At 43.3% G+C, this 144179-nt stretch overlaps 6 protein-coding genes and 2 non-coding genes across 19 annotated transcripts in view; 4 read left to right on the forward strand and 4 right to left on the reverse strand.

The window, feature by feature from the left end:
* Positions 1–3227, reverse strand: part of mlnl (motilin-like) — a 7332-nt gene extending 4105 nt beyond the window's left edge. Inside the window, exons 1-4 of the mRNA XM_039015301.1 lie at positions 3103–3227; positions 2266–2396; positions 1421–1528; positions 1125–1233 (exon numbers count right to left, since the gene is read on the reverse strand). Of these exons, the coding sequence (XP_038871229.1) occupies positions 1125–1233; positions 1421–1528; positions 2266–2385 (337 nt within the window). The 5' untranslated portion in view covers positions 2386–2396; positions 3103–3227. The remainder of the gene's footprint in view (positions 1–1124; positions 1234–1420; positions 1529–2265; positions 2397–3102) is intronic.
* Positions 3228–19632: 16405 nt separating this feature from the next.
* Positions 19633–27933, forward strand: LOC120065376 (nucleolar protein 56-like). 3 transcript variants are annotated; one of them, XM_039016319.1, is made up of 12 exons: positions 19633–19728; positions 23311–23400; positions 23489–23603; positions 23857–24021; positions 24249–24447; positions 24699–24886; positions 25179–25330; positions 25525–25625; positions 25914–26062; positions 26343–26464; positions 26965–27066; positions 27310–27933. In XM_039016319.1, exons 1-12 carry the CDS (start codon positions 19726–19728, stop codon positions 27532–27534), a joined length of 1611 nt encoding a protein of 536 aa, XP_038872247.1. In that variant the 5' UTR covers positions 19633–19725; the 3' UTR covers positions 27535–27933. The 3 variants fall into 3 exon arrangements, with proteins under 3 accessions (XP_038872247.1, XP_038872248.1, XP_038872249.1); XM_039016320.1 differs by having other exon boundaries at positions 27328–27933; XM_039016321.1 differs by having other exon boundaries at positions 27331–27933.
* Positions 24942–25065, forward strand: LOC120065758. The gene has a single exon (XR_005478710.1). It is a non-coding gene; the product is annotated as a small nucleolar RNA SNORA26 (small nucleolar RNA).
* Positions 26812–26878, forward strand: LOC120065757. The gene has a single exon (XR_005478709.1). It is a non-coding gene; the product is annotated as a small nucleolar RNA SNORD57 (small nucleolar RNA).
* A 4392-nt stretch (positions 27934–32325) lies between the features above and the next one.
* Positions 32326–64299, reverse strand: LOC120065377 (ubiquitin-associated protein 2-like). Of its 5 annotated transcripts, XM_039016326.1 has the most exons (28): positions 64209–64299; positions 62536–62673; positions 62260–62337; positions 61654–61764; positions 55618–55786; positions 53531–53665; positions 53371–53437; positions 53167–53264; positions 52809–52861; positions 52442–52512; positions 51830–51977; positions 51362–51653; positions 50696–50961; positions 46911–47098; positions 46319–46592; positions 45969–46005; positions 45708–45876; positions 43971–44019; positions 43603–43866; positions 43347–43554; positions 43144–43235; positions 36691–36741; positions 36498–36588; positions 35953–36321; positions 35736–35840; positions 34054–34124; positions 33620–33802; positions 32326–33255 (listed from the first exon to the last, which is right to left on the reverse strand). In XM_039016326.1, exons 2-28 carry the CDS (start codon positions 62629–62631, stop codon positions 33160–33162), a joined length of 3831 nt encoding a protein of 1276 aa, XP_038872254.1. In that variant the 5' UTR covers positions 62632–62673; positions 64209–64299; the 3' UTR covers positions 32326–33159. The 5 variants fall into 5 exon arrangements, with proteins under 5 accessions (XP_038872254.1, XP_038872255.1, XP_038872251.1 ...); XM_039016327.1 differs by having other exon boundaries at positions 43347–43866; positions 53582–53665; XM_039016323.1 differs by having other exon boundaries at positions 43347–43866.
* Positions 64300–64583: 284 nt separating this feature from the next.
* On the reverse strand, positions 64584–83923 carry LOC120065378 (DDB1- and CUL4-associated factor 12-like). 4 transcript variants are annotated; one of them, XM_039016328.1, is made up of 10 exons: positions 83499–83922; positions 76060–76350; positions 75564–75860; positions 75401–75461; positions 73656–73849; positions 73473–73538; positions 70889–71051; positions 70693–70704; positions 69765–69943; positions 64584–66928 (listed from the first exon to the last, which is right to left on the reverse strand). In XM_039016328.1, exons 1-10 carry the CDS (start codon positions 83559–83561, stop codon positions 66770–66772), a joined length of 1485 nt encoding a protein of 494 aa, XP_038872256.1. In that variant the 5' UTR covers positions 83562–83922; the 3' UTR covers positions 64584–66769. The 4 variants fall into 4 exon arrangements, with proteins under 4 accessions (XP_038872256.1, XP_038872258.1, XP_038872257.1 ...); XM_039016330.1 differs by having other exon boundaries at positions 75588–75860; positions 83499–83921; XM_039016329.1 differs by lacking the exon at positions 70693–70704 and having other exon boundaries at positions 83499–83923.
* A 17262-nt stretch (positions 83924–101185) lies between these two features.
* On the reverse strand, positions 101186–129655 carry LOC120065380 (ubiquitin-associated protein 1-like). 2 transcript variants are annotated; one of them, XM_039016333.1, is made up of 7 exons: positions 129498–129655; positions 112228–112268; positions 111977–112101; positions 110959–111735; positions 110643–110789; positions 109599–109700; positions 101186–104099 (listed from the first exon to the last, which is right to left on the reverse strand). In XM_039016333.1, exons 2-7 carry the CDS (start codon positions 112259–112261, stop codon positions 103959–103961), a joined length of 1326 nt encoding a protein of 441 aa, XP_038872261.1. In that variant the 5' UTR covers positions 112262–112268; positions 129498–129655; the 3' UTR covers positions 101186–103958. The 2 variants fall into 2 exon arrangements, with proteins under 2 accessions (XP_038872261.1, XP_038872260.1); XM_039016332.1 differs by having other exon boundaries at positions 112228–112355.
* Positions 129656–135250: 5595 nt separating this feature from the next.
* LOC120065381 (ubiquitin-conjugating enzyme E2 R2-like) overlaps positions 135251–144179 on the forward strand; it is a 12595-nt gene continuing 3666 nt past the window's right edge. Inside the window, exons 1-5 of one of the 2 annotated variants that reach the window (XM_039016334.1) lie at positions 135251–135568; positions 136547–136736; positions 139605–139691; positions 139792–139889; positions 140794–140928. In XM_039016334.1, coding sequence (XP_038872262.1) covers positions 136560–136736; positions 139605–139691; positions 139792–139889; positions 140794–140928 — 497 coding nt within the window. In that variant the 5' untranslated portion in view covers positions 135251–135568; positions 136547–136559. The other variant, XM_039016335.1, reaches the window with a different exon arrangement.

A 144179-nucleotide genomic window follows, 5' to 3' on the forward strand; every position in this document is an offset into this window, starting at 1 on the left:
CCAAGACTTACCTCTGCTGAAGAGGATAAGTTCATTAGAGTTACCAGCCTCAGAAATTGGCAATTAACTGCACCTCATATTGCAGCCCAAATAAATACTTCACAGAGTTCAAGTAATAGACACATCTCAACATCAACTGTTCAGAGGAGACTGTGTGAATCAGGCCTTCATGGTCAAATTGCTGCAAAGAAACTACTACCAAAGGACACCAATAAGAAGAAGAGACTTGCTTGGGCCAAGAAACACAAGTAATGGACATTAGACTGGTGGAAATCTGTCTTTTGGTCTGATGAGTCCAAATTTGAGAATTTTGGTTCCAACCGCTGTGTCTTTGTGAGACGAAGAGTAGGTGAACGGATAATCTCAGCATTTGTGGTTCCCACCGTGAAGCATGGAGGTGTGATGGTGGGGGGTGCTTTGCTGGTGACACTGTTTGTGATATATTTAGAATTCAAGGCACACTTAACCAGCATGGCTACCACAGCAACGATACGCCATCCCATCTGGTTTGCGCTTAGTGGGACTATCATTTGTTTTTCAACGGGGCAATGACTCAACACACCTCCAGGCTATGTAAGGGCTATTTGACCAAGGAGAGTGATGGAGTGCTGCATCAGATGACCTGGCCCCCACAATCACCCGACCTCAACCCAATTGAGATGGTTTGGGATGAGTTGGACCGCAGAGTGAAGGAAAAGCAGCCAACAAGTACTCAGCATACGTGGGAACTCCTTCAAGCATTCCAGGTAACTACCTCATGAAGCTGGTTGTAAGAATGTCAAGTATGTGCAAAGCTGTCATCAAGGCAAAAGGTTAACCACCTTTTGCCTTGACAGCTTTGAATAATCTGAAATATATTTTGATTTGTTTAACACTTTTTTGGTTACTACATAATTCCATATGTGTTATTTAATAATTGTGATGTCTTCACTATTATTCTACAATGTAGAAAATAGAAAAAATTAAGAAAAACCCTTGAATGAGTAGGTGTGTCTAAACTTTTGACTGGTACTTTATGCATTTGAACCAGGCTGTAAATGTCCCGTAATCACCCATGATGACAGACAGTTGTGGCTGTTATGTGCATCTAATTTCATGTGTTATATCTCTATGGTCATGGGTACCTTTCTTCTCTGCCTGATCCACCATTTCATGGATGATCTCTTCCAGCACGGGGGCCACATGCTCCAGCTGTTTGGCTGTCAGTCGAACACTTATCTCCACTGTCTTCCCCTGTCCACACACATTTATTAGACTTTTATAACACAAAATAGTCAACAACAAAAAACATTCACACATACCGTGTGTGTGTGTGTGTGTGTGTGTGTGTGTGTGTGTGTGTGTGTGTGTGTGTGTGTGTGTGTGTGTGTGTGTGTGTGTGTGTGTGTGTGTGTGTGTGTGTGTGTGTGTGTGTACTTACAGGAGTTCCACCATCGTCCTCAGGAAGCTGTTGGATGGTGACATCCTGAAACTGTCCATCCTCTGACCGAGGCTCCATGTCCTTCCTCTCCAACTTATCCTGTAGGGCCTAAACACATACACAAACATACGTATTTTAAAATAATGTGTCTGAATCAACTACTTCTATTGGAAGTATTTTAAAGCATTTTCAAATAATTTCTGGAAAAAGCCTACTGTTTGAAAACATTTTTAAATACTTATATCAAATACCAAATAGACATGGGTTCAAATTCATGGGAGTATTTATTAATATTGTGTATTTGAGTCTTTTTTATATATTCCAATATTCAACTACTTGTTTTCAAATCAAAAATATCAAAATACTTACTTTCAAATGTCTTTGAATACCCCAAATAATATTTGAACCCAGGTCTGACACAGATATAAAAATATTGTGTAGAACAGACATGCCTCAGCTTTAGAAATCATATCAGCTCTGGTCATGGCATTTTTATCTGCAAAATACAGTACAGTGCACCCTTCTTAACGTGACACTGGTATCTTCCCACTGGGCACAGACATCAGTTCAACATTGTGTTTTGATTTACATTTGGTTGAGTTATCAACTAACATGAAATCAACAAAAAATGTCACCCTGTCATTGGTTTTAGGTTAGAAAAAAAGACTACATTCCCTGATGTTGATGACTTTTTGCAAATCCAATCCGTTTTCCACGTTGATTCAACGTCATCACATTGTTTGGTTGATTCAACCAGTTTTTTCCCAGTAGGTTGGTTGTTTTGTTTACCTCTGCCCCCCCCCCCCCCCCCCCCCCCTTCCTGTGACTCACTTCACGCTTCTCACCTTCATCTCCCTCATCTCTTTGGGGCTAAAGAAGGAGAAGTGTCCCTCTGCCCGTTCACCCAGCATGGCCACCAGACACACCAGCACCACACAGCCCGTCACCGCTCCACGCATGGTCATCCTGCGTAGTCCTGTCCAACACAAACATGTTTGTACGATGTTGTTTGACCATTAAAGAATAATGATGCTGACCAAGACAATTGACTTGTGTAATGTAAACATCATGTAATGAAAGTAAACTGATTGCACAGATGGCTGTTCACACAAACACTCAAGCACAAGCACGTACATATGCAGACAGGCACACACAAAAAACACACACACGGTGAGTAAACTCCTTCCAGAAGTGGGATTATTATAATTTTTTACTTCTGTTACGCAACAAAAGTTCTCAACAGATCATATCTGTCCACACTCAACACATGTTTCTACACTTATGTCTTCATATCTATAGTTGGATACTGAACATGGTTCTATTTACATAGATGTATGCACTCAATTAAAGAGCGAGAGAAGAGCAAAGGCTAAGAGAAGAAAAGAGACGCTGCAGGGAAGTCTGCAAGCAGATTAGGATAAGAAGTGGAAAACAGACAATACACACTGAAAGATAGACTTACCAAGCAAAGATTGACAAATATACAGAGAGAGAGACAGATACAGAGACACAGAGACAGAGACAGAGAGAAATAAATACAGAAAGACAAACAGAAAATGAGACTGACAAATAGAGACAGAGACAGATAAAGACAGACAGAAAAAGAGAGACCAACAGAGAAAGAGAGACAGACAGACACAGAGACAGACAGATCCATATCGCCAACTTGTTGAACTACCCACTCTGTTTTCCTGTGTGAGTCCCTCCTGGTGATGATCTAACTGTCTGTGTCCTGTTGTTCTGTCACCCTGCTAGAGACCCTGCTCTTTATATGGATCCCCATCCTCATCCCTCGGTCTCTTTTACTATCCCCTCTGACGTCTGCTCCTCAACAGATCTACCAGCCACTCTCCTCCAGCTCCCGGAAACACAGGCATGTCTTAATGGGAATGGGCTGCCTTTCTTCTTGAATCAAATCAAAGTGTATTTGTCACGTGTGCCGAATACAACGGGTGTAGACCTTACAGTGAAATGCTAACTTACAGGCTCTAACCAAAAGTGCAACTTCTAAGTAAAAAAAGGCTTAGGTGAACAATAGGTAAGTAAAGAAATAAAAACAGTAAAAATACAGTGAAAAAGTACAGTAGCAAAGGGGGTTACTGTGGGGGAAAAAAGTAGAAAAGTAGTCATATGTTTTTATAGGATTTATTATGTGTTTACAGTACTATTTCCCTTGTTATTGTCTTACTGCTAGATAATGTCAGAGCACAGACAATTCTGATTAAAGAGGACATTTTGAGAGAGAAAATTCTATGCCAAATGTACATGCTGTTTTTGAGTGTTTGTTTGTGTGTGCGCATGTATGTGTGGGGGGGGGGGGCTGCTTCAGTTATAGCCAATAATACATTCTCAGCTCTTCAGTAATATCCTGTCTACCGTGACGTTTATGACCTGGCATTGTAACACTCAGCTCCACACATGGCACCACATACATTCATTTCTTGGTAACAGGTTACCGTGGATGGCTTTTACCATACCTTTTCCTGCTGTAACACTTCACTTGTTTACTATTTAATCAATCATTCTTGCATGGTATTTTAGAAAAAACATTTTAGATATCCTTCATATGACGTGGACCTTGTCTAAATGGACCGTAAATGGACATAATAAATTCATAGAGATAAATGTAAAATGTGTTTAAAGTGACTGGTCTTTGTTGTAGGCTATCCTTTGCTTGTTCTGACAGTGTTGTAACTTTCTCTTTTTATTTGTATGCAATAAGCGTGATTGACTGAGCATGAGGAAACCTTTAATGTCTAGATTTGGCCAGTTACATTTTTTGTTGAGTGGTTAGGGACAGGTTGAAATTTACTGGGGGGAGGGATGGTCCAAAATAGGAGAGGGGTTGTCAAACTTTAAAATGTTTGCTTTGAGGAGAGTTGTGTTTTTTTATTGGGCACAGGGGAGGGTAGTGCCCAATAAAACAAAGGTTTGCTATTGTGTGGCTATTATTAAGCTTTAGCTAATGCAGGCCTATGAAATGAAGGCAGTGCACCCTGGCGGTCCAACTGACTCCGACAGGTGAGGTGAAGAAGACTGTTTCAGGCATACCAGAGTTAATCCTATAATCTACAAATATAATGCTTATCTTTATACAAAATATTCTGATCGAACATTAACAAATTAGCCTCATTCTGTACGTCTGTATCTGTATAGCAAACGCAGTAGCCATCTGACATAAAGAAATGAATGTCGGTGTCATAGCACGCCACCAGCATATCTCTATCTCTCTGGGGTTAGGACTAAGCTTCTGTTCCTTATATACAGTTGAAGTTGAGGTCAGAAGTTTACATACACCTCAGCCAAATACATTTAAACTCGGTTTTTCACAATTCCTGACATTTAATCCTCGTAAAAATTCCCTGTCTTAGGTCAGTTAAGATCACCACTTTATTTTAAGAATGTGAAATGTCAGAATAATAGTAGAGAGAATGATTTATTTCAGCTTATATTTCTTTCATCACATTCCCAGTGGGTCAGAAGTTTACATACACTCAATTAGTATTTGGTAGCATTGCCTTTCAATTGTTTAACTTGGGTCAAACGTTTCAGGGAGCCTTCCACAAGCTTCCCACAATAAGTTGGGTGAATTTTGGCCCATTCCTTCTGACAGAGCTGGTGTAACTGAGTCAGGTTTGTAGGCCTCCTTGCTCGCACACGCTTTTTCAGTTCTGTCCACCAATGTTCTATAGGATTGAGGTTAGGGCTTTGTGATGGCCACTCCAACACCTTGACTTTGTTGTCCTTAAGCTATTTTGTCACAACTTTGGCAGTATGCTTGGGGTCATTGTCCATTTGGAAGACCCACTTGTGACCAAGCTTTAACTTCCTGACTGATGTCTTGAGATGTTGCTTCAATATATCCACATAATTTCCATCCTCATGATGCCATCTATTTTGTGAAGTGCACAAGTCCCTCCTGCAGCAAAGCACCCCCACAACATGATGCTGCCACCTCCGTGCTTCACGGTTGGGATGGTGTTCTTCGTCATGCAAGCCTCCCCCTTTTTCCTCCAAACATAACGATGGTCATTATGGCCAAACAGTTCTATTTTTGTTTCATCAGACCAGAGGACATTTCTCCAAAGGTACGATCTTTGTCCCCATGTGCAGTTGCAAACCGTAGTCTGGCTTTTTTATAGCGGTTTTGGAGCAGTGGCTTCTTCCTTGCTGAGCGGCCTTTCAGGTTATATCGATGTAGGACTCATTTTACTGTGGATATAGATACTTTTGTACCTGTTTCCTCCAGCATCTTCACAAGGTCCTTTGCTGTTGTTCTGGGATTGATTTGCACTTTTCGCACAAAAGTACGTTCATCTCTAGGAGACAGAACGCGTCTCCTTCCTGAGCGGTATGACTGCTGCGTGGTCCCTTGGTGTTTATACTTGCGTACTATTGTTTATACAGATGAATGTGGTACCTTCAGGCGTTTGGAAATTGCTCCCAAGGATGAACCAGACTTGTGGAGGTCTACAATTTCTTTTCTGAGGTCTTGGCTGATTTCTTTTGATTTTACCATGATGTCAAGCAAAGAGGCACTGAGTTTGAAGGTAGGCCTTGAAATACATCCACAGGTACACCTCTAATTGACTCATGATGCCAATTAGCCTATCAGAAGCATCTAAAGCCATGACATAATTTTCTGAAATTTTCCAAGCTGTTTAAAGGCACAGTCAACTTAGTGTATGTAAACCCACTGGACCCACTGGAATTGTGATACAGTGAATTATAAGTGAAATAATCTGTCTGTAAACAATTGTTGAAAAAATGACTTGTCATGCACAAATTAGATGTCCTAACCGAATTCTAATTTCAGTTTGTGAATCATTGTACCATCTAAACCGCTGTGAAATATCTTTTCAATAAGCAAAATATAGCATTTTCAGCTGTTTGAAGCTGGTGGACAAAACCTAAAGTAAAAGATGCTAAAATGGAACTTAAGAACGGGAAGCATTGAAATAACGCACATAAAACAGATCTACCCCTTCGTCTTGCATTCAATGAGAATGATAGATCTATAAATCCAATTTCTATTTGAATTAGGTGGGGTCGCCACCTTACATATTGCAGCGTTAAATGTGTACAAATGTTACGTCCGTAGATGAGTCTCGGACACACCCCTCAGCACCACGTCATCTGCCCCCCCCCCCCCCCCCCAAAAATATAATTAGGGGCTGCCTCTTGGGTTTCCTTCGTGTCCTCTCCTGACCACGCTGCTTGGTCCGTTTGTGGTGGGATCTTCTGTTACGTCCGTTGATGAAATGAGGAGACCAAGGGGCAGCGTGGTAGGCGAACATCTTACTTTATTTTAAAATGAACACCAAAAACCAACAAAATACAAAACGAACGTAAAGTTCTGCAGGCTATACAGCAACTAACAAAATCAAGATCCCACAACCTAAGGTGGGAAAAAAGGCTGCCTAAGTATGATCCCCAATCAGAGACAATGATAGACAGCTGCCTCTGATTGGGAACCATACCCGGCCAACAAAGAAATAGAAAAACTAGAATGCCCACCCAAATCACACCCTGACCTAACCAAAAAGATAAATAAAAAGGCTCTCTAAGGTCAGGGCGTGACAACAAAACAAGTACAAACTGTTTGTTAGGTGTTAAGCCTGTGTTAAAATATCCTTAAAATGATTAAAATATAATAAAGTGATTGTGTAGAATTGTGTTCGGGAAATAAAGACAGACATGGTTTTTAAAAGGTAGAGGTAATATTTAATTCAGTACAGAGATTTCTAGGTGGCTTAACTTACCTTGTCCTGCGGATCAACATGCCCGGGGTAAATTGTGCCAAGAGACCAATTTTTTTGGACAGTCTATGTTTTAAAAACTATCATGTTTTCTAGGGATACACATCATCTTGAAATATATTTAGATATCTTTGTTAGAAAAAATACTGTATTTCCCTTGACTGAGGGATTGCTCAATTTACCCCACTCTCCTCTACAATTGTATTTACCCTGTTACTACCCCCTATATTCCCTCCCAAACAACCACTGTTCAGACAAGCTTGTGGCATGAATGGATCTTTAAGTCTGCTACATTGAGGCACTGAGGGTAGAAGAGCATGTCGTCAACCTCTGGTCTCAGATCAGTTCAACTGCTCTAATCCTAATCTTAACCAACATGGGATGAAAAGCAAAAAACCTTATATCCATGAGGGTTGAAAGATTCTGGCAACTTTCTCAGGTTTTTAAGAAATCCTGGTTGGAGAATTACGGAATTCCTGCTTATTCCCTCCTGATCCCGGGAATCTTCCACCCTGGAAAACTTGGAAACCTGGAGGTCTGGAAAACCTGGTAATTTTGGGAAAATAACCCGGGCACCAGGCAAGCTGAAACTATAACACCCAATCATATAGAGACACACACACACACACACACACAAACCCATACTCACTAAAACAACTGGTCCAGCTAGACTTGGGAGGAGCATGACCCTTAGACGAACAGAGGGTGAGCAGAGGAAACCAGCGATGACATCCATATAAATATACAATTGGTGAGTTATTGTTTTCTTACTTAAAAATTAAACATGTTGTTTTGAAATAACTTGACTCACTAGGCTATCCTTTGTCTTTGGAAATAAGTTGTGCGCATATACTAAAATGGGTTATTGGCCAAATACTATGAAGCACTGATCACTGATGTTGACATAATGTAGTAATACCTCAATTATGTAAAGTAGTAGTGCTCCAAACATCATAAAGTAGGAATTGTAAAGCTGTTATCTGTGATTTGAAAGACCAATTTGACCAACCTACTGACCGGTAGAATAGCAGCACTAGTTAACAAACTCTCTGTCAGGAAGGGATTTGAGCCATAGAAAACCTCAAAGTCACCAGGGTGGCAGTCGAAACTAGAACAGGAATAAGAAAACGTTGCATGACAACCTGAACATGACAAAACCAGAAATATTTCATTTCAACCTGGTATAGCTGCATGTACCTCAGAGTTGGGGTCAATTCCATTTCAATTCAGAAAGTACAAGTACAATTCCATTTTAAATACTCTTCAATGCTTTTCAATAAGGAACATTTGGAATTGGGATTTGTTTTACTGTATGAATAAACTGGAATTTAAATGGAATTGGCCCCAACCCTGATGTACCCAAATCCTGTGACATTCTTAGCATATAGGTTGTAGGGTGCACCCTGAGCATACAGTGCATTCGGAAAGTATTCAGACCCTATGACTTTTTCCACATTTTGTTACATTGCAGCCTTATTCTAAAATGGAATAAATCGTTTTTTCTTCATTAATCTACACACAATGCGACATAATGACAAAGCAAAAACAGTTTTTTAGACAAAATAACCCAGGAAATATCAAATTTACATAAGTATTCAGACCCTTTACTCATTACTTTGTTGAAACACCTTTAGCAGCGATTACATCCTCGAGTTTTCTTGGGTAAGACGCTACAAGCTTGTCACACCTATATTTGGGGAGTTTCTCCCAATCTTCTCTGCAGATCCTCTCAAACTCTGTCAGGTTGGATGGGGAGCATCGCTGCACAACTATTTTCAGGTTTCTCCAGAGATGTTCGATCGGGTTCAAGTCCGGGCTCTGGCTGGGCCACTCAAGGACATTCAGAGACTTGTCCCGAAGCCACTACGGATTTGTCTTGGCTGTGTGCTTAGGGTCCTTGTCCTGTTGGAAGGTGAACCTTCGCCCCAGTCTGAGGTCCTGAGAGCTCTGGAGCAGATTTCCATCAAGGATCTCTCTGTACTTTGCTCTGTAAATCTTTCTCTCGATCCGGACTAGTCTCCCAGTCCCTGCCGCTGAAAAACATCACCACAGCATGATGCTGCCACCACCATGCTTCACCGTAGGGATGGTGCCAGGTTTCCTCCAGATGTGATGCTTGGCATTCAGGCCAAAGAGTTGAATCTTGGTTTCATCAGACCAGAGAATTTTGTTTCTCATGGTCAGAGTCCTTTAGGTGCCTTTTGGCAAACTGCAAGCGGGCTGTCATGTGCCTTTTACTGAGGAGTGGCTTCCTTCTGGCCACTCTACCGTAAAGGCCTGATTGGTGGAGTGCTGCAGAGATGGTTGTCCTTCTGGAAAGTTCTCCCATCTCCACAGAGGAACTCTGGAGCTCTGTCAGAGTGACCATCGGGTTCTTGGTCACCTCCCTGACCAAGGCCCTTCTCCCCGATTGCTCAGTTTGGCCGGGCAGCTCTAGGAAGAGTCGTGGTGGTTTCAAACTTCTTCCATTTAAGAATGATGGAGGCCACTGTGTTCTTGGGGACCGTCAATGCTGCAGACATTTTTTGCTACCCTTCCCCAGATCTGTGCCTTGACACAATCCTGTCTCGGAGCTCTACGGACAATTTCTTCGACCTCATGGCTTGGTTGTTGCTCTGACATGCACTGTCAACTGTGGGACCTTAAATAAACAGTTGTGTGCTTTTCCAAGTCATGTCCAATCAATTGAATTTACCACAGGTAGACACCAATCAAATTGTAGAAACATCTCAAGGATGATCAATGGAAACAGGATGCACCTGAGCTCCATTTCAAGTCTCATAGCAAAGGGTCTGAATATGTAAATAAGGGTAAAAAAAATTCTAAAAGACTGTTTTCACTTTGTCATTATGGGGTATTGTGGGAAGATTGATGAGGAAATACATAAATTTTATAATTTTTAGAATTAAGCTGTAACGTAGCAAAATGTTGAAAACGGGAAGGGGTCTTCATACTTTCCGAATGCACTGTTTACCTGTCTTTATATGCCAGGTGAAGAGTTACAGTAATATTTTACCTGACCTACAGTATGTTACATATGACATTCAAAGAAAACTACAGCCCTGTACCCTATGTAACTCTCAACATTACAAAATATCAAAGGTCCGTTTTTGCTCTGAAGTGTAATGTACGTCACAAGCAATGCAAAGCAATGAAAATGACAGCCTTAATGATCACTATTCATCACTAAGGAAACCTCAAAACACCAATACCAGGCAGGCGCTTAAGTGAAATCCACAAGGCAAAAGGAAGGTTGGCTGCCCAAAGAAGACATTGAGAAGGACGAATGAGGAAGAGATGAAGAAGGCAGGAACCACCTGGAATGAGGTCAAGAAAACCGCAAAGAACAGAGTTTGCTGAATATGCACCGTTGAGGACCTTTGGAGCTGAAAGGAATAAATCGAGTAAGTAAAGTCCATGAAAGTCTAAATGCCAGTTGTGTAATATATTAAATTAAATTGACTGCCATGACAATACTGTGTGTGTGTTTCAGCTTGTGACCATGGCACGCTCCCTTGACCTCTTGGATGACCTGGAGCAGGATCAGAAGAGCTGCCGCAATGATTGGGTGCTAGAGCAAGAGAGGGGTATGAAAAGGTGAGTTTTTGTACTGCATTTATACAAACATTGTAATATCTCTTTAACTACCTCTGACTAACACAAAAGCTCACACTCTTGTGTTCAGTTTTCATGTCAGCCTGTAACCTTAAAAACATGACCTTTCTTAATTATGTGTTAGGACTGTTCTTAATTATGTCAAACTGAATGTGCAATTGTGGTTAAATCCCTCCCTCTTTCTAGTGAGTTGAGGGCTGGTCTCGTCTGTCCATTGTGCGAACAGGGGCTGAGAAACTCAGTGTCTTTCATCTGCGGACACATAGTGTGCAGACAGTGCATTGGTAGCTACAGGGACCAGCCTGTTCCATTAGGAGACCCTGCCTGTCCTCAGTGTGGAAAGAGATCCAGAACACATCCTGAATTGAACCTACATCCACAACAGCAATCTATTGTTAGACAACAAGAGAGTAAGACAAATTCTTTATAAGAACAAAAAGTTAATTTAAAAGTCGTCTAAGTTGCAAATCATGGTCCGGATTCAATCCGATGCCACATTGTAGCACGCTTGACATTTAAAGGTAATTTACGATTGAGCCAACATCTTCAGCATTTCCTGTGAATGCCATCTCCGCGAACGCATAACATTGCCTGTGAATGCCGCTTTGTCGACGGTGCTCTACGGATTGAATCCAGGCCCATCTTATGTGAGCTTCTGTTGGCAAGTAGAGTCTCATTTTTTTTGTGTGTGTGTCAAAACAGGGTACCTGTGTGTTGAGGAGCACAGACCAGCCCCTCTCCCAACCTTCATCGCAGCTCAAACTGGAGGCGTTAAAGAAAGAGAGACAGGGAGAGAGAGAGAGGGAAAGAGAGAGAGAGACGTTGGGTTATATTAGGTTCAGAGTGGTGTTGTACTTTCTGAGGTTACGTTGGGTTATATTAGGTTCAGAGTGGTGTTGTACGTCTTAGGGCTAGGGGGAAGTATCCTGAATTTCCGCCTGTCTGACGTGCCCAAAGTAAACTGCCTGTTATTCAGGCCCAGAAGCTAGGATATGCATATAATTGGTAGAATTTGATAAAAAACACTGAAGTTTCTAAAACTGTTTAAATCATGTCTGTGAGTATAACAGAACTGATATGGCAGGCGAAAACCCGAGGAAAATCCATCCGGAAAATGTCTTTTTTGGAGGTCACAGGCCTTTTCAATGGTTCCCTATTGAATATACTTAATAGCTCCCAGGGTGCAGTACCTATGGCTTCCACTAGATGTCAACAGTCTTTAGACAGGGTTTCAGGCTTGTTTTTTGAAAAACGAACAAGTAGTTGTAGTTTATCCAAGGTGTTGTCATCAGGACAGTGAGACATTTGGAGCACGTGAACGAGGGCGTGCTATTCATTATTTTCCTTTTCTACTGAACACCGTTCTTTCCTTCTGAAATATTATCATTTATTTACATATTAGGGTACCTGAGGATTGATTAGAAGCATTGTTTGACTTGTTTGGACGAAGTTTACCGGTAGCTTTTTGGACTCATTTGTCTGTATGTTGAACGAGTGTATTACTGAAGTCAATGGCGCCAACTAAACATACTTTTTTGGATATAAAGAAGGACTTTATCGAACAAAACGACCATTCATTGTGTAGCTGGGGATTGGGATTGCAAACAGAGGAAGATCTTCAAAAGTAAGTGATTTATTTTATCGCTATTTGTGATTTTGTGACGCCTGTGCTGGTTTGGAAAACATGTTGGATGTGGGGCGCTGTCCTCAGATAATCGAATGCTATGCTTTCGCTGTAAAGCCTTTTTGAAATCGGACAACGCAGTTCGATTACCAAGATTCTAAGCTTTTGAATGGTGTAAGACACTTGTATTTCCATGAATGTTTAATATTACAGTTTTTTATTTTGAATTTGGCGCTCTGCAATTTCACCGGATGTTGTCGCAGGTGCCACTGATCCCTAACAGGATTTATTTTAACATTGTCCCACATAAAGAAAACTCCAATGTAGAAGGCTCCATAAACATCAATGTCACTCTGCAAGCTCAGACGAAAGGTCAGTTGTTCGTTGCTCTTATGTACCCTTGTAGCAGCATCATGTTGTGGGGGTGCTTTGCTGCAGGAGGGACTGGTGCACTTCACAAAATAGATGGCATCATGAGGATAGAAAATCATGTGGATATATTGAAGCAACATCTCAAGACATCAGTCAGGATATTAAAGCTTGGTTGCAAATGGGTCTTCCAAATGGACAATAACCCCAAGCATACTTCCAAAGTTGTGGCAAAATGGCTTAAGGACAACAAAGTCAAGGTATTGAAGTGGCCATCACAAAGCCCTGACCTCAATCCTAAGGAAAATGTGTGGGCAAAACTGAAAAAGCGTGTGTGAGCAAGGAGGCCTACAAACCTGACTCAGTTACACCAGCTCTGTCAGAAGGAATGGGCCAAAATTCACCCAACTTATTGTGGGAAGCTTGTGGAAGGCTACCCTAAACGTTTGACCCAAGTTAAACAATTGAAAGGCAATGCTACCAAATAATAATTGAGTGTATGTAAACTTCTGACCCAGTTGAATGTGTTGATAGAAATAAAAGCTGAAATAAATTGTTCTCTCTACTATTATTCTGACATTCACATTCTTAAAATTAAGTCGTGATCCTAACTGACCTAAGACAGGGAATTTTTACTAGGATTAAATGTCAGGAATTGTGAAAAACTGAGTTTAAATGTATTTGGCTAAGGTGTATGTAAACATCCGACTTCAACTGTATTTTTAAAGTGACAATATGTAACTTTTTGGGTGACCCTGGTCAAATTCACATAGAATGTGAGTTATAGATGTATCATTTTACTTGAAAGCAAGTCTAAGCAGTGGTATATATGTTCTATGTGTGCTTTTTCTATGCTTCCCGTTCTTAAGTTTTGTTTTTGTGTCCTATACACCAGCTTCAAAAAGCTGAAAATACAATATTTTTGTTTATGGAAAATATGTTTCACAGTGGTTTAGATGATACAATCATTCTCTACACTATACTATATTATTTTGTCACATAAACTGAAATTAGGCTAACTATTAGAGTTTTAGCAACTAGGAATTGGCGGAGCGATTTCTGCATAATGCAACTTTAATATCTTGTTATCTTGCTTGTTGTATTTTTGTATCTTTGTTTCGCATTTAGGATGAGTCAGTGTTTTCTGACAGAGACATGTTGTTACACATTGGCAACAGTTCTCAGCTCAAACTCTTCTCCCTTGAGAGAGTTTGATGTGAGTAACAATGACCTGCAGGATTCAGGTGTGAAGCTGCTCTCTGCTGGACTGGAGAATCCACACTGTAAACTGGAGATACTTAGGTGAGAAATACATAGGTGGGCAAAGGGAGAGATGGCTAAATATACAGAAATATAATTTTCAATAATCAAAAATGTAATTTCAATATACAGTACCAGTCAAAAGCGTGGACACACCTACTCAAGAGTTTTTTTATTTTTACTATTTTCTACATTGTAGAATAATAGTGAAGACATCAAAACTATGAAATAACACATGTGGAATCATGTAGTAACCAAAAAAGTGTTCAACAAAATATATTTGAGATTCTTCAAAGTAGCTTTGCACACTCTTGGCATTCTCTCAAACAGCTTCATGAGGTAGTCACATGGAATGCATTTCAATTAACAGGTGTGCCTTGTTAATTCGTGGAATTTCTTTCCTTCTTAATGCATTTGAGCCAATCAATTGTGTTGTGACAAGGAAGGGGTGGTATACAGAAGATAGCCCTATTTGGTAAAAGACCAAGTCCATATTATGGCAAGAACTACTAAAGGACACAAATAAGAAGAAGAGACTTGTTTGGGCCAAGAAACACGAGCAATGGACATTAGACTGGTAGAAATCTGTCCTTTGGTCTGATGAGTCCAAATGTGAGATTTTTGGTTCCAACCGCTGTGTCTTTGTGAAACGTGGAGTAGGTGAACAGATGATCTCTGCATGTGTGGTTCCCACCGTGAAGCATGTAGGAGGAGGTATGATGGTGTGAGGGTGCTTTGCTGGTGACACTATCAGTGCTTTATTTAGAATTCAAGGCACACTTAACCAGCATGGCTACCACAGCATTCTGCAGTGATACGCCATCCCATGTGGTTTGCGCTTAGTGGGACTATCATTTGTTTTTCAACAGGACAATGACCCAAAACACACCTCCAGGCTGTGTAAGGGCTATTGATAAAGGAGAGTGATGGAGTGCTGCATCAGATGACCTGGCCTCCACAATTACCCGACCTCAACCAAATTGAGATGGTTTGGGATGAGTTGGACTGCAGAGTGAAGGAAAAGCAGCCAACAAGTGCTCAGCATATGTGGGAACTTCTTCAAGACTGTTGGAAAAGCATTCCTCATGAAGCTGGTTGAGAGAATGCCAAGAGTGTGCAAAGCTGTCATCAAGGCAAAGGGTGGCTACTTTGAAGAATCTGAAATATAAAATATATTTTGATTTGTTTAACACTTTTTTTGGTTACTACATGATTCCAAATGTTATTTCATAGTTTTAATGTCTTCATTATTGTTCTTCAATGTAGAAAATAATCAAAATAAAGAAAAACCTTGAATGAGTAGTTGTGTCCAAACTTTTGACTGGTACTGTATGTGTTATACGTTTCAATTGAATTGTAAATATCAGGCTTTGAAGGCCCTGACGGTATGCCACTGGACTAGCTGTGCTTACATAACTGTATTCAACCTCCAGCAGTCCTGTTGTAAAATCATGTTGACATCTCTCTGTAGGCTGTCATTCTGTGGTATCACAGAGGAAAGCTGTGCTTCTCTGGCTTCTGTTCTGAGCTCTAACCCCTCCCATCTGAGAGAGGTGTACCTGAGCTTCAATCACCCAGGAGACTCAGGAGTGAAGCCACTCTCTCCTAGACTGGGGGATCCACACTGTAGATTGGATAAACTTAAGTTTGTATGATAACTGTGTAAAATGTGTCTTAGGTCCCACTCTCCCCAATCACTGCCCAAGTCTAGTACGTAAGCAAGGGTCGTTACATTACAAGCAATGTGTCTGTCACTAACTTAATGTCTATTCCTTTGCCTCTCCCACTGTTTGACCCAAAATGTAGAGTTTTGGTTAAGACCGGAGCTGCTTAAAAAGTGTAAGTGACTTTGCTAATGATATTGCAATTTAATGTAATTGCTATTGACCCACTGCTTCTGATACAATTTTCTGACTTCTCTTGGTTGTGCAGATGTGACGACCCTCCCACTCTGTCTGCCGTATTCTCTCTTTGTTCTTGTTTCCTTATTAGGATGTCGGTGGGCGGAGTTGGGAGGGTCGTCAGCTACATGGGAAACACCTGGGCCCGGTGTCTCCCAGGATAAATACACCACTTCCCCATTCATGGGGGAGACTCTCTCCATGCAGACACCTTATAGATTTGGTTGTGTTTCGTGGTGTTTTTGGTTGTTTGCTTTAGCACCTTTCAACACCCTGCATTATCACATTCATGCATGCTAAACACTCACTTACACTACTGATTACTGATTACACACACCATTGTATATTTTACTTAGTTTACTTTATTTAATAAATATATGTTTTGTTATTCCTTATCTCCACGTGGTCTCCCTTTTGTTACGGGCTTTGAGCCGGTTCGTGACAAGATGTTACTATGGTCACACTAGACCCAAACACAGCAAACATAAATATCTCACTGACTGAGGAGAACAGAAAGGGGACATGGGTGGAAGAGGAACAGCCATATCATGATGACCCAGAGAGATTTGAGGATATGTCACAGGTGCTGTGTAGAGAGCCTCTTACCAAATGCCATTACTGGGAGGTGGATTTGATTGGGGAGTGTGATATAGGAGTGTCATATAAAAGTATCAGCAGGTGTGGAGATGAAAAGGATTGTAAACTGGGAAGCAATGACAAGTCTTGGTGTCTATTGCCTTCCACAATAATACGGAGATTAATATTCTTAACCCAACCCCCAGAACCGAACCCCAGAGAGTAGGAGTGTATCTGGACTGGCCAGATGGCACTCTGCCCTTCTACAGCGTCTCCTCTGATGCCATGACCCACCTGTGCACATTCCAGGCCACATTCACTGAGCCCCTGTTGGAGGAATTAGATAATTCCTCTAATGTACTCATTAATTAAATTCAATCTGTCTATTTATAAGAATTTGTAAGATACTTATTAACATAAAATAGACAGGATACAGTCTTATTAAAATTAGATAATAGTATTTATTCTCGGAGCACGCTCCCATTTGACCATAATCAACAGTTTATATACAAGATATGACGTCATAGGTTACAGAATAAATCTCCTCGTCCTGGCCTATATAAAATAGGTTCAAAAGTTCATTCCAACTTCCCAGCGCACACACATGACACACAATATAATCTATCCTCCTGAAGGCTCACTATAATTTATTACCACTTTAGCAGACAACTCAAGATAATGGAAGACCTAAAAAGTTACCTACAGCCTTATCTAAACACCTCAGGGCTAAGTTGGGTCAGTTCAACCATAGTTTAACGACCCTTTCTGCTTATTTTATAACCCACAACACAAATCTCTTTTCACCAGGCGTGCAGAGTTCAATTAGTTATAGTTTTATCTAAAGCTAGAAATTGTTTTAATTATTTATTAACAAAATTCCTAACAGCCCCTCTACCCAGCTTTTGGTGTTTTGCATAACTCTTCAGTGTCCCTTGTGGTTACCAGCAGTCCAGTGCCAGCTGTGAATCCCATTTAGTCTTGAATTAAGTAGAATTCCCTATGCTGGATGACAGTGCTTAAGTTGAGCTGGATCCTGCTGGAACAGGATCAGGCATCTTTCAATTTTGGACTGTTTCGTTCTGGAAACCATTTGCCAGGATCCGTTACCTCTCATGGCACAAACACTGTGTGCATTGTAAAAATTCCAATTAAATCAGACTATCACATTTACTTGAGTAATTCTTTATTAAGGTATCTTTACTTTTACTGAAGTATGACAATTGGGTACTTTTTCCACAACTGGCCATTGCTGTGATGAGAGAGGCTACAGGCACCTCTCTCTATCTCTCACAGAACTAGAATGAGAACTTTTTATGATCTCTCTCCCACTCTCTGCTCTGATAAACATGACATGAGCCTGCAACTGTCATCTCTCCAGAGTTGCACTTAATAATTTATTTCCTTATAGAATCATAGGGTGTTGGAGGTGCCGCAGCACCCCTAAAAATTGAAATACATTTGCCAAAGTTATAGAATGACTTTATAATTCAGAAGACTACACCAGGAGTAGGCCTATAATTTAACCACAGAGGATCAATAGCTTATAAAAAAAATATACCCTAGCTGTGGATTGTGTGTAGCCCAATCCCAAGGCATGCCTAATGTAGGGAATGCGCTGCAAATGTCAGTGAGCAGCATGCAGCAAAAACAGTCCTTGTGCAACATCGATTTGGAAAGCAAATGGATTCTGCTTAAAGGAGAAGACTGAACTGTGTAGGCAACCAAATATGTTATCAACTTCCAAATAGGCCTATTGAGAGAGTAGCATTGTTTGACAAAGTAAAACAAGAGAGAGAAATAGGCTTTTGGCATGAGCGTATCACCATCGCTGGTGAGTGAGCTGAGCAACATTGGGTGAGTCTGAAATAAAACAAATTATACCTTTATTTAACTAGGCAAGTCAGTTAAGAACACATTCTTATTTTCAATGACAGTCTAGGAACAGTGGGTTAACTGCCTTGTTCAGGAGCAGAACAACAGATATTTACATTGTCAGCTCGGCAATTTGATCTTGCAACCTTTTGGTTACTAGTCCAATGCTCTAACCACTAGGCTACCTGCCACCCCAAATTTCTTCCTCATATTGTACAGTGTCTCCACACACCTAGGCCAAAAGGCTATTGATGGATTCAAGACAAGGTCGTTTTTATTCATCTCAGATTCTCAGTTTGTCAGTGTCAAAGTAGCCTGTTATTTCGATCATTTGTGAGGTATTAAAACAAGATTCTGCTAAAGTCTTCAGTCATCTAAAATTATGTAGAATCACATGAAATGTGTTTATAAAAGGCCTAAAAGGCTTAAAAAAATTCCTCATCTGTGCAACTTCTCCAAGTGTCTCTACTCTATTTCTCCAAGTGCCTCTACTCTATTTCTCCAAGTGCCTCTACTCTATTTCTCCAAGTGCCTCTACTCTATTTCTCCAAGTGCCTCTACTCTATTGCTCTATGCCAGCACACAAAAGCGATGCTAATACATGCAAAGCTTTATTATAAAGTTGTTGTTTTTTCATGCATTCTGAAACCTCAGAACCCCCCATGTCACCCCCCTCTCCGCTCACTTTTTATTCTGGCACCTCCCAATTTACAAATTAAGCACTGTTGGAGGATATTGCTTTTGCTATTACATTTTCATGACAAAGTTGAAGGGGGCATTGTTTAAAAAAAAATCACTGACAGTTAGCTTGTAAATGTTTTAAAGAAGATAGAAAATGAATGAATTTCAAGTATTGACAATGTGTGAACAGTGTTGAATTGCAGAATCTAACTCCATTGACATTATTAATTTAAAATTCATTTCAAATAATAATATAGAATACAATTTGAATGACTGACTAATGAATTACATTCAAATCAGATTAAGCTAAATACTTATTAAAGATTGTATTCATTTGCAGATCTATAGGTATTTATATAGGCTGATATTATGGCTGTGATACTCCATAGAAATCCCCATTGCAATAATTTGCCTAAAGACCATAAGCCTCGTTTACAGCATCCCCTCCATCTTCTCTGTCCCTCCCAACTGAGCTCACCATTCACCAATCAAGTAGCGCACGACATGACGCAGAGTTCATGAATCTCGCGATACAAAGTCGACCCCACGGTAATACCGTCATGTAGCCGCGTGTTGAAAACTAAAAGAGTCTTTATGCATTCGTGAAGCAGAGGAAAGGACACGCATAGCATCAGAGATTGTGCAATCATGGTAAGATATGTGTTTGTTATACGTTTCAGCATTTGAAATACCAACAAAAACTACTCATGATTAAACATGCTTTGGAAAATAACGTTAGTTTACCCAACTAGCTAACTTATATGGCATAGATTCCATTTCAGGGTCGAAAGGTGAAGAGTTAACAAGTTAATAGTTACAAAAACGTGTTTGATTTATCATATCAGAATAAAATATTTACTGCATGCAATTAGCTTTCTATTCCAAATTGACGGTCATTACCCAACGTTAACGTTCTCAGCAAAGATTGGGAATGTGTTGGCAGCCTCACGACTAGGCCTCAGTCTAGTTAAAAATCCAGATTTGCGAAAGGAAAGCATACGTGATTTAATGAACACATTTAACATAGCTATTGATAACAGCCTAATTTGGTAAACATTTGCTATAACTGTTAAGTAGGTAATGGACTAGTTTAAATATCTTTACAATGTGCATGACATGGGTACTGCGTATTGATCCCCACAACACGTGGTGACCGTAGTCTTGGTTTAATGACGCGCAAATTCTAATAGTTTCACGTTACAGTATTTTGGAGAAATACTGTCTAGTACCTACATTGAACTTAAATCTAAACGCAATAGAAATTAACCATAGACACTAAAAGTTTCTCAAATTTTGCGTAGAAATGTGTTTACATCCCAGTTAGTGATCATTTTTTCTTTGCCAAAATAATCCAGCCACCAGACAGGTGTAGCATATCAAGAAGCTGTTTTAACAGCATGGTCATTACAAGGTGCAGTTTTGTCACACAACACCATGCCACAAATGTCTCAAGTTTTGAGGGAGTGTGCAATTGTCATGCTGCCGGCAGGAATGTACAACAGCTCTGTTGCCAGAGAATTGAATGTTCATGTGTCTGCCATAAACTACCTCAAATGTCGTTAGAGAGATTTTTGCAGTGCAGACAAACCATGCCAGCCCAGGACCTCCTCATGGGGTCTCTGTAATAAACCCGGGGACTGATTCTGATTGGCTGGGCCTGGCTGCCTAGTGGGTGGGCCTATACCCTCCAAGACCCACCCATGATGCACCCCTGCCCAGTTATGTGAAATCCATAGATTAGGGCATGGGTTCTTAAACTTTCCCCACCTATTTTCCCCCATTAAAAAAACTCTTGCATATCTGTCTAGGTTGGCACTGTTGCTATTAAAATGAATAACAGAACACACACACGGGCCTTTTGATAGTGCAACCCTAAGTAACAGTATAGGTGAAAAATGTTCAGACTTACTGTAGAAATTATTGTTGTTAAAGTCTAGGTTGGAACTGTTGCTGTTCAAATATAACACTTTTTTTTTTTTTATGAACTGGAATAAACTGATTGATCACCTCTGTAGACCAGGAAACATGTATATTCTGGGCTCTGTTTTTGCAAGTGCAACACTGAGGTCATACTCTTCCTGTACTTGTTTTTTAAGTATGTCAGAGTTGTGAACCCCGACTCACATAGGTATGTGGTGCCAAACTGGACCAGAACATCTACTGCTTTCTCAGTCAGACAGGAGACCACTTCCTGCTGTAGATGAGCAACCCAGAACAGTGTGAGTGTGTTTGCCTCAAAAAGCATCTTGCTTCAATCAGTTATTGAATCAATTATTGTATTTTAACAGCAACAGTTCCAACCTAGACTAGTTTTCAACAATAATTTCTACAGTAAGATGTACAGTAGGCCTGGTCATTTTTCATCTGTACTGTTACTTAGGGTTGCACTATCAGTAGCTAGCTTGCTTTGGCGAATGTTAGCTATTAGCTGTGTACAAGCCAGGGAAATGTTTGAAAGAGAAACTAACATCTACTACTATGAGTTAGTTAGTACTCCCTTATTACTGCTTATCACCTGTTATAAAATGACAACAATGCCTTGCTAGCTGACTTTTCCATTGTCGAAGCACTTTCCTGATGCATTCTGCCCTGTTCTGAAAGAACTCCCTGGGTTTTCCATCAGGTTGCTGTGGATGTTTGGTCAGGACGTGTTGTTTTATAATTTTTTTCGTCGTGCAAGTCTCATTACTAAGCACTTCCACACACAAAACACATTGTGGGCGCTCCTCGTTATCAGTTTGTGTGAAAGAAACTCATCGCTGTATATGCGTTTCATGACAATTGAGCTCAGTCAGAACCTGTGGCTAGCATGAGTTCATTTGATGACAACGGTGAGTGATGGCGAGTGGGAATGACAAGTCAATGGCTGACAGCGCATCTGCGGCCTGAATGACAGCGCTGCATCGTGTGTCACGGAGTAATCTTCAAGATAACTGCAGAAAAAAGATCCGGTAAACTGCGAAGCACACAGGCATCTCCCACTCGCACAGCTGCCAAACTGAGCAGAGACCGCTGCTTCAGCAGAGAGTGCAGGTGCACTTGGCCAAATCAGTTCCAGTAAATAATTAAACGATTATAAATGTACACTGACACGTTGCGACCCGCCATTAACAGGAAGGTGGGTCGCGACCCACACTTTAAGAAATGCGGGATTAGGGCATTATGAATTTATTTAAGTTGACAGATTTTTGTTTTATGAACTAACTTGTTGCATTTATTTTTGTTGGGTATACATTATCACGTCACACGACCGTAGGCTGCGCTGACCATAGTCCACTTCTGGCATGTGACTTTATTCTCGCTAAACATCCTTTCTCTTGTCCACTTGGCATTATCTGCACCGCGTGGCTATTTCCATCATGGCAGTATACCGGCTGGGTGATAGTTGAGGGCATATCGGGGCAGAGTTGGGTTTTGTCATCGGTTGATTCCGAAAACGCTTTCCTGTACAACTGCAGTCCTGAAATTCATACTTTTAATAAATACGTATTGAATACAACTGATGTTTTCATTTGTTGCTGAAGTCAGCATGTGCCAGTTCAATCGGTCTGCCCATTCAGGAATCCTTGGGACGTCCATACCCTTACTCTAACCATTTATTTCATCTTCAATGGGTGGTATGGTTTGGGCGGCAGGTAGCCAGCCTGGTGGTTAGAGCATTGGGCCAGTAACCAAAATGTTGCTAGATCGAATCCCTGAGCTGACAAGGTACAATTCTGTCGTTCTGCCCATGAACAAGGCAGTTTACCCACTGTTCCTAGGCCGTCATTGTAAATAAGAATTTGTTCTTAACTGACTTGCCTAGTTAAAATAAAAATGGTTGTCACAAGGATTCCAGATAGCATGGACCCAACTGACTCTCGGTTTAAGTAGGTGCACACGAGGGGGGAAAGTATATTCGCCATTACAAAATAATAGTAAACGTATGAATTTCAACACCGCGGAAGGACTGAAGTTGTACAGTTTAAATGTTTTCAGAATTACATTTTTTATTCAAATTGACTGACGGTAACTCACCTGGTAGCGGGATGTGTGAGCAACAACGTTATCAAAACTTGACTCTGCCTGTGTGTGTGAACAGAGTTACATGTTCCTCAGCTAAATGCAAGCAGTGCGTTATTGCCCAAGCCCCATAATGTTTCGCTACTTGCATTGTGATACCATTATTTGGTTAGCCACATTCGATACTGTAAAAACAGTGACAGACATTTTAACCTGCTCTGTCTTTTGCAGGTGCTGTTGCACGTGCTCTTTGAGCATGCAGCCGGGTATGCACTCTTTGTTGTCAAGGAGGTGGAAGAAATTGGCATGCTTTTGCCTCGGGTACGAATAACCACTTCCAAATATGTTAACATTTTTATTAGGATATACCCATAATTGAGCCAAGTTACTAATTACCCATATTCCACAGGTTGAAGACTGCATTCTAAACATGGGGAAATTCCATGGTATGGTGAGCCTCGCTGCTTTCTTCCCATTCAAGTCTGCTCAGGCTGCGCTAGAAAATATTAACGCCATATCGGAAGGTGAGTTGTTTGCTTTAATTTACTTACATTCTAGTCCTTGCTCAGATGTAAAGCTGTATCAAAAATCTGTCAATCCACTGAATCAATGTGCTGACACATATCATCAAACCTGAACATCTGGGCCTGGCTATCTTTATGATACCAGATGGCATTAGTCACTATGTATGTTTCAACACACCCCCAACTGATTATCTTATCTTAGTCTATTATAAATAATTAAAACATTTCCTCATGACACCCTGACTTGTTTCAGGTGTGGTCCACGCTGACCTGAAGCTGTTCCTGGAGACTAACCTGCCCATAGGGGATAAGAAGAAAGCGATGCTGGGGGTGGGTGATGCCAAGATAGGAGGAGCTCTGCAGGAGGAGCTCGGTCTGTCTATCCAGACTGGTGGAGTGGTGTCAGAGATGCTGAGAGGTGAGGACTCGCATGAACTACAGTAAAAGTAATTGGGGGGGGGGGTTGTCATCTCATCTTTTATGTTGTGACTAGTAACTTGTGTGTAGCTGGCGATACCTGGCCTGTGGTGATGTCAATATAATCAACCCCTGACCCTCGTGATGGTTTATACTGACAATCTGAACGGGTCGTGAAAGTGCCTCCACCGTGCATACTCAATGTCACTACCCATCTCTCCCCTGAAGGTGTGCGTCTCCACTTCCACTCCTTGGTAAAGGGGCTGACTGCCCAGGCTGCCTCCAAGGCCCAACTAGGTCTGGGCCACAGCTACTCCAGAGCCAAGGTCAAGTTCAACGTCAACAGGTCCGACAACATGATCATCCAGTCCATCGCTCTCCTGGACCAGCTGGACAAGGACATCAACACGTTCTCCATGCGTGTGCGGTACGTACAGCTGCTGTGAATGTCAAGTCTCCCTCATAGGGTACGTAGTAGTAGACCCAACAACCATCCACTTGGCAGTCTTGCTAACGGGACCAAATGATGATTATACCAAATCTGTCAATCCCCTGAACTCTTTATGTTGAGTGTTCCATCGGTGCTGACAGTCCCGCCGTATAAATGTCAGGTATGCCTTCAACCTGGTTGAGACTATCCTAACAACTTCTGCTCGCCCCTCCCCTTCTGCTTTATAGTGAGTGGTATGGCTACCACTTCCCAGAGCTGATCAAGATAGTGACTGACAACTCTACGTACTGCAAGATGGCCCAGCTGATTGGCAACAGAAAGGAGCTGAGCGAGGAGAGTCTAGAGAGCCTGGAGGAGGTAGTGATGGACAGTGCTAAGGCCCAGGCTGTCCTGGAGGCATCCCGCAGCTCCATGGGTCAGTAGCCAAGCCACACAGTATATTATACACACTTATAAAACCACCCCCTTTTTTGCCCATCTGGGACTTTAAGTGTCCTATATGACCAACACAGAGGGGTAGAGTATGATGGTTCTCTCACAAACCTGTAGTGTAGGCTCAAATCCTCACTGCGGATCCTGTCGGGAGATACAAAACGTATATTTCAGTCATCTTCCCTTGTCTTCACAGTGGAGATGTTTGTACATTGAATTTCCGTGTCTGGGTATCGAGACTGCTGCTGAAACTGTTTTCCCCTGGCTTTCTGTAGGCATGGACATCTCTCCCATTGACCTGATCAACATTGAGAGGTTCTCCAACCGTGTGGTCTCGCTAGCCGCCTACAGGCTGGAACTCCAGGAGTACCTACGCTCTAAGATGAGCCAGGTGGCCCCCAACCTGGCTGCCCTTATAGGAGATGTGGTGCGTAGTAATTAGATTCAGCAAATGTCCAATCTACATACTCTTCCTAAGGGGACCGAATGATGTTATACCAAATCTGTCAATCCCCTGAATTCTTTGTGTTGAGTCTTCCATCGGTGCTGACAGTCCCTGACACCTTCGCTCATGGGGAAATGTTCATTGGCCAACCTCTGACGTGGTGTTTCTTCCTTTAGGTGGGAGCACGTCTGATCTCCCATGCTGGCAGCCTGACCAACCTGGCCAAGTACCCAGCCTCCACCGTGCAGATCCTGGGTGCTGAGAAGGCCCTGTTCAGGTACTGGGGCACCCACTCCCTGCTGGGGAAACTGGCAGCTACTGTGATGGCAGGGCTGGGGCTAAGCAGAGAAGGGTGACTGGTGGTGTGACCCCTTCAGAGTGATCCCTCTCCCTTACGCACCCCCACAGTCTGAGCAGCTGCCTAGTGCGCAGAGGTAGATACTGTAACTCCTACATGCCATACTCAACCAATAAATTATTGTGTAGAAGAATCAACAATCAACGGTTGGAACATGTTTCCAAAGTGACTTTCACTGGAAACCTAACATCCATTCCCACCACACAGGGCTCTGAAGACCCGTGGCAACACTCCTAAGTACGGTCTCATCTTCCACTCAACTTTCATTGGCCGTGCTGCCGCCAAGAACAAAGGGCGTATCTCCCGTTACCTCGCCAACAAGTGCACAATCGCCTCACGAATCGATGCCTTCTCTGGTGAGTGTTAAGATGTCTGTTAACCCATGGGGAGAGCAGAGGAGAAACTTTGCTTGGGCCTAGTAGATCAAGGTCCTCTCAGCAGTCTGTTTCGGGTCCTGTTTATTATGACTCTTTTGGATTATTTGCAATGATGTTCTTATTTTTCGTCAACAGTAATCCACCTCTGGGTAGATGATGGTGACTAGCTAAATACTGAGCAAGGCTTTGGTCTCTTGACTACTGCTGCCCTGTGCTCTCCTGTGGTGGTATTGACGTTTCCTCTCCCTCTCTCTGACAGAGGTGCCCACCTGTGTGTTTGGCGACAAGCTGCGTGACCAGGTGGAGGAGCGCCTGTCATTCTATGAGACGGGCGAGGCGCCTCGCAAGAACCTGGATGTCATGAAAGAGGCTGTGATACAGGTGAGCTATGTCACTGACATGGGATTAATTTTCTTGGGTTTGTGAGCATGCTTTTACAGTTTTTGTACGGTAATAAAAATCCGAGAAGTAATGGAATTTTTAAATTTTGATTTCTAGGCCTGGAAGAGTTTTAGAAAATCATCAAATCTGAAACGTAATGGACATTTCTGTAAATGGAATTTTAAGCATGGGATCAGAGAGCAGCCTCTCCGTGTCAATACATTACGTGTACTTTTGTATGTGTTGGTCATGGGAAATTTGGTTACAAGTAATGAGATTCCATCTGTCAATGTGTATGAACCCTGCTTTTAGGACTCTTTTTCCTTGTAGATGTTTAGCTAATCTGCTGTGAGTGATGACGACACTTTCCCCGACTCAAACGTGGGGGTTTAACTGATTTAATGAGCCTGACACAGCTCCAAAGCACACCAGTGCCACTAGCAGCTAGTCTTCTAGAAGTATTCGCTGTTTAACCATGCTGTTTGGCTTACCACTCCTAGGCAGGAGAGGTGGCAGCTGAGATAAAGATCAAATTGGAGAAAAAGGAGAAGAAACGTAGGAAGCGGGAGAAGCTGGCAGCCCTTTCCACAGGCGATGAAGAGGTATGTATTGGTTTAGCTGTGTCCGGAAACTGAAAGCATGTTTAGATTTGGGATTTGACCCTTCTAAATGGTTCTCTCTCAGTGTACGACATGCTAAACTAACTTGACTCCGAACCATTGGCTGGTCTTCTACTGTAGACCAAATCACTGAAGTGAGTCGGACATTACAGCTCTTGTCCTACTGCAATTAAAACTTATGCCATGGCGAAATTATGAAACATCCTAATGTGTTTTCTATTATGGGTTTATGCTAATGGTGAGAAGGGAGAATGTGACGTCGCTGTGGTAAAGAAGAAAAGGAAGCATGCAGCAGAGGAAGCTGTCCAAATGAAGGAAGAGGCTCCAGCAACCGAGAATGGAGACCGCATAGCCAAAAAGAAAAAGAAACGAAAGAGTGAGGCAATAGAGGTGGTGGCTGAAGAGGCCCCCCAGACGGAGAAGAAGAAAAAGAAGAAAAATGTTGAATAGAGGATTTGGATGAGACTGCAACTTTCTTAGTTCTGTACAGTAATTTTTTTAATTTATTTTTTACTTAAACCACCCAATGAGGTTGGAAGCAGATTGACTTGTGTAATCAGTGTTTGTCTCAATTTTATACCTTCCCCTCCCTATCCTCAACGCACTTCACACTGAAAGTGATTATTCAGCTCAGTGCCTTGAGGTTAATGTAATTATACATCCCCGTTATGTAAATATTTTCATGTCCATTTTCTCTATCAAATCTGTTCAGCGTAAACTTGCTTTCAACCATTTTTCAACTAAATATTATATACGCTACCTACCTGATGTCTGAAATATACTGAAAAAATATATAAATGCAACATGTTTCATCAGCTGAAATAAAAGATTGCATAGATGTTCCATACACACAGCTAGTTTCACTCAAATTTGTTTACTTCCCTGCTAGTGAGCATTTCTATTCTATGCCTGACAGGTGTGGCATATCCAGAAGCTGATTAAATGGCAAGTTTATTACACAGATGCACCATGTGTGTTTAAAGGCCACTAAAATGTGCAATTGTCATGCTGACTGCAGGGATGTACATTTCTCTGACATAAGCCGATTCAGGCGTCATTTTGGAAGTACGTTCAACCAGCCTCAACTGCAGACCGTGTATCCGTGCCAGCCCAGGACACATCTGGCTTCTTCACCTGCAGGGTTGTGAGAGCAGCCAGTCGGACAGCTGATGAATCTGGGTTTACGCAACCAAAGAATTTCTACACATGTTTTCTCAGTGAAGCTCATCTGCAATTCTTGACCTGACTTCAGTGGGAAAATGCTCACCTTCGATGGCCACTGACACGCTGGAGAAGTGGGCTCTTCACGGATGAATTCTGTTTTCAAATGTACTGGGCAGACCGTGTATGGCGTTGTGGGTGAGCGGTTTGCTGATGTCAACGGTGCCCCATCGTGGGGTTATGGTATGGGCAGACAAACTAGACAAACACAATTGCATTTTATCGATGACAATTTGAGTGATGAGATCCTGAGTCCCCATTATCGTGCCATTCATCCGCAGCCTCATGTCATAAGGATCTATACACAATTCACGGGAGCTGAAAATGTCCCAGTTCCTCCATGGTCCGCATACTTGTTACCCATTGAGCATATTTGGGATGCTCTGGATATATATATATTTTCCACCTTTATTTAACCAGGTAGGCTAGTTGAGAACAAGGTCTCATTTACAACTGCGACCTGGCCAAGATAAAGCAAAGCAGTGTGACACAGACAAAACAGAGTTACACATGGAATAACATGGAATAAACAAGCCAATAACACAATAAACAAGTCAATGACACAGTAGAAAAAATTAAGTCTATATACAGTGTGTGCAAAAGGCATGAGGTAGGCAATAAATAGGCCATAGTAGAAGAATTACAATTTAGCAGATTAACACTGGAGTGATAAATGAGCAGATGATGTGCAAAAGAGCAGAAAAGTAAATAACAGTATGGGGATGAGGTAGGTAGATTGGGTGTGCTACTTACAGATGGACTATGTACAGCTGCAGTGATCGGTTAGCTGCTCAAATAGCTGATGTTTAAAGTTGGTGAGGGAAATATAAGCCTCCAGCTTCAGCGATTTTTGCAATTCGTTCTAGTCACTGGCAGCAGATGTAACGGATGTGAAATGGCCAGCTAGTTAGCGGGTACGCGCTACTAGCGTTTCAATCAGTTACGTCACTTGCTCTGAAACCTAGAAGTAGTGTTGCCCCTTGCTCTGCAAGGGCCGCGGCTTTTGTGGAGCGATGGGTAACGACGCTTCGTGGGTGACTGTTGTCGATGTGTGCAGAGGGTCCCTGGTTCGCGCCCGTGTCGGGGCGAGGGGACGTACTAAAGTTATACTGTTACATTGGTGCCGTGACCCGGATCACTGGTTGCTGCGGAAAAGGAGGAGGTTGAAAGGGGGGTGGGTGTAACGGATGTGAAATGGCTAGCTAGTTAGCGGGTACGCGCTACTAGCGTTTCAATCAGTTACGTCACTTGCTCTGAAACCTAGAAGTAGTGTTGCCCCTTGCTCTGCAAGGGCCGTGGCTTTTGTGGAGCGATGGGTAACGACGCTTCGTGGGTGACTGTTGTCGATGTGTGCAGAGGGTCCCTGGTTCGCGCCCGTGTCGGGGCGAGGGGACGTACTAAAGTTATACTGTTACACAGAGAACTGGAAGGAAAGGTGGCCAAATGGGGTGTTGGCTTTGGGGTTGATCAGTGAGATATACCTGCTGGAACGTGTGCTACGTGTGGGTGTTGTTATCGTGACCAGTGAACTGAGATAAGGCGGAGCTTTACCTAGCATAGACTTATAGATGACCTGGAGCCAGTGGGTCTGGCGACGAATATGTAGCGAGGGCCAGCCGACTAGAGCATACAGGTCGCAGTGGTGGGTGGTATAAGATGATTTGGTAACAAAACGGATGGCACTGTGATAGACTGCATCCAGTTTGCTGATTAGAGTATTGGAAGCTATTTTGTAGATGACATCGTCGAGGATCGGTAGGATAGTCAGTTTTACTAGGGTAAGTTTGGCGGCGTGAGTGAAGGAGGCTTTGTTGCGAAATGGAAAGCCGATTCTAGATTTGATTTTGGATTGGAGATGTTTAATATGAGTCTAGAAGGAGAGTTTACAGTCTAGCCGGACACTTAGGTATTTGTAGTTGTCCACATATTCTAGGTCAGAACCGTCCAGGGTGGTGATGCTGGTCGGGCGGGCGGGTGCGGACAGCAAACGGTTGATAAGCATGCATTTGATTTTACTAGCATTTAAGAGCAGTTGGAGTCCACGGAAGGAGTGTTGTGTGGCATGGAAGCTCGTTTGGAGGTTAGTTAGCACACTGTCCAAGGAAGGGCCAGAAGTATACAGAATGGTGTCGTCTGCGTAGAGGTGGATCAGGGAATCACCCGCAGCAAGAGCGACATAATTGATATATACAGAGAAAAGAGTCGGCCCGAGAATTGAACCCTGTGGTACCCCCATAGAGACTGCCAGAGGTCCGGACAACAGGCCCTCTGATTTGACACACTGAACTCTGTCTGCAAAGTAGTTGGTGAACCAGGCGAGGCAGTCATTAGAGAAACCAAGGCTATTGAGTCTGCCGATAAGAATACGGTGATTGACAGAGTCGAAAGCCTTGGCCAGGTCGATGGAGACGGCTGCACAGTACTGTCTTATTGATGGCGGTTATGATATCGTTTAGTACCTTGAGCGTGGCTGAGGTGCACCCATGACCGGCTCGGAAACCGGATTGCACAGCGGAGAAGGTACGGTGGGATTTGAAATGGTCAGTGATCTGTTTATTAACTTGGCTTTCGAAGACTTTAGAGGCAGTACAGGATAGATATAGGTCTATAGCAGTTTGAGTCTAGTGTCACCCCCTTTGAAGAGGGGGATGACCGCGGCAGCTTTCCAATCTTTAGGGATCTCGGACAATACGAAAGAGGTTGAACAGGCTGGTAATAGGGGTTTCAACAATGGCGGTGGATAGTTTTAGAAAGAGGGTCCAGATTGTCTAGCCCAGCTGATTTGTACGGGTCCAGGTTTTGCAGCTCTTTCAGAACATCTGCTATCTGGATTTGGGTGAAGAAGAAGCTGGGGAGGCTCGGGCGAGTAGCTGCGGTGGGGGCGGAGCTGTTGGCTGGGGTTGTAGTAGCCAGGAGGAAGGCATGGCCAGCCGTAGAGAAATGCTTATTGAAATGTTCGATTATCATGGATTTATCGGTGGTGACCGTGTTACCTAGCCTCAGTGCAGTGGGCAGCTGGGAGGAGGTGCTCTTGTTCTCTATGGACTTTACAGTGTCCCAAAACTGTTTGGAGTTAGAGCTACAGGATGCAAATTTCTGCTTGAAAATGCTAGCCTTTGCTTTCCTGACTGACTGCGTGTATTGGTTCCTGACTTCCCTGAACAGTTGCATATCTCCTGTGCATAACATATATGCACAGGAGTTGTAGCGATGAGACAAGATAGTAATTACTAACAATTGGATACCACGACAAGGGGGGTAAAATAAATAAAAATAAAAATCTGGTCATCTAGAGCATTGGGGACAAAGAATAAAAAGGAGCAGATTTCTGGGCGTGGTAGAATAGATTCAGGGCATAATGTGCAGACGGGTATACGTGTACGACAGCATTTTCTAGGTCCCGCCAATATCCAGCAACTTCGCACAGCCATTGAAGAGGTCACCAGATACTGTTTTTATGATCTACACCCCTATCTTAAATTAGGCCCTAATCTATGGAATACAGATACCTTATGTCAATTGACTAACTCAGTAAAATCCATCACAAGTTGCATTTATTTTGGTTCAGTGTATTTCCATGTGGCTAGAATTGCAGCTAATGCAATCTTATCTTTGAAGTTTCCTGAGCCAGGAATGACTGCAGCTAGTTGCGCGCTCATTGCATCATGTCAACTCGAATCCCTAGCAATCTGTATTGTTGCTTTTCTGTAATTGTGTTGTGTACAATAGTTTACAACTGGAAATATACATTTTAAGAGCCTGCCTTCTGCATAATGGTCATACATGGTATTCATGAAACTGCAGATTGCAAATTTAAGGAAAAAAATGTATGAATCAAATCATGGACAGTCCCTGCTTGCTTATCCTTGAGATTGTTGCCCGGTAAATGGGGTGTCATGCAGAGTAGACAATTCCCGAACACAGCTAATGGAACGTTAGTGAACTTTGAATAACTAAACAAAGTACAAGGCATGTTGTCACTACATGTAAGCAAGCTTCCAAAGATCAAACCTTTGTATCTTAGTTTCAAAGTGGGAAAGGAGTTTATTTCACCCTGTGAGTTGAGTGACTAAACCAATGGTTGAGTACATGTGTTGAATCACAAGAATATGCTATGAGTGACTGGTTTACAGTACGGTATCATGTGGACCTGCAATGTTTTGTATAATAATCCAATAAAATACATTTATAATTCATAACTGTTCAGAACTTTTATTTGTTGGACAATGAAGATTAAACCAATGTTATTGACATCCAATGCCTGGCTGTCACACGTCAGCCAACTAAAGGTGGGAATCAAATGTTGGGATAAAGGGGCCAAAAATAAAAAAAACTCAAGCTATCAACTTAAGTCACCCTCAATAGAAAAGAGTTCAGATGGGAGAGACCGAAGTTACAAAAAAAACAAAAAAAAGCTTTAAAAAAAAGGCTTCACCATGAAAAATGATGCTTAGCAGTAATGTACATCAGGGTCATGTATGCATACAAAAATCGGCCACGCCACATGATGCTTGTTCTGGTTCAAGTATATTCACCATCAACTTCATAATTACTTCTCATGATCTTTGATGCTCATCTTCCTGACATTTTGAAATAAAACATCCTTCAAAAAAATAAAACAAATGCAGAAAACCACATTTCATGTCCTACCAATACATATATACTGTATAAATACATACATAAATATATTTTACATACAACAGCCATAAATTTGAAAGGGGGAATATTGAGTAGGGGGGGGATGGGTGGTAGTGTGTTTTAGCTCGGTGCTGTAAAATGGTTTGTCCTTCGATGGTCTGATCAGTCAAGATAGGTGGGCACGCTGCAGTATATACACTCAGACACACAGCCCTGTCAGTTGCCCCAGTATGGGGAGCTGCCGTAGCTGGACTTGTTGACCTGGCTCTTCTGCTGGATGCTGCTAGACTGGCCTCGCTGGCTAGGACCGCCCTGCAAACGGAGGAGACGAGTACACCGTCACAAACTGGACATGACCATCACAAGTAAGGTACCACACTGATACACAACAAAGACGTAATGGGAATATAAACCAGAGGTGGGCTATGTGATGGCTTGTGTGAGTGCAGGCTTTTGTTCAAGCAGCAATATATCTGATTGACCTAACTCAGCCTTGATTGAAGACTTGACGGGTAGGTTATACTGCTTGGCTGGAACAAAAGCCTGCAACCCCACCAGCACATGTAGGATTGTCCACCACCATCTAACCAGTACCATTGTGTGGCATGTTAAAGCAAGTTTATACAGTACCTTGTAGACTACAGGCGGATGAGTGTTTGAGAGGAGTGTGTGCTACCTGTCCGTCCTGAGCCAGGTGATGGTGCAGCATCTGGGAGTGGGGTTGCTGGTGGGCAGGCTGCAGGATGTGGAGGAAGGGGGCAGGAGCATAGCCCCCCGGGGCCCCTCCAGGACCCCCCAGAGCTGAGGGCAGGTTGAAGGGAGGGGGAGTCCCCGTATGGAAACCCTGCTTATCAAAGGACTGGAGAAAGACGGAAGGAGAGAAAAGTAGAGGTCAGCGATTAGGTTTCGCTGGTGGAAAACAAACATGGAGAAACAAATACCATCACTGTTAAGCTCTGGCAAGGACTAGAATTTCAATCCTAATTGACAAGAGACTATTATGTGTTGGTGTATCTTATCCTAGGAAAATAAGCCCTGGTGGACTAATGGGTATGGTAATGAACTAAAAAAAAAAAAGAAATACAAACATGACTACATCAAAGATCTCACCTGGGTCTTGTTGTAAACACTGCCACTGATTTCTGGGATCCCGGTGTTGCCTGACGTTACAGAGATGCCGCCTAGCGTACAACAAAATACAAAATACTATAGTTGAAAACAAACCTTCAAATCACAGAATTAGGGGGGCATCGGTGCCTTCGGAAAGTATTAAGACACCTTGACCTTTTCCACATTTTGTTAAGTTACAGCCTTATTCTAAAATTGATTAAATAGTTTCCCCCCTCAATCTACACACAATAACCCATAATGACAAAGCAAAAACAGGTTTAGAAATGTTTGCTGATTTATAAAAAGTAAAACAAACAAACAACTGAAATACCACATTTACATAAGTATTCAGACCCTTTACTCAGTACTTTGTTGAAGCACCTTTGGCAGCGATTACCACCCCGAGTCTTCTTGGGTATGACGCTACAAGCTTGGCACACCTGTATTTGGGGAGATTCTCCCATTCTTCTCTGCAGATCCTCTCAAGCGCTGTCAGGTTGGATGGGAAGCATTGCTGCACAGCTATTTTCAGGTCTCTCCAAAGATATTCGATCGGGTTCAAGTCCGGGCTCTGGCTGGGCCACTCAAGGACATTCAGACTTGTCGCGAAGCCACTCTTGTGTTGTCTTGTCTGTGTGCTTAGGGTTGTTGTCCTGTTGGAAGGTGAAACTTCATCCCAGTCTGAGGTCCTGAGCGCTCTGGAGAAGGTTCATCAAGGATCTCTCTGTACTTTGCTCAATCTTGGTTTCATCAGACCAGATAATCTTGTTTCTTATGGTCTGAAAGTCTTTAGATGTCTTTTGGCAAACCCCAAGTGTGTGGTCATGTGCCTTTTACTGAGGAGTGGTTTTCGTATAGCCACTCTACCATAAAAGGCCTGATTGGTGGAGTGCTGCAAAGATGGTTGTCATTCTGGAAGGTTCTCCCTCTCCACAGAGGAACTCTGGAGCCCTGTCAGAGTGACCATCGGGTTCTTGGTCATCTCCCTGACCAAGGCCCTTCTCCCCTGATTGCTCAGTTTGGCCGGGCGGCCAGCTCTAGGAAGAGTCTTGGTGGTTCCAAACTTCTTCCATTTAAGAATGATGGAGGCCACTGTGTTCTTGGGGACCTTCAATGCTGCAGACATTTTTCGGTACTCTTCCCCAGATCTGTACCTCGAGTCAATCGTGTCTCGAAACTCTACAGACAATTCCTTCGACCTCATGGTTTGATTTACCACAACTACAATCAAGTTGTAGAAACATCTCAAGGATGATCAATGGAAACAGGATGCACCTGAGCTCAATTTCAAGTCTCATAGCAAAGGGTCTGAATACCCCCCTTATTGCTATTATAAACTGGTTACCAACTTGATTAGAACAGTAAAAAGTAATTTTTGTCATACCCATGGTATAGTCTGATATACCAAAGCTTTCAGCCAATCATAAATCATGCCAGGACAGCTTATGACAATATACTTTCAAAATAATGCATCAGATGTTATTGAAATGACAAGTTACTGACAATATTATCTATTTATTTAACCTTCATTTAACCAGGCAAGTTAGCTGAGAACCAGTTATAATTTTCAAAAATTAAAAAGACAGAAACATGGACAACTCAAGAGACAAATTAGTTCAAGCATGGTAACAATAGGGGGACAGATGGTAGGTAAGATGACAGTGAAGTGATGGGTGATGTACCTTTACCAGCACCTGTAGCAGCAGATTTGGCCTGGCTCTGGGATGAGTTGCTGTAGCCTTTGCTGTAGTCCACTCCTGCTTGGCCCTGGGTCAGGTCCTCATACCCTGAGGACACCACAACAACATACTGACATCAACTCTGTCCTTTCCTCAGAGGTCGACTAGATTGTTGGTGTTTGTGTGCGTCTCGCTCGCTCGCCATCTCACTGTAACCGACCTGAGCTGAAAGTGTGCTGGCCGTAGCCGCTGGGCTGCTGCTGGAAGGGGCTTGCTGAGGGGTTACCCAGACCCACACCGTGCTGTTTGGCTGGCCCTTGTCCCTGGGGCATGAACATGGTGTGGCCGTACTGGAAGGCAGCGCCGGGCATCCCAGGATAGTAGGGCAGGCCCGTGTAGCTGTAGCCCGGCGGGAGGAAGGCCTGCTGCTGCTGGCTGCTGTGGTGGCCCTGAGGCTGGGGCTGGCCTTGAGGCTGGGGGGGTTGAGGCTGGGCCTGGGTCTGGCCTTGTTGGGGCTGCTGTTGGGCTGACAAGCTGCTGGGGGGTGCAGGGGAGGTGGAGTCACCCCTGCCAAACTTTGTGACTTCACCTGCAGAAGGGGTGGGAGACATGGAGGTGTCTGCTACGTGTCTGTGATTGTGCCGGATGCTATTTTCAAACTAATACATTTTTTTTACAGGAACTTGTTTCTCTGGAACATTTCAATTGGCTGATTCCAATAAGTTGACCGACAAGTTTGAGAGTAGCGCTGCCAGTGTTGCTTACCTGAGTAGGGGTTATTGGCGAGGCTCCCATCTCTGCCAGAGAGTGCTGTGGGGCCAGGGAATGTGATTCCGTAATAATCCTGCAAAGAGGGCTTTACACAGAGAGACAGGATCAGAAAGGACATCCTAATGCTTGTCCTGTCTTTTCACAAACACTCCCATTGATTAGTGAAGGGTAAAAGGTTGAGACTCACCATAGGCAGTCTGGACTGTAGCATGTGGAGGTCCTCATAGCCATAGATCTGCTGTGGAATACACAGGGCAAGTACAGTCAATTGGAGGAATCGTAAATCCAGATAACAAAAGACAGATGCTTTGAAAGTAGTTTATGCGACAGGTGAGACAGTTGCACACACGCACACTAGTGTTACTGAAACCAGGTTTAGTATCACAATATTCAAATCAAATGTTATTCGTCACATGCTTCGTAAACAACAGGTGTAGACTTAGTCAGTGGTGGAAAAATTGTGATACTTGAGTAAAAGTATAGATACCTTAATAGAAAGTTACTCATGTAAAAGTTAGTCACCCAGTAAATTACTACTTGAGTAAAAGTCAAAGTAATTGGTTCTAAATATACTTAAGTATCAAAAGTAAATCTAATTGCTAAAATACACTTAAGTATACCATTTTTTTTTTATTATTATTTTTTTAAATATACTTTATTTTACATTTTAGGGATAGCCAGGGGCACACTCCAACATCATTTACAAATGATGCATTTGTGTTTAGTAAGTCGGCCAGATCAGAGGCAGTAGGGATGACCACGTGTGTTCTCTTGATACGTGTGGGAATTGGACCCTTTTCCAGTCCTGCTAAACATTCAAAATGTAACAAGTACTTTTGGGTGTCAGGGACACTTATAATAAATACATAGACAAGTATAGAGTCAAAAGTACATTATTTTCTTTAGGAATGTAGTGAAATAAAAGTAAAAGTTGTCAAAAATATAAATAGTAAAGTACAGATACCCCCAAAAATTACTTAAGTAGTACTTTAAAGTATTTTTACTTAAGTAAATTACGCCACTGGACTTAGTGAAAAGCTTACGGGGCCTTCCTAACAATGCAGAGAAAGAAAATAGAGAAATAATAGTAATACCGTAATAACATGTAGTAATAAATACACAATGAGTAACGATAACGGCTATATTTTTGTTATAAGTGTTCGGATTAGTGTTCCACTCCTTGAAAGTGGCAGCTCTAGCCTTTAGCCCAGTGCGGATGTTGCCCGTCATCCATGGCTTCTGGTTGGGATATGTACGTAGTCACTGTGGGGATGACATTGTCGATGCACTTATTAATGAAGCCAGTGACTGATGTGGTAAACTCCTCAATACCACCAGATGAATCCCAGAACATATTCTAGTCTGTACTAACGCAACAGTCCTATATCTTAGCATCCACTTCATCGGACAACTTCTGTATTGAGCGCGTCAGTTTTTGCTTGCAGAAATCAGGAGGATACAGTTGTGGTCAGATTTGCCAAATGAAGAGCTTTGTATGTATATCTGCGTGTGGAGTAAAGGTAATCTAGATTTGTCCTTTAGTTGACAGGTGACATGCTGGTAGAAATTAAGTAAAACGTATTTTACTTTCCCTGTATTAAAATCACCGGCCACTAGGAGCAATGACTCTGGATGAGCATTTTCTTGTTTGCTTATGTCCCTATACAGCATGTTGAGTGCATTCTTAGTACGTGCTCATCGTCCTCACCGGGGTCTTGACCTGACTGCAGTTCGGCGTCGTAATCGACTTCAGTGGTCAAATGCTCACCTCCGATGGCCACTGCCACGCTGGAGAAGTGTGCTCTTCATGGATGAATCCTGGTTTCAACTGTACCGGGCAGATGGCAGACAGCGTGTAAGGCGTCGTGTGGGTGAGCGATTTGCCGATGTCAATGTTGTAAACAGAGTGCCCCAAGGTGGCGGTGGGGTTATGGTATGGGCAGGCATAAGCTACGGACAAACACAATTGCATTTTATCGATGGCAATTTGAATGCACAGAGATAAATGTGTGGAGATCCTGAGGCCCATTGTCATGCCATTCATCCACCGTCATCACCTCAGGTTTCAGCATGATAATGCACAGCCCCATGTCGCAAGGATCTGTACACAATTCCTGGAAGCTGAAAATGTCCCAGTTCTTCCATGGCATGCATACTCACCAGACATGTCACCCATTGAGCATGTTTGGGATGCTCTGGATCTACATGTATCACAGTGTTCCAGTTCCCGCCAATATCCAGAAACCTCACACAGCCATTGAAGAGGAGTGGGACAACAATCCACAACCAACTCTATGCTAAGGAGATGTGTAGCGCTGCATGAGGCAAATTTTGGTCACACCAGATACTGACTGGTTTTCTGATCCACCCCACTACCTTTTTTATTTATTTAAAAAGGTATTGTATCTGTAACCAACAGATGCATATCTGTATTCTCAGTCATGTGAAATCCATAGATTAGGGCCTAATGAATTTATTTCAAATTGACAGATTCCCTGATATGAACTGCAAACTCAGTAAAATCTATGAAATTGTTGCATATTGCATTTATATTTTTGTTCAGTGTATATTCAATTTATTTCAGTAAAACACCTTTTTAAACAACAATATTTAAAATGTTCCTTCGGCAAAACCATATGAGACCATTTTAATCATCTAAACTATTTTAAAATGTAATTGGATACATATTAGGGCTGACCGCAATTATTCAACTTGTCGATTGTTTGTTCGATAGGCTGTTGGTCGACCAATATTTTTTTTAGTCGAGCAGTAGCAAATATACAGTGCATTCGTAAAGTATTCAGATGCCTTGACTTTTTCTACATTGATGAGAGAAAAATGCAGGCTTAGAAATGTTTGCAAATGTATTAAAAATAAAACACTGAAATATCACATTTACATAAGCATTCAGACCCTTTACTCAGTACTTTGTTGAAGCACCTTTGGCGATTACAGGGTATGACACTACAAGCTTGGTACATCTGTATTTGGGGAGTTTCTCCCATTCTTCTCTAAAAATCATCGCAAGCTCTGTCAGGTTGGATGGGGAGAGTTGCTGCACAGCTATTTTCAGGTCTCTCCAGAAATGTTTGCTCGGGTTCTAGTCCGTGCTCTGGCTGGGCAACTCATGGACATTCAGAGACCACTCCTACATTGTCTTGGCTGTGTGCTTAGCGTCGTTGTCTTGTTGGAAGGTGAAACTTCGTCCCAGTCTGAGGTACTGAACACTCTAGAGCAGGTTTTCATCAAGGATCTCTCTGTACTTTGCGCCATTGATCTTTCCCTCGATCCTGACGAGTCGCCCAGTCCCTGCCGCTGAAAAACATCCCCACAGCATGTTGCTGCCACCACCATGCTTCACCGTAGAGATGGTGCCAGGTTTCCTCCAAATGCGACGCTTGGCATTCAGGCCAAAGAGATCATTTTTGGTTTCATCAGACCAGAGAATCTTGTTTCTGAAACTCCAAGCGGGCTGTCATGTGCATTTTACTGAGGAGTGGCTTCAGTCTGGCCACTCTACCAGAAAGGTCTGATTGGTGAGTGCTGCAGAGATGGGAGAACCTTCCAGAATGACAACCATCTCCACAAAGGAACTCTGGAGCCCTGTCAGAGTGACCATCGGATTCTTGGTCACCTCCCTGACCAAGGCTCTTCTCCCCCGATTGCTCAGTTTGGCCAGATCTAGGAAGAGTCTTGGTGGTTCCCAACTTCTTCCAGTTAAGAATGATGGAGGCCACTGTGTTCTTGGGGACCTTCAAATGGCACCCTTCCCCAGTGCCTCGACACAATCCTGTCTCGGAGCTCTACGGACATTTTTTTTTGCTCTGACACACAATCAACTGTGGGACCTTATAAAGAAAGGTGTGTGCCTTTCCAAATCATGTCCAAGCAATTTAATTTACCACGGGTGGACTCCAATCAGGTTGTAGAAACATCAAGGATGATCAATGATCAGAATGCACCGGAGCTCAATTTCGAGTCTCATAGAAAAGGGTCTGAATACTTTTGTAAATAAGGTTTCTGTTGTTTATTTTTAATACATTTGCAAGAATTTCTAAAAACCTGTCCTCGCTTTTTCATTATGGGGTATTGTGTGTAGATTGATGAGGAAATCATTTAATTTAATGTAACAAAATGTGGAAAAAGGGAAGGCTCTGAATACCTCACGAATGCACTGTATATATATATTTTTTATGGCACACGAGACACCTGTCTTATTTGCACCCATCTCAGTGAACTAATGCGAATGCAGAGGCCGAGATTAATCCATTGCGTGGATGGCACAGTCTAAGGGCAGTGTTGCTGCACAATGCACGTCTCTTTCCAGAATGCGCTCTCTCCGGCCAATTTGTGCACATTCATGTTTTCATAACTTCATTGTGTGAATTGTTTGATTGTTAGTGTCTATCAATTCCCCATTACATATATCACCAGTAGTACATTTACCATTCATTTCTATCATTTCTAATCTACAATGTTTGTTTGGTTACGGTAATGGCTGTTAATGCATTCAATATATTATAATTTTTATTTACTGTTCTCATTGTCAGAGTGGACACATTGTTTGCATAGCTAACAACCTATGCCACACTTGTGAGAAACGAGTTTTGTCAATTTAATCATTGTCTTTTGTTTGGAGCGCTCCTGTCAATGTTGAGTAAGGATGCGCACCTGATTACACAGAAGTAGGCCTATAGGCCACCTGGCCTGAGCGCATATGTACCATATAAACCTTTGGAGATCTGATAGTATTTTTGATTGGCTTAATGCACCACCACTAATGAGCTGTGAAGCTTTTCAAAGTAATGTTTTCTTCACCTCAAACAGCAAGCAAACAAAGTCTGTTTTTACATCCATTGAGAATGACAATAATTACTCAATGTATATGAAAAATCTTTCCAGCTCTATCCCTTTCGTTAACCACAAAAATGTCATGTTCTGATCCAGTGGAAAAACAAATAGCCTACAGCTGTCTCTCCCAAGCTCACTGCAGGCCCAGAATATTTTATACAATGTTGCAAGGAGCTTCAGACCGGACCCAAGTTAATAGTTGATACCATGTTTCAAGTTCGTTGCAGACAGGCCATGCATAGCCAATATAATTCATTGAATATTTATTTTTATCTGGATATTCTCAACCTGCAGGCTGCAATGTTTGAATTTTTTGTCTTGATAGGCTATTTTTATATAGTTGGCAATGGCAGTAGAAGTTACTTCTTGGTTTGTATCATTTTCATTTAGATAGAATTTTGATCAACCACATTAATGACAGATACAAAGATATAATTATAAATTAAACTGTTCCATGAAAATGTGCATATAAAAACCATAACTGGCACGCAGATCGGTAGAAATGGTAAGATAAACTGGCATTCCACATGAGAAAGTTCACCGACTCCGTGTAGCTTATTACCGGCAACTTCAGGAAGAGTACTGGCAGAATTTGGGAAAGCCAGTAGGAGCGGGAGGAGGATGGTCGGGACAGGTTAAGGTTTTTTTCTTCTGGTTATCTTGAGTAATTTTGTCTCATTTCATCAAACAGTGAGCTTAAAGCATCAGACAAGCTCAATGCATATATAGTTGATTTTATTAAAACACATAGGGTGTGTCTATATATAGAAAAATAGGCTACACGGTTAAACATTTTGACCAATCGATAGGTCAAAAGAACAGATGACTTTCAGTCGACCAAGAATTTTCTATGTCGGGGATAGCCCTAATACATATCAGCATTAATTTGCTCATATATGAACATTATATTGGATCAAATTACATTCATTAGACCTATGATTCATTATAGCTAAATAACTGATTGTAATAGTTTAGTTCCACAATGACATAAAAACACTTTGAAGCTAATTTCTTTAGCGTCTATACTGCAATAGTCAACACACCATTGAAATACAATGGATTTTACACAGCATACTACAACTCCCAGAGTGCATTTCAACTCCCAGGGGCAATGGTCCGCCCAGGGCTGCTGGCTGGCTAGTGGCTACTGCTAGCAAGCCCAGGCAAAGCTAAGTAGCCTAAATATATTGCCGTCATAGCTAAGTTATGAGTGCATTTTACATTACTTTTGGGTTGTAATCATATTATAATGCTCACATGAATGTCATGCTGAATATTTGTTCATGTCATTGTCACTCAAAAATAATTTGAATTGAGTTGCTAGTAGAATAGCGTTACAATGCAAATGTCATGTGTAAAATAGTTTGTTCTTTTGCAAATAAACCTCCCTTGCACTGCACTGCTTTTCAACACCTTTTGAATACTTGCTTTGGTGGGCTGGCCATCATATGCTCTGTAAGCATTTCCATTTAATTCTGGAGCCAGTTCTGTGAAGTTGTGGGACGTGGAGGTATGTTTTCATTAGAAGGCATGCTGTCGCTTGCTTTTCAAAAGTGGCACATTCGCAAGAAGCCTGGCTAGTTCACTTCTGCCCCCTTAAGAAGATTCAGAAAAATTACTAGACAGACACGATCCTCTCAATCCGTATATGACGTGAGACACATTTGACAGAAGTACCGAAAGTTAAAATAATCTAGTTCCAAACTGTTTTTTATGTTGTAGTATTGAAAAAGTACCAAAGTTGCGGTATACCGTGCAACACTAATGCACACACACACTCACTCATTACCGGGTAGGCTGGCAGCAGGCCTCCTGGGCCCATGATGTACTGGTTGGGCAGTAGTGGGGGCCCTCCCTGGGACAGGTTAGGATGAGCTTTACCTGGATAATACAAGGACACACACGGCTTCTAGACAACTACAGTTTCACTTGTATGCTTCATGTTTCTGGCTAATTGTGTGTGTGTGTGTACACGAATATATTTGTGAGTACCAGTTGAGGAGGAGAGCAGCGGTGCGGTCCTGGGGGCCGAGGAGAGGTTTGATTGGGCTGTGGTTCCATTGGCGCTGAGCCCCAGTGCTTGGCTGGCGTGTGGCCCGCTGGTGCCACCCATGCTACTGACCATACTGTTCATGTGGCTCATGGTGCCCATGATGTGAGCCATGCTGCTGTTGACCTGGTGCAGCGACTGGGCCGGGGCCTGGTGCAGCGACTGAGCCTGGGCCTGGTGCAGCGACTGAGCCTGGGCCTGGTGCAGCGACTGAGCCTGGGCCTGGTGCAGCGACTGAGCCTGGGCCTGGTGCAGCGACTGAGCCTGGGCCTGGTGCAGCGACTGAGCCTGGGCCTGGTGCAGCGACTGAGCCTGGTGCAGCGACTGGGCCTGGGCATGGTGCAGCGACTGGGCCTGGTGCAGAGACTGGGCCTGGTGCAGAGACTGGGCCGGGGCCTGGCCAGTTGAGTAGGAGCCAGACGAGGGCGCCAGAGAGCTCACACTACTGTCCACACTGGTGTACTACAAAGAGAGGGATAGAGAGAGAGAGTTAAGGAGGAGGTTGTACTCTGTATAGACCTCTCTAAAATAAATGTGCGTGTGAGTGTGTGTTAAGCCATACTCACAGTGAGAGAGCTGGAGCCGAGCACTGAGGAATGACTACTGCTGCCATGACTACAATGTAGAGAGAAGACCCCTTAACTTTTTCCACATTTTGTTACGTTACAGCCTTATTCTAAAATGGATTAAATGATTTCCCCCCCACAATCTAAACACAATACTCCATAATGACGAAGCGAAAACAGGTTTAGAAATTCTTGCAAATTGATTATAAATAAAAAACAGAATTTATGATGGAAATGCACACGCCTGTCTATATAAAAAGTCCCACAGTTGACAGTGCATGTCAGAGCAAAAACCAAGCCATGAGGTCAAAGGAATTGTCTGTAGAGCTCCGAGATAAGATTGTGTGGAGGCACAGCTCCGAGACAAAATTGTGTGGAGGCACAAATCTGGGGAAGGGTACCAAAAAATGTCTGCAGCATTGAAGGTCCCCAAGAACACAGTTGCCTCTATCATTCTTAAATGGAAGAAGTTTGGAACCATCAAGAATCTTCATAGAGCTGGACGCACGGCCAAACTGAGCAATCGAGGGAGAAGAGCCTTGGTCAGGGACATTTCTGACAGAGCTCCAGAGTTCTTCTGTGTAGATGGGAGAACTTTCCAGAAGGACAACCATCTCTGCAGCACTCCACCAATCAGGCATTTATGGTAGAGTGGCCAGATGGAAGCCACTCCTCAGTAAAAGGAACATGACTGCCCGCATGGAGTTTTCCAAAAGGCACCTAAAGGACTCAGACCATGAGAAACAAAATCCTCTGGTCTGATGAAACAAAGATGCAACTCCTTGGCCTGAATACCAAGCGTCACATCCGGAAGAAACCTGGCACCATCCATATGGTGAAGCATGGTGGTGGCAGCATCATGCTGTGGGGATGTTTTACAGCAGCAGGGACTGGGAGACTAATCAGGATCAAGGCAAAGATGAATGGAGCAAAGTACAGAGAGATCCTTGATGAAAACCTGCTCCAGATTGCTCAGGACCTCAGACTGGGGTGAAGGTTCACCTTCCAACAGGACAACGACCCTAAGCACACAGCCAAGACAACGCAGGAGTGGCTTCGGAACAAGTCTCTGAATGTTCTTGAGTGGCCCAGCCAGAGCCCGGACTTGAACCCGATCAAACAGAGACCTGAAAATAGCTGTGCAGCCACACTCCCCATCCAACCTGACAGAGCTTGAGAGGATCTGCAGAGAAGATTGGGAGAATCTCCCCAAATACAGTTGTGCCAAGCTTCTAGCGTCATATCCAAGAAGACTCGATGCTGTAATCGCTGCCAAAGGTGCTTCAACAAAGTACTCTGTAAAGGGTCTGAATACTTATGTAAATGTGATATCAATTTTAAATTTTTTATACATTTGCAAAAATGTCTAAAAGCCTGTTTTTTCTTTGTCATTATGGGGTAATGTGTGTAGATTGATAAGACAAAAACTATTTAATCAATTTTGGAATAAGGCTGTAACGTAACAAAATGTGGAAAAAGGGAAGGGGTCTGAATACTTTCCGAATGCATTGTATAAAGGACATTCATTAATTTATATATACACCACTTGCCTTCTGCTCTTGATTTAGATATATTCACAATCAAGTATATTCATCTCAATAGATACTAGAAGGTAACTGCATTTGTAGCCTATAGTGGCAAACTTGAATTCTGTATGCATAAATTGCCTCTCACTCACGTCAATACAAGCACACATCCAAAGACGTCAAGGGAAAAGTGAGTAGGCGTGTGTGTTACCTGCTCAGTGTTGCCAAGCTGGCAGAGGGCATGTCGTGTGGCAGACTGGGAAGTGCTGAGCTGTGGGGGGGTATGGAGGAGGGCATGAGGGCAGAGGGGGCAGGAGCACTGCTGGTACTGATGCTCGGAGAGGGGGACTCTGGCTTTGGCGTGGAGGAGGCTGATGAAGCTGGGAAGAAAGAGAGAGGGAGAAACAATCACATAATTTAACTACAAAAGTAGCAGCACTGAATGATTGATTTAATGAAATGTGTTACTTACTGTCCATCGCAGACGTCCTCACACCGTTCAGACCGTTCTGTTGAGACGAGCAAACGACCAAGTTTGTATTCTTCACTCAAGTCAACTTATCTTTATTATCCGACAGTGGGAAATTATTTTATCATACAACAACTGGTGCGTCTCACAATTACACAAGCCATGACACTGTGTGGGAGGGTCTTATTCATTAGTGCACACCGTAGCAAAACGTTTTGCAACGGAAAATAAAAACAAACGCTTCTTATTGGACAAGTTCAGGTCGTTCCTCCATGTTTCAGTCCATTTGGTGCCGAACGACTTTGACTCCAGTGGCCTTCAATGTTAGATAGATAACCTAAACATTGACTCACCATGATTGGTCCGGGGGCCTCTTTGCTCTGGGAGAAGGCCAGGCGTGAGTGAGGGGCCACAGGCCCACAGTCATAACCGCTTCCCAGTGAGACGAAGGGAGAAGTGGAGGAGGAGGAGGGCACTGAGGAGGAAATGGAGGAGGAGGGAGTGGAGGAGCTGACCATACCCATAGCGGAGGGGGCGAGGCTGGGCATGGCCACCGACGGGGAGTGGTAGATGGGCTCAGAGGAGGACAGAGGGAGGGGAATGGAGAGATGGGTGCCCATAGATTCACTGGTGACAAACAGAGAAGAAGGTTTTAGTTATAAACATGCCATAAGTACAAGTTCATAGTATAAAGTATTCAAATAGACTTCTAGTCCAAGGGGTGTGGTTGCATGGTCTTCAGTCTGTTGGGCACCCCTGTGATCTGTTCAGGAGAGTGCAACATAACAGAATACATATAGCTAGGCATAGAATAACATAGAAATGTTGTGCAGAACAGATAGACAATCTACAATCAGGCACAAAGGAGAATCACGTAAACTCGTTACTTTCTATCTGCAACATTTAACCTAACTGAATACACCTGTGGTAAAAATTGTGACCCACCTGAGGGGTTTGGAGTAGAGGTTGGTCTGGCTCTGTGGGGCGGGGGCCCTGGAGGCCACGCTGACACATGTCTCCACGGGGCCAAAGTCCGGCAGGGCCGCCTCCGAGCCAAAGTCCAGCGCTCCGAACTGAACGTTGAGACCGGGGATGTCGGCAGAGCCGGGCATTTCCACCGCCAACGATGGGATCTGGACAGGAGGGGAGGGAAAGCTCTCACGCAGAGTGGGCATACTGTCGGTAACATTATCATTTACAATCCTTGTATCTGAGAAGATCAGCCTGTGTAAGGATCTGCAAAGATTTTCTTATCTTGATCCCCAATACCCTCAAACGCCCTTAGCTTCTTGGTTTAGAGCAGTGCTCTAATATGCTAGGCATTGATCAATTAAGCATCAAGACATTGATTAGATCAATCAGGTGTGTTAGATGGCGCCGGAGAAGAAGGCTGACGTTTTACGTGTTCCTATCCAATTGTGTTTTTTTGTTTGTTTGTTGGCATTGTTTGTAACTTATTTTGTACATAATGTTGCTGCTACCGTCTCTTATGACCGAAAATAACTTCTAGACATCAGGACTGAGATTACTCACCACGGACTGGCAGAATCCTTTTTTTCCTTTAACGAGTGACGAGCCCGATGAGAATGATATACTGCTTTCTCGGGAACAGGTCAAGATCCCCGTGATTTGCGTGAAGAGAAGGTGGAGAAAAAGGGGCCGGAGGGCGGGTTGCCTTCTGAGAATTCGTATGCGATTGAATAAACCCCCACCTCCTTCCATTCTGCTAGCAAACGTGCAATCTTTGGAAAATAAAATCAATGACCTACGCGGAAGATTAAACTACCAGCGGGACATTCAAAACTAATATCTTACGCTTCACGGAGTCGTGATTGAACGACGACGTTATCAACATACAGCTGGCTGGTAATACACTGCACCAGCAGGATAGAACAGCGGCGTCTGGTAAGACAAGGGGCGGCAGACTATGTATTGGTGTAAATAACAGCTGGTACACAATATCTAAGGAAGTCTTGCTCACATGAGCTAGAGTATCTCATGATAAGCTGTAGACCACACTATCTACCTAGAGAGTTTTCATCTGTATTTTTCATAGCTGTCTACATTCCACCACAGACTGATGCTGGCACTAAGACCGCACTAAATGAGCTGTATTCCGCCATAAGCAAACAGGAAAACGCTCACCAAGAGGTGGTGCTCCTAGTGGCTGGGACTTTAATGCAGGGAAACTATCAGCATGTTAAATGCTGAAAAAAAAAACAAAAAAAAAAAAACTCTGGACCACCTATACTCCATACACAAAGCTCTCCCTCGCCCTCCATTTGGCAAATCTGACCACAATTCTATCCTCCTGACTCCTGATTACAAGCAAAAATTAAAGCAGGAAGCACCAGTGACTAAATCAATAAAAAAAATGGTCAGATGAAGCAGATGCTAAGCTACAGGACTGTTTTGCTAGCACAGACTGGAATATGTTCCGGGATTCCTCCGATGGGATTGAGTACACCACATCAGTCATTGGCTTCATCAATAAGTGCATCGATGACGTCGTCCCCACAGTGACCGTACGTACATACCCCAACCAGAAGCCATGGAGTACAGGAAACATCCACACTGAGCTAAAGGCTAGAGCTGCCGCTTTCAAGGAGCGGGACTCTAACCCGGAAGCTTATAAGAAATCCCGCTATGCCCTCCGATGAACCATCAAACAGCCAAAGCGTCAATACAAGAATAATATTGAATCATACTACACCGGCTCTGACGCTCATCGGATGTGGCAGGGCTTGCAAACTATTACAGACTACAAAGGGAAGCACAGCCGAGAGCTGCCCAGTGACACGAGCCTACCAGATGAGCTAAACTACTTCTATGCTCGCTTCGAGGCAAATAACACTGAAACATGCATGGTAGCACCAGCTGTACTGGAAGACTGTGTGATCACGCTCTCCGCAGCCGATGTGAGTAAGACCTTTAGACAGGTCAACATTCACAAGGCCGCAGGGCCAGAAGTATTATCAGGACATGTACTGCGAGCATGCGCTGACCAACTAGCAAGTGTCTTCACTGACATTTTCAACCTCTCCCTGTCTGAGTCTGTAATACCAACATGTTTTAAGAAGAACACCATAGTCCCTATGCCCAAGAACACTAAGGTAACCTGCCTAAATGACTACCGACCCGTAGCACTTACGTCTGTAGCCATGAAGTATTTTGAAAGGCTAGTCATGACTCGCATCAACACCATTATCCCAGAAATCCTAGACCCACTCCAATTTGCATACCACCCTAACAGATCCAAAGATGATGCAATACCTATTGCACTCCACAATGCCCTTTCCCACCTGGACAAAAGGAACACCTATGTGAGAATGCTATACATTGACTACAGCTCAGCATTCAACACAATAGTGCCCTCAAAGCTCATCAATAAGCTAAGGACCCTGGGACTAAACACCTCCCTCTGCAACTGGATCATGGACTTCCTGACGGGCCACCCCTAGGTGGTAAGGGTAAGTAACAACATCCGCCACGCTGATCCTCAACACAGGGGCCTCTCAGGGGTGCACGGCCAGGCACGACTCCAACACCATCATTAAGTTTGCCGATGACACAACAGTGGTAGGCCTGATCAACGACCACGACGAGACAGCCTATAGGGAGGAGGTCAGAGACCTGGCCGTGTGATGCCAGGGCAAAAACCTCTCCCTCAACGTGATCAAGAGAAAGGAGATGATTGTGGACTACAGGAAAAATGAGGACCGAGCACGCCCCCCATTCTCATCGATGGGGCTGTAGTGGAACAGGTTGAGAGTTAAGTTCCTTAGTGTCCACATCACCAACAAACTAACATGGTCCAAGCACACCAAGACAGTCGTGAAGCGAACACGACAAAACCTATTCCCCCTCAGGAGACTGAAAAGATTTGGCATGGGTCCTCAGATCCTCAAAAGGTCCTACAGCTGCACCATCGAGAGCATCCTGACTGGTTGCATCACTGCCTGGTATGGCAACTGCTCGGCCTCCGACCGGCAAGGCACGACAGAGGGTATTGCGTACGGCCTAGTACATCACTGGGGCCAAGCTTCCTGCCATCCAGGACCTCTATAACAGGCGATGTCAGAGGAAGGCCCTAAAAATTGTCAAAGACTCCAGCCACCCTAGTCATATACTGTTCTCTCTGCTACCACACGGCAAGCGGTACCGGAGCGCCAAGTCTAGGTCCAAGAGGCTTCTAAACAGCTTCTACCCCTAAGCAATAAGACTCCTGAACTAATCAAATGGCTACCCAGACTATTTGCATTCCCCCCTTTTTTACTCCACTGCAACTCTGTTATCATCATCTATGCATAGTCACTTTAATAACTCCACCTACATGCACATATTACCTCAATTACCTCGACTAACCGGTGCCCCCGCACATTGACTCTGTACCGGTACCCCCCTGTATATAGTCTCGCTATAGTTATTTTACTGCTGCTCTTTAATTACTTGTTATTTTTACTTCTTATTTTGTATTTTTTGTAAACTGCATTGTTGGTTAGGGGCTCGTAAATAAGCATTTCATTGTAATGTCTACCTACACCTGGTGTAATCATCCCATGTGACTAATAAAATTTGATTTGATTTGATTTAGAACTAGGCTAAGAGCCTTAATAGCAAAGGTTGACCTGCACACTGGGTGAATCTCAGGTCTTTCCTTGATTCCCCCCGTCTTTGATTCCTTGACTTCACACAGGGAATCGAGGAAAGACTTGACTTTGGTTCCTTACCTTGGAGGTGGGAGGTATCCTTCGTTTCTGAGCCTTTAGCTGCGGAATGCGGTGCTGCTGCTGCAGCGAGCTGCTGCCCTGAGGGTCCGGCCCTGCGCTGGGGGCAGGCTTGGCACCGATGGCGGCCAGGGGGGGTCCCTGGCTGGGTGAGGGGGATTGGGCTGGCGGGGGGCTGGACTGGCGCGCCAGGGGCAGAGAGGGGGCGCCGTGTCTCTGGACTAGATGGCTCAGCACCAGGGACGGCTCAGGCTGCAGTCTAAACTCCCCTGGAGGGCAAAAACACACAAACACAGATCAGCCAGGCATATGGACACAAACACCACATGAAGACATTTGTCATGTATTTTTTGAAGCCATATGCCAGGTATTTGAAATGATAGATGAATTTGTTAAATCTCTAATTAAATCTGACAAAAAGTATTTGAGTGTGTGGTGGGTGTTCTATCTTCGTGGGGATGTGAAATCCCCAAAAGTCCACACAAGGACAGTAAAACAAGGAAAATTCTTCCCACGTACCCCACTAGGACAAAGGCTTTTTTAAACTTAGGGGTTAGGTTTATGGTTAGGGCTACAATTAGGGTTAGCGGTTAGGTAAAATAGGATTTTGAATTTAAATAAAGTTTAGGTCCCCACGAGAATAGAAAAACAAGTGTGTGTGTGTCTCACGGCTGAAGTGGGAGGTGAGTGAGGTGGTGGTGGTGCTAGGCTCTGGGGTCTTGATGTCCCAGCTGGAAGTGGAAGGCGGAGGGAGGACCGGGGGTGCTACTCCTAACCCTGGGAGTCTACTCCCCAGAGAGGTGCTGCTGGTCCCCTGTGTGCTGGGAGGGGGGGCTGCCTGGGAGGAGGGGAGAGGACCCAGGCCTGGGCCCTTCAGCTGCTCCAAGATCTGGGCCCCTGGACTGGACTGACTCCTCTTAGACTGACCCAGGTCCCCAAAACCTGCCCCCAGCCCTGACGACTGGCAGGGAGCGAGCGAGACAGAGAGTTAGATTGGGGTGCTCGCAAATTGTTTAAGACATATTTTCAGAATTAATGGGGCGCTATGATAATACAACAAAAATATGGTGATCATGTACAGGAAATATGTATCTGAAAACTGTAAAGGAAACGAGTGTGTGGGAGGGTATGGCTCACCAGGGCGGCATGTGCGTAGCTGGTACTGCCTGTGCCGATGGCCGACCCGTTGCGGGCGGGGTGATGGTGGGAGTTTGTGAAGACCAGGCTCTGAGAGGGGGCCTCTTCTCCTCCCACTGGCTTCTGCAGCATAGACGCATGGTCCAGGCTACAGGAGATACACATACAATTACTACAACATAATACTATTTCTATTATACACATACACAGTCAGAATGGGGACCTGCTTTAGAGATATACATCACAGCCACTATGAAAACCCTGTCTACAGGTGAAGGATCCATACATCCAGGATATTGTGCATGTATAGAGCTGGGCCAAACATATCACTCCATGGAATAAACCTGGCAAAGAGGTAAAACTGTTGTTTTGTGCACCGCTGGGCACTAGTATTGTCCTATATTTTGTGCGCCCCCCTATGGGACTCCCAATCACAGCCGGTTGTGATACAGACTGGGATCGAACCAGGGTCTGTAGTGACGCCTCTAGCACTGAGATGCAGTGCCTTAGACCGCTGGTCCACTCGGGAGCCCATATATATACAAACACAATACCAAAATCAGTGTTGAAATGTGCCCTAGTTGGTTGTGCGGATGTTGAGCAGGGAGTTACCTTTGCCCAGGTGTGATGTTGTTCTGAGGTGCCGGTGCACTTGAGGCAGTGAACACTTTGGTCTCAGAGAGCTGAGGGAAGACAGAGAGAGGGTTACTGAGTTGGTGACAAATGCAATAGGCAGAGTTGTGAGATGCAAGCAATCTATGGTTTTGTTCAATTACAATCCAAAATGGCTGATCTAACACGGTCCACTTCAAGGAAAGCTCCATATCAACTAGCATAAACCTTTTTAACAAACAACTAACACTGTATGATAACTTGTATATTGTATTTGTTCCATCTGAAGATACATCTCCAAAACGTGAACATAAGACTCACAGATCCCTCCACCCCCTGACCACTACTCCCCAGTACTCAGACTCACATCCTCGCTCCAGTCCTCAGCAGCCCAGTCCTCCAGTGTACTCCTCCAGGCCACTGCATGGGGAACACCAGTGAGGGGTTAGAGGTTATTGAATACAGGTCAGAGATGAAGGGGGAAAAACAGAGGCTTTATGAAGAGGCGTTAGAATATGAACTGAAGTCCAGGGACATTTCCCTAGCACCAGTCTACAAGGAACATTAAAAACAATGAACACATCCTGACCAATGAATACATCCTGACCAACGTTCAAAACGATGCAGTAATGATGTGATATTTTTTCAACTCTGCACCTGGGGAAATTGGTGGATGTGTGCACACATTTTTTTAAAAGCCCAGTGTTTCATGGTCCTGGCCTCACCTGTCCCGTCTGTGCTGTTGATGGCTCCTGACTCCCAGGAGTCATCTTGTGTGGCCCCTGTCCTCTGTTCTGCAGTGTAGTCTGCTGGGTTAAAGGTCCTGAGGAGAGGAGGGGTCTAGGTGTAAGAAAAAGCAGTGTACGAGGAACCAGACAGGTGTGTGTGTAAGAGATGGTGTGTGTAGGTGTGTGTATTCCATAACTCACCCCATTCCCTGGGCTGAGAACCTGCTTCCCGCTGGCACCCTGCCCCTTCCTCTGCCTCCAGATCCGACTGTAGCACACACACAGACAGACACACACTAGGTCAACACATAGAAAGCATGGAACCAAACAAATTGTGTGTAGTTAAGATACCACAAGTTACCTGGGAGTGTTGACTGGAACACATGAGAAAGTGCCACTAAATGACACTCACCTCTACCCCCTCGCCCCCCCCTGCGGCCTCGCTCTGACCCTCTGTCCACAGGGACCGCTTCCACACCATTCTCCTCTGGCCGCACTGCTCAGAGAGACAGAAAGAGAAAGGGAGAGAGGGGAAGGGACAGGACTTAGTAACTGGGTAAAATGATGTGTTGCCTTTTAACCAATTCTGCTAAATAGTGCATCAATGACTAATAATGGCTTAGTGACAAATAGGCTGCCAATAAATTCTTAGTAAATGCTCCATGCAGTGTTCCCTAATCCAAGGTATGGTCAATGAAATAAACACACAGACTCTAATACCCTTTACAGACAGATTATATGGTGTGTTGGTTTTAAAAAAATGCTGGCAATGTTTTATAGAGCCCAAATCATACAGTCCCATTTTTACCACATTCTTGCCGGGATAAGTCTTTTATATCACCCATGCACATTCCGGCAAGTTCAGGAATAGGAGTAGGCATGAGCAATGTGGGTGGACGTCTATTTTAATACATCCATTAAATATACGCCATCACAAAGAAACCCATTATTAATGTGTTCTAGGCAGGTCCTAAGAAACATTATAAGACTAATAAAATGTATTTTCAAAAGAATAGAAAGGCATGTTTTGAGTTTAATTATGTTACTGGTCTGTGCACCCTACAGCCTACGCCATGCTCATGAAATCAACAGTTATTTTAACAGAGGACTCACTTAGGCTACCCTGATCACAGTCAACACATAAGAATATAATGTAACAGAATAAAATACAAATAATATTTTCCCACACTTCCGCTTTTTTGATCCACGTTTTATCTCTTTCCTACCCTCACTCCACTTTGTCGGCAGCAGGCATAGGGTCTTACATTGAGAGTATCTTCATCATCAATCTATACTTTCAAAAGCATGCGAGTCATTTCACAACCTCCGCTGGCTTTTGGAGTCATCTACATGCAATCGAGCAAAAATAATAGGTCTAAACTTTATTTAGGCTACATTATTGAATGCTAAATGTTTCTGATCAGTGATAGATGAGCAAACGAATAGATGAGTTAAACCACCTCCACTTATTTTCCCAGCCAGAGAATTAACCAAATATACAGATGGAGAGTCAGCTAAACAAAATCCCATTGGTTGATTAAGACAAGTCACAGGCTTTTGGTTGGGAGTAGACCTGACTGCAAGTCAAGAGCAAAATTATCAACTTGTTGGATAGCATGCTGGCAAAATGTTCTGATCAGTGCTAATGAATGAGCCAACTAGACAAGATGATCATGAGCAGAACGCACCTCAACTTAGCTAACATTTCCACAGCCTAATTGTAGCCTAACCAATAGCCAAACAGCGAATCGGTGAAAAGAAAAATCTGAAATGTATTGATTTATCAAGACCCCACGCTTGTCTCAAAGCGGCAGGAAACAGTGCTCAAATAGTTGACCACACGTCAGACTATTGCTTCAAATGTATTATAATAATTGGAAGACTGAGTTTCAGGAAGCAACAATTTGATGATGCCTTCAATGACATTAGCCTACTTTATCCCCATATTTTTCGTAATTCTGTCATATTTATTCCCAGTTATTCTCTATGGAGCCATCCCGTTGTGGCTAAGAAAACAGTGCATGTGGTGGGCTATGCAAAGAAATAGGTGAAGTGACATGCCTCGCAACGTTTAGATAGTAGCAACCATCAAGAGCTTAAGAGCATAGTGCATGCCAATCGCGTCTCAACATTACGGCTACATTTCATATTAAGCCGAAGGCAGGCCTTTACCGCAATCATGACTAGGTCGGTTCGCGGAAATAAAAGTTTAGGCCTTGATACCGGCAACACCCTTCAGATATAAAGAAAAGGCGGAAAAGGTTGGTGGGATGCTAAAGTTGGCGGGAAAACATATTGGTTTGAAAGATAATAAACAACTGAAATCCTAGAGAGCTGCAGACTTTGACTTATCATTCACCCTGGCTCTTAGGTGATCAATTAGGCAGTGTTATAATGCCTTGTTTATTAACAAATGGATAGAATTTGAGAGACTCCGTGGCCCCCTACCTCTCTCCCCCTGGCGGCTGCGATTGCTGGCCCCTCTGCCTCTCCGGTTGCTTCCCCCGCGGCCCCTGCTGACCTCCCTCTCTCCTCCTCTCTTCTCCCGGTTCTCCTTGCCCTCCGCAGGACCGTCCTTCGCTAGGGGTTTCTTTTTCCCCACTGTCTCCCATGAGGTCTGAGAGAGAGAGAGAAGTTTTAAAAAGTTTGATCTCTCCTTATTGACACATCCTCACTTGCTTTGAAAGGGGGGGTGTACAGGGAAATGGGAGCAAGAGGTGGAGGGATGGAATTAGAGGGGGTGATAAGAGTAGAGGAAGGGAAAGAAGGGGAAGAGAACGACAGATTAAAAGGTTACAAGTCAGATCCTACAACTGCTTGAACTTCTTCCTTTCCCATGAACTTCAAAATAGTCCATGTGAGATAATGTATTTATGTAATCGACATACCACTACATGTGGTTGTGACTACAGGTCGACCGATTAATCAGAATGGCCGATTAATTAGGGCCGATTTCAAGTTTTCATAACAATCGGAAATCGTTATTTTTGGACGACGTTTTTTTTTTTTTTTTTTTTACACCATTATTTAATCTTTATTTAACTAGGCAAGTCAGTTAAGAACACATTCTTATTTTCAATGACGGCCTAGGAACGGTGGGTTAACTGCCTCGTTCAGGGGCAGAACGACAGATTTTTACCTTGTCAGCTCAGGGGGTTCAATCTTGCAACCTTACAGTTAACTAGTCTACGCTCTAACCACCTGATTACATTGCACTCCACGAGGAGCCTGCCTGTTACGCGAATGCAGTAAGCCAAGGTAAGTTGCTAGCTAGCATTAAACTTATCTTATAAAAAACAATCAATCAATCATAATCACTAGTTAACTACACATGGTTGATGATATTACTAGTTTATCTAGCGTGCCCTGCGTTGAATATAATCGATGCGGTGCGTATCGTTGCTCCAATGTGTACCTAACCATAAACATCAATGCCTTTCTTAAAATCAATACACAGAAGTATATATTTTTTAAACCTGCATATTTAGCTAAAAGAAATCCAGGTTATCAGGCAATATTAACAAGGTGAAATTGTGTCACTTCTCTGGCGTTCATTGCTCGCAGAGTCAGTGTATATGCAACAGTTTGGGCCGCCTAATTTGCCAGAATTTTACGTAATTATGACATAACATTGAAGGTTGTGCAATGTAACAGGAATATTTAGACTTAGGGATGCCACCCGTTAGATAAAATACGGAACGGTTCCGTATTTCACTGAAAGAATAAACGTCTTGTTTTCGAGATGATAGTTTCCGGATTCGCCCATATTAATGACCTAAGGCTCGTATTTCTGTGTGTTATTATGTTATAATTAAGTCTATGATTTGATAGAGCAGTCTGACTGAGCGATGGTAGGCACCAGCAGGCTCGTAAGCATTCATTCAAACAGCGCTTTCGTGCGTTTTGCCAGCAGCTCTGCTGTTTATGACTTCAAGCCTATCAACTCCTGAGATGAGGCTGGTGTAACCGATGTGAAATGGCTAGCTAGTTAGCGGGGTGTGCGCTAATAGCGTTTCAAACGTCACTCGCTCTGAGACTTGGAGTGGTTGTTCCCCTTGCTCTGCAAGGGCCGCGGCTTTTGTGGAGCGATGGGTAACGCTGTGTCGAGGGTGGCTGTTGTCGTTGTGTTCCTGGTTCGAGCCCAGGTAGCAATACTAAAGTGCCTATAAGAACATCCAATAGTCAAAGGTTAATGAAATACAAATGGTATAGAGAGAAATAGTCCTATAATTCCTATAATAACTACAACCTAAAACTTCTTACCTGGGAATATTGAAGACTCATGTTAAAAGGAACCACCAGCTTTCATATGTTCTCATGTTCTGAGCAAGGAACTTAAACGTTAGCTTTCTTACATGGCACATATTACACTTTTACTTTCTTCAACACTTTGTTTTTGCATTATTTAAACCAAATTGAACATGTTTCATTATTTATTTGAGGCTAAATTGATTTTATTGATGTATTATATTAAGTTAAAATAAGTGTTCATTCAGTATTGTTATAATTGTCATTAAAAATTGTCCGATTAATCGGTATCGACTTTTTGGCCCTCCAATAATCGGTATCGGTATTGAAAAATCATAATCGGTCGACCTCTAGTTGTGACCCTGTATACCCCTCCTACTGCAGTCTCACAACGTCACTGACAAAGACAGACATCATGAAGGATTCACGACCACAGGGTTGCGGGAGCAGCAGTAGTAGATTGGGCTTGATTGGAAGGGCTGTGGCAAGGCATGGAGCGATTCATTGCCTACAGAAAATGTAGCTACTCTATTGTTCCTGCAAGCATGAGGGGAGGCCGATGATAGAGGGCACCATCAGACCAACTCCTTGAACTTTGCAGTTGTCTCTCAAAAACACTATTTTCTGCACATGCTGCACAAAAACCTGTCCCTGATATTCACACCTCAATACAACACATTACATTTAACTTCACACTTTTTGGATATTAGATGTAGAACTCATTCTGATATGACATATCTGACATCACGCTCTGAACTCCCATATTCTATTTGTAGGACACGTAGAGATGCATTGTGTCATTAATTTCGATATGAGTAACATGGGTTTTGTTTTCACATGTTATTTCTGCACTTGTTTGCACTGTGCTATATTCTTTGGGCACCATGTTGTTTCAATAAATATCTTTCTTTTGCCTTCAGGCCTCAGTTTTGGATCTGTTCCTTTTTTTGACAGTGTGCAGGTCTCTATTTCTTCCAGTATTGTTATTTTGACTTATACGCACCTGGAACAGACACTTTCAGTAGTAAGGACCTTAAAAGAGCGCAGAAGGCCTCTGATCAGATGTGAGTAACATACCATTATTTAGTGATCACACAGGGAGAAAATCTGCTTGCATCTCACTTTCATAGCTCAATGAGTGACACACTGAGTCCAGAGGCCGACACAAAACAACGCAGCCAGAGGAGAGGGTACCGGAGTGGTCTTCTAGTGAGGCCTCGGATGCGCGTACACCACCCACCGCTTCCGAGTATACTACTCACTAATGTCCAGTCCCTAGTTAACAAAGTCGATGAAATCAGGGCAAGAGTTGCTTTCCAAAGGAGATATCCAAGATTGTAACATACTCTGTTTCACGGAAACATGGCTAGCTTGGGACATGCTGTCGGAGTCCGTACAGGAACAATGGGATTTTCAGTGCAACGGGATTTTCAGTGCATCGCACCGACAGGAATAAACATCTCTCCGGTAAGAAGAAGGGTGGGGGAGTATGTTTCATGATTAACAACTCATGGTGTAATTGTAACAACATGCAAGAACTCAAGTCCTTTTGTTCACCTGACCTAGAATCAATCAAATGCCGGCCGTATTATCTCCCAAGAGAACTCTCCTCCGTTATCGCCACAGCCGTGTATTTCCCCCCGCAAGCGGATACAAAAGACGGCCATCAAGGAACTTCACTGGACTTTATGCAAACTGGAAACCATATATCCTGAGGCTGCATATATTGTAGCTGGGGATGTTCTCAAATCAGCTTTGTTAAAAAGGCTACCTAAATTCTATCAGCATATCGATTGCAGTACACGAGCGAGTAACACGCTCGACCATTGCTACTCTACCTTCTGCGATGCATACAAGGCCCTCCCCCGCCCTCATTTTGGCAAATCCGACCATGACTCCATCTTGTTGCTCCCCTCCTATAGGCAGAAACTAAAACAGGAAGCGCCCGTGCTTAGGTCTATCCAACGCTGTCTGACCAATTGGATTCCACGCTTCAAGATTGCTTCGATCACGTGGACTGGGATATGTTCCGGGTAGCCTCAGACAATAACATTTACGTATACGCTGACTCAGTGAGCGAGTTTATAAGGAAGTGTATAGGAGATATTGTACCCACTATGACTATTAAACCTTCCCAAACCAGAAACCGTGAATTGATGGCAGCATTCGCGCAAAACTGAAAGCATGTACAACCGCATTTAATCATGGCAAGATGACCGAATACAATCAGTGTAGTTATTCCCTCCATAAGGCAATCAAACAAGCAAAGCATCAGTATAGAGACAAAGTGGAGTCGCAATTCAACGGCTCAAACACGAGACGTATGTGGCAGGGTCTACAGACAATAACGGATGACACAAAGAAAACCAGCCCTGTCGCGGACATCGACGTCTTGCTTCCAGCCAAATTAAACAACTTCTTAGCGCACTTTGAGGACAATACAGTGCCCCTGACACAGCCCGCTACCAAATAATGTGGGCTCTCCTTCTCCGTGGCCGAAGTGAGTAAAACATTTAAATATGTCAACCCTCGCAAGGCTGCCGGCCCAGATGGCATCCCTAGCCGCATCCTCAGCCCAGCTGGCTGGTGTGTTTACAGACACACTCAATCCCTATCCCAGTCTGCTGTCCCCACATGCTTCAAGATGGCCACCATTGTTCCTGTTCACAAGAAAGTAAGGTAACTGAACTAAATGGCCATCACCCCGTAGCACTCACTTCTGTCATCATGAAGTGCTTTGAGAGACTAGTCAAGGATCATATCACCTCCACCCTACCGGTCACCCTAAACCCACTCCAATTTGCTTACCGCCCCAATAGGTCCACAGACGATGCAATCGCCATCATACTGCACACTGCCCTATCCCATCTGGACAAGACGAATACCTATGTAAGAATGCTGTTCATTGACTACAGCTCAGCATTCAACACCATAGTACCCTCCAAACTCATCATTAAGCTTGAGACCCTGGGTCTCGCCCTCACCCTGTGCAACTGGGTCCTGGACTTCCTGATGGGCCACCCCCAGGTGGTGAAGGTAGGAAACAACATCTCCACTTCGCTGATCCTCAACACTGCGGCCACACAAGGGTGCGTTCTCAGCCCCCTCCTGTAATCCCTGTTCACCCACGACTGAGTGGCCATGCACCCCCCCAACTCAATCATCAAGTTTGCAGATGACACTACAGTGGTAGGCTTGATTATCAACAACGATGAGACAGCCTACAGGGAGGAGGTGAGGGCCCTCGGAGTGGGGTGTCAGGAAAATAACCTCTCACTCAATGTCAGCAAATCAAAAGAGATGATCGTGGACTTCAGGAAACAGCAAAGGGAGCACTCCCCTATACACATCGACCGGACAGCAGTGGAGAAGGTGGAAAGTTTTAAGTTCCTCTGTGTACATATCACCAACAAACTGAAATGGTCCACGCACACAGACCTCAGGAGGCTGAAAACATTTGGCTTGTCACCGATCACTAACTTTTACAGGTGCACAATTGAGAGCATCCTGTCGGGCTGTATCACCGCCTGCTACGGCAACTGCACCGTCCTCAACCGCAGGGCTCTCCAGGGGGTGGTGCAGTCCGCACAACGCATCACCGGGGGCAAACTACCTGCCCTCCAGATTGTTAAACAGCCACCACTAGCAGAGAGGCGGCAGCCTACCTACAGACTTGATATCACTGGCCACTTTAATAAATGTCTAGTCACTTTAATAATGTCACTTTAAGAATGTTTACATATCTCGCATTACTCATCTCATATGTGTATACTGTATTCTTTACTATATTTTGCATCTTAGCCGCTCTGTCACTGCTCATACATTTATTTCATACTTATATATTCTTATCCCATTCCTTTACTAGATTGTGTATTAGGTTTTGTTGTGGAATTGTGAGATATTACCTGTTAGATACAGCTGCACTGTCAGATCTAGAAGAATAAGCATTTCGCTACACTCGCAATAACATCTGCAAACGATGTGTATGTGACCAATAAAATTTGATTTGAGCTGTTATGTTTTGGGGGAGACAAATACTTCAGGGTCATATTCATTAGAGCACAAAACATATGAAAACGTAGCACATTGTTTTGTGCCAGAAGACAAAAATGAGCCTTTGAGGCGACTGTGCAAAACTAAGCTAGCTACGACTAGCTGCCCATCACCCAGAGAGGGAAGGAAAGTGGTTGAAGGAAATTGAAAAGGTAGCATTAGCGTTAGTCCCCTGTGCCCTACCGTGTCAGAGGTGCTCTCAAGGAGGAAGTTGATGGCTCTGTTGACATCCTCGTTGCAGTCGTGGAGCGCTACCATGCACTCGTCCTGGTTCTTTCCGGTCACCTCCATCAGCTATGGACGTACACACACGGGCACACACAAATATACACGAGTGCTTCATTTGAATCCACAACAAAACATGACAGAATATACAAGGACCCTATGTATACTGATGTATGTTGATAGTATGTACAGCTTGTGTGTGTGTCTATCACAGAAGGAAATATTTGTCACTTCTAGTTGTATAGACAGTATTAGAAAAGGTCTGCACTCTTAGAATTGAGGTGTGTGGGGGGGGAATTTTATTCTAAAATTGCATAATATATATATATATATATTTATTATATTAGTGCGGACCCTCTTTTTCTAGTACATGCAGTCACAAACATACACTCACAGGCTTAGAATGGTTTCCAAAGTTAACAGGTGAGCACAGCACAAGTGTGTTCATTCCTGCTGATTCAAGTGGAATTAAGGTAGGCCTCTTAATGGGCAACAAACACCCCAACAGACACACGCCAGCATTCAGCACTGACACAATTGCCTCGGCAATGCCCACCCATTCACCTGGTTCACTTTGTCCTCAAAATCAGAATCATTCTTGTCATAGATCATCTGGGCGAGCCGGATCTGCTCTGCGGTCGCCTGCAGGTGAGAAGAGGTAGAGCGAGGAAGGATGAATGAGGAGGAAAAGAGGAAGGCGGTGGAGGAAAAGAAGAAGGTGGGGGAGGAAGAAAAGAGAAGGGAGGAGAAGTAATGTTTTGAAGAAAATCATTAACACCTGAAGACCTGCTAAGTATGATCAAGTGAATTGTACTGTGTGTGTGTGTCTGTGTCCCTCACCTGGAGCTGTTTCTGTGGTTGAGTTGTGTGGGTGGCAGCAGGCAGCACTTTATCCCGAGTGCCCCGGGCTTTGTCACCACCCAACGAGGTCATCATATACAGTATATACAAAACAATGTATGTACAAAATAGAAAAATCTGGAAGACAAAACAGAGAGAAAGAGGGATTGGGGTGGGGGGGAACAAAGGTCAAATGTGGATACAAAGTCACACCAATAATGCAATCAGTATTTTCCCTACTCACTGTAGACAGTTAAATAAAGGTTAAATAAAAATACAAATAAATTACAGATAAAAGACAAACACTTATTTAAATTTAGGCCTAGGTTGTTAGGATAGTCCTGATTTTATTTTATTGCAGTTTCTTTTGAGCTGAAATGCATTCCCTGGTCTGTGGACACGAGTAACCTGTATCAGACATCCACACATCAACAAAGTCGGATGGGATTGCGCAACACCAAGTCTAAACACACACAGTGATCTGACTGTATTGGCACAAATCTACCGTGAACAGTATCCATAGACATACTTTATAAACTAGACTGTATAAATTGAATACGGAGATTGAATAGTGAGATCTTCACACATTACACTCCTTGGTTCATATCGGACAATGCAGCTGCAGGTCAGGGGCTACCATTGGCAACTTACAGTAATGCATCCAAAAATACGGGCTCTAAAATATGATTATTTAGAGCAGCAACATCAGTTTGCCTTTGCGAAAGCAGTGGACTCGGGTACCTAGCAACTAGTCTGACAGGGCCTATATTTGTATTTACAAAGCGAGTTCATTATCATGAAAGCTAATGAGATATTGGATCATAACACTCGCCAAGAGATTTCACTGCTGTTGTGCAACAACAAAACAAGTTACCGTAGCTATCGAATTTGGCCTCATCACCTCTAATAGTAGCTGGCTACTCATAAATCATTAATCTAGCTACACAATATATGACAAACACACTCGAACGGTAAAAATATAGAACTGTTAGCCAATATAATCACGGCCATCAAACGCAAACAATACTTGTTATTGATAGCTTGCCATAATTAAGTTAGAATTAAAAAATAATGCATACCTATATAAATATGACATTTAACAAATTCCGTTTGTCTTCACACGTTCGATACGTTAACTCAAATGCAAGCGCGAGCGTTTCAAATACACGAATGTGTATTCTAGTCTAGCTGCCAAATAATACACAACAGTGACAGACAGTGGGACCCCTTTGTCCTAGTTAGCTAAGTAGCTAGCTAGCTAGCTGGCAATGCAATTTAGGCTATTTATTGCAAAAAAATATACCAAAACACGACGAACGGACATTCCTGTTCATACATTATTGAATGTTGACCAACGGGGGTTCTCCCCAAGTGACAATAATAAACAACCGTTCTTCAGGTATCAAATCATGCTAGTTTGCTAGCTAACCACAAAGCTTTATCAATTCAATTCTGACGAAAATGGCCACAGCGTATGATAAAAGCTCCGACATTACTTGCCAGGGAACAAGCCAATAGAAAATAACGAAATAAAGAGTGAAAAGCTGTTTTAAAGAGACGAGTGAATCGGTGATATTACACTTCAAGAGGGACAAGACTATACAAGGGTTTAAATTAGCTCAAGTATAAAGATAAACATTGAGTGCCTGAACGAGATTTGTTTTTTGTATTACCTGCTAACCGCTAACACGCTCTACTCAGTCAGCAGCAGACAAGGTCACGTGATATACAGCGTAGCTGCTGTCGTTGCTTTCCTCAGTGGCAGACAAGTGCGCAGACCCGCGTCGTCCTCTTGGGAGTCATTGATATTCACAGCAAGCCATAAAGGGTCGTTGATATAAGCAAAAGTTTTAGAGTATAGCCAGGGTCACCTATGATGTCTATGAATAATGTATCAGTAATTTGTCAGTAACACAGAAACCCTGTCCGTACAATGAATTGAACTTCGTAAGTACTGTAGGGCTACAGCATCACTCAATGAGCAATTTGAGTGATTGAGTTAACTACGGCACAAATATAATGAAATAAACCACACACAAACAGCAATATGAAATAAGAGAAATATTACATATTTTTAATTTATCATTATTTTCATTTTAAAGATGTATAGGTTGGTTTCGGCTGTTGTTGACATCATACAATATCCCCAGGTTCAGTAATTTCTAAAAACATTCATGAGGTGTGTAAAGGTATAAAATAGGTCACCACCAAAGTAAAGACAGGGGTCAGTTCACACACTTCCTGGAACATATACATAAAAAGGTATGCATTTCACACATACACATTTATAAAATACACTTTAAAAGTGGTTATTTGTTCAACTTATGGTCGTAATTGGGTCTCTTTTTGTTCTCGCATTATCATGAAAACTCTCAAAGTTCCAAAAAGCAAAACTATGTCAGCCTACAAGTCTTTCACAGAAAGACTATAGAAAGGCAACAAAGTCACTCAAATATACCCTGCCTTTGCACACAAGGAAAAGAGCAGCTACACTCATCCCTTGATAAAAAAAATAAAGTGACAAAAACGATGGTGCCTCCAGATGTATTCAACCCCAACATCCTATGCGCTTGTCCAGGGATGTATTCATTCAGACCATGACCTTAGCGAACCGTTTACTCCAAACGGAAAAACCTTTCCAATGAAAACAAGAGTTTCTATTGGGCCAATTCAGGTAAGTCTCTCCCTGCTTCATTCTGCTTGCTTCTAGTGAATACAGCTAAGATCTGTTAATATTGGGAAAGTCTTGGCAAAATGGCAACAATGCCACCTGGCCTATCAGAGGGCATTGATGGAGCTGTCACCATATTGCTTACACCTATTAAATTCTCTCAGATCTACACAAGTGCCTAGGAGGAAAGGACAAGGGTCTGATTTGGGATTCAGGCGCTTAAGGTCAGCACTGTCTGCAGGTTTTCATCCTTGTTTTTAAATCAGCAGCTGGTTTAGAACATGTACACCACAGGGTTATGTCACAAAGCAGGATCAAAGAGTTAGCAAGATAATGTTTCAAAAATGTCCTCAAACAACTCCATATTTCCTAGTTCAAAAAGCAAGAGGGTGTTGAATTTGAAATGGTCTAAGTAAGGGATAATCCACAACATCAACAGCCATGTATGAATGTTTATCCAAGTTAGCTAGCTGACTTAATGATCGTGCTTTGTGATATACACAACCACTGACATGAATGGACCAGTAACTGGGAAGAAAGAGAACCAGCAGACACTGCGTTCCGCACGGCCCTGACGTTGAATGCCCCGGCCATAAACCATTACTAAGGGTGATAGTGAGAAGGGGAAAATAAATTATAATAAAGATAGTAGTAATATCAACAAGTGTACGTTTATGTCAAATCACACAGTCAGAATCAAAATAAAATAAGCATTCTTCAGGATTATTATTCATTGCAGAATACCTACGGCATTTAGCATCTACAGTCATCACTCCTTTACATCATCAGTCAGGGAAAAACAAAAAAACAAGTGGCTGCCGCTGTCTGATTGGTTGTACTCATCCTCTGCTTCTTCTCACCTTGCGTCTGTTTGGGTAGTTTTTCCATCGCTACGGCTCTTATTGGTTGCCATGGCACAGGGTGGTACACTACCAACCAATGACCATGTTCTTTTTCAGTTTCTTAGAAAAGTCTAACTATACTCCTGTTCCTTCCTTCAGAACTTTGTCTCTTATGTTCCCCCCATCCTCAATATTTTATATTGCCATCAGTTTCGGAGAGAGAGAGAGAGAGAGAGAGAGAGAAGGGGAACAGTAAGGTGAGTGTCGCCAATGTCCGCACAAGGAAACGGTCTATGCCAGTATGACATACTCCCAAAAACAGACAAAAAAATTGTAATAAAACGTTAAACTTTCATTTGAGTTTTTCAAAAGCGGACCTCTCAGCTCATTACAACATCACTGGTTAATCATCTATATAAAAAAAACAGGGAGCAGAGATGAATAAACTGAATATAAACAGGGCAAAGTGCAAGGGAGGATGGAGGGATGCAACGAGGAGGTGTTGACGAGATACAGTGGCAATATGGAAGAGGTGTTGACGAGATACACATTGGCAATATGGAAGCCGTGATAAGAAAAGGTCCAAGATCATGCTCCTGAGTCCACTAAGGAGGGACAACAGTGGGTGAAACGTTAAAAGGAAGAAGAGGAGAAGAGGAGAGAGGGGGGCTGGGTAGTGGGGTAAGGAGAGAATAGCGAGACTGAGGAGGAGAAGGGAAGGCTAGCTCCAGAGGGCTGCGTAGTTGCCGTGAAGGCCCGAGCACAGAGGTCCGCCGGCCACAAACAGCTTGGTGCCGGAGTCGTCGTAGCAGTGTGTGTACACGGCGTTGGGAAACGAGTTGATGTCCGAGAAGTAGCTCCTCCACGTCTCGTCGTGATTCTGAGGGAGAACGAGAGAAACAGGTGTGAGGGGAGGGGATGACATCAGTGTTTCCCCTATATGTATTTAAATTGTGGCCTCCACTGGGGGGGAAATATATTTTCAGGTGTAAACAGCTTTAACAACTAAAACCAGATATAAAGCATGTAGAAAAATTATAATGGAGCAATATATTTTTAAATGAAGATCATTTTTGAGACCTAACACCGCTGCTGAAAACAAGGGTGAAAGAACACTGAGGGGGAAATGGTTCTTGTTGTCTTGTGCTAGCATCTTGTCAAGGCAGGTCCAAGATAGACTACCAACACATGAGGTCAGGCGTCACTGAATCACAGTTTCTTTTAGTGTACTCTAAAGTCAGCTGTTCATAAATATGTTCCGTGTCATGATAATATTGTCAATAGTCACAATCTAGAAATGCTGGAGTAACCAGTATTTCATGTCATTCTTACAACAGCATTAAGGAGATACACTTTGTATACAAAAGTGTGTGCACATCCCTTCAAATGAGTGGATTCAACTATTTCAACCACACCTGTTGCTGACAGGTGTATAAAATCGAGCACACAGCCATGCAATCTCCATAGACAAACATTAGCAGTAGAATGGCCTTACAGAAGAGCTCAGTGACTTTCAACGTGGCACCGTTACAGGACACCACCTTTCCAAAAATTCAGTCTGTCAAATTTTTGCCCTGCTAGAGGTGCCCCGGTCAACTGTAAGGGCTGTTATTGTGAAGTGGAAACTTCTAGGAGTAACAACGGCTCAGCTGCGAAGTGGTAGGCCATACATGCTCACAGAATGGGACCGTCAAGTGCTGAAGCTCGTAGCATGTGGAAAAACCGTCTGTCCTCGGTTGCAACACTCACTACCGAATGCAGTGCCAACTGTAAAGTTTGGTGGAGAAGGAATAATGGTCTGGGGCTGTTTTTCATGGTTCAGGCTAGGCCCATTAGTTACAGTGAAGGAACGCTACAACATCCAATGACATTCTAGACGATTCTGTGCTTCCAACTTTGTGGCAACAGTTTGGGGAAGGCCCTTTCCTGTTTCAGCATGACAATGCGCCCATGCACAAAGCAAAGTTCATACAGAAATGGCTAGTGGAGATCAGTGTGAAAGAACTTGACTGGCCTGCACAGAGCCCTGACCTCAACCTCATTGAACACCTTTGGGATGAATTGGAACGCCGACTGCGAGCAAGGCCTAATCGCCCAACATCAGTTCCCGACCTCACTAATGCATTTGTGGCTGAATGGATGCAAGTCCCCACAGCAATGTTACAACATCTAGTGGAAAGCCTTCCCAGAATTGTGGAGGCTGTTATAGCAGGAAAGAGGGGACCAACTCCATATTAACACCCATGATTTTGGAATGAGGTGTGAAGAGCAGGTGTCCACATACTTTTGGTCATGTAGTGTAGTACAAACAGACCAGCACAGGCTGCTCCTCCCAATCCATGCAGAGGCAGGTATTCACACAGGGTTAATGAACTGGGGACACAGGAGACACCTGAACCAGCAGATCTACTAAACTGTGAAAATGTGGATGTAACATCAGAGAGGGGAGAGATATTCACAGATCTCTCAGCCATCAATAGCAGTGAGAACATTAAACAAAAAATGTACACTGGGGCTACAACACGTTGACCCAAGCACTCCTGTTGACCACTCAAACACAGTGAATCTAGTGGCTTATGGATGACAGGTGATTAAGACTTTTACTGCCACTCTGGACTTCACATGTGGAAAATTACAATTCCATGTGGTGTATCGTGAAGTCAAACCACTCATTGCCCTCCCTGACAGTATCAGACAGGGCTTAGTTCATCTCCAACCTGAAGTGCATGCAGTCCAGCATGAAGCCCCTGAGCAGACTGAATACAGAGACCTGTTTGACTGTAGCACAGTGGGTAAGCTACCAGCCGTTTACCACATGCGGCTGGATGACTGTTTACCCCACAGCGTGGGCTCCCAGAAGCGTGCCACTCGCCATAAAGATACTACTGCACTGTTGGAGCTAGGAACACAAGCATTTTGCTACACACGCAATAACATCTGCTAAAAATATGTATGTGACCAATAAAATTTGATTTGAAGGAAAAAGTGATCAAGGAGATAGACCGAATGGAAGGACAAGATCTCATCACGAGAGAAGAGGCCATGGAATTGGTCTCAGCCATGGTGGCTGTAAAGAAAAAGGATAGAAGAGTGAGAATATGCATTGATCCAGTCCATCTCAACAAAGCACTCCTCAGGCCACATCATCCCATGAAAACAGTGGAGCAGGGGATCTCAGACGTGCCTGATGTAAAGCTATTCTTCATGTTGGATGCCAGGTTTCGTTCTGGCAGAGCACACTTGATGAAGCGTCAAAGCTCACAACCTGACCCCAGGGGGCAGATATCACTTCCTACGCACGCCCTGTGTAATCTCTACATGAAGTGAAGTGTTTCAGGAGGTGCATGGAGGAGCAGCTATTCGCAGAACCCTGTCAAAATCATTATGGTCGACATCCTGGTCAGGAACACGACGAGCCGCTCCGCCAGATCATGGACAGGATAAAAGCTCTTAATCTCAAACTAAATCCAGACAAATGTCGCTTCAGGGTCTCAGAGGTCCAGTATGTATACCCAGTATGTTCCCAGAAGAGTGAAGGCTGTATTAGCAGCAAAGGGGGTACCAACTTCATATGAATGCCCATGATTTTGGAATGAGAAGAGCAGGTGTCCACATATTTTTGGTCATGTAGTGTATATAGTAATAGCAGGACACTTCAAGTTAAAAGTTCCTGAGAGGGGTATACAAAAGGGGAATAATAAATAAAATAATTGTACCAGCCAGCCCTTCCCTGTGGTGAGTTTGAGGATGCCCTCTCCTGGGCGCTGCCGGAACCCGCCGGCCGGGCTGGAAGGGTCCTCCAGGAACCTCTGGGCTCTGATGTCATAGAACAGCAGGGAGCCCTGGCCTGTGCCCACAGTCACTATGTGTTCATAGAAACTCACCGAGCGGATGCCTGTGAACGAGCACACGCAAACAAATTAATACCTTGCCTTTAATAGCTTTATAAACGTCTTTAAAAAAGCTGTAATAAATGTTCCTTTCAAAAGTACTGCCTCTGCACTTCATTGTAATGCTGCGTTCAAATGCTACTCGGAAACTCGCATTTCCCAGTTGGTGAAGTCGTAAATACGACATCAGTGTGTCCAAGTGCTTTTGAATTCGGAACAACTCTTCAACCAATGATATTTTAGCTAGTTAGCTAACGTTGCTAATAATAATAATAATAATTTAGCAAGCTGACTAACGTTGCTAATAATAAATCTAGCAAGCTGACTAACGTTGCTAATAATAATTTAGCTAGCTGGCTAATGTTGCTAATAATAAATCTAGCTAGCTAACGTTCCTAATAATATTTTAGCTAGCTGGCTAACAATATAGCCAATACGTTAACAATATAGCCAAACTAGCTACATTATTCACATTAAAATAATGTACAAATAATGTAAATGGATTTGTTTAATCATCTTTTGTTTGAAAAGGACAGTGATGAAACGGCACAACTCGTAAATTCGGGTTTCATTATTTTCTCCCGCCTTTCCAACTCGTAATCCCGACATGGAGGGTCATTCAAGTGAAATTTCAGAGTCGGTAACTCCTATTTCCAATAATTCCGACACCACTTGAAGGCAGCATAAGTGCAGAGCGGGTCTTGGCGAATGTTTGGGTTTTGTTTTGCTTCTTGGTGGAATGTGTTTGTAGTACCTCGTGTTGCCTCTGGAAAAATGGAATGAAATGAAAGTTACAGAAAGTTTACAGAATGTATGCTATAGTGTTCTATATATATATATATTCACCAATACACCCTGTGTGTGTGTGTGTGTGTGTGTGTGTGTGTGTGTGTGTGTGTGTGTGTGTGTGTGTGTGTTTCAAACATTGTAGTGTGGTGTCAATTCCTTACCACTTCCCCTCTCCCGGGAGCTGACTGATTTGATGTTGTGAGTGGGCTGCCGGGGGTCTAGGAAGGACACATGGGCCTGAGAGCCCACCGCATACACCGACCAGTCCTGACCATATGCCAGACACACATTCTCTTTGCAGTGAGGCAGCTTTGTGGACAGCAGCTATGAACAACAGATACACAGGCTTGTTAGACGGGGATAGACATGTACAGTACCAGTCAAAAGCTTGCACACACCGGGGCCTCCCGAGTGGTGCAGCGGTCGAAGGCACTGAATCGCAGTGCTAGCTGCGTCGCTACAGATCCTGGTTCAATCCCAGGCTGTGTTGCAGCCGACAGCGACCGGGAAACCAATGAGGCGACAATTGGCCAGCGGGTTAGGGGAGGGTTTAGCCGGCCAGGTTGTCCTTGTCCCATCGGGCTCTTGCGACTCCTATGGCAGGCCGAACACAATGCAGGCTGACACGGTAGTCAGGTGTAGTGTTTCTTCCAATACATTGGTGCGGTTGGCTTCTTGGTTAAGCGAGTATTGTGTCAAGAAGCAGCGCGGCTTGTCGGGGTCGTGTTTTGGAGGACGCATGGCTCTCGACCTTCGCCTCTCCCAAGTCCGTACGGGAGTTGCAGCAATGTGACAAGGACTAACCACCAATTGGATATCACTAAAATTGGGGAGATAATCACTTTCTTTTTACAAAAATAAATAGACAAGCCTTGACACAATTGAGACATGGATTGTGTGTTATTCAGAGAGTGAATGGGCATGACAAAAAAAATCGAAGTGCCTTCGAACGGGTTATGGTAATAGGTGCCAGACGCAACGGTTTGTGTCAAGAACTGCAAAGCTGCTGGGTTTTTCCACACTCAACAGTTTCCCGTGTTTATCAAGAATTGTCCACCACCCAAAGGACATCCAGCCAACTTGACAACTGTAGGAGTGGAAGTCAATTTGCGCCAGCATCCTTGTGGAACATTTCACACCTTGTAGAGTCCATGCCCCACCGAATTCAGGCTGTTTTGAAGGGAAAGGGGGGGGGGGGGGGGGGGGGTTGTGCAACTCAATATTAGGAAAGTGTTCCTAATCTTTGGTATACTCAGTGTATGTTGTAGCCTACATTTCTAATAATAGGCTACTATTAGAAATGTAGCCTATGTAAATAGGCCTACTCTACATGTCGCTGCTTTCATGTTTTTAGGTTATTCAAAAACAACTTCAAACTTTGAGATAGCCTAGAACTTGGTTAGATAAATAAATGCATTGTTTAATAATGAAATAGCACGGCAGGAGAAAGACAGCATGCATAAAAAAGTAAGTCATATTCATATCAAATGGAGAGAAAATACCAAATGTGGATTTTAAAATAAGACACCAGAGTGTCCTCTATAAAAACTAAAATAAGCTTCAGATCAACCGACATTGAGAAGAAAAAAAATTTCACCGTAGGGATGGTGCCAGGTTTCCTCCAGACATGATGCTTTGCATTCAGGCCAAAGAGTTCAATATTGGTTTCATCAGACCACACATGGTCTGAGGCCTTTAGATGCCTTTTGGCAAACACCAAGCGGGCTATCATGTGCCTTTTTACTGAGGAGTGGCTTCCATCTGGCCACTACCATAAAGGTGGAGTGCTGCAGAGATGGTTGTCCTTCTGGAAGGTTCTCCCATCTACATAGAAGACCTCTGGAGCTCTGTCAGAGTAACCATCGGGTTCTTGATCACCTCCCTGACCAAGGCTCTTCTCCCCAGATTGCTCAGTTTGGCCTTTCAGACAACTCTAGGAAGAGTCTTGGTGGTTCCGAACTTCTTCCATTTAAGAATGGAGGCCACTGTGTTCTGGTATCCTTCCCCAGATCTGTGCCTCCACTGATTCCTTAGACCTCATGGCTTGGTTTTTACTTTGACATGCACTGTCAACTGTGGGACCTTATATAGACAGGTGTGTTTCTTTCCAAATCATGTCCAATCAATTGAATTTACCACAGGTGTACTCCTATCAAGTTGTACAAACATTTCAAGGATGATCAATGGAAATACGATGTACCTGAGCTCAAATTCGAGTCGCATAACAAAGGGACTGAACAACTATGTGCGTTAGGGTTTGATGATGTTACAATGGTATCAGATATCGAAGATGATTGACAGCCATCGTCGATGCATCGCCGATTTCAAAATTGTCTGTACCACGCAGTAAAGACCTGACCGGGCAGCCCACAGCAGGCCCTGCCAAATGGCCTATTCCTTTGCTATGGCATGCATAACCTACATTTTGTTACATTACAGCCTAATTCTAAAATGGATTAAATAAATAAAAATCCTCAATCTGCACACAATACCCCATAATGACAAAGCAAAAACATGTTTTTAGAAATTCAAATAAAAAAACAGAAATTCCTTATTTACACAATCGTCTTAACCAGAAATGTTTGGTATGCGAGGACATTCAACAAAAATGCAGTACTGTTTAATATTGACTCATGACGACACCAGCCAAGTCTTCATAATCTCCAATGTCCCCAAACAAGTACACAGTCACAGAACCAAACAAGCATTGCTATGCAGAGCGGAAACAGATGTACTCAAACAGACCTTGCTCAAGTTTTGCTCTGCCTTCCAAAGGTGGAAATAGCCATCCAGGGACACTGCACCAAGCTCCTGAGAGAAGGCAAAACAAGATAGTGTGTAGGTCCCCGTAAGTACAGGGCTATAGTACAACACAGATTTTTACTAGAACACAGGCTGTGGTTTGTCTAGGAGGGAGGTATGTCTGACCTTGTGGTTGTTGTTGAAGGCCAGGGCGCGCACTTTGCAGTTGTAGGGGTTGGTGTATTCCTTGGGGATGTCCTCCAGGGCACGGTGGGAGATGTGGGAGTAGCAGGGGACCCCCTCTTCGTCCTGCTGTCTCATGGAGTGGCTCAGAACCACCTCAGACACCTCCCACAGCCCCATTGAACCGTCCCGGGACCCTGAAGAACCGCAGCACATTGATTGGTTGGTTGATTTTATACAGAGACAATATTACCGTAATTGCTGGACTATTAAGCGCACCTGAATATAAGCCGCACCCACTGAATTTAAAAAAAATATGTATTTTGTACATAAATAAGCCGCACATGTCTATAAGCCGCAGGTGCCTACCGGTACATTGAAACAAATGAACTTTACACAGCCTTTAAAGGAAACACGGCTTGTAACAAAAATAAATAGGCCTTTAAACGAAACACGGCTTGTAACAAAAATAAATAGGCTTTAACGAAACACGGCTTGTAACAAAAATTTTAAAAAATAGCAGTAAACAGTAGCCTACCAAGAAAGTCATTGGTCACTATCTTCCTCCTGTGCACTGAAACCACTGAAGTCATCTCCTTTGGTGTCGGAGTTGAATAGCCTCAGAATTGCTTCATCCGATGTTGGATCGTTTTCATTGTCGCTCTCGTCACTTTCATCCGGAGGCAAATTCCCCGCTGAGCTCATGCTGCCCTCTTCAATACGCAGCAGTCCAGCCTTTCGAAACCCGTTGATGATAGTGGATTTTTTTATTTTTTTTGACAATGCTCCACGCTGTCAGGACCCACTGGCAGACTTGACCATAAGTTGCTCTTCGCATGCGGCCCGTTTTAGTGAAGGATTTCTCCCCACTTGTCATCTAAGCCTCATTTTCTAGTTCGGGCCATCTGCTTTTCTTTCCTCTGAAAGCTTTTGTTGTCTTTTTGCACTGAGTCAGTTTCTCACGCTGCTGTTTCCAACGTCTTATCATCGACTCATTAAGGCCAAGCTCCCGTGCAGCAGCTCTATTTCCTTTTCCAACAGCCAGATCGATCGCCTTCAAATTGAAAGCTGCATCATATGCATTTCTGTAACGGTCGGCGTAATCCTCCTCCTCGGACGAGAGGCGAGAAGGATCAGACCAATATGCGGAGTGGTTTGTGTCCATGATTATTTATTAACCAAATAAACGGAACACTAACGAAACAAAATGACAAAAGAGAAACGACCCGAATACAGACACGAGATACAACACGAGATACAAAAAGTATGATTCTCAATCAGGGACAACGATTTACAGCTGCCTCTGATTGAGAATCATACCCGGCCGAACACAAACAACCCGACATAGAAAAATAACACATGGACAACCCACCCCAACTCACGCCCTGACCAACCAAATAAATACAAGAAAAAGGAAAAACAGGTCAGGAACGTGACAATTTCTCCGTGTCTTTGCCATGATGAGGGTGACAAAATGACTACCGTAATCAGAATTATGGGAAGTTTGAGCGCGCTCGATTTACGTCACATTATGTGACGGTGCTCAGTTTTTTGGCGGCATGAATCTTGTGAAAGCGGGAAAAATCCATAAATTAGCCGCGTCATTGTATAAACCGCAAGGTTCAAAGCGTGGGAAAAAGTAGCGGCTTATAGTCCGGAAATTACGGTACACACATAAAAAACTATCGCAGATGAACAATAGTGTGAAGGTCTTCCAATGGCTTAGCAGTGTGTCACTTAACACCCACCTGACACAGCCATTCTGTCGCTGATCCACGCAATGGAGAAGATCCAATCTTTATGGCCATCCTGAAAAACAGAGAACAACTTGTTTCAATGTATGATCAGGCTTGCTTAGGCTGTCTCAGCCACCAGTGCTGTCTCACTTTGTGTAGCTCAGTACCAACACACCAAGAAGAGAGGGGAACCACTCACGTCCCCCACGCAGACGGGATCCAGGGTAGGCAGCCGGTAGACGGCCAGGCTGTTAGGGTTGTCTCCGCCGGTGGCCAACAGAGTGCCGGAGGGGTTAAGCTCGATGGCGTGGATCCCACAGCCTTGCTGGTCCAGCCCAGACACCGAGCCACTACCAGGGAGGAAGGGGGCCCCTATTGTCCCCGCAACCCCCCCGGGGGCCCCTCCCCCGTGTCGGTCCTTCAGCATTGGGATGCGGGTGATCTGCCCTGTCAGAACATCTGCCACAAATAGCTGGGGAGAGGAAAAAAGAAATCTGTTAAGAGAAAAAGTTAAATGGTCTGGAATCATTGGGGTGGGGGGGGGGGTCGCATTTTTTGGTTCATAATAGCTCAGTTCAAGGTTTTCCGGTTAACAGCAAATGTTTATACACTTTTTTTCCATTTTGAAAGAAGAAAGCAGAGTAGAGTAAAACAAGAGGCCAATGTCTCACCGTATTGCACTTGGTTCCACACACCACCTGGCGGTGGTTGAGCCACTGGGAGGCAAACACCTTGTTGAGGCGGCCAAGGGAGAACTCCCGCTCCTTGAGGATGCCCGGGAGGCGGCCAGCAGCAAAGCCCCGCAGGCTACGCTGGAGCCGCCACTCATGCTGCTGCTGCGGCCGAAACTCTCGGCCCCGGAGCGCACACACCACTGAGCACTGACTACGCCACCACTGCTGAGCGTGCCGGGACGAGGAGGACACACGCGTCCGCTTGCTCGCCGACTGGCACCAGGCCACCTGACGGAGGAGAGAAAAAGAGAGAAGGAGAAAGGTTAGTACAAGGTTTAAATGAAATGAACAGCACCAAGTAAATCAAGAACACTGACTATTTAGAACAGGGTCATTCCAAGTGAATATGGAACAAAATGTTCATAAAATTTCCCATGCTCCTGCAATTCAATAAACAAAATTGTATTTTAGGCTAGAGAACGTATTTTGACAGTTTGACTTTATGTGCATGTGTGTTCCATAAGGTGTATTTTTATCTGGTTTTTAAATCTGATTCTACTGCTTGCATCAGTTACCTGATGTGGAATAGAGTTCCACATAACCATGGCTCTATGTAGTACTGTGCGACTCCCATAGTCTGTTCTTGACTAGGGGATTGTGAAGAGACCTTCAGTGGCATTTCTTGTGTGATATGCATGTGTGTCTGAGCTACGTGCTAGTAGTTTAAACAGACACCTCGGTGCATTCAGCATGTCAACACTTCTTACAAAAACAAGTAGTGAGGAAGTCAATCTCTGCTCCACTTTGAGCCATGAGAGGTTTATATGCATATCATTAATGTTAGCTCTGCGTGTACATTTAAGGGCCAGACGTGGTGCCCTGTTCTGACCCAATTGTAATTCCCTCTGTGGCACTTGACCACACAACTGAACAGGAGTCCAGGTGTGACAAATATATGGCATGTAGGACCTGCCTTGCTGTTGTTAAAAAGGCAAAGAAACTATTTATTATGGAGAGACTTCTCCCCATCTTAGTTAATTTGAAATCAACATGCTTTGAGCATGATAGTTAACAATCCAGGATTACCACATTTATTAAAGTAGTCAGTTGAGGTTTAGGATTTAGTGAATGAATTGTCCCAAATACAATGCTTTTATTTTTTTAGAAATAGTTAGGACTAACTTACTCTTTCCACCCATTCTGAAACTAACTGCAGCTCTTTGCTAAGTGTTGCAGAGATTTCACTCGCTGTAGTAGCTGACGTGTATAGTGTTGAGTCAGCCACATTCATAGACACACTTTACTCAAAGCCAGTGGCATGTCGTTAGTAAAGATTGAAAAAAAGGGACCTAGACAGCTGCCCTGGGCAATTCCTGATTCTACCTGGATTATGTTGGAGGCTTCCATTAAAGAACACCCTCTGTGTACTGTTAGACAGTTAACTATTTATCCACAATATAGCAGGGGGTGTAAAGCCATAACACATACATTTTTCCACCAGCAGACTATGATCGATAATGTCAAAAGCCGCATTAAGTCATGCCTAAATTTGCTAATCTTGCCAAAAATAAAATAAAAATTAAAGTAATTGGCAAAATCTGTGGGTTTTGTGATGAATGAGCCATCTGATTCAATGAATGACAGATGAGTTTGCCCTTTTGCCCAACATTTCATTTAAGGTACTCCAAAGCTTTTACTGTCGTTCATCTTTGTTTCATAGAATAGTTCATTATTTCTATTCAGCTTAGTCACATAATTTCTCAATTTGCAGTATGTTAGCCAATCGGTTGTGCTGCCAGACTTATTTGCCATTCATTTTTGCCTCATCCCTCTCAACCATACAATTTTTCATTTGCTCATCAATAGTAATTTCTTAAATGGGTGCATGCTTATTAGTAACTGGAATAAGAAATGTCATAAATATGTCAAGTGCAGTGTCTGCTTGCCCCTCATTACACACCACAGACCAACAAATATTAATTACATCAACAAAGGAATCACTACAAAACTTCTTCTATGACCTCATACACTATATACTGGAACTTGTATACCTTTCTGTTGATATCACGTGTGGTCCTCCCACTACGACTCGCAAGGAAAGCATGCAGTTTATTAGGCTACAGATGAAATAAGTTATCACAGGGTGGTGAAAGTGCAAGGTGATGAGCTTGATGCTCCTTTACAATAAATATCGAGGGACTTATTCTGGTGACATCATCATCGATACTTGGCTGCCTTTTGACAAATAAACAATCTTGCTCTTTTTAATCTCATCATGTAGGCTATACATGCGCTCTAGTCAACAGTGTGCCGTTACAGTACCTCATCTGCGCGCTTTCAGCTAGAGCACACGTGCCAATACCAGAGGGGACACATGCTATATAAAGCATTTTTTTTTTAACGTGAGACAAACATTAGTAGAGTTGAAAATGCAATGGAAACCCATTGAACTTGTATTTTTTATTCAGTAGATGGGAATTGAACCGCAAAAGGTATTTTTATGTGCAAGCACTGCCGTTTACCTGCAACAACTCTAATGGAAACATCTCTGATGGGAAAATGCACATGTTGATTTGATGCAGATTTTAGAATATTCACATGAAAATCTGTCACCAATTGGATGGAAACCTAGCTATTGAAAAGTTAACCTTTCTAACGATACCCTTCTTATATCTCAATTCAAATTGCGAGCAGAGCAGACTACTAAAATGAGAGTATGAATGAACATTGATTCTGGGAAATAATTCCTCAGTTTGTCGCACTCGGCATTGCAATACCAGTAGAAGCATTTTAGCCAAAGACTGCTATACTTGCTGTTTAGTCTGCATTTTTTTTTTTTTTTTAAATGTGCAATAACCATAAGGCACAAGTATATAAGGAATTGTCAACTCGTTCTCATTCTGAGAAATAAGGTAGGCTACTTGATTTCAACATGGACAGGCTAGCATGCTGTTCAAACAGTTGGAAACGGACAGAAGGGTGTGTTCATAACAATTCAACTGCCGTGTAAGCTAGAAAAATAGATCCTAGTTGGCTAAACTTGAAATATAATGATTATCTGGCTACTCACTAGCATGTGGGCTTGTGCTTGAAATTGTTTATGAGACCTGTGTTAATTAAGCAATAAGGCCCGAGGGGTGTGGTATATGGCCAATATACCACGGCTAAGTGCTGTTCTTAATCACGACACAACGCGGAGTGCCTGGAAACAGCTCTTAGCCATGGTATATTGGCCATATACCACAAACACCCGAGGTGCCTTATTGCTATTATGAACTGGTTATCAACATAATTAAAGCATTAAAAATTAGGGATGCACGATATATCGGTTAGCATATCGGAATCGGGCGATATTAGCTAAAAATGCCAACATTGGCATCAGCCCGATGTCTAATTCAACGGAGATGTGCAAAACCGATGTCAAAGCTGACATGCATATGTATATAACGTAGGTAGATGACGTAATGACAACACAAAAAATATATATAGCGCTGCACAGCCTTCTTAACCTAGCCCACAATGTCTGCTGTGTGGATCGAGCAGTCAACAAGTCAAGCAGTCATTTGAAAGAGTAAGAACATTTCAGAGAGACAACTTAAAGGCGAAATCCATTAAAGCCAAGATAATGGAATTCATTGCCCTTGAAAATTAACCGTTTTCTGTCGTGGAAGATGTTGGCTTTTGCCAACTGGACAAGCACTGGTACACCCTACCAAGTATGCGCTATTTTTCAGATGTTGCCCTACTGGAGTTACAGCGATGTCAGCCCCATGAGCATAATGAGTCTGATAGCACAGTGGGTCGACGAGGATTTCGTACTGAGGAAAGCCGTATTGCATGCTCAAGAATGTGCTGGTTCTCATACCACTGCTGCCATTGAAATGGCATTTGAGATGTTTGAAACATGAACACTCCTAGCGCCATTCGAACAACTGACTCGAGAAATAAGCTCAACTGCATCTGCAGCAGACGTGATACCCTGTCATGGCATTGAAATGCCTGCTCAACAAAAATGCCAACACAAACCATCGGGTTAATTCGAAAAGTACTCTAGTAGAGGCTGTGAAAAAGTGATGCAGTGGCATTCTCTCTGAGCCTCTACTGTGTCACCACCATGCTCGATGCTAGGTACAAGGACCGCTACTTCGATGCAGACAAGAAACAGAGTTTACATGAAATGTTACAGATACAGCTGGACAAAATGGAAACGGACACAGTAACAGCGTGTACAGAGGAAGAGGCCACGGACAGAGCTGAAACTTCACTGCTTGACATGTATGATGAAAACCTGGTTGATACTGAACAAATGAACAACGAAACAGCACAGCAAGTAAGTGGGGACATAGCTGCAGGCTGCATCATATCCGCAGTGATTGGGAGTCCCATAGGGCAACGCACAATTGGCTTAGCGTCTTCCGGGTTCGGCCCGGGGTACGCGGTCATTGTAAATAAGAATTTGTTCTTACCTGACTTGCCTAGTTAAATAAAGGTTACTTTATTTACCATTTACAGACACCATTCTGTATACTTCTGGTCCCTCCTTGGACACTGTGTTAACTAACCTCCAGACGAGCTTCAATGACATAAAACTCTCCTTCCGTGGCCTCCAACTGCTCTTAAACGCAAGTAAAACTAAATGCATGCTATTCAACCGATCACTGCCCGCACCTGCTCGCCCATCCAGCATCACTACTCTGGACGGCTCTGACTTAGAATAGGTGGACAACTACAAATACCTAGGTGTCTGGTTAGACTGTAAACTCTCCTTCAAGACTCACATTAAGCATCTCCAATCCAAAATTAAATCTAGAATCGGCTTCCTATTTCGCAACAAGGCATCCTTCACTCATTCTGCCAAACATACCCTCGTAAAACTGACCATCCTACCGATCCTCGACTTCGGTGATGTCATCTATAAAATAGCCTCCAACACTCTACTCAACAAACCGGATGCAGTCTATCACAGTGCCATCCGTTTTGTCACCAAAGCCCCATACACTACCCACCATTGCGACCTGTACGCTCTCGTTGGTTGGCCCTCGCTTCATACTCGTCGCCAAACCCACTGGCTACAGGTTATCTACAATTCTCTGCTAGGTAAAGCCCTGCCTTAGCTCACTGGTCACCATAGCAACACCCACTCGTAGCATGCGCTCCAGCAGGTATATTTCACTGGTCACCCCCAAAGCCAATTCCTCCTTTGGTCGTCTTTCCTTCCAGTTCTCTGCTGCCAATGACTGGAACGAACTACAAAAATCTCTGAAGCTGGAAACACTTATCTCCCTCACTAGCTTTAAGCACCAGCTGTCAGAGCAGCTCACAGATTACTGCACCTGTACATAGCCCATCTATAATTTAGCCCAAACAACTACCTCTTCCCCTACTGTATTTATTTATTTTGCACCCCATTATTTCTACTTCGCACATTCTTCCACTGCAAATCTACCATTCCAGTGTTTTACTTGCTATATTGTATTTACTTTGCCACCATGGCCTTTTTTTGCCTTTACCTCCCTTATCTCACCTCATTTGCTCACATTGTATATAGACTTATTTTCCTACTGTATTATTGACTGTATGTTTTGTTTATTCCATGTGTAACTCTGTGTTGTTGTATGTGTCAAATTGCTATGCTATATCTTGGCCAGGTCGCAGTTGCAAATGAGAACTTGTTCTCAACTAGCCTACCTGGTTAAATAAAGGTGAAATAAAAATAAGTTTTAAATACGTAAATGCCAACAAAATAACTTTTTGGTCAGTGTGTGTGTGTGTCAACTATTTAACTGTACTAGAATGCTTAAAAGACCGGTAAAATTGTAAATATCGTTATCGTTTTTTTGGCAAGGAAAATATATATCGGCCAAAACTTTCCTATCGGTGCATCCCTAGTAAAAATACATGTTGTCATACCCATGGTATACGGTCTAACATACCACAGCTTTCAGCAACTCAGCATTCAGGGCTTGAACCACACAGTTTATAATTGTCTTTATACCATGGCATTGTTGAATACTTGTTCCTGATTGTCTTGAAGAGTATTTTAGAGGATTGATTATTTCCCTATAAACACACGGTATATTTACATGGTAGAATTCAATTGCTAAAGTTCATTCTTATATGTTCTATGTTTGAGCTGCTTTTGAAAGCAATAGTAAAATTGAAAACATTACTGACATTATGAAAATCGAATTCAACAATGGCAGGCTAGGACAGATGGTTTGGTTAGCAAAACTAGCAAGTTTGTTTTAACTACTGTAGCTATCTATTGCTAGCTCCCGAGTGGCGCAGACTAAGGCACTGCATCTCAGTGCAAGAGGAGTCACTACAGTCCTTGGTTCGAATCCAGGCTGCATCACATTCGGCCGTGAGTGGGAGTCCCATTGGGCGGCACACAATTGGCCCAGCGTCGTCTGGGTTTGGCCGTCATTGTAAATAAGAATTTGTTCTTAACTGACTTGCCTAGTTAAATAAAAGTTAAAAATTAAATAAAAACAGGTGTCATATGTGCATGAATTCAATGAACATGTCATCTTTGGATTTCTTGGTCGTCAATTAATACTTGCATTGTTGTAACATAGGAACTACCAGTGTTATTACTTGGACATTTCGGCAGTATGGGCTTTGTATGTGGCCGTGGTACATCAACATTGGAACACAATGCCGGATGTGGCACTGAATTTGGGGGCAATACTTTAACAACTATTTTTACATTTAATTCATAAAAATGTTTACCTAACCAACCAAATCTAAAATAAGTACTGAAATTGAGTTGAACGCAACTGCAGTCGGTATACAACACATGGCTTAACCACCCTTATCCAGTCGAATAGGACATAACCTAGCTAAAATTCCTATTATTTTACACAGCTACTGAAATTGTATTCCATTCTCAGAATGACTCTATATATTTTTCCATCCATCCCCTACGATCCAATAGAACGGTGCTTAGGAAAAAGCATTAGTGGTTGTAGGCCTAGGGCCTAACTAGAAACACTCACACAAGTCTAATTTAACTAGCTAACTAAATTAGCTAGCCAACCAGTTAGAGAAACGGTCAATGTAATAAAAAAAGGACAGTTAAACGACATAAAACATTTAAAATAGAAACATGAACTAACATAAGCAAGCACACTAGCCAGTAAGCTAGCTAACGTTAGCCATGGCATTTTAGCTAGTAACACGGATTGAGTTCCTTAGGAAGCTAACGTTAATGTTACTAATAGTTTAGTTACTGTAACGTTACACTTTAAAAAACGAACGTGCTTTTTATCTGCGTGGCGTTAGCTATCGAACTAAATTCGCTACGAATATGTTAGTAGTTAGCTAACTCAACCAGTCAACGCAAAGTGGTAACGTTAGCTGGCCAACTAGGCTAACCAAGATTTGCTAGAATGGCTAACGGCAATTGACTGAAACACCAGTCTGTTTCCTCATACCTGTTGTTGTTGGTCCTTGGACTCCCCTGCCTTCCTTTTCCTGCTAACTGTTTTTCTCGCCATAATCTGACACACACAAATCCCTCACCCACATGGAGGCCAAATAATGACGCTAAGTACTGGGTCATATAATGGCGATAAGCTATTTTGTTGTCTTGCTCTGAGTGTAGCAGCGCCTGGCGACGTGGAAGGACGATCACATAAGGGTGAGGTTGACTAGCTAGCTTCCACTCCGGCCTCCGAAACTCAAACTCTAGCTACGCGCGTAGATTAGCTTGTAACCTACTAAAATGTTTTTCGGTCGAGGAGCCAAAATATGCGACTCCCCTACAGTACAAATCGATTTTTATATTTTATCCAATTGTTCTTTCTTTACAAATCGCGTCACCAACGGCAACTACATTCTGCCGCGCGCAGCCGCAGTCAAGTTAAACATCAACAAAAACAAGGTCGACGTGCATGTTTACGGTAAAGCGTGCGCGTTCACGGACCATTTGTCATTGGCGTCATATTTATGCTTCCGAACTCTTTGCTCCAATGATTTCTTGAAAAAGCACAATATTTTCTCAATTCAGAGTTCAGATTTCATGCAAACATCAAATGTATGAGACTAACAGATTACATTGATCGTGCCAAAATGAATGTGCATCACATAGAAGATATTGTTATATTTCCTGGACAGGGAATCCCCCCAAAAATTATAGAGAAGTCACTCTGTAACAGGCTGACTACAGCGCGAGCGTTGCAACATAAATTTAGAAATCTATATTATTCAATTATTGCGCCAACGAGTGTGCGTTGCCAAGGGCTAACACGGAACCCAAACCGGCTGCGCCCGTGAGCCATCGTGCATAAATGTATTTTGTCCCCCCACACCAAACGCAATCACGAGCAGGTTAAAATATCAAAACAAACTCTGAACCAATTATATTAATTTGGGGACAGGTCAAAAAGCATTAAACATTAATGGCAATTTAGCTGGCTAGCTTGCACTTGATAGCTAATTTGTTCTTTTTAGCTAACTTGCTGTTGCTAGCTAATTTGTCCTGGGATATAAACATTGAGTTGTTATTTTACCTGAAATACACAAGGTCCTTTACTCCGCCAATTAATCCACACATAAAACGGTCAACCGAATCGTTTCTAGTCATCTCTCCTCCTTCCAGGCTTTTTCTTCTCTTGACTTTATATTGCGATTGGCAACTTTCATAAATTAGGTGCATTATCGCCACTGACTTCGTTTGTCTTTCAGTCACCCACGTGGGTATAACCAACGAGGAGATGGCACGTGGGTACCTGCTTCTATAAACCAATGAGGAGATGGGAGAGGCAGGACTTGCAGCGCGATCTGCGTCAGAATAGAACTGACTTCTATTTTACAGGCTGACTACACTGCTCGGCTGCGCGAGCGTTGCAAAAATAAATGTAGATATCTATGTTATTCAATTATAGCACCCACACTGCTCGCGCGCGCGCCAACGAGCATCTGCGTTGCCAAGGGCTAAAATAGAAGTAAGTTCTATTCTAACGCAGATCGCGCTGCAAGTCCTGCCTCTTCCATCTCCTCATTGTTTTAACAGAAGCAGCTACCCACGTGCCATCTCCTCATTGGTTACACCCACGTGGGTGACTGAAAGACGAACGAGGTCAGTGCACCTGATTTATGAAAGTTGGCAATCACAATATAAAGTCAAGAGAGTGTTGGTCCCATGTTTCATGAGCTGAAATTAAAGATCCCAGAAATGTTCCATATGTACAAAAAGCTTATTTCTCTCAAATTTTGTGCACAAATTTATTTACGTCCCTGTTAATGAGCATTTCTCATTTACCAAGACATTCCATCCATCTGACACGTGTGGCATAACAAGAAACTGAATTAACAGCATGGCCATTACAAAGGTGCACCTGGTGCTGGGGACAATAAAAGGCCACTAAAATGTGTCGTTTTGTCATACAACACAATGCCACAGATGTCTCAAGTTTTGAGGGCGCGTGCAGTTGTCATGCTGACTGCAGGAATGTCCACCAGAGCTGTTGCCATAGAATTGAATGTTCAATTCTTCGACCATAAGCCGCTTTCAACGTAATTTTAGAGAATTGGCAGTACGTCCAACCACCCTCACAACCTCAGACCACCATGTCTGTCCAGGACCTCCACATTCGGCTTCTTCACCTGCGGGATCGTCGTATTTGTCTGTAATAAAGGCCTTTGTGGGTAAAACCTCATTCTGATTAGCTGGGCCTGGTTCCAAAGTGTGTGGGCCTATTCCCTTTGAGAATGGATAAGTTATTAATTACACTTTTGGATGGTGTATCAATACACCCAGTCACTACAAAGATACAGGCGTCCTTCCTAACTCAGTTGCCGGAAAGTAAGGAAACCGCTCAGGGATTTCACCATGAGGCCAACGGTGACTTTAAAACAGTTACAGAGTTTAATGGCTGTGATAGGATAAAACTAAGGATGGATGAAAACATTGTAGTTACTCCACAATACTAACCTGATTGACAGAGTGAAAAGACGTAAACCGGTACAGAATACAAATATTCCAAAACATGCATCCTGTTTGCAATAAGGCACTAACGTTAACCTTCAAAGAATGTGGGATAGAAATTGACTTCATGTCCTGAATACAATGTGTTATGATTGGGGCAAATCCAACAGAACACATCACTGAGTCCCACTCTCCATATTTTCAAGCATGGTGGTGGCTGCATCATGTTATGGTTATGCTTGTCATCAACAAGTACTAGGGAATCTTTTAGGATAAAATAAAGTGAATAGTGCTAAGCACAGGCTAAATCTTAAAGGAAAACCTGGTTCTGTCTGCTTTCTAACAAACACTGGGAGACAAATTCACCTTTTCAGCAGGACAATAACCTAAAACACAAGGCTAAATATACACTGGAGTTGCTTACCAAGACAACATTTAATGTTCCTGAGTGGCCTTGTTACAGTTGACTTAAAATCGTCTTGAAAATCTATGGCAAGACTTGGAAATGGCTGACAAGCAGTGATCAACAACTTGACAGAGCTTGAAGAATTTTTCAAATTATTTCCAGACCTACCCAGAAAGACAAAAGGTGTTGATTCTAACATGTATTGATTGACTCAGAGGGTTCAATACTTATCTAATGAAGATAGACTGAGTGTACAAAACATTAAGAACACATTCCTAATATTGTGTTGAACTCCCCCTTTTGCCCTCAGAACAGCCTCAAATCATGGGGGCATGGACTCTACAAGGTGTCAAAAGCATTCCACAGGGATGCTGGCCCATGTTGACTCCCACAGTTGTGTCAAGTTGGCTGGATGTCCTTTGGGTGGTGGACCATTCTTGATATACACAGGAAACCGTTGAGTGTAAAAAACCAAGCAGCGTTGCAGTTCTTGACACAAAATGGTGCGTCTGGCACCTACTACCATACCCTGTTTAAAGGCACTTACATTTTTTGTCTTGCCCATTCCTCCTCTGAATGGCACACATACACAATCCATGTCTCAATTGTCTCAAGGCTTAAAAAATACATCTTTAGCCTGTCTCCTCCCTTCATCTACACTGATTGAAGTTGATTTAAAAAGTGACATCAATAAGGGATCATAGCTTTCACCTGGATTCACTTGGTCAGTATGTCATGGAAAGAGCAGGTGTTCATAATGTTTTGTACACTTATTTTTTTTTAAATAAATTTCTTACAAATGTTAGACTTTTTTTCCACTTTGACAGAGCATTGTGTTGATCGTTGACAAAAAAAACAACAATTAAATCTATTTTAATCCCACCTTGTAACACATGTGAAAAAAAGGCAAGGGGTGTGAATACTTTCTGAAGGCACTGTGTGTGCAGCAATGCTTGATTGTGTGTTTGATGTTAACAGACAGGTCTATTTTCTGGGTGACCTGAACATTGACTGATTAGCTACTATCTGTCCTCTCAAGAGGAAGCTTCTAACTGTGACTAATGCCTGTAATATGATCCAGGTTATCGCACAACCAAATAGAGTGCATACCAATAGTGTTAGATGTGACATCCACTTGTATTGATCATATCTTCACTAATGCTGCATAGCTTTGCTCCAAAGAAATATCAGTTCCCACTGGCTGTAATTGCAGTGCTTGAGGACATCACAATTGCCATAAAAGTTTGCTTATCGACTGGTGTGGGTGGACAAAATCAACATGCGCGCGAGCGGTCTGGTCAGCATGTTAGGCAGAATATGAGTCATTCTGTCAATGAAAGGGACATTGTTTATTCTATTGACCAAATCATGTCATCAAAAGCCTGCAGTTTCACATTACCACAGGTATCAACTGATGAAGTGCTCAAAGCATTAATGTGCTTACCTGAGGACAAGTCACCTGGGCTCGATCTCATTGACAAAAAACGACTTTGACTAGCAGCACCCTATATTGCAGCTCTAATTAAGCTTATTTTTAACCTCCCATTACTCAAGGGAAAGTTTCCTAAATGAATGGAAGCATACAAAAATTGTGTCCAATTCCAAAAGACAAAAAAATTACTTTTTAATGTATCAAAAAGTAGACCAATTAGCCTACTGTCATCATTTAGTAAGAATTTGGAAGCAATTGTCAGTAACCATGTATGGGAGTATATAGAACAAATGAAAATTATCACAGCCTACCAGTGTAACGGATGTGAAATGGCTAGCTAGTTAGCGGGTACGCGCTAGTAGCGTTTCAATCAGTTACGTCACTTGCTCTGAAACCTAGATGTAGTGTGCCCCTTGCTCTGCAAGGGCCGCGGCTTTTGTGGAGCGATGGGTAACGACGCTTCGTGGGTGACTGTTGTCGATGTGTGCAGAGGGTCCCTGGTTCGCGCCCGTGTCGGGGCGAGGGGACGGTTTAAAGTTATACTGTTACACCAGCATGCATACCGTACGGATCACTCGACTGCAACAGCTCTGGTTGATTTAACAGATCAATAACTTAGGGCCCGGTTGCATAAAACATCTTCAGTGTATCCCTTAAGGATTTACCTCAAGGAATAATTTCCCCTTACCTAGGGGAATTGTTTAAGGCGGTTGCATAGAGCCGCACAAATGTTTTCCTTAGGTAATGGCATACTTAAGGGGTTTTACAGTAGTTTGAAGGCATGTATGGCAGAAATTCTCTGGTTACAACGGAGATGACCTGATTCACTGTATGAAGGTGATCTCGTCAAATAAAATCACATTTATTTTGGGAGATCACAAAATAGAACTTCTACATTCAAGACAGGATAAACAAATTGATTCAGAAGATAATAAAACATGTTTCTTGGAGTTACTTTTTTCTCAACTAGTTTCTATTACTTCCTAGCACGTCAGGTGAGCTTACATAGTAGGTAGGTAGCGAGCTAGCCAGGTAGCCATGGATTGTGCACATTCCATTGTTTAGCTAAGTAGCTAGCTGGCTATACACCTAGCTTGCTGGTAGATATTTTCCATTTGCAACCAGGGCAGAGGAAAGCAACATTCAACTCCAAAAATTATATTTAAATTGACACCCATACTGAATGAAGCACTTAAGGGACCTCATGGGCACCCTTAACATTTTCCACTTAATTTAAGAGGGAAATTAGCCATAAAATGTTGTACATGCTGTATACAACTCTTTTCCCTCTGGTGCTATCCAAATATATGGCAACCATTTTTGCTGATGATACCACTGTCTATGTAACAGGCAATTCTATAGGGCAGCTGAAAAAGGCTCTTGAAGCTGACATAAGTATTTCAAATCAAATCAAGTTTATTTTTTATAGCCCTTCGTACATCAGCTAATATCTCGAAGTGCTGTACAGAAACCCAGCCTAAAACCCCAAACAGCAAGCAATGCAGGTGTAGAAGCACGGTGGCTAGGAAAAACTCCCTAGAAAGGCCAAAACCTAGGAAGAAACCTAGAGAGGAACCAGGCTATGAGGGGTGGCCAGTCCTCTTCTGGCTGTGCCGGGTGGAGATTATAACAGAACATGGCCAAGATGTTCAAAATGTTCATAAATGACAAGCATGGTCAAATAATAATCAGGAATAAATGTCAGTTGGCTTTTCATAGCCGATCATTAAGAGTTGAAAACAGCAGGTCTGGGACAGGTAGGGGTTCCATTACTGCAGGCAGAACAGTTGAAACTGGAACAGCAGCAAGGCCAGGTGGACTGGGGACAGCAAGGAGTCATCATGCCCAGTAGTCCTGACGTATGGTCCTAGGGCTCAGGTCCTCCGAGAGAGAGAAAGAAAGAGAGAAGGAGAGAATTAGAGAGAGCATACTTAAATTCACACAGGACACTGGATAAGAACTCCAGATATAACCAACTGGCCCTAGCCCCCCGACACAAACTACTGCAGCATAAATACTGGAGGCTGAGACAGGAGGGGTCAGGAGACACTGTGGCCCCATCCGATGATACCCCCGGACAGGGCCAAACAGGAAGGATATAACCCCACCCACTTTGCCAAAGCACAGCCCCCGCACCACTAGAGGGATATCTTCAGCCACCAACTTACAATCCTGAGACAAGGCCGAGTATAGCCCACAAAGATCTCCACCACAGCACAAACCAAGGGGGGGCGCCAACCAAGACAGGAAGATCACGTCAGTAACTCAACCCACTCAAGTGACGCACCCCTCCTAGGGACGGCATGAAAGAGCACCAGTAAGCCAGTGACTCAGCCCCTGTAATAGGGTTAGAGGTAGAGAATCCCAGTGGAGAGAGGGGAACCGGCCAGGCAGAGACAGCAAGGGCGGTTCGTTGCTCCAGAGCCTTTCCGTTCACCTTCACACTCCTGGGCCAGACTACACTCAATCATATGACCTACTGAAGAGATAAGTCTTCAGTAAAGACTTAAAGGTTGAGACCGAGTCTGCGTCTCTCACATGGGTCGGCAGACCATTCCATAAAAATGGAGATCTATAGGAGAAAGCCCTGCCTCCAGCTGTTTGCTTAGAAATTCTAGGGACAATTAGGAGTCCTGCGTCTTGTGACCGTAGCGTACGTGTAGGTATGTACGGCAGGACCAACTCGGAAAGATAGGTAGGGGCAAGCCCATGTAACGCTTTATAGGTTAACAGTAAAACCTTGAAATCAGCCCTTGCCTTAACAGGAAGCCAGTGTAGGGAAGCTAGCACTGGAGTAATATGATCAAATTTCTTGGTTCTAGTCAGGATTCTAGCAGCTGTATTTAGCACTAACTGAAGTTTATTTAGTGCTTTATCCGGGTAGCCGGAAAGTAGAGCATTGCAGTAGTCTAGCCTAGAAGTAACAAATGCATGGATTAATTTTTCTGCATCATTTTTGGACAGAAAATGTCTGATTTTTGCAATGTTACGTAGATGGAAAAAAGCTGTCCTTGAAACAGTCTTGATATGTTCGTCAAAAGAGAGATCAGGGTCAAGAGTAACGCCGAGGTCCTTCACAGTTTTATTTGAGACGACTTTACAACCATCAAGATTAATTGTCAGATTTAACAGAAGATCTCTTTGTTTCTTGGGACCTAGAACAAGCATCTCTGTTTTGTCCGAGTTTAAAAGTAGAAAGTTTTCAGCCATCCACTTCCTTATGTCTGAAACACAGGCTTCTAGCGAGGGCAATTTTGGGGCTTCACCATGTTTCATTGAAATGTACAGCTGTGTGTCATCCGCATAGCAGTGAAAGTTAACATTATGTTTTCGAATAACATCCCCAAGAGGTAAAATATATAGTGAAAACAATAGTGGTCCTAAAACGGAACCTTGAGGAACACCGAAATGTACAGTTGATTTGTCAGAGGACAAACCATTCACAGAGACAAACTGATATCTTTCCGACAGATAAGATCTAAACCAGGCCAGAACTTGTCCGTGTAGACCAATTTGGGTTTCCAGTCTCTCCAAAAGAATGTGGTGATCGATGGTGTCAAAGGCAGCACTAAGGTCTAGTAGCACGAGGACAGATGCAGAGCCTCGGTCTGACGCCATTAAAAGGTCATTTACCACCTTCACAAGTGCAGTCTCAGTGCTATGATGGGGTCTAAAACCAGACTGAAGCATTTCGTATACATTGTTTGTCTTCAGGAAGGCAGTGAGTTGCTGCGCAACAGCTTTTTCAAAATTTTTTGAGAGGAATGGAAGATTTGATATAGGCCGATAGTTTTTTATATTTTCCGGGTCAAGGTTTGGCTTTTTCAAGAGAGGCTTTATTACTGCCACTTTTAGTGAGTTTGGTACACATCCGGTGGATAGAGAGCCGTTTATTATGTTCAACATAGGAGGGCCAAGCACAGGAAGCAGCTCTTTCAGTAGTTTAGTAGGAATAGGATCCAGTATGCAGCTTGAAGGTTTAGAGGCTATGATTATTTTCATCATTGTGTCAAGAGATATAGTACTAAAACACTTAAGTGTCTCTCCCGATCCCAGGCCCTGGCAGAGCTGTGCAGATCCAGGACAGCTAAGCCCTGGAGGAGTACGCAGATTTAAAGAGGAGTCCGTAATTTGCTTTCTAATGATCATGATCTTTTCCTCAAAGAAGTTCATGAATTTATTACTGCTGAAGTGAAAGCCATCCTCTCTTGGGGAATGCTGCTTTATAGTTAGCTTTGCAACAGTATCAAAAAGAAATTTTGGATTGTTCTTATTTTCCTCAATTAAGTTGGAAAAGTAGGATGATCGAGCAGCAGTGAGGGCTCTTCGATACTGCACGGTACTGTCTTTCCAAGCTAGTCGGAAGACTTCCAGTTTGGTGTGGCGCCATTTCCGTTCCAATTTTCTGGAAGCTTGCTTCAGAGCTCGGGTATTTTCTGTATACCAGGGAGCTAGTTTCTTATGACAAATATTGTTTGTTTTTATGGTTGCGACTGCATCTAGGGTATTGCGCAAGGTTAAATTGAGTTCCTCAGTTAGGTGGTTAACTGATTTTTGTCCTCTGACGTCCTTGGGTAGGCAGAAGGAGTCTGGAAGGGCATCAAGGAATTTTTGTGTTGTCTGAGAATTTATAGCACGACTTTTGATGCTCCTTGGTTGGAGTCTGAGCAGATTATTTGTTGCGATTTCAAACGTAATAAAATGGTGGTCCGATAGTCCAGGATTATGAGGAAAAACATTAAGATCTACAACATTTATTCCATGGGACAAAACTAGGTCCAGAGTATGACTGTGGCAGTGAGTAGGTCCAGAGACATGTTGGACAAAACCCACTGAGTCGATGATGGCTCCGAAAGCCTTTTGGAGTGGGTCTGTGGACTTTTCCATATGAATATTAAAATCACCAAAAATTAGAATATTATCTGCTATGACTACAAGGTCCGATAGGAATTCAGGGAACTCAGAGAGGAACGCTGTATATGGCCCAGGAGGCCTGTAAACAGTAGCTATAAAAAGTGATTGAGTAGGCTGTATAGATTTCATGACTAGAAGCTCAAAAGACGAAAACGTAATTTTCTTTTTTGTAAATTGAAATTTGCTATCGTAAATGTTAGCAACACCTCCGCCTTTGCGGGATGCACGGGGGATATGGTCACTAGTGTAACCAGGAGGTGAGGCCTCATTTAACACAGTAAATTCATCAGGCTTAAGCCATGTTTCAGTCAGGCCAATCACATCAAGATTGTGATCAGTGATTAGTTCATTGACTATAACTGCCTTTGAAGTGAGGGATCTAACATTAAGTAACCCTATTTTGAGATGTGAGGTATCACGATCTCTTTCAATAATGGCAGGAATGGAGGAGGTCTTTATCCTAATGAGATTGCTAAGGCGAACACCGCCATGTTTAGTTTTGCCCAACCTAGATCGAGGCACAGACACAGTCTCAATGGGGATGGCTGAGCTGACTACACTGACTATGCTAGTGGCAGACTCCACTAAGCTGGCAGGTTGGCTAACAGCCTGCTGCCTGGCCTGCACCCTATTTCATTGTGGAGTTAGAGCCCTGTCTATGTTGGTAGATAAGATGAGAGCACCCCTCCAGCTAGGATGGAGTCCGTCACTCCTCAGCAGGTCAGGCTTGGTCCTGTTTGTGGGTGAGTCCCAGAAAGAGGGCCAATTATCTACAAATTCTATCTTTTGGGAGGGGCAGAAAACAGTTTTCAACCAGCGATTGAGTTGTGAGACTCTGCTGTAGAGCTCGTCACTCCCCCTAACTGGAGGCGCCCAGAGACAATTACTCGATGCCGACACATCTTTCTAGCTGATTTACACGCTGAAGCTATGTTGCGCTTGGTGACCTCTGACTGTTTCATCCTAACATCGTTGGTGCCGACGTGGATAACAATATCTCTATACTCTCTACACTCGCCAGTTTTAGCTTTAGCAGCACCATCTTCAGATTAGCCTTAACGTCGGTAGCCCTGCCCCCTGGTAAACAGTGTATGATCGCTGGGTGATTAGTTTTAAGTCTAATACTGCGGGTAATGGAGTCGCCAATGACTAGGGTTTTCAATTTGTCAGAGCTAATGGTGGGAGCCTTCGGCGTCTCAGACCCCGTAACGGGAGGAGTAGAGACAAGAGAAGACTCGGCCTCAGACTCCGACTCGCTACTTAATGGGGAAAACTGGTTGAAAGTTTGTCGGCTGAATGAGCGACACCAGTTGAGCATTCCTACAGCATTTCCCTCCAGAAGCCATGAGAAAGTTGTCCGGCTGCGGGGACTGTGCGGGGGGATTTATACTAACGTTAGTGTCTGTACTTACTGGTGGCACAGACGCTGTTTCTTCCTTTCCTACACTGAAATTACCCTTGCCTAACGATTGCGTCTGAAGCTGGGCTAGCAGCACAGCTATCCTCGCCATAAGGCGATCGTTCTCCTGTATATTATGAGTACAGCGACTGCAATTAAAAGACATCATGTTAATGTTACTACTTAGCTTCGGCTGTTGAAAGTACTGACGAACCATGTCCAGATAAAGCGTCCGGAGTGAAAAAGTTGAATGAGGGAAAAAAGTTGTGATGGAAAAACTAAAAATATAAACGGTAATTAAAAAGTAAAAAGAAAAAAAAAGTAAAAAGAAAAAAAACGTAAAGTTGTCACCTAGCAAAGTAAGGTTGGCAGTAAGGTTATCCAATTTCAAATTGGATAACCCAAAACAAATGAGTGCTAAATATAAAGGAAACCAAGGCAAGAGGAGGAGGAGAAGGAAGACGCTACCCTCCTTACAGCTGACAGTTGGCGGGACACCCACAGAAGAGGATTTAGAGATGCGGCTGTTTGTTGTTTAGCAGCACACTGTCTCTCTTGTTCAGCACACATTTCACAGCTCTGCAACAAAATCAGAACCTCGTGTATGCACAGAAGGATTGCGAAATATATGCCAGAGCAAATTTTAAAACCAACCTCACAAGCTCTCATCCATAGTCAAATGAACTACTGTACTGCTCTGTCGTCTGGAGTAATGGAAGTGTTGGTGCCCTAAAGAGACTGCAGATAGCACAAAATAAGGCAGCCAGAATGGTTCTACAATGTGGTTACAAGAGGTATCCAAAGAGTTACATAATGCACTCAAATGGTCGACTGTCAAGGAACTGACAGAAAATACACAAATCCCTTTTCATAAAATGAACCACTGAAAGACCAACCGGTATATATGATAAACTGAATATGGTGAAAGACAAACGCTGTCGTAACACAGAGCAGATCCTAGGCCTCCTTTAGACCACCAAACCCCAAATTAGAGCTGGGCAAGATAGCTTTTAGTTTCAGGGCAGTAAAGACCTGGAACTTCTTGCCAGAATGTTCCAAAAACTTGCCAAATAGTTGTTTTAAGAGATTAATTCACAAATGTCTTGAACAACTAAAGTTGGTCTTAGAGGATATTGTAATATGTTATGTTTATATTCATATATGCACATGAGGTTCGTGTATTATGAGGTGTGTATTATGTATAACTCGTATTATGTAAAGGTAATAGGAATGTGAGATCCTAATAAAATCAAAAAACTGTTAGAGCCCTCTGGATTGATGATGAATTGAAAAACTGCATGGTTCAAAGAAATGATGCCTAAGAGGTGGCAAAGAAGCCAGGCTGCTCCGCTGATTGGTTAACATAACTTAAATTGAGAAATGTTGACTAAACTTAACAAAAAAAAAGAAATTATATTACAAAACCAAGATAAATGACATAAAACACAATGGAAAAAGACTTGAGTACCTGATATCATGGGCAGAAAACTAAATTAATCTCCATCGTTCATTGAAGTTGATGGGTCATTTATAACAAAATCTTTCAATATTACCAATCACCCGAGTGGTGCAGCAGTCTAAGTCACTGCATCTCAGTGCAAGAGGCGTCACTGCAGTCCCTGGTTCGAATCCAAGCTGCATCACATCCAGCTCTAATTTTGAGTCCCATAGGGCGGTGCACAATTGTCCCAGCGTTGGCCGGGGTAGGCTGTCATTGTAAATAAGAATGTGTTCTTAACTGACTTGCCTAGTTAAATAAAAACATTGAAAAATATGTTTAAACATTGAAATATATGTTTATATATTTCAATTACTATTTCACTAGGAAAGTGAAATGACATTTTATTTTTGTATAAAATATCTAATAATGAAAGAATTTGGTCAAGTTAATGTGGGAGGTGGAAAAACAATTGTTATCCATAAGCCGCCAGGTATAGACAACATTGTTGGGATACTATTGAAAATGGTAGCAGACTGAATTTCCACCCATATTTGCTATATCTTTGGCTAAAGCTTAAATGTGTCTGTGTCCACAGGCGTGGAAGGAAGCTAAAGTAATTCCACTGCCTAAAAATAGTAAAGCACAATTTGCTGGCTCTAACAGCTGCCCAAATCAGTTTGCTGCCTGCTCTTAGTAAACTGATGGAGAGAATTGTGTTTGCTATTTTTCAGAGAACAAATTTACTGACTTTCAGCATGCATATAGAGAAGGGCACTCAACCTGTACTGTACTGACTCAGATGACAGATGATTGGTTAAAATACATGGATAATAAGATGATAATTGGAGCTGTATTGTTAGATTTAAGTGCAGCTTTTGATGTTAATTATCATAAATTGTTATTGAAGAAACTCACTTGCTATGGCTTTACATCACCTACCATCGAGTGGTTGGAGAATTATTTATGCAATAGAACCCAGTGTTCTTCAATGGAAGCTTCTCTAACAGCAGATATGTACAGGGACAGTTGCCTTGGGCTGTTACTCTTATCTATTTTTACAATTGATTTGCCACTGGTCTTACACAAAGCTAGAATGACTATGTATGTGGATGATTCCACTACATTTCATCACCCAAAGTCAGTGAGCTCATTGACATTCTAAATAAGGAATTAGTCAGTCACAGAATGGGTGATAATAATAAACGGGTCTCAAATACAACTAAAAGCATTGTATTTGGTTTAAAACATTCTAAGACCTAAATCGCAACCATTGAGCAAGTTGAGGAAGCTAAACTCCTAGGTATAACATTGGAAGGTCAATTATCATGGTCAAGTCATATTGACAGTGGTTCTGAAGCTGTTAAAAAAAAAAATTCTGTTTTTTGGCACAACAATCAATTGTACTAGCTGTTCAGGCTCTGGTCTTGTCCCATCTTAATTACTGTCCGTTAATATGGTAAAGTGCAGCAAAAGAAAGACCTCAAAAAGCTACTGCTGACTCATAACAGAGCAGCACACCTTGCCGTTAACTGCACATACAGAACTAACATCAGCAACATGCATGCCAGTCTTTCCTGGTTGAGGGTTAATGAGAGATTAAGTGCTTCTCTACTAGTTTTTATAAGATGTAGTAATGTAATGAAAATTCCAGATTGTCTGCATAATGAAATAAAATTCAGCTCAGACACCCATACATTCTCCACAAGATATTTACATTTAAGTCATTTAGCAGACACTCTTGTCCAGAAGGATTTACAGCATTCATCTTAAAATAGCTGGGTGAGACAACCACATATCATAGTCATAGTAAGTACACAATGAAGTAGCTATCAGCAAAGTCAGATATAGTAAGGGGGAAAGATTCAAGTGAGTGTTAGTTCACAAAAGGCTTTTGGAAATATAACACTCAACAAAAATATAAATGCAACAACTTCAAAGATTTTACCAAGTTACAGTTCATATAAGGAAATCAGTCAATTGAATTTTTTTTAATTAGGCCCTAATCAATGGATGGGAATACAGATATGCATGTTGGTCACAGATACCTTAATAAAAAAGGTGCTTCACAATGGGCCTCAGGATCACATCACAGTATTTCTGTGCATTCAAATTGCCATCGATAAAAAGCAATTGTGTTCGTTGTCGGTAGCTTATGCCTTCCCATACCATAACTCCACCAGTACCTTAGGGAACTCTGTGCACAACGTTGACATCAGGAAGCTGCTTGCCCACACGACACCATCTGCCTGGTACAGTTGAAACCGGGATTCATCCGTGAAGAGCACACTTCTCCAGCGTGCCAGAGGCTATCGAAGGTGAGCATTTGACCATTGAAGTCGGTTACGACACCGAACTGCAGTCAGGTCAAGACCCTGGTGAGGACAACGAGCATGCAAAGGAGCTTCCCTGAGACGGTTTCTGACAGCTTGTGCAGAAATTCTGGTTGCTGGTCTCAGACGAACCCGCAGGTGAAGAAGCCGGATGTGGAGGTCAGGGGCTGGCGTAGTTACACGTAGTCTGCAGTTGTGATGCCGGTTGGACATACTGCCAAATTCTCTAAAACCGCATTGGAGGCAGTTTATGGTCTAGAAATGAACATTAAATTCTCTGGCAACAGCTCTGGTGGACATTCCTGCAGTCAGCATGTCAATTGCACACTCCCTCAAAATATCTGTGGCATTGTGTTGTAGGACAAAACTGCACATTTTAGAGTGGCCTTTCATTGTCCCCAGCACAAGGTGCACCTGTCTCATGATCATGCAGTTTAATCAGCTTCTTGATATGCCACCCCTGTCAGGTGGATGGATTATCTTGGCAAAGGAGAAATGTTCACTGACAGGGAGAAATAAGCTTTTTGTGCATATGGAACATTTTTGGGATCTTACATTTCAGCTCATGAAACATGGGACCGATCTGTTGCGTTTATATATTTTTTTCACTATACATGTTTTTTTGGGGGGGGGGGTTCTGTGGGACTATTTAAGATACTCTTTGAAGAGGTAGGGTTTCAGATGTTTTTTGGAAGATAGACAGGGACTCTTCTGTCCTAGCTTCAGGGGGAAGCTGGTTCCACCATTGGGGAAAGAGGACAAAGAGGACAAAGAGGAGCTTGGACTGGGTTGAGTGGGAGCTGCCCTCCCGAAGGGGTGAGAGGGCCAAGAGACAAGAGGTGGCAGAACAGAGTACTCGGTGTTGGGGTGTAGGTTTTTAGCAGAGCCTGAAGGTAGGGAGGGGCAGTTCCTCTTGCTGCTCCATAAGCAAGTGCCATGGTCTTTTAGTGTTTGCAAATTTTGACTGGAATCCAAAAAGCAGAATGTGCAGAGGAGCGGGGTGACATGGGAGAATTTGGGTAAATTGAACACCATGCAGGCTGCAGCATTCTGGATAAATTGCAGGGGTTTGATGGCACAAGCAGGGAGCCCAGCCAACAGCGAGTTGCAGTAGTCCAGATGGGAGATGACAAGTGTCTGGATTAGGACCTGCGCCGCTTCCTGTGTGAGGTAGGGTCGTACTCTATGGATGTTGTAAAGCATGAACAAGTCACTGCTTTGATGTTTGTAGAGAACGGCAGGGTGTTGTCCAAGGTCACGCCAAGATTCTTTGCACTCTGGGATGGGGACACTGGAGTTGTCACCACAGGACTCTTTAGTCCCCAAGTCCAAAACAAATTCACGGCAACGCACAGTATTATACAGAGCCATGATGATCGCATGGAACTCCCTTCCATCTCCAATTACAAACAACAAAATTACCTTAACTGCAGGGACTGTGATGGGACATAATGTTTTGTTGTATTGTTTGTATTATATTGTTTAAATATCATTGTATTTTACATTTGTGTGAATGTCCTTGTCTACAAGTGTACCAATGTTTTGTTACTTGTCATGTTTTGTGTTTTTTGTGCACCCCAGGAAGAGCAGCTGCTGCTTCTGCAAAAGCGAATGGGGATCCAAATAAACGACTTGTGCTTGCCTGTTCATGTCATTGCAACGTTACACCAGCCCTTGATCATGACTCTCAGATCCATTACATTACACATAAAACATTGGACGAAGGCGTCTTCTGTATGGGGGAGTTGTGTTAAGAGCCCCGACACTCTGTCTCAATGTTAACACGCGTTGCTTGGGTTTTGGAAGCATAAAGACCTTATATTTCATATTTGCGAAAAATTATTTTCAAAAAAATAAAAACACCTACACACTTTTATAAGGTTATGGCTAGTGTTCCCACACAGCCATATTTCCATGTTCCAGCGCTTGTTTACGGAAAACAGACTGAAGACAGAGTGCACCACCTGTGCTAATTAGCTATCTCCGGACAGCTGTGTGTAAGCGTAAGTATGCCACAAACGTGTTGTCACTGAAAAATACTGTCAGCTGCAACTGTGTTGAACGCGGTTAAAAACAGTCTGCAGTAGGTGTGCATTTTGCAAAAATATTTTGATGTGATATGAGAGAGGGATTTATGTTAATAGAAGAGAACCGCAATTGAGAATCGATTCATGTTTAGATGGAGTATTTGAATGTTTTGGCTTCCAGAGCCATTTCGCCTTTAAACAGAACATGTAAGGTCCTTGGACAATAAGGAGTAATGTTAGGCTCCTTTAGTCCAATATTAGGCTACGTTACACAAGAGAATAGTGACTAGACCATACAGGGGTCAGGGTTGGGAAAGGTGATCAGTCTGAGGCTACCTCTGCTGCATTGGAACAGTTGAGGAACTGGTCACGACCTGCCAATAATACATAATCTAGTCTGATCACCAAAGTCTATATTCCCAACACTGTCAAGATCAGGAAAAGTAAAATAAACATGGTATATTTAGGAATATACAGGAAAAACAAATATAGGTCATAGCCTACATGGTCATGCCATGACTTTTAGCCCACTTTCAGCCTAGTTCCATTTAAATCTAGTTCCCTTTGGTGTTTCCTGAGTCCCAGTCTGTCTGTGCTATCATACAAACTCCTTGTCACTCATTATCATGCCTATTGTTTGGCTTGACAATGACAGCATTGGAGTTGGCAATATAACAAAAACAGATCTGAGACCAGGCTACAGTACTTGTGGTGTTCACAGGTCCTAGAAGACTGGTTACTTAGTAGTAGTAAGCAGTGTGGTTATTGCTCGACTCAGCTGCTCAATAGGCAAAGTCTAGCTGTAACCATTTTGCTTTCACCTATACAGCTTAGAGATCTCTGTGAACACAAAAAGTAATTTTACTCTCTGGCATTTTCAAAAGGTAAGGTTCCAAAATGGAACCAGGCATGGAACAAAACCGTTATATGCTCTGTGATGACACAGTAATGGTATATGAACAGAACAGCTCATCTGCTTTGACTGAGACAGCAAAAATATGGCTCCATTATTGTTTTTTTCTGCTGACCACTCCACAACACTGAAAGTTTTTTGCCGTTACCCATAATGCTCAGGGAACAATCTCTTTGCATTGTTATTGTCGCTTCACCATTGTGCTGCTGTACACACTATGTGAAAAACACCCCAATCTATGAAATATTGATAATTTCTAATCTGCTTGAGTACTAACAAATTCATTGTTTTCCCAAAAACCATGGACAAAAACAACCCACACACCTTATAAATAGTAACAGCCACACCATTGAAAAGATGTGTACATTTAATAACATTGAAGAACTGCCAAATGATTCAGGAGTAAACTGACATTTTTTAAATCACATTTCAGGGGCTACCAGGAACACCACTCCTTATTTTTATAATTAAGACATCAAAATCCAGATGTCATATCAGACCCACACTTCAAGTCTATCACTGACTCCGAGGCTTACTACAAAACCAAGATCTCAAGTTAAGATTAGACCCAATAATGTCCACAATGCAGAAAGCAGGCCAGCAATATTTTTTCCCCACAACCATCACCATGTGGCTTGGCATCTTGTGCCCCCCTCCCCAAAGAAGCCAGTCATGTCAAAAGGAAATTGACCAGTTATCAGGAGGCAAAATGTTGCCTTTAGTTCAGAGCAAGATCTGGAGGAGGCCTTGCGTTTAGACGCTATACTCAAGTCTAATCATTCAGAATGGAATCTGGGGTGTTTTAATCGCTTAGATGTTAAGACACCTATTTAGGGGAAGTTCTAGACCGGTTCACATTGACATTTGTGTACAAAGCGCTCTGTGAACACCGTAGGGTCCAGTGTCTTATAATGCCAGAAAGCCCCTTCGGTCTACTCTCCTCTACCACTCTGATGCATACGCACACACACGTATTGGCAACATATTATCAATACAAAGATCAAACTCCACAGACAGTATGCTCTCAATAACAGATTCTTCTTACAATAGTAGGCCTATGTGATAATGTAAATCTGTAACAATTGGTTTGTTCATGTCTTCTTATGGTAGAACTAGGTACAACCTCAGAGGTAAGTGCCAATTTTCAGTCACATTCCCATGTACTGCATTCAACTTCTCAGCTCTGAATCTTCAAATCAAATGTTAATGTTGTAATTTGTCACATGAGATCCTCTTGATTGAGATCAAGACATTGATTCCTCTTGATTGAGATCAAGACATTGGTCATTACACTAGGAAAGTAATCATGAAGCTTGAATCGACTGGCTGCTTGGTTGGGAGAGGAAAGCTGCTTTTCTGCACACAAGATTCACACATGAAATGGAGAGCATCATCATGGCACTTCAAAAACACCTGTAGACTCATACACAGGTCAGTAGTCAAAATAAAAAGGGTCAATGCAAGGTGAAAACATAGCTATATGAAATAGAATTATTAAATAAAAATCACCCTAACGAATTTGGTTAATATTTAACTGACAAGCTGTTTGATCTTCTGACCCGTTCTTGGAAGATTTGCCAGTCCAATTCTTATGCATGACACCAGGCAAAGAGGCGAAAACACTTTCAGATCAGCATGTGTGTGACAAAGTGTGTGACAAAGACCACAATCATAGTTGATAACAGAGCCTGCTCTTCAGTAATGAGGGGAGTAAATGACAGCAGACAATTAAATCAAATGTTTTCTCCAGATTTCCTCCTCCAGTGAGCGTGTCTCCAGCAAAGGCAATCTGTCATTTTGGGAGTTACTCACTGCTCAGACCCAAAAATATGCCAGTCAGTCACACATCATAAAACATATTGCACAAAAGTTTAGGCTGCAAAACAATTATTTTTTCCCCAGCTCTCTGTCCAGTCTGTGAATCAAAACCAATAGGGACCATTTCAAAGCACCACTTGCATCCTAGTGCTTGCTTCTCATAAAAGGTTCTCATTTTAGATCATATTTCATCTCTTTATTACTAAATGTCAGTGTAATTTTAAAGAAGTCAATATCTATGTTGGTGAGGTGTGTGTGTCTGTACAGATCGTCACATTTCTCTGTGCCAGTGAGTGTTAGTATGCGTTTGGACGTGATGTTTCCTGCAAAATAATTTGACCACCTCTTCTCCACTGGTCTTGCAGTCCGTTCCAGTGCAGAACGAGCCAACGGGCAGTAGTAGCAGTTATGTTATTATTACTTTTAAGGTTTTGTTAATGCAGTTCCTAAAACAGAAAGCAAAGAAATAATCTCTATACAAGGACTCGGGAAACAATAACAATGTGTGTCCTTTTGAACAAACTGACAAATTAACAAGCAAAACGACAGCAAAGAAAAGATGAGGGAGATCGGTGAACGCCAGTCACGGGAACAGAGGGGGCACTACTTGAACTCAGTTCTCTGTTCTGCGACAATGCCAGTTGTGTTTTTAGGTTCTGGCGTCCGTCGGTCAGTTAGTCACACATGGGCCGCTTGGCGTCCCCTCCGCTCTACCATTTTGTAGGCCTATGTTGGGCAGCGGAAGTTGGCAGCTTAGTTAGCTGGGAGTGTTAACTGTGCATCTGTAGAAAGTAGAGCCTGGCTAGTGGTTCCTCTTAGTTCGGGGCCCATTGTCCCCATCCACAGAGTCAGACACACTCACCAAAGTGCTGTGCAGCATTGGGTCTCCTCCTCTATGCTCCTTTGGGAAGTTCATGCCTCCTTTCCAAGCATCACGGTGCACACACGTTGATTGACATGCTAGGAATTGTAAAAAAAAAAACAAGCAAGTATCCCTGGTGTGGTCAGCACAAACCAACCACCACAAATCGCAGGTGCTCCTCATTCTTCCATTTACCCCCCCACACTCTAAGAACAGAAGAATAGACTATGGAAGTGTATGCGTTTGCTCGCTTGGAGTCACTGTGTGAGAGTGGAACAGAGTGGGATCATGAGCGGAAGTCATGAGCTGCGTTGGGTCGGAGTTCACCCCTCTGTGCTGTAACACTGTTGAAACATGGGGGGGGGTGTGGGTGTGAGGAAGCCAGCAAGGAGCATGTGGGTGGATGGTTAAAGGGGGGGGAACTCAGCTGGCTGCGGCACGGGACATGAGGTCCTCCAGAGCCTTTTCCTGGTCGTTGTTGTGCACCAGTAGCACCTCCTTGATGGTGTCCCTTTCAAAGCCCATCTCGCCGAACCGCGTCATCAGCGACAGGAACTCTAAGGCCTGAAGAAATCATGAAAAACATACATTGTAATTGGGAATTCTTGTTATGTATTGTTTCTGTACAATTTAACTAGATTTGTTATTTTTTATAAACAGATTGTTAAAAAACAAACATTTGCAAGGCGATCTATAAGAACAGATCAATGAAATTAGGCTGGTTTAGACAATAATTAGCTATCTGGTTAGTAACGTATTAGTATAAAGTCGTTATTTACAATCAACAATGTAGTTATGAATACAAGTGGGTTGGATTTTCATTTTGTCTTCAAGTGGCCTTACACAGGAGCTAACGTTCATGAGAGTTTCACACCTTCTAATGTTGCTTGATCGGTTGGTAGGCCTATCAGCAGGCCAAAATTACATGAAAAGTGAGAAAAAATATATTAACAGTATTGCAGCAATTTCTGCAGTTCAGAATTTTTTTTATTTAAAAAAAGGTAGCAATGCAATCGATGCCCTATCCTAAACTTGTTGGAAGTGAGAGGCATCTTGCTGTCATTCGTTAACCATGTCATTTTGAGCCGCATCACATCTCATGCTAGCCCTGGCCACTTGCCTTCACTGCCTACCAACACAGCTACACCAATCCAATGCTTTAAATCTTTGAGGCGGTGTGAATGAGTGCACAGGCGAGAAGGGGTGCAATATGGGATTGGGCTCCATTCAGCCTAGTAGTAAGAAACGCACGCAGTCTTTCCGCTTTCTAAATAGTCATCAATCATCGTTGAAGCTGACTTCTCAGATAAATAGCGATGTTGTTTTGTTTGATTAGGTAGTTAGTTGTCATTACTTTGAGCTCTGAATAACCGCTAATCAAGGATTACTTTGAGTGGTTTCAACATTGTCTCCATGACAATTTACTTTAATATGGACCCAAATAAATAAGACTGATAAAATCATGGGCAGGCTCAAAGATCTGGTTGTCAGCGCTGGATACAAGGTGGTCTTCACCATGGAGCACTCGGCTAAGGTAAGAATGACAACCTAGTGGTTTGTGTGTGTTAGAAATCTCTGTGTTTGTCAGAGAGTGTCAAATTAATGAATATCAATATGAATTCCATCCTTCTTACCCACTGCCATCTGGGCCTTCAACAACACCAGGTCGTAGTTACCTGGTACTACCCAGTCACTATTTGCTTTTACACACTAGTACTGTACTATTTTATTTGCCTCTACTGTTATATTTATGCTTTGTGCGATTGTCTTGTAGTATTTTTGTTTTTACTTTGCATGTATGAAAAACAAAAATGTAATATTATCTCAGCAGATAAGATTGTTCCTCCTGGCCATGGAGACGTCAGCAACACTTTCCAGTACCTGTTCATCAAGCTGAACTTCAATTCTCATTATTTTTGCCATCCAGTGTTGCATATAGTCAAATCAAAAGGATCTTAATTTTATGTTTTTAAGGATTGGTTGTTGACGGTTCATAATCACATTATTTGGGTTCCAATTCAAATATACAGTAAGTATACAAAACATTAAGAAAACCTGCTCTTTCCATGACATAGACTGACCTGGTGAAAGCTATGATCCCTTGATATAATTTGTTAAATCCACTTCAAAAATCTGTATAATGACAGGGATGAGACCGGTTAAAGAACGATTTATACGCCTCGAGACAACTGAGACATGGATTGTGTGTGTGTGCCATTCAGAGGGTGAATGGGCAAGACAAAATATTTAAGTGCCTTTGAACAGGGTATGGTAGTAGGGCGCACCGGTTTGTGTCAAGAACCTTTACACTGCTGGATTTTTCACGCTCAACAGTTTCCTGTGTGTGTATCAAAAAGGGTCAACCACCCACTTAACACAACTGTGGGAAGCATTGCAGTCAACATGGTCCAGCATCCCTGTGGAACGCTTTCAAAATCTTGTAAAGTCCATGCCCCAACAAATTAAGGCTGTTCTGAATGCAAAAAGGGGGGGGGGGGGGGGGGCAACTCAATATTAGGAAGGTGTTCCATATGTTTGGTATAATCAGGTGTACAGTGCCTTCAGAAAGTATTCACAAACCTTAACTTTATCAAAAGTGGAGTTACGTATTTTGAAATTTGTACTAATTAAAAAAACGAAAAGCTGAAATGTCTTGTCAGTAAGTAGTCCACTCCTTTGTTATGGTGCTTAAGTCATATAAGTTGCATGGACTCACTGTGTGCAATAGAGTTTAACACAATTTTTAAATAACTACCTCATCTCTGTACCCCACACATACAGATAATTGTAATGTCCCGCAGTCGAGCAGGGAATTTCAAACACAGACTCAACCACAAAGACCAGGGAGGTTTTCCAATGACTCGCAGAGAAGGGCACCTACTGATAGACGGGGGAAAAAAGACATTGAATATCCCTTCAAGCATGGTGAAGTTATTAATTACACTTTTGGATGGTGTAGCAATACACCCAGTCACTACGAAGATATAGGCGTCCTTCCTAACTCAATTGCCGGAGAGTAAGGAAATAACCATGGATTTCACCATGAGGCCAATGGTGACTTTAAAACCGTCAGAGTTTAATGCCTGTGATAGGAGAAAACTGAGGATGGATCAACAACATTGTAATTACTCCACAATACTAACCGAAATGACAGAGTGAAAAGGAAGCATGTACAGAATAAAAAAATATTCCAAAACATGCATCCTGTTTGTAATTAAGTAATACTGCAAAAACATTTTGTACTGAATACAAAATGTTATGTTAAATACAACATTACTGAGTTCCACTCTCCATATTTTAAAGCATAGTGGTAGCTGCATCATGTTATGGGTATGCTTTGGACTGGAGAGTTTGAGATTTTAAAAAAACAAAACAGAATGGAGCTAAGCACAGGCAAAATCCTAGATGAAAACCTGGTTCAGTCTGCTTTCCACCAGGCACAGGGAGATTAATTCACCTTTCAGCAGAACAATAACCTAAAACAAGGCCAAATCTACACAAGTTTCTTACCAAGACAGTGAATGTTCCAGAGTGGCCGAGTTAGAAATGGGCAAATATTGTACAATCCAGGTGTGCAAAGCTCTTAGAGAAAGGGGATTCTACCATGTATTGACTCATGGGTGTGAATACTTATGTAAATTTAAAATTGTAAATAAATTTGCTAACATTTCTAAAAACATGTTTACACTTCGTCATCAAATGGGTGTGCATCAAAGCAGGGACCGAGAGACTGAGAAACAGCTTCTATCTCAAGGCCATCAGACTGTTAAACAGCCATCACTAACATTGAGTGGCTGCTGCCAACAAACTGACTCATCTCTAGCCACTTTAATAATGAAAAAAATTGATGTAATAAAAGTATCACTAGCCACTTTAAACAATGCCACTTTATATAATGTTTACATACCCTACATTACTCATCTCATATGTATATACTGTACTCTATACCATATACTGCATCTTGCCTATGCCGTTCGGCCATCGCACATTCATATATTTTTATGTACATATTCTTATTCATTCCTTTACACTTGTGTGTATAAGGTAGTTGTGAAATTGTTAGGTTACTTGTTAGATACTACTGCATGGTTGGAACTAGAAGCACAAGCATTTCGCTACACTCGCATTAACATCTGCATGTGACAAATAAAATTAGATTTTGCGAACAACAAAATATTGAATCCATTTAGAATTCAGGCTGTAACAACAAAATGTGGAATAACTCAAGGCAGTGTAATGTATTGTATAGTATAATAATTTGTTCTCGTAAATGAGGTAAAAATATATATATACTGAACAAAAATAAAACGCAACATGTAACAATTTCAACGATTTCACTGAGTTAGATAATTTAAGGAATTTATGAATTTCACATGACTGGGCAAGAGAGCAGCCATGGGTGGGCATAGGCCCACCCACTGGGGAGCCATGCCCAGCCAATCAAAATGAGTATTTCCACCACAAAAGGGCTTTATTACAGGCAGAAATACTCCTCAGTTTCATCAGCTGTCCAAGTGGCTGGTCTCAATCGATCCCGCACGTGAAGAAGCTGGATGTGCAGTGGTGTAATGTACTGAATTAAAAATACTTGAAAGTACTACTCAAGTTGTTTTTGGGGGTATCTGTACATTACTATTTATATTTTTGACAACTTTAACTTAATGTACTTTTAAAAAAAAAATGTTATAAAGTACTTTTTACTCCATATGTTTTCCCTGACACCCAAAAGTACTCATTACATTTTGAATGCTTACCAGGACAGGAAAAGGGTCCAATTCACATACTTATCAAGACAACATCCCTGGTCATACCTTCTGCTTCTGATCTGGCAGACTCACTAAACACATGCTTTATTTGTAAATTATGTCTGAATGTTGGAGGGGGCCCTGGCTATCTGTGTTAAAAAATAAAATAAAAAATATATATATCTCATGCCGTCTGGTTTGCTTAGTAAGGAATTTTAAATTATTTATACTTTTACTTTTGATACTTAAGAATATTTAAAACCAAATACTTTTAGACTTTCACTGGGTGACATTTACTTTAACATCAGTCATTTTCTATGAAGGTATCTTTACTTTGACTGAAGTATGACCACTGGGTACTTTTTCCACCACTGCAGATGCAAAGGTCCTGGGCTGGCATGGTTACACGTGGTCTGCAATTGTGAGGCCGGTTGGATGTACTGCTAAATTCTCTAAAAACAACGATTCTCTTATGGTCGAGAAACTAACATTAAATTCTCTGGCAACAGCTCTGGTGGACATTCCTACAGTCAGCATGACAATTGCACACTCCCTCAACTTGAGACATCTGTGGCATTGTGTTGTGACAAAACTGCACATTTTAGAGTGGCCTTTTGTCCCCAGCACAAGGTGCACCTGTGTAATGATCATGCTGTTTAATCAGCTTCTTGATATGCCACACCTGTCAGGTGGATGGATTATCTTGCCAAAGTAATTAATGTTCACTGACATGGATGTAAATACATTTCTGCACAACATTGAGAAATAAGCTTTTTGTGCATATGGAAAAATTCAGGGATATTTTACTTCAGCTCATAAAAAACAAACCAACACTTCAAATGTTGTGTCTATATTTTTGTTCAGAATAGTGACAATAAATCTTTTGAAACAATCAATCAGTGTTGGTGTTCTTCTCTCAAGTGTTAATGGAATTAGAAAAAAATAACAGTATCTTAGAATGCAGTTGTAATTTATTATTTTGTCTGAAGTCAACTTTAAAAGCTCATAACTCAGGGTCTGAAATATATCTGGATTTGGGACAGTTTGCAATTTTCAGAAATAGTCAATATCAAGATGATATTGAGAGAAGGATTTCCCTAGGCCGCCACACATTTGAGAAGAAAGGTGGAGGGAGGAGAACGGCACATGCTTGGTTTATCTAAGTTCAGGGAAAACTCAACATTTGTGTGTTGAAACATCAGAGATAATGGAGTTGGCTGGCTAGTCGTCCTAACAGTTTTTGGTTCTGCATGCTGAGTTCATCTGTATAAACGTGCATATCAGTGTATGTGACGGTAGAGACTGTGGGTGGACTCACCTTCTCTTCAGAGCATTGGTACATCTCTAAGCCCTCCTCTACGGCACTGGGCTCAAATCCCCGCTCACAAAGACGTGTATGAGTAAACAGGTACTCCAGCACCTGGGTCACAGGATGACAGATATTGTTGATCTTTTGGTGAGGGCTTCATGTGCAAGTCCAGACTGTCTATTTACTAGGTGGTTGTACAAGCTGAGAGCAAGATAATTATGACTGAAAATATGATGTGACCAAATTCTTGGAGGTGAATTTATGAAATAGCTAATTTATGAAATAGCTAATGTTGGCATTTAATAGAAATACATTCATATTCATTGTTGATTAGAGGGATAGCTAAATTCACATTATAAAATATTGTACTTGCGTGATGCTTGACACATTTCTTTTCATTTTGGAAGCTAGCTGTCAAATGTGTCAACTACCACTGTGTCATTCCATTGCTAGCCAATGTTTATTCAAATGTTTTTTTGTAACCTTTATTTAACTAGGCAAGTCAGTTAAGAACAAATTCTTATTTACAATGACGGCCTACCCCAGCCAAACCCAAATGACTATGGGCCAATTGTGCAATGCCCTATGGGACTCCCAATCACAGCCAGATGTGATACAGCCTGGATTCGCCTCTTGCACTGAGATGCAGTGCCTTAGACCACTGCGCCACTCGGGAGTTAACTAGCCCCTAACAAGTGTCTCCTACAGTACTACTGAAATCATTCACTGCAATGCCATCATAGTGTTGAGGCATCAAACAAAGGTGATGGATGGTGTGTTTTGAGACAAAAGAAAACACTGCGTAAACGCAATTCATTTATTCACAACTACCATCGTCAACTTGTTGCCTGGTGTACTTTTTTGTGAACACAATCACATAACACAGACACCTGATGACTTCAGTCAACCATGACACACAGAAAATTCTCTGGGCGCAATGGGCAGTGAGTGAATGACAGCACAGAATCAAATAGAACATTTCTTTAAAACAGATCTGTGTAGAGAAAATGGGCCTAGGCTGCTGTGACCGGGAGGGAGAGCGGAGGGGTGTACCTGCTCCACATTCTGGCCTCGCCTCTGCATGGCCCGCAGGACCCCCTCGTAGGAGTACCCCATGGACACGATGGTCTCCACACATTGCCGCCCACTGGGAGAGAGGTTGAGCAGTGCCGCTCTGCACGGGAGAGGACCTGCATTTATCTATGCAGAGAGAGTTTTCTTAGCATCACATCTGTATAAGAGTCCAGAAAAAGCATCTTCCTCTGGTCCACAAAACCTCTAAGCTTTTCAGAAGTTTGAAATAATTGAGCCATACATTTAGTCATTGAAACTAAGCAAAGCCCACTTCACCTTCTGTGTGTAAGCTTACCTGCTTTGGTGCCCCATTTTGGGTGTGCCTGGGTGGCTCCTCTGTCTTCTGCTGGGGTGCCGGTGGGCTGCCGGTGGATAGGCTAGGTGGTACAGGGGCTGGAGAGTAGGAGTCAAATGACAATTCCCCGGGGTCCGACAGCTTGGGGAAGGTCAGCGAGCGGATGTTGCAGGGCCGGTCTGGATCCATTGTCCGTCCCTGGGCCAGACCCCCAGCTCTGTCCATGTCCAGTTGCGCCACCAGCCCGTTGAGGGAAAAGGCCGTTTTGGCCGGAAGGCTGGTGGCGGGGAGTTGGGGTGGAGGCGTGCTGCCTCGCGATGCCAGCTCGGGCTGGGGTTCCTCAGGTGGGGATACAGACTGCTGCTGGGGCTGGCTCTGGAGGATGTTGCGCAGCTCCTCCCTATCGTCCAGCGTCTTCAGCTCCAGCTTGTCGAAGGGGTCCTCCTCACGCTCAAAGTCAGCCAGGTTAAGGTACTGTGGCTCCGGGATGCTGGGAGCGGTCTGCCTGGCGGGCGCGGGCAGCGGGGTGAGGATGGCGTTGTGGCGCAGTGAAGCCATCAGCGGATTCAATGCGGGCGGGAGAGCGTCCTGCTCCTCGGCGGGGCGAGGCCTCTTGCCCCCGCCAGCCAATCCCCCGTCAGGGTCCTGTGCGGGGGGTGAGTGCTCCCTGCTCTCCAACACCAGCCTGGCCACCTCTGCAGCTTGGGCCTCCGCCGCCCTGGCCTCGGCCAGCTCAGCCCCCCAGCGCACACTCCGCCTCTCCAGGGAGAAGTCATACTGCAGTGCCCAAAGAGAGACAACCAGCATGCCTAGTTAGAGCGGAGCAGCAGACAAAGGACTAAAGGAATGGAGACTAATCAACCCGGGTGAATCTGGTCGAGTCATGAGATATCTTATTTTCAACATTTACAGAGGTGCCCCCCTAATACAGACTAATATTACAGGGAAGCGATAAATTACCCCCAAGCAGCCCCGTCATTGAAACGCTTGATGCAGTGACACAAGTCAGAAGGCTTACCTGCAGGTCTGCGAGCACAGAGAGACAGTCGGGCAGGCAGAAGCCAACAGGAAGCCCCACTTTGGCAGGGCAGCGGAACTTATCGTTGATTTTAAAGGGAACGTCATCAAGGTAGCTGATGGGTCCTGGAAAAACAGGATGAGTGATTGGCCTAAATGAAAAATGACACCATGATGCAAATGTAGGAATATTTTTAAACAAAATGAGCAGATGGAGAACAGAGGAAGAGCCCGAAAGACAGACACACTCACCATTGTTGTGGGTATCAGACTTCCTCGCAGCCATTTAGAGTCTGTAAAACACACAGGGCTCTTGAATGAGTGGGAGATGCCTTAGAGGAAGCAGTGAGGGTGTTTCACAGTCCTATTTAAAGTGAACTCTGGGGTAAAAACAAAGAGCAAAAGAAGTCAGTTCTCTTTGTATTCACACTGCCCTTGCCTTTGAATGAGGACTCAACTCTTGCCAGTTCACTTCAACTATTTTGTGGTCCTCTTTGCATTCACATTGCTATGTTAAGAAAGGAACCAATATCTCTTTCCAACATGCACTCTGGGCTTTTACAATGTGTAGGACAAGCCATTCAATCAGAAAGCATTATTGGACAGCTAGCTATACATTTTGTACACTAATAGATTGACTGCATTTAGTTAAAATATGAGACAGAATTGTAATCAGAAGATGCTATTAATATGTGCATTTGATTGGTAACAGAATAACTACTACTATTATAATACCCTGCTGGTCATCTATGAACGTATGAACATCTTGGCAATTTTCTGTTATAATCTCCACCCAGCACAGCCAGAAGAGGACTGGCCACCCCTCATAACCTGGTTTCTTACTAGGTTCCTGCATTTCCAGGTAGTTTTTCCTAGCCACCGTGCTTCTACATCTACATTGCTTGTTTTTTGGCGTTTTAGGCTGGGTTTGTATAACAATGTGACATCGGCTGATGTAAAAAGGGCTTTAAATACATTTGTTATTTATTCCGCAATTATTCAATCAACGCTGTAATTGAAAAAGAAAATTGTACACCCAAGGTAGGCTACTACCCCGTTAAGAGCTAAAATAGAGTACAAAATCTGTTTCTCAACAAACATGTAGTCTTCTCACACTATTCAAACCCCACAATCAATGAACAGCTTATGAAGCTCTCAGCCTATTGATCACTTAATGCAAACAATCTGAACAAAGACATTTTGGAATGTCTGTGGGTCCTTGACAATCACTAATCAATATCCAGAGGAAAATGTGTTATAGTAGTCTAGTGTGTGGTGCGGGAATAATGACATGCAAACCTGGGGAGCTTTGCGTTAAAATTGTCTTCAAAAAAGGAGAAACAGACCGCAGAATTCAAGAGAACCAAACTCAGACCACCTCACGAGATGGTTTCAGTTCGGGGGATCTTTTGAAGGGTCTGAGTTCATTTGGAGAGTTCACACTGCAAAAAAAAACTAAGCGAACTGCACTGAGTACACAAAAATTGGCTTAAAGGGACCAAGTGTGAAAACACCCTGAACCAAGACAAAACCAAGACATCAACACCATATCCACCATTATACAGAGCATTTGGAAGTATTCAGACCCCTTGACTTTATTTATAATCTTTTAGACATTGTTACATTTCAGCCTTATTCTAAAATCAATTTAAAAAATTCCCCTCAATCTAGACAATACCCCACAATGACAAAGCAAAAACAGGTTATACACTACCGTTCAAAAGTTTGTAGTCACTTAGAAATGTCCTTGTTTTTGAAAGAAAAGCACGTTGTCTATTAAAATAACATCAAATTGATCCGAAATACAGTGTAGACATTGTTAATGTTGTAAAAAAAACTTCCGACTTCCGGGTTGGAGCGAGTAGTCGCATTCCGCATTCCGCTTCGCTCCACAGGTAGTATTACCATTTCATTTTCATTTTCATTACAGTACAACGGTTTGATTTGTTTGATCTTAGCTAGCTACATAGCCGTCTTTGTATCAAAGATAATTGTGTAGTTATTGAGGTTCGCTAGCCAGCTATTTTCGTCCTAACGTAACGTAACGTAGTCAACACTGCTAGCTAGCCAGCTAGCCACCGAATAGCAGCACTGTAGAAACGATTGCATTACAACGGAACGACTTGATTAGTGTAGTGTTAGCTAGCTACACAGTTGTCTTTGCTATCTTTGATTTGTTTGATCTTAGCTAGCTACTTAGCTAGCTACATAGCCGTCTTTGTATCAAAGATAATTGTGTAGTTATTGAGGTTCGCTAGCCAGCTATTTTCGTCCTAACGTAACGTAGTCAACACTGCTAGCTAGCCAGCTAGCCACCGAATAGCAGCACTGTAGAAACGATTACATTACAACGGAACGACTTGATTAGTGTAGTGTTAGCTAGCTACATAGTTGTCTTTGCTATCTTTGTATCTAAGATAATTGTGTAGTTTTGAGTAATTATCGGTTAGCTAGCCAGCTATTTTCGTCCGCCGCGCTGCCGTTCTCCTACCTAGTCAACACTGCTAGCTAACACTGCTAGCTAGCCAACTTCTACCGAATAGCAGCACTGTAGAAACTTACATTACAACGGAACGACTTGATTAGCGTAGTGTTAGCTAGCTACATAGTTGTCTTTGCTGTCCTTGTATCCAAGATAATTGTGTAGTTTAGAGAAATTTAGAGAAATTGTCGAGGTTACCTAGCCAGTTAGAGGTTACCTAGCCAGCTACACTTTCAAACAAAGTCAACAACGCAGCCACTGCTAGCCAGCCTACTTCACCAGCCAGCAGTACTATATCATTTTAGTCAATAAGATTTTATTTTTTTTGCAACGTAAGCTTAACTTTCTGAACATTCGAGACGTGTAGTCCACTTGTCATTCTAATCTCCTTTGCATTAGCGTAGCCTCTTCTGTAGCCTGTCAACTATGTGTCTGTCTATCCCTCTTCTCTCCTCTCTGCACAGACCATACAAACGCTTCACACCGCGTGGCCGCCGCTACTCTAACCTGGTGGTCCCAGCGCGCACGACCCACGTGGAGTTCCAGGTCTCCGGCAGCCTCTGGAACTGCCGATCTGCGGCCAACAAGGCAGAGTTCATCTCAGCCTATGCGTCCCTCCAGTCCCTCGACTTCTTGGCACTGACGGAAACATGGATTACCACTGATAACACTGCTACTCCTACTGCTCTCTCCTCGTCTGCCCACGTGTTCTCGCACACCCCGAGAGCTTCTGGTCAGCGGGGTGGTGGCACTGGGATCCTCATCTCTCCCAAGTGGACATTCTCTCTTTCTCCCCTGACCCATCTGTCTATCGCCTCCTTTGAATTCCATGCTGTCACAGTTACCAGCCCTTTCAAGCTTAACATCCTTATCATTTATCGCCCTCCAGGTTCCCTTGGAGAGTTCATCGATGAGCTTGACGCCCTGATAAGTTCCTTTCCTGAGGATGGCTCACCTCTCACAGTTCTGGGTGACTTTAACCTCCCCACGTCTACCTTTGACTCATTCCTCTCTGCCTCCTTTCCACTCCTCTCCTCTTTTGACCTCACCCTCTCACCTTCCCCCCCTACTCACAAGGCAGGCAATACGCTTGACCTCATCTTTACTAGATGCTGTTCTTCCACTAATCTCACTGCAACTCCCCTCCAAGTCTCCGACCACTACCTTGTATCCTTTTCCCTCTCGCTCTCATCCAACACTTCCCACACTGCCCCTACTCGGATGGTATCGCGCCGTCCCAACCTTCGCTCTCTCTCCCCCGCTACTCTCTCCTCTTCCATCCTATCATCTCTTCCCTCTGCTCAAACCTTCTCCAACCTATCTCCTGATTCTGCCTCCTCAACCCTCCTCTCCTCCCTTTCTGCATCCTTTGACTCTCTATGTCCCCTATCCTCCAGGCCGGCTCGGTACTCCCCTCCTGCTCCGTGGCTCGACGACTCACTGCGAGCTCACAGAACAGGGCTCCGGGCAGCCGAGCGGAAATGGAGGAAAACTCGCCTCCCTGCGGACCTGGCATCCTTTCACTCCCTCCTCTCTACATTCTCCTCTTCTGTCTCTGCTGCTAAAGCCACTTTCTACCACTCTAAATTCCAAGCATCTGCCTCTAACCCTAGGAAGCTCTTTGCCACCTTCTCCTCCCTCCTGAATCCTCCTCCCCCTCCTCCCCCCTCCTCCCTCTCTGCAGATGACTTCGTCAACCATTTTGAAAAAAAGGTCGACGACATCCGATCCTCGTTTGCTAAGTCAAACGACACCGCTGGTTCTGCTCACACTGCCCTACCCTGTGCTTTGACCTCTTTCTCCCCTCTCTCTCCAGATGAAATCTCGCGTCTTGTGACGGCCGGCCGCCAAACAACCTGCCCGCTTGACCCTATCCCCTCCTCTCTTCTCCAGACCATTTCCGGAGACCTTCTCCCTTACCTCACCCCGCTCATCAACTCATCCTTGACCGCTGGCTACGTCCCTTCCGTCTTCAAGAGAGCGAGAGTTGCACCCCTTCTGAAAAAACCTACACTCGATCCCTCCGATGTCAACAACTACAGACCAGTATCCCTTCTTTCTTTTCTCTCCAAAACTCTTGAACGTGCCGTCCTTGGCCAGCTCTCCTGCTATCTCTCTCAGAATGACCTTCTTGATCCAAATCAGTCAGGTTTCAAGACTAGTCATTCAACAGACTGCTCTTCTCTGTGTCACGGAGGCGCTCCGCACTGCTAAAGCTAACTCTCTCTCCTCTGCTCTCATCCTTCTAGACCTATCGGCTGCCTTTGATACTGTGAACCATCAGATCCTCCTCTCCACCCTCTCCGAGCTGGGCATCTCCGGCGCGGCCCACGCTTGGATTGCGTCCTACCTGACAGGTCGCTCCTACCAGGTGGCGTGGCGAGAATCTGTCTCCGCACCACGTGCTCTCACCACTGGTGTCCCCCAGGGCTCTGTTCTAGGCCCTCTCCTATTCTCGCTATACACCAAGTCACTTGGCTCTGTCATATCCTCACATGGTCTCGCCTATCATTGCTATGCAGACGACACACAATTAATCTTCTCCTTTCCCCCCTCTGATAACCAGGTGGCGAATCGCATCTCTGCATGTCTGGCAGACATATCAGTGTGGATGACGGATCACCACCTCAAGCTGAACCTCGGCAAGACGGAGCTGCTCTTCCTCCCGGGGAAGGACTGCCCGTTCCATGATCTCGCCATCACGGTTGACAACTCCATTGTGTCCTCCTCCCAGAGTGCTAAGAACCTTGGCGTGATCCTGGACAACACCCTGTCGTTCTCAACTCACATCAAGGCGGTGACCCGTTCCTGTAGGTTCATGCTCTACAACATTCGCAGAGTACGACCCTGCCTCACACAGGAAGCGGCGCAGGTCCTAATCCAGGCACTTGTCATCTCCCGTCTGGATTACTGCAACTCGCTGTTGGCTGGGCTCCCTGCCTGTGCTATTAAACCCCTACAACTCATCCAGAACGCCGCAGCCCGTCTGGTGTTCAACCTTCCCAAGTTCTCTCACGTCACCCCGCTCCTCCGCTCTCTCCACTGGCTTCCAGTTGAAGCTCGCATCCGCTACAAGACCATGGTGCTTGCCTACGGAGCTGTGAGGGGAACGGCACCTCCGTACCTTCAGGCTCTGATCAGGCCCTACACCCAAACAAGGGCACTGCGTTCATCCACCTCTGGCCTGCTCGCCTCCCTACCTCTGAGGAAGTACAGTTCCCGCTCAGCCCAGTCAAAACTGTTCGCTGCTCTGGCACCCCAATGGTGGAACAAACTCCCTCACGACGCCAGGTCAGCGGAGTCAATCACCACCTTCCGGAGACACCTGAAACCCCACCTCTTTAAGGAATACCTAGGATAGGATAAAGTAATCCTTCTAACCCCCCCCCCCCCCCCCCTTAAAAGATTTAGATGCACTATTGTAAAGTGGTTGTTCCACTGGATATCATAAGGTGAATGCACCAATTTGTAAGTCGCTCTGGATAAGAGCGTCTGCTAAATGACTTAAATGTAAATGTAAATGTAAATGAGTATTGTAGCTGGAAACGGCTGATTTTCGAATGGACTATCTACATAGGCGTAGAGGCCAATTAACAGCAACCATCACTCCTGTGTTCCAATGGCACGTTGTGTTAACTAATCCAAGTTTATCATTTTAAAAAGGCTAATTGATCATTAGAAAACCCTTCTGCAATTATGTTAGCACCGCTGAAAACTGGCCTTAGACTACTTGAGTATCTGGAGCATCAGCATTTGTGGGTTCGATTACAGGCTCAAAATGGCCAGAAACAAATAACTTTCTTCTGAAACTCGTCAGTCTATTTCATGCGAGAAATTGCCAAGAAACTGAAGATCTCATACAACGCTGTGTACTACTCCCTTCACAGAACAGCGCAAACTGGCTCTAACCAGATTGGAAAGAGTGGGAGGCCCCGGTACACAACTGAGCAAGAGGACAAGTACATTAGCGTGTCTAGTTTGAGAAACAGACGCCTCACAAGTCCTCAACTGGCAGCTTCATTAAATAGTACCCGCAAGACACCAGTCTCAATGTCAACAGTGAAGAGGCGACTCCGGGAGGCTGGCCATCTAGGCAGAGTTGCAAAGAAAAAGCCATATGTCGGTCAGACTGGCCGATAAAAAGAAAATATTAAGCTGGGCAAAAGAACGCACACTGGACAGAGGAACTCTGCCTTGAAGGCCAGCATCCTGGAGTCGCCTCTTCACTGTTGACGTTGAGACTGGTGTTTTGCGGGTATTATTTAATGAAGCTGCCAGTTGAGGACTTGAGGCGTCTGCTAATATAATTGCAAAAAGGTTGTCTAATGATCAATTAGCCTTTTAAAATTATAAATTTGGATTACATAACACAACATGCCATTGGAACACAGGAGTGATGGTTGATGATAATGGGCCTCTGTACGCCTATGTAGATATTCCATTAAAAAAAATATTCCGTTTCCAGCTACAATAGTCACTTACAACATTAAGAATGTCTACACACCCTGGAACGTAATGAAATTCCAAAGATCTGGAAATCAGCATTTGTCCTACCACTTTTAAAAGGGGGAGATCCAACTATTTTAAATAATTATAGGCCAATCTCAATGCTGTCACCCCTGGTGAAAATACTTGAAACCCTTGTGAGTGAACAGCTAAAAGAGTTTATTTACTAACTTTATTTACTTACTTTTTATTTGATCAATGTACCAATAGGGGTTCAGGAAGAAGCATAGCACAATTACAGCAGCCATGAAGGTTTTAAATGATATCACTGTAGCCCTTGACAAAAAACAGCACTGTGTCTCACTTTTTATTGATCTCTAAGGCTTTTGATACAATTGATCATGCTATACTAAGGCAGAGATTGTCGAGTGTAGGTCTTTCGGAGCATGCAGTTGCATGGTTTGCTAACTGTCTGATAGAACTCAGTGCACTCAATTTAATGGACTCATGTCTGTTAAATTGTCTGTCTGTAATGGTGTGCCCCAAGGCTATGTCATTGGTCCTCTCTTATTCACTATTTATATTTTTAAAAAAATTGACAAAAATGTCCAAAATGCGCAACTTCATTTTTATGCTGATACTGTTATGCCTCGTCTCTTACAAAAGCTTTCCAGAAGTTGCAAAATACTTTTTATACTGTTCAACATACCTTGTGTCAATTGAAGCTTATCCTCAATACTGGCAAAACTAAACTAATGGTGTTTTCTAAAGCAAGAAATAGACCTTTGAACTTTTCACCTATTATTACCTGTCAGGGCATTGAGATTGAGACTGTAACCTCATATAAATATCTTGGAATTTTAATTTATGACGGCCTCTTTTAAATTGCATATTCAAACACTTACAAAACAATTGAAGCTGAAATTGGGATTTTATTTTAGGAATAAGGCCTGTTTTTCTTTTGAAGCCAGAAGGAGGCTAGTATCAGCTACATTTATGCCTTTACTAGACTACAGGAATATTTGATATATGAATACTTCCGCTCAGTGTTTGAGATCAATTGACACCCTTTACCATGGCACTTTGAGATTTATTTTAAACTGCGAAACCCTTACGCACCACTGCACTTTGTATACCAGGGTTGGCTGGCCTTCTCTAGTCACTCGTAGGCTCAGTCACTGGTATAATTTTATTTACAAAGCCATTTTGGGTTTACTACCTTTTTATTTGGGCATTTTTATTGTTCCGAAATGTGGTGGGTACTCTGTTTGTTCGCTGGACCTGCTAACTGTTCCAAATGTCCGAACTGAATTTGGTAAAAGGGCTTTTATGTACTCTGTCTTGGAACGCCTTACAAAATACTTTTAAACTGGAAGAACTTATCCCGATTGGTATTTTTAAATCACTGATGAATGATCTTAAGACTGACAGGTCAGGGAATCAATGTTTTTAATTTTGTTAAACTCTTGTGAATTCTATGGTTTTTACTAGATTACTTGTAGTTTGCTGCCTATCTTGGCCAGGACGCTCTTGAAATAGATTTTAAATCTCAATGAGCTATTCCTGGTTAAATAAAGGTTCAATAATAATAATACTATTCTGATCAATTTTGTTATTTAAAAAAAATTGACAAAGACATATTTAGCTTAAGTGACCCCAAACTTTTGAACGGTAGTATACATTTTTGCAAAGAAATGTTTAATCCAGAAAAAGAAACACATTTACATAAGTATTGAGACCCTTACTCAGTACTTTGTTGAAGCACGTTTGGCAGTAATTACAGCCTCGAGTCTCCTTGGGTGAAGACTAGGATAAAGCTTGGCACGCCTGTATTTGGGGAGTCTCTCCCATTCTTCTCTGCAGATCCTCAAGCTGTCAGCTGTGCAGCGATGCTCCCCATCCAACCTATTTTCAGGTCTCTCCAGAGATGTTCGATCGGGTTCAAGTTCGGGTTCTGTCTGGGCGACGCAAGGATATTGAGACTTGTCCTGAAGCCACTCCTGCGTTGTCTTGGGTGTGTGCTTAGGGTCGTAGTCCTGCTGAAAGGTGAACCTTCGCTCCAGTCTGAGGTCCTGAGCGCTCTGGAGCAGGTTTTCATCAAGGATATCTCTGCACTTTGCTCCGTTCATCTTTCCCTTAATCCTGACTAGCATCTCAGTCCCTGCCATTGAAAAATATTCCCACTGCATGATGCTGCCACCACCATGCTTCACTGCGGTGATAGTGCCAGGTTTCAGACTTGACGCTTGGCATTCAGGCCAAATAGTTCACTCTTTGTTTCATCTGACCAGAGAATCTTGTTTCTCATGGTCTGAAAGTCTTTAGGTAAACTCCAAGCGGGCTGTCGTGTGCCTTTTACTGAGGAGTGGCTTCCATCTGGCCACTCTACCATAACGGCCTGATTGGTGGAGTGCTGCAGAGATGGGAGAACCTTCCAGAAGGACAACCATCTCCACAGAAGAACTCTGGAGCTCTGTCAGAGTGACCATCAAGTTCTTGGTCACCTCCCTGACCAAGGCCATTCCCCCCAATTGCTCAGTTTGGCCAGGCTGCCTGCTCTTGGAAGAGTATTGGTGGTTCCAAACTTCTTCCATTTAAGAAGGATGTTCTTGGGGACCTTCAATGCTGCAGAATTATTTTGGTACCCTTCCCCAGATCTGTGCCTCGACACAATCCTGTCTCAGAGCTCTACGGACAATTCCTTCGACCTCATGGCTTGGGTTTTGCTCTGACATGCACTGTCAACTGTGGGACCTTATATAGACAGGTGTGAGCACCTTTCCAAATCTAGTCCAATCAATTGAATTTACCAGAGGTGAAACTCCAAGTTGTAGGAACATTTCAAGGATGATGATCAACAGAAACAGGACGCACCTGAGCAATTTCGAGTTTCATAGCAAAGGGTCTGAATACTTATGGGGTGGCAGGTGGTTAGAGCATTGGGCCAGGAACCGGAAGGTTGCTGGATCGTATCCCCGAGGCTGACAAGGGGGGGGAAAAAAGCTGTCGTTCTGCCCCTGAGCAAGGTAGTTAACCCACTGTTCCCCCGGGTGTCGAAGACGTGGATGTCGATTAACGCACATCTCTGATTCAGAGGAGTTGGGTTAAATGCAGAAAACACATTTCAGTTGGACAACTGACTAAGTATCCCCCTTTCCTTACGTAAGTACGTTTTTTTTTTTGTAATGAATTTGCAAAAACTTCTAAAAACCTGTTTTCACTTTGTCATTACAGGGTAGTGTTTGTAGTTGGATTAAAATAAAATCCTCATCAATAACAAAATGTGGAAAAAGTCAAGGGGTCTGAATACTTCCCGAACACACTAAACTATATCCCAACCTGTACCTACGTGACCAGAGCAGCATTATGATAATTTGTGCTGCTGGGGATCTAGCCTGACGACTAACACTAAATTATTCAGCTGCTCTGTCATTCACTACATACTTTAGTCTGACATTAGTCGTTTGTGGTGACAAGTGGCGTTGTACAAAACAAAGTCATCAACGATTGGATAGCATAACCAATCTGAGTATCATAGTCAATGATGAATTTTCAAACTGCCGCTTTACCCACGTGTGTTCTAGCTCTGGCCCAACCCATCGTTTCTGGACCAATCAGATGGCCACCGAATGTGTTTGCATTCGGTAAAGTGTTTGGGGAGGTACTCAGATCCAGACACATTGCGGAGAAGAAATCAACGTCCGTAGGTGTGGCATAGTGTTTGGCCGGAGCAAGGAGTCTGAGTAGCCAGGCAACTGGGGAGCCCCCTCTCCCAAAAAGCTACCATACAGACCCCCTTTGTAGAAACACAGTGGTATGTCCATAGGGGCATATTACAGTGCCTTCAGAAAGTATTTATACCCCTGGACTTATTTTCTCACCCAGCTACACACAACACCCCATAATGACAAAGTAAAAACAAGTTTGACATTTGAGCAAGTGTATTGAAAATGAAATACAGAAATGCCTAATTTACATAAGTATTCACACCCCTGAATTAATACTTTGTAGAAGCACCTTTAGCTGCAATTACAGCTGTGAGTCTTTCTGGATGAGTCGAAGAGCTTTCCACACCTGTATTGTGCAACATTAGCCCATTATTCTTTGTAATATTCTTCAAGCTCTGTCAAATGGTTGTTGATAATTGCTAGACAACCACTTTTTGACAGAGTTGACTAACATCTACTTGAAAATATCAGCCACTCAGGAACATTCAGTCTTCTTGGTAAGCAACTTGTGTAGATTTGCCTTGTGTTTTATGTTATTGTCCTGATGAAAGGTGAATTCATCTCCCTGTGCCTGGTGGAAAGCAGACAAACAGGTTTTCATCTAACATTTTGCCTGTGCTTAGCTCCATTCAGTTTATTTTTTAATCCTGAAAAAACTCCCCCGTTCTTAATGATTACAAGCATACCCATAGCACGATGCAACCACCACTATGCTTGAAAATATGGAGAATGATACTCTAATGCATTGCGTTGAATTTGCCCTAAACATACATTTGCATTCAGGACTAAATGTTAATTGCTTTGCACATTTTTTGCATTATTACTTGTTGCAAACAGGATGCATGTTTTGGAATATTTTAATTCTGAACAGTCTTCCTTCTTTTCACTCTGTCATTTAGGTTAGTATGGTGGAGTAACTACAATGTTGTTGATCCATCCTCAGTTCTCATATCACAGCCATTAACCTCAATCTGTTTTAGTCACCATGGGTCTTATGATGAAATCCTCTCCGTCAACTGAGTTAGGAAGGACACATGTATCTTCGTAGTGACTGGGTGTATTGATACACCATCCAAAGTGTAATTAATGACTTCCCCATGCTCAAAGGGATATTCAATGTCTGCTTTATTGTTTATTTATACCCATCTACCAATAGGTGCCCTTCTTTGCGAGCATTGGAAAACCTTCCTGGTGGTTGAAATTCACAGCACGACTGAGGGACCTAATAGATAATTGTATGTGTGGGGTACAGAGATGAGGTAGTCATTCAAAAATCATGTTAAACACTTATTGCACAGAGTACACGTAACTTCTGAATTGTTAAGCACATTTTTTTAAGGCATGCCATAACAAAGGGGTTGAATACTTATTGATTGAAATAACTTAACACTGACATTAAAATGGTGTGTTGGTCAGTTAAATGCAATTCCATCCATTTTAAATTCAGGCTGTAACAACAAAATGTGGAAAAGGTCAAAGGGTGCGATTACTTTCTGAAGGTACTGTAGGTAGGGCCGTAGTGGTAAAGTGATGAGGCAATAGGATAGATAGGCAGTAGCAGCAGCATATGTGATGAGTGTGGAAGTGTGTGACGAGTGTGCATGTGTGTGTGTCGTCCATTGTGTGTGCAGAGTCAAAAAGGAGTCGATGCAGACAGTAGAATGTAGCTACCTGGACTATCTATACACACAAAAGTATGTGGACACCCCTTCAAATTAGTGGATTCTGATATTTCAGCCACAACTGTTGCTGATAGGTGTATAAAAATGTAGCACACAGCCATGCAATCTCCATAGACAAACATGGGCAGTAGAATGGCCTTACCGAAGAGCTCAGTGACTTTCAATGTGGTGCAGTCTTAGGATGCCACCTTTCCAACAAGTCTGACAAATTTATGCCCTGCTAGAGCTGACCCGGTCAACTAAGTGCTGTTATTGTGAAGTGGAAACAAGCTCAAAGAACAGGAGCAACAACAGCTCAGCCGTGAAGTGGTAGGCCACACAAGCTCACAGAACGGGATAGCCAAGTGCTGTAGCATGCTAAAATCATCAGTCCTCGGTTGCAACACTCACTACCGAGTTCCAAACTGCCTCTGCAAGCAATGTCAGCACAAGAACTGTTCATCGGGAGCTTCATAAAATGGGTGTCTACGGCTGAGCAGCCACACACAAGCCTAAGAGCACCATGAACAATGCCAAGCATCGGCTGGAGTGGCGTAAAGCTCGCCGCCATTAGATTCTGAAGCAGAGAAAACGCGTTCTCGGGAGTGATGAATCACGCTTCACCATCCGACAGACAAATCTAGGTTTGGCTGATGCCAGGAGAATGCCACCAGCCCCAATTCCGTGCCAACTGTAACGTTTGGTGGAGGAGGCATAATGGTCTGGTGCTGTTCTTCATGGTTCGGGCTAGACCCCTTAGTTCCAGTGAAGGGAAATCTTAATGCTACAGTATACAATGACATTCTAGACAATTCTGTGCTTCCAACTTTGTGGCTACAGTTTGGGGAAGGCCATTTCCTGTTTCAGCATGACAATGCCCCTGTGCACAAAGCGAGGTCCACACAGAAATGGTTTGTCGAGATCGGTGTGGAAGAACTTGATTGACCTGCACAGAGCCCTGACCTCAACCCTATCAAACACCTTTGGGATGAATTGGAACGCCGACTGCGAGCCAGACCTAATTGGCCAACATCAGTGCCCGACCTCACTAATGCTCGTGGCTGAATGGAAGCACGTCCCCGCAGCAATGTTCCAACATCTAGTGGAAAGCCTTCCCAGAAGAGTTGAGGCTGTTATAGCAGCAAAGGGGAGGACCAACTCCACGTTAATGCCCATGATTTTGGAATGAGATGTTCGACAAGCACGTGTCCACATACATTAGATCATGTAACGTATTTGGTTAACTATTTAGCATTCTTATGACTTGGGGGTAGAAGCTGTTCAGGAGCCTTTTGGTCCCAGACTTAGCGCTCCAGTACCGTTTGCCATGCGGTAGCAGAGAGAACAGTCTATCTTCAAACATAGTGGTGACTGCATCATATTATGGGTATGCTTGTAATCGTTATGGACTGGGGAATTGTTCATGATAAAAAATAGAAAAAAAAACACAATGAAGCTAAGCACAGGCAAAATCCTAGTGGAAACCGGGTTCAGTCCGCTTTCCACCAGACACTGAGATGAATTCACCTTTCAGCAGGACAACCTAAAACACAAGGCCAAATCTACATGAGCTGCTTTCCAAGACAGTGAATTTTCCCGAGTGGCCTAGTCACCTGGGGTGGCAGTGGTTAGAGCGTTGGGCCAGTAACCGAAAGGTTGCTAGATCGAATCCCCGAGCTGACAAGGTAAAACAAATATGTTGTTCTGCCCCTGAACAAGGCACTGTTCCCTGGTAGGCCATCATTGTAAATAAGAATTTGTTCTTAACTGCAGCCGTCTAGTTAAATACATTTATTTTTAAAAGTTAGCTGACTGCTTGAAAATAGACACTTACCTAATACCATTTTTTTTTCATATATGTTTTACAAATGTTAACATTCATTCCACTTTGACAGAATTGTGTGTAGATTGATGAAAAAGAATAACAATTAAATACATTAATCCCAATTTGTAACAAGGAAATGTAGAAAAAGTCAAGTGTGAAAACTTTCTGAAGGCACTGTATATGTAAATATTTCCCTAAATTTCCTCATACCCCAGGAAAAATCCACTCTGTACTAGTACCCCATATATGTATTTTTTTATTTAACTAGGCAAGTCAATTAAGAACTAATTCTAATTTACAATGACGGAATACCCCGGCCAAACCCTCCCCTAACCCAGACAACACTTGTGCGCCGCCCTATGGGACTCCCGATCGCGGCCAGTTGTAATACAGCCCGGGATCGAACACAGGTGTGTAGTGACGCCTCTAGCACTGCAGTACCATAGAGCACTGCGCCACTCAGTGCCCTAAAATGACTAAATTAAAAGTTTAAGTCACCCAGTAAAATACTACTTGAGTAAAAGTTTAAAAGCACCTGGTTTTAAAATGTACAATGGTGGGAAAAGTACTAAGTAAAAAGGTACACATCAAATTCCTTATATTAAGAAAACCAGACTGCACACATTTTTAAAACACTGTTTACTGTTATGTAAGAAGGCCACCAGAAGCAGTTCATACTTCGGGATCACAACACTTTTTAGGCAAGTCGTCTGAGATCCCTAAAGATTGGAAAGCTGCCGCGGTCATCCCCCTCTTCAATGGAGGTGACACTCTAGACCCAAACTGTTATAAACCTATATCCATCCTGCCCTGCCTTTCTAAAGTCTTCAAAAGCCAAGTTAATAAACAGATCACTGCCCATTTCGAATACCACCGCACCTTCTCTGCTATGCAATCCGGATTCAGAGCTGGTCACGGGTGCACCTCAGCCACGCTCAAGGTACTAAACGATATCATAATCGCCATCGATAAAAGACAGTACTGTGCAGCCGTCTTCATCGACCTGGCCAATGCTTTCAACTCTGTCAATCACCGTATTCTTATCGGCAGACTCAACAGCCTTGGTTTCTCAAATGACTGCCTCGCCTGGTTCACCAACTACTTCGCAGACAGAGTTCAGTGTGTGAAATCAGAGGGCCTGTTGTCCGGACCTCTGGCAGTCTCTATGGGGGGTACCACAGGGCTCAATTCTCGGGCCGACTCTTTTCTCTGTATATATCAAAGATGTCGCTCTTGCTGCGGGTGATTCCCCGATCCACCTCTACGCAGACGACACCATTCTGTATACATCTGGCCCTTCTTTGGACACTGTGTTAACTAACCTCCAAACGAGCGTCAATGTCATACAACACTCCTTCCGTGGCCTCCAACTGCTCTTAAATGCTAGTAAAACCAAATGCATGCTTTTCAACCGTTTGCTGCCTGCACCTGCCCGCCCGACAAGCATCACTACTCTGGACGGTTCTGACCTAGAATATGTGGACAACTACAAATACCTAGGTGTCTGGCTAGACTGTAAACTCTCCTTCCAGACTCATATTAAACATCTCCAATCCAAAATTAAATCTAGAATCGGCTTCCTTTTTCGCAACAAGGCATCCTTCACTCATGCCACCAAACATACCCTCATAAAGCTGACTATCCTACCGATCCTCAACTTCAGCGATGTCATGTACAAAATAGCTTCCAATACTCTTCTCAGCAAACTGGATGCAGTCTATCACAGGGCCATCCATTTTGTCACCAAAGCCCCATATACCACCCACCACTGCGACCTGTATGCTCTCGTCGGCTGGCCCTCGCTACATATTCGTCGCCAGACCCACTGGCGCCAGGTCATCTATAAGTCTATGCTAGGTAAAGCTCCGCCTTAGCTCACTGGTCACGATAATACCCACCTGTAGCATGCGCTCCAGTAGGTATATCTCACTGGTCATCCCCAAACCCAACACCTCATTTGGCCACCTTTCCTTCCAGTTCTCTGCTGCCAATGACTGGAACGAATTGCATAAATCGCTGAAGCTGGAGACATATTTCCCTCCCCAACTTTAAACATCAGCTATCTGAGCAGCTAACCGATCACTGCAGCTGTACATAGCCCATCTGTAAATAGCCCACCCAATCTACCTACCTCATCCCCATATTGTTTTTATTTACTTTTCTGCTCACCAGTATTTCTACTTGCACATCACCATCTGCTCATCTATCACTCGTGTTAATTTGCTAAATTGTAATTACTTCGCTACTATGGCCTATTTATTGACTTACCTCCTCACGCCATTTGCACACACTGTATATAGACTTATTTTTCTCTATTGTGTTATTGACTGTACGCTTGTTTATTCCATGTGTAACTGTGTTGTTGTTTGTGTCGCAATGCTTTGCTTTATCTTGGCCAGGTCGCAGTTGTAAATGAGAATTTGTTCTCAACTAGCTTACCTGGCTAAATAAAGGTGAAATAAAAAAATAAGTAAATAAAGTCATGGGGTGGACTCATCAGCGTACCAGGGAGCAAAATATTCCGATCAGTCGGAATGTCGATGCAATGACAGTCGATGCAATGGCCACCCGTCCTTAGCAACATATTTTAGTGCACTTAACTCAAACCCTAATCAACAAAAACACGTGACATTTTCAAGCAGCTATAGCTAGCCAACTGTAATCTCATCTTGGAAACATTGAACGAGTCATACTTGCATGACTCATCCACAGAGGTAGCAAGAGTAGCTCCAACTTTTTATGAAGTAACATTCCAGTAACTAGCTAAGTAATTAATTAATGAAATAGATGTGATGTGTAAAGAACGTACTCTAAAACGTAACTAACTATGACAGTCCACAGTCAGTAAGGTGTATTTTCTAGATGTCAGAATGGCTATAAAAGTACCCCTTACTGACTGTAGACAGCTAGCTCGGTTGTCTCAGCTTGTGACTATCGACCTAGTTAGCTGGTATTTTGAGTGATTTATCCTTGGAAAACAAGTGGCGAGTAACTGTTGGATTAAGATAATTCAAGAGGATAAAGACAGCAGGCTAACATAACATAAGACGGTAACTTAGTCAGACTCCTATAGCTAGTTAGCTAACATTAATACGTTAGCTACAAATGAGCTAACTAACTTTTTCATGACCAGCTAACGTTAGCTAGATAGCTGACACAAAATAACCCACAAGTTAACGTAAACCTTAACTGAAAGTCTGGAACATAGCTAGCTAGGAATACAATCAGAAATAAAGAATATTCGATGTGGACATTTTAGGTAACGTTTCTTAGCTAATGTTAGTTTGGTGGCCTGCACTAAACAGTGCTGCTAGTTCACTCCCTCTCCGCCACCGCCCCTGAAAGAAAACTGAGATAACATCTTCCCTTAACCCCCTTACCCGTATTATCTGCTCCGTCTTGCTTCTCCAAAAAACGTACGCACACCTCAAAGCAAAGACACCTTCTTCAAACTTTATATTAAAATAAATGTTATTGGAATCGAAATCTCTTTCATGCTTCATAATGGAACGCCATCTTGATTTATTCGCCTTCCTTCCTATGGTTCCTGTTTGAAGTCACGTTTTCACTTGATGACGACACAAGTGTAGATAAATAAACATACAGGGTGCTATGTAATTTTATTCACAGCATTCTCTCATCACATTTAATTGCACATAATAGTTTGTTGTGTACCTTTTTGTAAGATATTTTTTACATAAAAAATTGAAAATTATACACTTTTGGATTACACAACCATAACAGAAATTGGACAACGAATGTAATTTCTCTCAGAAAACACAAAATGTAATTTTGTTAAATAAAAAAAGCTAATTAAATCAAAAAATGGCACATGCCAGTGCAATGTATAGTATTTTTTTTGTCTATCATCCTTTGGCTACACTGAAGAGATGTTCCCAGACATTTTCTTTATAAGATTTTTGTCATCTACTCTGGATTCATTCATTATTTAATCCCCTCGAATATCGTCTGAACTGAATAGGGATCAGGAGATCATGATGGCTAGTCAGTCAAGTGTTTACATGGAAAGCATGGTTAGTGTTCCCTTGAGAACCATAACCATGCCAATGTCGTTGAGTTTATTGATAATTTTCATAAAACAGTGACTGGCTTGGGATCCAATGTTGGTATGATATTGCCCAAAAGCTTATCACCATGAGATACATCAGCATTATGCATGAAGACCTTTCAGAACAAAATAGCACTAAAGCTTCATCTGATCACGGCTACAAATCTCTTTAAAGCCACAATTCTAAGGTTTGGTTTGGTATAAAGTTAAGGGATGGTGCTGGGGAAATGTAACCACTCTCAAATCCAAACCCAGGTCCATGTGACTGTTAGTCCAACACCTTATGCATTACACAAATAGGTCCAGGTAAGGTGTTGTTCCAAGGTCACTACTCAACGCCCTTCATTCTAAAAACATGTCCCCATGCTTCACTCTCACACTTCCCTTGTGCCCATACTTTCAATGGCCATACCAGGGAACCATCCCACTTCTAACACCAACATAATGAATTCGGGGGTAGCCCAACTCAATCCTGAGTCTCTTGACGAGATGGCTGGGTGTTAGTCTAAGTTCCCTACAATATGACATGCTAATTGAAATGACAATTGAACAGCAGGTAATATCCCAGATTGTGCCTTGAATGAAACTAAGATCAGCCACACACTTATATTCCTTCCAAAGCTTTGATCAAGGATAAAATCAGAACTGACATGATCAAATCAATAGTGATGTCATCGTCATCAACAGTCAAATGCAAGTGTACTGTACCACAGTAGCCTTTATGATGCAAAGATCCAGTTTAGGAAAATGCCTCAATACCTAGTGATTGAGAAATCTAGATTATCATAATTTTGGATTGTCTATCCTTCCCATTCATTCGTGTAGCATGCATCAGAGCCATATACAGTGCATTCGTGAAGTATTCAGAACCCTTGACTTTTTACATATTTTTACGTTACAGCCTTATTCTAAAATGTATTACATTGTTTCCCCCTCATCAATCTACACACAATACCCCATAAAGACAAAGCAAAAACAGGTTTTTAGAAATGTTTGCAAATTTATTAAAAATAAAAAACGGAAATTTCACATAGGTATTCAGGCCCTTTACTCAGTACTTTGTTGAAGCACGTTTGGCAGTGATTACATGACGCTACATGCTTGTCACACCTGTATTTGGGGACAGATCTCTCATCCTCTCAGATCCTCTAGCTGCTGCACAGCTATTTTCAGGTCTCTCCAGAGATGTTTGATCAGGTTCAAGTCCGGGCTCTGGCTGGGCCACTCAAGGACATTCAGAGACTTTTTTCCGAATCCACTCCTGCGTTGTCTTGGCTGTAGCAGGTTTTCATCAAGGATCTCTCTGTACTTTGCTCCGTTCATCTTTCCCTCGATCGTGACTAGTCTCCCTGCTGCTGAAAAACATCCCCACTGCATGATGCTGCCACCCCCATGATTCACTGTAGTGATCATGCCAGGTTTCAGACGTGACGCTTGGCATTCAGTCCAAAGACTTCAATCCTGGTTTCATCAGACCAGAGAATCTTGTTTCTCATGGTCTGAGAGTCATGAGGTTCCTTTTGGCAAACTCCAAGCGGGCTGTCATGTGCCTTTTACTGAGGAGTGGCTTCCATCTGGCCACTCTACCATAAAGGTCTGATTGGTGGAGAGCTGCAGAGATGGTTGTCCTTCTGGAAGGTCCTCCCATCCTGTCAGAGTGACCATCGGGTTCTTGGTCACCTCCCTGACCAAGGCCCTTCTCCCCCAATTGCTCAGATTGGCGGGGTAGCCAGCTCTAGGAAGAGTCTTGGAAGTTCTAAACTTTTTCCATTTAAGAATGATGGAGGCAACTGTGTTCTTGGGGACCTTCAATGCTGCAGATATTTTTTGGCACCCTTCCCCAGATCTGAGCCTCAACACAATCCTGTCTCGGAGCTCTACGGACAATTCCTTCGACATTATGGTTTGGTTTTTACTCTGACATGCACTGTCAACTGTGGGACCTTATATAAACAGGTGTGTGCCTTTCCAAATCATGTCCAACCAATTGAATATACGACAGGTGGACTCCAATGACGTTGTAGAAACATTTCAAGGATGATCAATGGAAAAAAGGATGCACCTGAGCTCAATTTAGAGTCTCATAGCAAAGGATCTAAATAGTTATGTAAAACTTCAAAAAAACTGTTTTCACTTTGTCATTATGTGGTATTGTTTGTAGATTGATGAGGGAAAAAATAATTTTATACATTTTAGAATAAGGCTGTAAAATAACAAAATGTGGAAAAAGTGAAGGGGTCTGAATACTTTACGAATGTACTTCAGAAAGTGTTCACACCTCTTTACTTTTTCCACATTTTGTTGTGTTACAGCCTGAATTTGAAATAGATTAAATGCTTTTTAAAATGCAATGGCCTACACACAGTACCCCATTGTATCAAAGTTGATTTATGTTTTTTAATAAATTAATTAAACATGAAAAGCTGAAATGTCTTGAGTCAATAAGTATTCAACCCCTTTGTTATGGCGAGCCTAAATATGATCAGCAGTAAAAAGGTGCTTAACAAGTCATATAATAAGTTGCATAATAAGTTGCATGGACTCGTGTGCATTTATGGTGTTTAACATGATTTTTGAATGATGCCCCCATTCTCATCGATGGGGCTGTGGTTGCATCACTACCATCACTGCCTGGTATGGCAACTGCTTGGCCTCCGACTGTAAGGCACTACAGAAGGTAGTGCGTCCGACCCAGTACATCACTGGGGCCAAGCTTCCTGCCATCCAGGTCCTGTATACCAGGCGGTGTCAGAGGAAGGCCCTAAAAATCATCAAAGACTCCAGCCACCCTAGTCATAGACTGTTCTCTCTGCTACCGCACGGCAAGCGGTACCGGAGCGCCAATACTCTCTGTTTATTATCTATGCATAGTCACTTTAACTCTACCTATATGTACATATTACCTCAATTACCTCGACTAACCTGTGCCACCACACATTGACCATGTACCGGTACCCCCTGTACAGTTATTTTACTGCTGCTCTTTAAATAAATCTTTATTTAAAAAAAGAAACATTTTACTCATCTATTTTTTATTCAACATGTATTTTTCTTGCATTGTTGCTTGTAAGTAAGCATTTCACTGTAAGGTCTACTACACCTGCTGTATTTGGCGCATGTGACAAATAACATTTTATTTTATTTGGGAAAAAAACACTATTATCTGTAAGGTCCCTCAGTCGAGCTGTGAATTTCAAACACAAACTCAACCACAAACACCAGTAAGGTTTTCCAATGCCTCGCAAAGAAGGGCACCTATTGGTAGATGGGTAAAAATAAACAATAAAGCAGACATTGAATATCCCTTTGAGCATGGTGAAGTTATTAATTACACTTTGGATGGTGTATCAATACACCCAGCCACTACAAAGACACGTGTCCTTCCTAACTCAGTTGACGGCGAGGATTTCATCATAAGACCAATGGTGACTAAAACCGATACAGAGTTTAATGGCTGTGATAGGGGAAAACTGAGGATGGATGAACAACATTGTAGTTACTCCACAATACTAACCTAATTGACAGAGTGAAAAGAAGGAAGCTTGTACAAAATACGAATATTTCAAAACATGCATCCTGTTTGAAACAAGGCACTGAAGTAATACTGCAAAAATTGTCGTAAAGCAATTCACTTTTTGTCCTGAATACAAAGTGATATGTTTGGGGCAAATCCAATCCAACATATTACTGAGTACCACTCTCCATATTTTCAAGCATAGTGGTAGCTGCATCATGTTATGGGTATGCTTTGGACTGGAGAGTTTGAGATTGCTTGTAATATGCTTGTAATTGTTAAGGACTGGGGAATTGTTCAGGATAAAAAATAAACGGAATGGAGCTAAGCACAGGAAAAATCCTAGAGGAAAACCTGGTTCAGTCTGCTTTCCACCAGACACTGGGAGATTAATGAACTTTTCAGCAGGACAATAACCTAAAACACAAGGCCAAATCTTCACTGGAGTTACCTACCAAAAAGACAGTGAATGTTCCTGAGTGGCCGAGTTTTGACTTAAATCTACTTGAAAATCTATGGAAAGACCTGAAAATGCTTGTCTAGCAATGATCAACAACCAATTTGACAGAGCTTGAAGAATGTTGAAAATAACAAGGTTAATGTTGCACAATCCAGGTGTGGAAAGCTTTTACAGACTCAGAAAGACTCACAGATGTAATTGCTGCCTAAAGGTGCTTCTACAAAGTATTGACTCAGGGGCGTGAATACTTATGTAAATTCAATATTTCTGTATTTCATTTTCAATAAATTTGCAAACATTTCTACAAACATGTTTTCACATTGTTGTTATGGGTTATTGTGTGTAGATGGGTAAGGGGGAAAAAACGATTTAATACATTTTGATTTCAGGCTGTAACAACAAAATGTGTAATGAGTCAAGGGGTATGAATACTTTCTGAAGGGTCTAGCATGCACCATCTCTTGGATTCGATAATGCTCTCTCCAGCACAGCAAAAATAATCACACACGCACCTCTCGTTGGTGACAAGACTAGCGTAAGCATTCTAACATGTTCTAGAGTGACTAACTTGTTTTTCCTTTAATGGTATTAGTTTGACAATGAGTAGGCCTACACATACCAATTACCATTGAGGGTTTTATACCCTAGATCAGGGTTTCCCAAACTCGGTCCTGGGGCCCCCTGGGTGCACGTTTTGGTGTTGGCCCAGGCACTACACAACTGATTCAAATAATCAAAGCTTGATGATGAGTTGGTTATTTGAATCAGCTGTGTAGTGCTAGGGCAAAAACCAAAACGTACACCCAGGGGAGGCCCCCAGGACCAAGTGTGGGTAACCCTGCCCTAGATTAGAATCTGTGCATGGGTTCCAATTCACCATATTTTGATGTCACTATTGACAGTCCATAGTCTCAACTCTATCTGTAAATTATACATGAGGAAAAACTATGAGCCTAAATTACGTTAAATTATGTAAACTGTCATTGCATTACAAAACCTACCAGACAAGAAAAAAAAAATTTGCACCTCAGAGGACCGCGCATGTCGGACGTGAGTCTATCTACGCAAGTACGTCGTGGAGAGACAGACACGCGCAATGATAGCCGGAAGCATCGATAGGGTGAAAATAGAAATCGATCAAATTCAGTGTAGTTCGCAAGTGCAAAGCTTCGACGGACTGCCTTTTCCACGAAAGTTAGCTCGATAAATTACAGACCTCTCGACGTGGCGGTGGAGGAAATGTTGTGGAGAGAGAAGGCTGTTTCTTTTTTCAAGTTACTTGGTGGGGGTTGAGCTGACGTGTGGAGAAGTTCGAGCTGCCAGAAAAGAGCAGATAAACAAACAAGCAGGGAGTCAGCTGAGCTTCTGCCTGTCCAAACGGGGGCTAACGTTAACCAGGCGAGACTGGGTAAATGTCAGCGAGAGCAAGTCGTCGCTAGAGTTTTGGACCCAATAATGGCTAAAATAATGTTCTAACGTTGGTGTTAACCCACACGCCAAGTTCAAAGAGTGGCACAAAGAAGAAAAATACCACGCGAGGACAACATTATTTCACTGTGTTCCTGTCGCCTAGCTTGATAGAACACTGTCAACAACTTGATATGTGCCATTGATTTGACTGTGTATGCTTCAGCAGTTAGCTACAAAAGAAACGTCTTGCTTTATCCCATTGAAACGGTACAATATAGTACAAACGCTGAGTGGATAGAGGTAATTCGTGTGTCATTAACTTGAATCCGTTTGAGTTGTCAAAGGCCTAATCGTTGCAGTCAGCGCCAGGCTTTGCTACACGAATACAGAGCTTGTCCTGTTTTGAGTTCGTAACTAATGATTACATATGATGTTGCCGTTTGCTAGTCTCGTCATTGCCCTCTCTGTACTCAAACGGCATGCAACTTGTCCTTAATAGCCTAACTCATAAATCTTTTCCTAGTTAAACTATTGTTTGTTGATATTGCTCATTAGGTCCCGGGAGTTTCCAGTTTAACCGCCTCCCTTATATGCATGTATAATATTGTTACATGCCTATGTATTTATTGTAGCCAGTAAGCCAACAAGGCCCAGTTATTGTGCCGCGTTGATTTGCTTGTCTGAACTAGGAATATTTCTGACTTGCTAACTGGTTGAACGCGGCACGTGTATAACTACAACCACTTAGCAAGTCTGACATTTCCGAGTTTCCTAGTTCCGACTAACACGTGAACTTGGCATAGTTTGATTTGGTTGTGGCATTATTAAAACGTAATTAAATTAGCCAACCCACAAGGAGGAAATTCTGAAATTTGAGTGTTGTACACTTTTTAAAGTTACCTGAACATCCCTTTCTCCTCTCTCCTTTTCCCCTAATTTACCACTCTCCCTCTCTTTATGTGCCGACTGGTGTCAGAAGTGGGATAGCCATGGCCCACCATTCGACGCCCAGCTCCCAGAAGGCCCTGATGATGGAACTCAAGTCCCTGCAGGATCAGCCGGTTGAGGGCTTCCGCATCGGCCTGGTGGAGGAGTCGGACCTTTACAACTGGGAGGTGGCCATCTTTGGCCCCCCTAACACACTGTACGAGGGAGGCTACTTTAAGGTGAGGCAACTGTAGAGGGATGGGGAAGGGAGGGTCATTCATTGGATGCACAACACGTTGTGTAGTATGTTTGTGTGTGTGTATGACGTGTTCGGATGTTTCTCCCTCCTTTCTCACTCCCTGTCACTATTTCAGTCTTCCATTCTCCCACTCGCTCCTTTCCTACCCGGCCTCTCACCCCGTTCCTACCCGGCCTCTCACCCCGTTCCTACCCGGCCTCTCACCCCGTTCCCACCCGGCCTCTCACCCCGTTCCCACCCGGCCTCTCACCCCGTTCCCACCCGGCCTCTCACCCCGTTCCCACCCGGCCTCTCACCCCGTTCCCACCCGGCCTCTCACCCCGTTCCCACCCGGCCTCTCACCCCGTTCCCACCCGGCCTCTCACCCCGTCCCTACCCGGCCTCTCACCCCGTCCCTACCCGGCCTCTCACCCCGTCCCTACCCGGCCTCTCACCCCGTCCCTACCCGGCCTCTCACCCCGTCCCTACCCGGCCTCTCACCCCGTCCCTACCCGGCCTCTCACCCCGTCCCTACCCGGCCTCTCACCCCGTTCCTACCCGGCCTCTCACCCCGTTCCTACCCGGCCTCTCACCCCGTCCCTACCCGGCCTCTCACCCCGTCCCTACCCGGCCTCTCACCCCGTCCCTACCCGGCCTCTCACCCCGTCCCTACCCGGCCTCTCACCCCGCCCCTACCCGGCCTCTCACCCCGCCCCTACCCGGCCTCTCACCCCGTCCCTACCCGTCCCTACCCGGCCTCTCACCCCGTCCCTACCCGGCCTCTCACCCCGTCCCTACCCGGCCTCTCACCCCGTCCCTACCCGGCCTCTCACCCCGTCCCTACCCGGCCTCTCACCCCGTCCCTACCCGGCCTCTCACCCCGTCCCTACCCGGCCTCTCACCCCGTCCCTACCCGGCCTCTCACCCCCTTCCTACCCGGCCTCTCACCCCCTTCCTACCCGGCCTCTCACCCCCTCCCTACCCGGCCTCCCACCCCCTCCCTACCCGGCCTCTCACCCCCTTCCTACCCGGCCTCTCACCCCCTTCCTACCCGGCCTCTCACCCCCTTCCTACCCGGCCTCTCACCCCCTTCCTACCCGGCCTCTCACCCCCTTCCTACCCGGCCTCTCACCCGCCTTCCTACCCGGCCTCTCACCCCCTTCCTACCCGGCCTCTCACCCGCCTTCCTACCCGGCCTCTCCCCCCCCCTTCCTACCCGGCCTCTCACCCGCCTTCCTACCCGGCCTCTCACCCCCTTCCTACCCGGCCTCTCACCCGCCTTCCTACCCACCCGGCCTCTCCCCCCCCTTCCTACCCACCCGGCCTCTCCCCCCCCTTCCTACCCACCCGGCCTCTTTCCCCCCCCTTCCTACCCACCCGGCCTCTTTCCCCCCCCTTCCTACCCACCCGGCCTCTTTCCCCCCCCTTCCTACCCACCCGGCCTCTTTCCCCCCCCTTCCTACCCACCCGGCCTCTTTCCCCCCCCTTCCTACCCACCCGGCCTCTTTCCCCCCCCTTCCTATCCACCCGGCCTCTTTCCCCCCCCTTCCTACCCACCCGGCCTCTTTCCCCCCCATTCCTACCCACCCGGCCTCTTTCCCCCCCCTTCCTACCCACCCGGCCTCTTTCCCCCCCCTTCCTACCCACCCGGCCTCTTTCCCCCCCCTTCCTACCCACCCGGCCTCTTTCCCCCCCCTTGCAGTGTGATCGTTATGCTCCAGACTCCTATTTTTAGCTGTGGATGGATATAAATGGCATCTCAGCATAGAGGTAGAGAGAGAAGGGCATGATGAGGCTCTTCTCCTTTTTCCCTGTATAACTTATTCAGTGTGGCTAGTCCTCCACATTAGCATATCAGTTTGGTGAGAGAGTTCACATCCAGCCCAGGGCATGCAAACTCTTCCAAGAAGGCAAAACTGATTGCATTGACATAGATGCAATGATCATTATAACATATTTTGTGAGTGATTTCATGGTCAGGTTGTATACTGGTTGTGTAAATGTTTTTTTGGCAACCACATGTTTTAGTCTGGCTATCGGACCAGATATAAAACTGTCTTAACAGATAACAAAAATATCATTTTATATGATGCCTTCTCAACCATAAATCCAGTTTACAATCATTAAATGTCATTATCACATTCCAACCTTTTCTGGATTTGTAGACTAGGTTTTCAGCTAGTGGTTGAGGCAGAGGTATGCCTATAACAAGTAAGCTACTGTTTGCACCTGTTATAGGTGCTCTGTTTAGAATTTAAACATATAGGCGCCGTAGAGGGAACTGATCCAAAAGGGGAGTGTAGTGAAGAGTGTCAAAGGTAAAGTTTACACTGACCTCAACATGTCTGCACAGGGCATGTTTTGAAATGGTGCTAATGCTATCTGGAAGCAGAGCAGTGCTCCCCAAAGGGCTGGGGCTGCTGGACAGAATGTTCTCACACTTCTCTTTGGTTTCATTTTGATAGTGGATTCATTTATATAGTGGATTACACAATGGAGAGAGGCAGTATATTTGTGTCAAATTGAATGGCTATGGTAGCGTGATGATGGCACAGGCCTGGAATTTTGCACATATAACAAGCTCTGTGTGTGATTGGATTTTGCTGAATTGGCACAATTCATATAGACAGGTGAGAGGTAGCGATAGAGAAGTACATTTAGTCACACACGTGCATGCACATACTTCTGTACATGTACACATGCAGGCACAAACACACGTGGCACCCAGTAACTCATACACACTAAAATGACCTACAAACTTGGATCATTCTCATGCTGAATTGTATCTAACTGTAATTGTCAGGGTTATTTGGCTGTCAATTCAATTAAATGTTTGAAGCTGATGTCAATTTCCGTGTGTCTCTATCAGTCTCACATCAAGTTCCCCATTGACTACCCCTACTCCCCTCCGACCTTCCGTTTTTTAACAAAGATGTGGCATCCCAACATCTATGAGGTAAGAGTTAAGCCCAGTTAATGTATTCCCAATGTATATGAATTCAAACATATTTGAAGAGTTTTCTCCATCCAGAAGTTGACAGGTCGTGTTCCAACAGAACGGTGACGTGTGTATCTCCATCCTTCACCCTCCCGTCGACGACCCCCAGAGCGGGGAGCTCCCCTCAGAGAGGTGGAACCCCACTCAGAATGTCAGGTACCTCACCTAGCTCCAAACCTGGTTCAACACATATAAATACTTGAGGTTTGCTTAATTTAGCTCAATGGAACAACAGAACCAATGGAATAGTCTTAAAAGTAAAAAGTCCCCCCACCTTGCATGCGGGTCAAGCTATAAAACCAAAGTGTGTTTACATATTTGAAATTATTTATTAGATGTATTTGATGTAGGTTGGTCTAGCTCACTTCATTGGTGCTCCCTGTGTATAGCTCCATTCTTGTGTTTTTGTGTTACTATTTTATTTTTAAACTCTGCATCGTTGGGAAGGACTCGTAAGCAAGCATTTCACGCTAAAGTCTACACAAGTTGTATTCGGCGCATGTGACAAATAACATTTGATTAGACTTACCAATTTTTAGCAGTTTTCCACAAAAAGACAATCAACATTTACAATATAAGTTGATACAAGTGACACTGGATTACATCGGCAGAAAGAGCCATTGACTTCACAACTTACCGGATACTTGGGGGAGACAAAAATACAATATGGTGTGTCATCATAACTGCTCAAATATGTGTCTAATGTTTAAAATGCAGAGCTTAGGAATAGACACAGTCCCTAACAGCAGTAAAAGTGTCAAAGACACATGACCCTTCGTGGGACAATTCCTCAACCACCGGGGCAGGTTGAAAGTTCTGAGTGTGTGTTTAACCAACTACCCAGAGGAAGTAGCATCTAATGGAGCAACACTGGGGGATGGTGAGGTAACACTGCTCTCACAGAGGAAGTCAGGTCAGATAACTCACCCACTCAAGGAAATAAAGGCCACATTACTTAGAAGGTAAGCTAAGGTAAACTATACACTATATGGTAATGTTCAGGTAATGGGTATGTTTTAGAGGACATAAAGTCATATTAGTGACGTGTGTGTGTGTACAGGACCATCTTGCTGAGTGTGATCTCTCTGCTGAATGAGCCCAACACCTTCTCCCCGGCCAACGTGGATGCCTCAGTTATGTTCCGCAAGTGGAGGGACAGCAAGGGCAAGGACAAGGAGTACGCAGAGATTATCAGGTAGGAAGAACATACGCACACTAACCCAACCATTGAGTACCTTTTTCACAACAAAGAAGTTGGCTTACCCACACACACTAGGGCTGACCCCATTTAGTATACTGGTCGATTGTTTGGTTGATAGGCTGTTGGTCGACCAATATTTTATTTCATGGTGCACAAGACGCCTGTCTCAGTGGATTAACCCATTGTGGAGGCTGTGGGGATGGCACTGTCCATCACTCTAAGACGTGATATGGAAATTGTATGTGGTTATATAATGTAAAAATGTTGGTGCAACACTAATAAATCGAATATTTTATAACAAATGCCCTTTCTCCCGCGTTGGATACGGTCGCTGTCTGCTGTTCTGAAACATAATCTTCAGTTCCCTGTAGAATTGGCGCCTTTCCCTATGTTGCTACGTGCATAATAACAAAGTTAACCATCATATTGGGATTGAGAACAATGCAGCGGAGGCAGCTGCAGCAGCAGAGACAAGGAAACAGCCTTTTCCTCAGCCTAATTGTCTAAGAAAATTGAGGAGAGAGGAAAGAAACCCCAATTTAATTAGGTCTATAATCAATAGCCTGGCTTTATAAATCATCCATATACAGTATGTCTACATAAGTAAGATAGATCCTGCTTCTGTTGCCTGTTTGAGTGTTATTTATTTCATGAATTTTTTTTTACCTTTAACTAGGCAAGTCAGTTAAGTTCAGTTAAGAACACATTCTTATTTACAATGATGGCCTACCAGGGAACAGTGGGTTAATGCCTTGTTCAGGGGCAGAACCACAGATTTTCACCTTGTCAGCTCGGGGATTCGAGCTTGCAACCCTTCGGTTACTAGTCCAACGCTCTAACCACTAGGCTACCTGCCGCCCCGTTTAATAGCCTACTTATTCCGTGAGCACCAAGCCTCATGCAAAATATCACATAAAGCAATTTCACAGATTCGGCTGTTTTTAATCCTTGCTATGCTGTAATAAAGGCTTTACAATTTGTTTTTGTTAGAACAGACGGGTATTACTTATTTATTTAATGTTTACACTGTTCCAAACAGGCAGAAAAATAATATTGTAATTTAACAGCACCTATTTGTCACACATAATATGCACGCAGGTCTCGCTCCTATACTCTCCTTTTTCTTGATCTCCTTCTTATTGTTATAATTACAATTATTATGATCATCATTATAATAATAAGTAATGTCATTATCAATAGTAGGCTTAGAATAGCAGCCGTGTATAACCACCATCGAGCTGTAGGCCTAAGAGTGCATCCTGTTTAGTCTTAATACTGTAACTTACTTAGGCCTATAATTCAAAATATAGGCTACTGTATCGGTGGATCAATTATTAATTTGTTCATGTCATCACATAGCATACGAGACATTCATGTTTTGAAATGCAATCAATCATTTTAGTTTTGAAATTAAATAAATGGAGCTTTGAATAATTAGTATGCTGTAATAAATGGCTATATATATATATATATATATATATATATATTAAAAAAATACACATTTCTCTCGTACATTTAGTGTTTTTTAAAATTGTATTTATATACACTGCTCAAAAAAATAAAGGGAACACTTAAACAACACAATGTAACTCCAAGTCAATCACACTTCTGTGAAATCAAACTGTCCACTTAGGAAGCAACACTGATTGACAATAAATTTCACATGCTGTTGTGCAAATGAAATAGACAACAGGTGGAAATTATAGGCAATTAGCAAGACACCCCCAAAAAAGGAGTGATTCTGCAGGTGGTGACCACAGACCACTTCTCAGTTCCTATGCTTCCTGGCTGATGTTTTGGTCACTTTTGAATGCTGGCGGTGCTCTCACTCTAGTGGTAGCATGAGACGGAGTCTACAACCCACACAAGTGGCTCAGGTAGTGCAGTTCATCCAGGATGGCACATCAATGCGAGCTGTGGCAAAAAGGTTTGCTGTGTCTGTCAGCGTAGTGTCCAGAGCATGGAGGTGCTACCAGGAGACAGGCCAGTACATCAGGAGACGTGGAGGAGGCCGTAGGAGGGCAACAACCCAGCAGCAGGACCGCTACCTCCGCCTTTGTGCAAGGAGGTGCACTGCCAGAGCCCTGCAAAATGACCTCCAGCAGGCCACAAATGTGCATGTGTCTGCTCAAACGGTCAGCAACAGACTCCATGAGGGTGGTATGAGGGCCCGACGTCCACAGGTGGGGGTTGTGCTTACAGCCCAATACCGTGCAGGACGTTTGGCATTTGCCAGAGAACACCAAGTTTGGCAAATTCGCCACTGGCGCCCTGTGCTCTTCACAGATGAAAGCAGGTTCACACTGAGCACATGAGCACATGTGACAGACGTGACAGAGTCTGGAGACGCCGTGGAGAACGTTCTGCTGCCTGCAACATCCTCCAGCATGACCGGTTTGGTGATGGGTCAGTCATGGTGTGGGGTGGCATTTCTTTGTGGGGCCGCACAGCCCTCCATGTGCTCGCCAGAGGTAGCCTGACTGCCATTAGGTACCGAGATGAGATCCTCAGACCCCTTGTGAGACCATATGCTGACACATGCACATTTGTGGCCTGCTGGAGGTCATTTTGCAGGGCTCTGGCAGTGCACCTCCTTGCACAAAGGTGGAGGTAGCGGTCCTACTGCTGGGTTGTTGCCCTCCTACGGCCTCCCCCACGTCTCCTGATGTACTGGCTTGTCTCCTGGTAGCGCCTCCATGCTCTGGACACTATGCTGACAGACACAGCAAACCTTTTTGCCACAGCTCGCATTGATGTGCCATCCTGGATGAACTGCACTACCTGAGCCACTTGTGTGGGTTGTAGACTCCGTCTCATGCTACCACTAGAATGAGAGCACCGCCAGCATTCAAAAGTGACCAAAACATCAGCCAGGAAGCATAGGAACTGAGAAGTGGTCTGTGGTCACCACCTGCAGAATCACTCCTTTTTTGGGGGTGTCTTGCTAATTGCCTATAATTTCCACCTTTTGTCTATTTCATTTGCACAACAGCATGTGAAATTTATTGTCAATCAGTGTTGCTTCCTAAGTGGACAGTTTGATTTCACAGAAGTGTGATTGACTTGGAGTTACATTGTGTTGTTTAAGTGTTCCCTTTATTTTTTTGAGCAGTGTATATATATATATATATATATATATATAATAACTTTTTTCAGTTAAACAAGTAATCAACTAAATGGCTGTAATGATGTTGCAGTTTCAGCACGGACAGAGCAATACACACTTGCTGTGCTGTGGTGCCTTT

Source organism: Salvelinus namaycush, chromosome 20 (assembly GCF_016432855.1).
Source record: "Salvelinus namaycush isolate Seneca chromosome 20, SaNama_1.0, whole genome shotgun sequence".
NCBI lineage: Eukaryota > Metazoa > Chordata > Actinopteri > Salmoniformes > Salmonidae > Salvelinus > Salvelinus namaycush.

What these genes read in the sequence shown, in the direction of transcription:
- LOC120065378 (XM_039016328.1), bottom strand. Translation starts at nt 83,561, where the DNA reads ATGGCGAGAAAAACAGTTAGCAGGAAAAGGAAGGCAGGGGAGTCCAAG. An exon ending in CCAAGGACCAACAACAACAG is followed by an intron (nt 76,351 to 83,498) that starts GTATGAGGAAAC and finishes CTCCTCCGTCAG; the next exon opens with GTGGCCTGGTGCCAGTCGGC. An exon ending in CCTTCAACAACAACCACAAG is followed by an intron (nt 73,539 to 73,655) that starts GTCAGACATACC and finishes GCCTTCTCTCAG; the next exon opens with GAGCTTGGTGCAGTGTCCCT.
- LOC120065376 (XM_039016319.1), top strand. An exon ending in TTGGCATGCTTTTGCCTCGG is followed by an intron (nt 23,401 to 23,488) that starts GTACGAATAACC and finishes CATATTCCACAG; the next exon opens with GTTGAAGACTGCATTCTAAA. An exon ending in CTGCCCTTATAGGAGATGTG is followed by an intron (nt 25,331 to 25,524) that starts GTGCGTAGTAAT and finishes TTCTTCCTTTAG; the next exon opens with GTGGGAGCACGTCTGATCTC.
- LOC120065377 (XM_039016323.1), bottom strand. Translation starts at nt 62,631, where the DNA reads ATGATGACCTCGTTGGGTGGTGACAAAGCCCGGGGCACTCGGGATAAA. An exon ending in CAGCCGCCAGGGGGAGAGAG is followed by an intron (nt 53,666 to 55,617) that starts GTAGGGGGCCAC and finishes CTCTCTGAGCAG; the next exon opens with TGCGGCCAGAGGAGAATGGT. An exon ending in GTTCCAGTCAACACTCCCAG is followed by an intron (nt 53,438 to 53,530) that starts GTAACTTGTGGT and finishes TGTGTGCTACAG; the next exon opens with TCGGATCTGGAGGCAGAGGA.
- LOC120065380 (XM_039016333.1), bottom strand. Translation starts at nt 112,261, where the DNA reads ATGGCTGCGAGGAAGTCTGATACCCACAACAATG. An exon ending in GTCTGATACCCACAACAATG is followed by an intron (nt 112,102 to 112,227) that starts GTGAGTGTGTCT and finishes CTGTTTTTCCAG; the next exon opens with GACCCATCAGCTACCTTGAT. An exon ending in ACCAATGCTCTGAAGAGAAG is followed by an intron (nt 104,100 to 109,598) that starts GTGAGTCCACCC and finishes TGATTTCTTCAG; the next exon opens with GCCTTAGAGTTCCTGTCGCT.